Here is a 105,417-nt window from a genome sequence, read left to right on the forward strand (position 1 = left end):
TAAACAGAAGCAGACAGTTTACACAGCTTTACTGCTTAATTAAACATTTTATATATTCTATAAAATTATATCAGATGGCATTCTTTCCAATTGGCTTACTAAATTTAAATTACAAATTTTATGTATGCACCATATTAACCAGAACATTAATTAAAATATTCATATTCAACACAAACTTATCAACCTAGTTTCTTATTTCCAATACAAATGAAAAATCTAATTGTCCATCTCTTTCCTATTTCTTCTTCATGATAATGCTAATATTTTTTCATAATTCTACTGGGTTCCTTTATTTTAAATAGTCCTAGTTTAAAAGCCAGTATTTTAGATCTTCCCTTCCTATCCCCTTTACAAAAACAAAAATAGCAAAACCAGAAAAATAAGACAGAATTTATTTTATGAAGACCTTAAAACCAACTCCAAACAAGAAACAGGTATGGATGCTACTATGATAGTAAGATACAAGTACTGGTAAGTGTAAAAGATTTGAGAGAGATGATAATGAAGAAGGTTTAATGAAATTCCTTAGAAATCATATCATGAAAGAAAGACAACTGGGAAAAGGTATGCTGTCCCCAAGTTCCCTAGGGGAAAATAAAATCAGGTTACATAGTTCCACAAAGCCACAATCACATGATTGGAAGAAAAAGAGGGATGCAAAGAAAAGACCAAGTATAGCAGGTAAAGTTTTCATAGAATCTTTACTGAGTACAAATTTGATGTGGTAATTCCAGCAAAAGCAGGGGTTTCACGATTATTATTTATAGTTACTGGCATGACTTTTTAAAGCTGATTCAGAACAAACATAGTAGAAGGCAGAAGTACACAAAGCAATAATATAATTACTGAGCCAGGGGCGTGTTTAACTGTGTGACTACTGAAGACAAGCTTAGGTTAGAATGAACTTTGTTCTGTTATCGTGGCTTATAGCTCAAATTGGCGAGAAAAGGTAACATAATTCATTACGTACATAAGTGGCCCTGCTGAGTTACATTTCGGTACGATCTGACGTAAGCAGATGACAAATGCCTATCACAAAGTGAAGCATGAAGTTGCTTTTAAGTGACTTATGAGTCATGTAAAGTCATTAGTGTTGCAAGTCGTTACACCCTCCATGTAAATCAAAAGCTCTAGCATCAGGGCATGTTGCACGTTTTAAGCTACAGCAGCTTTTCCCGGTTCTTTCTGGCCACTTGTTCAGCACTCTGCCACTCAGAACTGGACAAAACATTGGGGGCCTCACCAGCTCCTCTTGACCTAACACAAGCCCACACCAATGAGCAGGGGAGCAAATGAAAACATTAGTAGGTATTCCTTAATTGATTAAATGCAGCTATGTCACAGCACAGTTCTGTATATGACCAGGACAGTGTAGAAAGACAAATAACCCTATTTTTCCATCTAGACATGCAGACACATATTTTGATTAAAAAGAGCAGTTACAAAAAAAAAAAAAAACAAAACAAAAACAAAAAGCTGAAGCATATTATTGAGTTAATCAGAATATCAACTTGAAAAAAAAATTGCAGTAATATGATAAAACTAGGACAGTTAGCTGTTAAAGTGATCAGGATCCTTATGACTAAGAGTGTCTGCTCCCCACCTCCTTTAACACTCAAATAAGGTATTCAAAACCACTGACAAAAGGAACAGCAGAATAACTCACAGAACTCACTACCACTACTCACTATTCAGAGGAATTAAAGCAAATACTTTAGTGTGTATTTTTAGACATACATTGTTTTCAAAAACATAACATTAATTTAAATTAAGTTAAAATTATTAAAGTTTTAATCATGACTGAAGATCAAGAAATGCCTATTCTCGTATTCCTCTAGCTAAACAAGAAAGCTTTTACACTTTTCCACAATACATCATGCCTTGCCTTCCAGCTGCATTTGCGTTCAGAGAGAGAACTGCTTTCGCTTACCTAGCAGTTGCTTATACTCCTCTAAGTGAAGCTTGGGCTGAAAAAAAGGAAGAAACACTTGACAGTTAGTTACACTAACCTTACTTAGGACATATTTCATATGGTTTAGCATGCATTCTTTCCTTAATAGCCCTGAGATGTATCATTGTGTGCTAAATGAACTTTTAATGATGGCAAGACAGTATCTCCACCCCGTCTGGGAGATCCAAAATCACTGAACATGCACATAGAGATAAATGTGCAACAAAAAGTCAGTCCTTCTTTCAGAAGTCTCATTTAAATCCTCAAAACTGAAAATTAAAAACAAAGGACCCATCCACTAACCTACCATGCCACATAACCGTTAGGAAGGAAATACAAATTTTGCAGCAGGTATGTTTTTCACCAACAGTCTGGCAGATGTTTTGATTTTTGTAAGTTTGGAATAATATGAGAATTATAAACTAATTTCTCAGGTACACTCTACTGGAGTATAATATTTTTGTCTTTGTTGACTAAACAGTTTTTGTCCCCAAATATTTCACAATGAAAACATTTGTTCAGACAGCTAAGACTGAGAAGTAAACACAAAAAACATAAACCAATCCACTTTCAACCACGAGCCTCAGTTTGACATCCATGAGAATAAGTTCAGAGAGTGAATCATAACACTATTTGACATAATTTCAAACAAAGCAAGCATATGGAGGGCCAAACCGCAAGAAATTCTGGATTATAGGCATTGCAATATAATCCAGAATTAGCTTTAAAATAGATAATTCTTGTGAAGATTTCTTGCAATGTATATGCATTGGAGAACCTGCTTTCTAGGCCATGTTCATAAAAACAAGTATGTTTTTGTCTCCACAAATAATAACAGCTGGCAGCAAGCACAACAGTTCTTAACTATACTTGAACTTTCAAAAGAAGTCCACCCCATCCCCCAAAGCACCTACCTACCACTTCCCAATCCCTTCACAACCCTCAGCCTGACACCCTGCACTTGGCTGTTTGCCTCACCCCAGCGCGAAGGAGCGCTCAGTGCCCTCTGGAAGGGACACAGCCACCCCAGTCACACTTCGTGTGTTATTTGCCCCATTGTCCTCCGCCCAGCAGTTAGAGCTGCATTCGGCGGGAAGCCTCTCGGCAACGTCTTAGGCCTGTTTGATTTCAGCCATTTACGCTACTGTGGGACGCGTGTTGGGAGAGACAAGTGACTGACTGTGGGGAGACCACCACGGTCCTCCCACCTGCCCTCGGGAGCCTCTCTCCACCACCAGCCTCGCCGAGGCGAGGGCAGCTCCCCGAGCTGCAGAGAAAGGCCCCTCTGAGGAAATGGACCCCCTTCGCCTTCTTCTATCTGCAGAGACCTGTGAGGCATCTTCAGACGCGGCTCTGGGCTCAGGCGAGGGCACAGACCGGAGAGCCTGTGGCGGGCTCTCATCAGCCACGTCGCTCTGCTCTCCTCCTCCTCCACCCTACCACTTGCATCTCTTTATTCCCAGCGCCCTCGCCCCACCGACGGCTCCCTGAGGACGCGGTCGGGCCCTCCCGTATAACGGCTGCCTTCAGGCCCCGCCACAGTGCCGACCACCCCGCATCACCCGAGGCCAGGCTAGAGGGCGGACTCGGCTGTGGAAGGGGGGGCCCGGGGCCGAGACGCCCCGGCAGGGAGCGGCCGTAAGGAGGCGAGCCCCCGCCCCAGGCGGGCGCGGCAGCCACGTCAGCCCCGCAGCCGCCCCGCCCGCCTCCGGCCCAGAGCCGGATCCCGGCGCGGGCCGCCCTTCCGCCCGGCGCCGGGGTGAAGGCGCCGCCGTCCCATGCTGCTCCGCGCCCGGCCCGCTCCCTCCGCCGGCTGCCCGCCGCTCTGAGCTGCCGGCCGGCGCCGCTGCCCTCCCTGTAGCCCGGTAAGCGTCGCGCCGCTTCCCCCGGGGACTCGCCCGGCACCGAGGTCGCGCCGGTGGGGAGGGGACGGGACAGGACCGCACGGCAACCCCACCCCGGCGGGACCGCACGCCCCTTCTCCCGCCGCAGCCCGGCCGCCCCCCCGGGGCTGTGTTACCTCCGGCCGGGCCGCGGTGGGCGGCAGCCGGCGGCGCGTCTGCCCCTTCGTCGCGGCGGGTCCGAGTGCGGCTCCTCGGGGTCTGCCCGGCTTCATCCGCGGGGGGCGTCCGCCGTGGCCGTGACGAGCGGCCCTCCCTCCTTCCCGCAGCCGCCGCTGCCTCAGAGCTCCCCGGTCCTTTCGGAAGGAATGTCCCCCGGCGGTGCTGAAAGTAAGTTTGGAGGAGAAGTGAGCCGTGCTACAGCCGCTCTTTTTTTAACGCGATAGAAGCGGCGGGTTTGTCCCCTCATTCAGTAACGCTCTGCGTGATAACCTCGTTCACAGTGCGCATAATCCATAGGTGGTCTGCCACTTGCGGGGTCTTCAGAAAGCAAGTAATTAGCCATCAAGAAACTTAATGTTCACGTGCAGTCTGCACAAGCTGGCCATGGGGTTCTTCAGCAACGCGTATTTATTCAATAAATAGGAAAATACTTAATTGCTTTTTCCCCCCTCTCTTCTTATAGGTTGTCACTTTTGCAAGACTGGTGACACGAAGTAGGACAACCAGCATTTCGAAGAGCTCCATCGTAAATGCGACTGCATCTCTGAACGTTGGCGGATTTGCTGGAGGCTCTTCCCAAAGCCTGCTCAAATCAGAACCTGCAGACTTTCCAAAAGCTTTGTAATGGAGTTCTTGGTACCCAAAGGAGATTACATTAGATATTTGAAAAGATCTTTATTGCTACTTTTAGTATGTGTAATAGTTCTTGTGTGCACTGATCAGGACTACTATAGTTTACTTGGAGTATCCAAAGAAGCAAGTAGTAGAGAAATACGACAAGCATTCAAAAAACTGGCATTAAAGTTACACCCTGATAAAAATCAGGTAAGTTACATCTTTAACAGGTCAAAGTTGTGAGTTAATGGATCGTAACATTTAAAGAAAAAGTGGGTTTAATTTGTCTAAAATGTTTGTCAGTTCTTGTGAAGTAAGGTAACCACCTGATAATATGGTTCAGCTCTGATGTTGTGCAGAGGAAATTGACGAAAAGGGATAGACTGGTCATGCGTGGTTGTGTTGATTTTGGGCTATGTTAAAGTGCTGTAGTTAAAAAAAAAAAAAAAAAAAAAAAAAAAAAAGAGGCAAGATATTTAATTCTCAATTATATTTTTGTAAATGGAGGAAAACTTACATCTGTGCCGTATTACCTTGTTGGTAAACTGATGAGCTTGTCTCTTTCTGTTTCGCTTTGGGGAACTTAATGTTTCCCTAACATGAAGTCTCATCTAAACAGCAAACACCACCAGTCTGTACTTGAGACATCAGCCTCCAAGTATCAAACAGGACAAAGCACAAATTCTGGGACTGCCAAGGCATAACGAGGGAGGGTAATAAGGAGCTCTAGACTAACTAGAGAGAGAAGACTGGGAACGGCTCAATCTTCTGAAGTATAAAGAAATAATTTTTAAATCCCTTTTTTCCTCAAGATTTCCTGAAACAATCAGAAATTCACAGGAAATGAAAGGATGTGGATCTTATACATGCAACTGCACCTGCACAGAGCCCCAGAAGACAGTGATGTTCCATAGGAGCTCAGGGCCTGCCTGCACAAGAGTGTGTTGAAGCCTCTGAGGCATTCATGTTTTACAATGGATTTGAACATGACGAAGCTCAAAGAGAAAGCTAAAATCTCAACAAAGTTAGAAATTCCAACTTGTAGCTATTAACTGCAAGTTTTGTTTTTCCCTGTGTTGATACCTTTCAAAGTAATAACGTTTTGGGTCACATTCTGTAGTTTCCAAGTATGCGAATACTACTAAAATACTACTAAAGATTTTTCAACAGGTTATTTTCAACATTAAAGATTATATAGAAGATGAAGCCATTACATAAGTTCCATAATGGTAATTCATTTCATGTGTGTCTAGGTAAATAAGTGAAGAATCTGTAAGAAAAAGTGTCTTTTGAATGAAACATGGAAGCAGAAGTCCAAAGAGTGGGAGAGCGCTGCAGATTTTGCTCGCCGCTGTTATACTGCACTAGCTCAGAACCTAAACTGGGATTCAAAATATGTCTGCAAATTTGTCACTGTTCTAGTTCCAAAGCTACCTAGAATCAGAGTGCTTTTTCAATAAAAAGGGGGCCTCTGTCTACACTGTAAGATCAGGAGGGATAAGTCTTTGTTCTTGTACTTTTCCTTTTTTTTTTTTTCTTCCATTGAAGAAAAAAAATCGCAAGTAGTGGGGTCACTGGAGAATGTTACAGCCTCCTACCAGTTCGCTTTGTGTTTCAGTTGGTACATTAGTGAGGACGAAGAAATGAGCAGCAGATGCATCTGGCTTCCAGAAAGGAAAACTTTACTGTAGTTTGTTTGGAGGTCACTGTGGAATGTTTGCTTCCATCACAATTGACATCTTTAGTAGGGATATAAAAATACTTTCTCAGCATTATATGTACAATATGGTTTATTAATTACTTACGTACTAATTATAGTTTTCCTTAAATAGAATGATCCAAATGCACATGAAAATTTTTTGAAAATAAATAGAGCCTATGAAGTACTTAAAGATGAAGATCTACGAAAGAAGTATGATAAATATGGAGAGAAAGGCCTTGAAGATCAGCAGCAAGGAGGTCGTTATGAAAGCTGGCACTTTTATCGCTATGATTTTGGTAAGTTATGATCTGTGTTCGTGATTTGTTTGAAACAGTCACAAATAAATGTAATACTCAGATCTATATCAGATCTTTTTACACATTTCTGATGTATCGTCTGCAGATTTCTGCCTGCTCTATTGTTCTCTTGCAGCAGTCATTTTCTCTCTGTTGACCCAATCTTTTATTTACCCCGTTAATGGCTACCCAAAAATGTAATAATCTATTTACCTAGCCTTTTGTTCCATTCTTGCTGCTTACCTTTTTATTGGTCATCTAACTTACTGGGTTTTTTTTTAAGTGCAAAGCTTTTTCTTTTTTCCTCCACTTAAATTCCAATGTTAATTTCATCAGTATTCTTTTTACCTCTTTAATGCAGGAAGACCTTTCTTGTTTAGATAAAGTATTCTCAAGTGGATTTTGAGAGGAGGCTATTTTATATGCAGTTATACAATTAGAGATCAGTAAAGAGGTAGTAGAAAATGAAAAAATAACAACAGGATTGTACCTAAAATGATCTTGAGACAAGTTATTTAATGTTTGTCTGGACAAATTTTAGGTAGTTGTAGGGAAAGGCTAGGATGAACTGTTTTCAGAGCTGCTGTAACAGTTAAAATAGGGAGCTGAGAAATGTGCTCTGATTGATGTGAAAGAAAAAGCTGACATGAACCTCCACCTTGGAAAAAAAAAATTCTGGTGTAGTTTGGTTTAATATGTCCCAATCTCTAAAAAAAATAATGTCTGTTCAAATTGAAATTGAATCAACCAGAGGTGCAACTATCACAGGAAAATATGGAAATTGCCCCAGAACTTCTTCAGCTAAACAGATTTACGAAATTGTATCTGTCTGAAGTTACATTGCTTGATTGAGAAAGTATGTCCTTGAATGTCTACTTCCCAGTTGTTTGGAGAGTATCTATATTTTTATATATACATAAAAATATAGATATTTTATACGTATGTATGGGTGAGTGTACGTATTATATTTCATTATATATAAAAAGCACCTTGTCACCTGTAGAAATTAATTTCGTTATTTATTTGCATTTAATCCTTGTATACCTCAGGTGAAATGGCATCTCACTATGTTAGGTACTGTAAAAGACCTGTAGCCATAGTAGTGTAATAGAATGCTGTCCAGTAGTATTTTTGGTATCTCTGCACTGCATTTCTTGTGTACTTGAAGCAGTAGACTGTTTTGTAGTGATGTTCTAGGTAGGACTGGCTAGCTTTTTAGAAAAGCTGTCTTCCTTATCTTTATTCTCTCCACTTTATTCCACTGCATTCACACATTCTGTTAGTGGAAAAGCTTGTGGCTGAAACACCTTTGTGATCCGAATAGTTTAGATAACCAGAGGCTGGGAGAAGTGAAAGCTTCCAGGCATTACATATAGCACTCTCGCTGAGAGCTGAAGCTTCTTGAATTTTAATCTGACAACTGGTTGATGTTATTTCTAATCCTCTTGCCATAACAGTGGTAGTTCAAGTTCTCTGCTCACTTAGTTGGCTGGTCTACTAAAACACCAGAAGAACTTTTCTGTTCTGATGGTGGCTTTTGTATGAGGGCACAGGAGTCTGCAAGAGATTAAACTAAGGTTACATATTACTAAATAAATACGCCTTTGCTGTAAAAACTATCATTGCCAGCTTACTAGTTCAATTTAAGTGTACTGTCTTCTGTTTTCTGTCTTGTGAATAAGATGATAGTTTGTTTCTTCATTTTAAAGATGGCAAAAATAAAAAGCAATTTTTTTTAATAGGTATTTATGATGATGATCCTGAAATTATAACATTGGATAGAGGAGAATTTGGTAAGTTTTAAATAAATAACTATCTGTTTGACAATATGGCAACCCAAAGTAACAATTTTTACATTCTGAGCTGTGTATCTGTAGACTTATGTTACGTATCTATACAAAAAGCTGTCAGAAAATCATCATCTTCAGATGAGAAAACAAAAAAAAAAAAAACCAACAAACCCTTAACACTTCCTGGTAGATGCTAGTTAGCAAATAGATCAATATCAATAAACAGTTTAGATTAAGTTTGAAAGATATTTTGTGAGATCTGTAAGAGTAAATTATTTGAATTAAAATTTTCTTTCTCCTAATTTATCCTTACTGGTTTTTTTTGGTCTTGTCTGAAAATGCACTTGATAAAAATACACTTTCAGTGAGGACATCATCCAGGTGTTTTTCTTCTAAAATTATAGCTAAGATGTTTTTAACTAGATGAGACTAGAGAGAAAAAATATTGGATTTTGTGTGATTTTTCATCTGCATTTTGAGTAGTTTCCTTTGTACAGACCGGACCTACATGCTGAACCAGTTTTGTAAACTATTCTAGTAGCAGAACCGCATGATGCTCTCCGTGAGAACTTAGTCTTGCTTTGGTTGATTGATTTGCAGAATCTATAAATTCCTTAGTTGGCTTGTTTGTGAGGATGTTGTAATATAGGCTAATATAATTTAGAAATTTCACTGTAAAATTATGTCCAAAAATTGAGAGACTGAAAGTCATGCAATTTAAGCTGATAACCTCTGTTTGTGTATATTGTGTTTCTGTTGCTTTCTTTTATAAGCAAGAGTATTTAGTTATGTTTTCCTTGACTTTACTAGTAATTATATTAACTTAGATTTTTAAATTGCATTTTCACCTGTGTTGTGGTTTAACCCCAGCTGGCAGCTGGGACCACGCAGCCGCTCGTGCAGTTCTCCCCCTCGCCCCAGAAGGGCAGGGAGAAAATGGAGAAAAGGAGGGGAAAGGGAAAGATTAAAAAAGAAAAAACTTGTGGGTTGAGATAGTTGAATAGAAATAATAACAGAAAAGGAAAATAAGAATAATAGTAATGACACAAGTCACTCTCACCGCCCAGTGAATTGGCACCATCCCGAGTAGTGATAGTGGATTCCCCTCCCCTGTCCAACCCCCATTTATATACGGAGCATGACCTCTATGGTGTGGAATATTCCATTGGCCATTCCATTGTTCTGTCTGTCTGTGCTCCTTCTCAGCTTCTATGGGAAGCTGAAAAGAGTGTTTGAAAAGCATAAACATCACTTGTCTATAATGCATATTGTTTTAGTTGTTGCTATCTTTCACAGCCATCACTAGGAAGAAAATTAATTCTGTCCCAGCTGAAACTAGGATAACCTATTATACTGCGATTCTACATGAAAAGATTGCCTAGTGGGTAAAAATCTTTTAGAACATTATTTTGTTTTTAGGGTAACCAGACTTACACTATCACACGTTTCAGCTAGGTTAATCTGTAGAGAGTAAATTTATTCTTGATGTTGAAATTCAGGGTGCTGATATCCCTTGAAATACGATTTTTGCACACTTGTCTGCAACAGTGGGTATGTGCAGGTGAGGTGCAATCTTTATCCCATCTGAGTTACTGTTACCAACTGTCTGACATATTAATACTTAATTCATCTCTTAGGGAAAACAATATAGTAAAAATGTACATTCTAGATATCACTATATTGTAGATTTGCATTACTTAAAATTTTCTTCCTCCATCTAGATGCTGCTGTTAACTCAGGAGAACTGTGGTTTGTGAATTTTTATTCTCCTCGATGCTCTCATTGCCATGAGTTAGCACCTACGGTATGTATAGCAAGCAGATTAACTCTGAAAATTCATTGTTTTTAACAGCTTAAAAAAACTTAAGGAGGTCAATTTTTACACTTAAGCAGAAACCAAAGACAACAATTTAAGATGCCAGGAATAAAACATGTGCTGATTTTTCATTATATCTTCATAGGATAATACCCTTCTTTTTTTTTTTTCCTCCCCATTTCTTCTAGTGGAGGGAGTTTGCCAAGGAAATGGATGGAGTAATACGCATTGGAGCTGTCAACTGTGGAGATAATAGAATGCTCTGTCGAATTAAAGGGATTAACAGTTATCCTAGTCTGTATGTTTTCAAAACTGGAATGGTGAGTGACGGGCATTTTTAGAAAGACTGAAATCTGGAAGAGTATTACTTTAATACTTGTTTAATCTAAAGATCTTCCTTTTAAGATATTATTTCCTTTTGATAAATTACTTTTTCTCTTCACCTTGGTTAAACTAATTTAGAAAGTTAACTTCAAAAATAGATATCTGGTTTATACAGTGCTTTTTTTGAATCACTTTACCATGCAACTTATCACTTCTGATTTGGCAAGATGCTGTCAGCAGTGATGCTGTAGCAAAGCAACAAGTCGAACAGTATTATAGTATTGTAGTGGGCTTTTCAAATACAAGTCTGTGATTTTGAGTGTAAAGAATGTGACCATGTACCTAATGCAACTTGGAAATTCCTTCCACAAGATTTCCCCCATGCTAGCTGTATTATGTACGTCATGCTTTATAGCTGCTTGTGAAGTAATGGTGCCAGAGGTGGCATACAAATTGCACTTGAATAGTTGGGTACATTCTCACAGTGATAAGATTTGAGAGGTTGAATACAGAGATTGTGCATATACTAAATGGACTGATGCAAGCAATCTTTTTTTCAATAGAAATATAATCATTGGGAGTTGGTGTTTCTAAAACTAAGTTATCCTTGTGTTGCTGGATTTGGAAAGAAATCACATTACAGAATTTAAATTTTATTCCAATATGGGAGGAAGAGAACAGTTAGAGAAGGTTTGGGGTAGGGGCAGTCCCACAGATGCATAAGTACTGTTATAAAAAAACAGTAAGTTTTGGGGTTGTTTTCTTTTTTTTCTTTTTTTAAACTTTATAAACTTTATTCTTTGTCTTCTATAGCAACCAGTGAAATATTACGGAGACAGGTCAAAAGAGAGCTTAAAGAACTTTGCCATGCAATATGTTACAAGCACAGTCACTGAGTTATGGGCAGGTAATGTTCACATATTTTGCTTGCAGTCTTGTTCTTGAAATTGCTTTTACAATATAAAATATGGCGGAAGCTATGTATACAACTGAATCTGTCAACTTTTGCTTAGTGTTATTTTTGAGATTAAAAATAGTTCACTGTAATTTGCTAATATAAATACAAAACATTCTTGTTTCATAGTCACGTTTAACTAGTCACAAACTGATGCAAATTGTTTCACTCTTAGGAAATTTTGTTAATGCCATTGAAACTTCATTTGCTTCTGGCGTTGGTTGGCTGATCACCTTCTGTGCTGAACGTGGGGGTAGGTGTACTAAATGCTTTTCAAATAAAGCAAACAAAAAAAAATACTTTTGCTGATAGTGGCGTAATACCTTTTGCTTCTAATAAAAAGTTATAAAACTTCTTAGATGATCAAGTTATTTGGACTGCGGGTCATTTTGAGCTCTGGTTTAGAGGCAGTTTGACAAAAGGGACATTAATAGAAATATTATGCTTTTGTGCTCCTGTAATGTCATGTGGGTCATTACAGCAGCATTCAAGTGTAACCCCTCAGGAAGAGAACTGGCAGAAAAGGCCTCTGTCTTCAGTTTCCAGCTCAAGCTCAAATGACAGCTGTTGCACAGGTGCATGCCAGCTTGTCATGATAGCTAAGTAGAAGAAAGGATGTATTGCCCCATTAAACCAATACTCAAAAATGAGCTGAATATTTTCTCTTAAGTTGGGTTTGGACATAGTAATTGGCTCTTATCGCTGATGTCATGACAGAGTTTAGATTTGCATTGGTTTTTTGTAGTTGTCACTAACTTTCTTGGGATCAGTATTGGATACAGCATGAGAGACAGTTGCCTTGGTTAGCTGGTAGAGCTAAGTAAATGTGCTACACCTTTGACAAATAAAGATTTCTCGGTCTTATGAAGAGACCTGTGCTCTGTGAACTGAATAACCAGAGCTACAGTCTTGGATTTAGACTTGTAAATAGCTTGATTTCAAGTTGTAGTCCTTCTGTTATTAAGTTTTCAGCTTTGGTCCAATTAAAGTGAGGTTGATGCATCTTCTTATTTCAGAAAAAAATTTGCATTAGAAGGTAACTATTCAAAGTCTGGATGGGTAATTAGAGCAAATGATATATTTATTATAGTGAGTTATTATTTGAATCACAGATAATCGGTATTTCCATTGAAATCTCATTCCAAGACAGTACATAGATACTTAGATACTTCTTGGGGTCTTCTTTTTTTTTTTTTAAACATCAGTTAAGAAAAAATTTTAAAGGTCATTCTTAGTAAAGCAAATAAAATATTAAAATTTTTAAAACGAGAATTCTGTGTTGATGAAGCAAGAGAATGTTATTCATGTTATTTTTTACTTAGAGTAGATAACCATCAAGTGCTGATTACTAGATGTTACAACTCAAGTCACTAAAATACCAGACGAATAGCCAGGAAGCATGCCTTTTGAAACGGTTACCTTTGTAGAGAGGAAATGGGTAATCCTAAACAAGAGTAGGCTTAGTGCATTAATAATTCAAAGTTTTATGTTTGTAAATAAATAATTTTTATTTTGCAGATTGCTTGAGTTACCAAACACGCCTTAAGCTAGCTGGCATGTTGGTAAGCAGTGTTTCACTTTGAAAGCATTACCTATTATAGTTCAAAAATTAAAACGAAATAACAGCAGTGAAAGTAAGAGTTTTGGCTACAACTTTGTTGAGTTTAGTGGAACCAAGATTTCACCCATTAACTTTAAGAGTGAAATACTTTTTACTTTGTAGCTACTGGACCAACATTTAAAGAATTTTATGAAATATGAATGAATATTAACTAATTAATTACAACTTGGTCTCCTTTTATTTTCTAAATGTTGCATATCATTGCTTGTGTTGGGATTTTGAAAAGCATTTCTGAACCTGAAATTAAAAAATACTCTTTGTTCTTGTGTGTGTTCTTTGTTGGTTTGTGGTTTGTTTTTTTTTATTACAGGAAGGTCTTGTTAATGTAGGCTGGATGGACTGTGGCACCCAGGGCGAGCTTTGTGATAATTTAGATATCTCATCTAGTACTACAGCATACTTTCCACCCGGAGCCACCATAAATAACAAAGAAAAAGGAGGTGTTTTGGTACGAGTTGTTTCTCAACCGTTCTGTCTTTAGATAAAATAAGGTGATGACAATGACAAAGGAATGTATAAATAATTTCCAGATTGATTATATACAACTGAAAAGATGCTTTTTTCTTTTTACTTCTATGGCATGAGTTTGTATCCCTCCTGGCTTCTAAGGCAGTGATCCCTGGAGGTGGTCCCTAGTTTGCTGGTACGCTGGGAGAGTGAACAGCAGTATGCTGCAGTAGCAGCAGCCGCCACCTGTAGCTCTGCCTAGCCATGTCCTCAGGAGCCTCTCTGAGCAGCTGTGGGAATCCAGGGGTGGGATGTGCTCTGTGACAGGCCCAAGAGCCTAGTTCTGCAGCTGCTACGCAGATATCCTGGGCAAGCTTGGGAGATTTGCCGTGTGCCCCCAACTTTTATTCCACAAGAAATATGCCCCAGGTATCACAACATTGGGAAATGCTGCTCTGAACGGAGTACTGACACATGTGATAAAAGTACTCCTACATCATCTGTCAGCATGGCTTGTTCCCTTATTGTCACTACTCTTATCTATGTCTTTAAAAGGAGGAAATTAAATTTGTAACTCTATGTACTTTCAGCCTTGTAACTTACCAGCTCTGCGTTATTGATTCATATTACTTCCTAAACTTAAAAAAAAATACTGAAACTTAAGTATCTGTACAGTGAAGTTAAGGAAGGCTGTAAAACTAGATAGCAAATCTTGCAAACTTGATTGGAAAATTTGGCTTGAAATTTGAATTTGAGACTTCTACCACCCATTTTGACAAAATACGGTATCTTGAGTTTAATATTGTGGGAAAGCAAGCTAGAAAGCAGTATTTTAACAGTGATACTTGTGAAACTATATATATGAAAAACAAGTTGATCAAATAACATATTATTAACTATACTCTTCAGTTGATGGAAAGGAACAAATCAGAATAATTTCCCTGATACTTTGAGTACTATTCATCAACAATCAGGCTGATGTTTGTAATTCCTTATAATAAACACAGTTAACTTTCCTTCTTAGTTTCTTAACTCCTTGGATGCCAGAGAAATATATCAGGAAGTTATGCAGCATCTGCCAGACTTTGAAATAATCTCTGCAGCATCATTAGAGGTAAACTTTTAAAAATATGTTAAGGTTCCTTTAAATTATGTATTTCTACATTTTTTTATCATTACTTTTTACATTTTTCAATTCCTGTTGATACAACAAACTAGTATTTATTTAACTGAAAATGACTTTTTTTTAAAAGTAGCTAAGGTTATTTAACATAGTTTGTCTGCATTTACTTTTGTTGTTTAGCAAAACAACAAAAGTAAGGGGGGGCATGTATTTAATAAGAAAATAAAAAACCACAGAAATTTTCATTGCAACTCACTCTGCCACTGTAACTTTCTGGTTATTTTTTAAATCAACTACATTGTAGATAATTTTATTTTAAATTTATTTTGTCAGTAATGTAAGAAAGAAAACAATACTTGTTAATCCATGATTAAGTTATGTATGAACTGAAATTAGGAGTCATAAAAGTTACTCATGTCTTGGAGGAAAAAAAAGAGGAAACCTCTTTTCACACTTGTAATAGCACTTAGCTGTTTGATCTACAATAGGAAACGCACGTGGAAACAAAAAATATAGAGGGCAGCATGTAGCCAGCTTGTTTTCAGATTTTTTACCTCTGTTCTGATAATGATGCAGTAAAGTCTTGTGGAAGGGCTACATGAAAGGATTTGTTGAGTGGAGGAGGTCACTCAGAGATCAGATGAATAACTGGGAATTCACCTTTATAAAACATAGAAGGAATTTACAAGTTGGTATAAGTTGGGAATAATTTCTTTTTCTCTTATTTTTTGTTTTGGTTGTTTGGGGTTTTTTTTTCTTTGTTTAAAGGACCGTCTGGCTCATCACCGATGGCTGCTTTTCTTCCAGTTTGGGGAGAGTGATAAATCAAATGTACAGGAATTTAAGAAACTTAAATTTTTACTTAAAGATGAACATATTCAGGTAAGACTGCTCACTCATCTAGTGTTAAATACCATTTACATTCAGAAAACAAGTCAGTGTATTTTTCATTATTATTAGCCATTACTACCACCTGCCACCTCCAGTACTGAAAGAGATATACTATCATATTGTAGACCAGTAGTGAAGTTTTTAATTTAAAGCAAGCAATGGCTTTTCCCATAAAGTTTGAATAATTTAAAAGTAGTTAGGAAAGATTATCTTTTAAATCTTCTCTCTCATGGGAAATGTCACTGCAGATCCCATTCAATTAACAATTAAAACTTAACACTTCAACATCAAATTGTTGTATGTGAAACTATTTTAATTACTCAGAAAACCCTATAATTATCTTGAAAATTTTCTTAATAGAAAGAAAACAAAATTAAGCTTTGTATTAAAGACATACAGATTGTGTTATTCTGTATAAAATATGTATTTTAAAAAAAATGTTGTACTGACTAGAACTTTTAATGTCACATTTATTATAGGTGTCTTCGTGCTTCCTTGTTATTTTGTTTGGAGGGGGGGAAGGATTCTTTAAGGTTTTATTCCCCTTTTTGGCCTTTAAATTAAAAATTAGCTAACAACCTAATACAGCTGTGCTAGTAGTTTTCCTTGAATGTCATAGTTACAAGATTGTCATAAGACTTCTTTTGTTTTTACAAGGGTACTACTTTTCCATATTTTAACTTTTTTTTAGTGAATCTATCCTAACTCTTACTGCCTTCAAAATATGTTAATCTATATACATTAGGATGCCTTAATTAAAATGGCACTGTCTGTTACATAGGTTGGCAAGTTTGACTGTCTTTCCTCACCAACCATCTGCAACAAACTCTATGTCTATCAGCCTTGTTTAGCAGTCTTCAAAGGAAAAGGAACTGGAGATTATGAAATTCATCATGGTAAGGGAAATTTTGGCAAGTTTAAATCATTATGTAATCGCTTTGAGAGGACACTGTCTTTGGGAAACTGCATTTGTTTTCCCTAAGAACAGTTTTGTAACTTTAATATTTGCTGGTTTTCCTCTAACCTTACTGTAGCCTTGCCCAACCTTATCATTTCCTTGGGTTTTTTTCTTTTTCTTATGGTTAAGCAGTCATCAGATGCCAAGAGATGTATTTTGTCTTTACTTTTCTGTCTATTTCAACATCATTTACATAGTTAAATACAAATTAAATCTCTGAAGCTGATCAGGACTGCTTCTGCTTTGGGTAGGCTAACCAAAGAATGCTGTAAAGCACACCCTTCATGGAGGCTTAACATGCTAGTTATACAGTGCTGCCAACTTGAGAAACTTGGATTTGATTTCACGTGTCACTACGCTAAAACTAATTCCATGTTTTGTTGACTTCTATTCAATAAAATCTATATTGAGACCTTTACAGCTTACTTTCATTTCCAAAATAGTAGTTTCCTTACAGGAGAGGTTGGAACTATGTAAAATGTACCACTGAAAAGATTAAAAAATGCTGGTTGAAGACAAACGGAGCCTGAAGCAAAACTGCAGCTTGCAGCAATAGGTGTAGCTTTATCCAGAATGTGACGCAAGACAATTATGCAAGATGACGTTCTCATTTTTCAGCCTCTGACAGCTTGCTAGAATTGAGTCAGAACCTCAGTACTGTAATAAAGAAGAAAGGAGAAAAGTTTTGACCACTTAGAAAAGAATAGTTGTATCTAAGGGGGAAAGATCATCCCGTTCATCTCATGGTTGCTGCTGGGAAAAGCCTTATGTACTCTAAAATTTCCACTCCTGCAGAGAAGCCAAGAAAGGGTCATATACATACAGCATTTTTAGATCTTTTGATAATGGTGTAGATTACAAATAGTGTAGCAGAACTATATTGGACTACAGCACATACATTCTTTTCTGAATGGTTTGGTTTACTGTTTACAAAATAGGTGGCACCTAGAATGTTTGCCAATAGTCATCTCACTCTAGTATTTATAACAATATAATACGCAAAAGAATCAAGTTTTTTTTACATGCTATGTTGAAGGGCTTCAACAGTTTAAAATCTAAGAACAGTAATAAACCTTAAGTCATTGTGCAATGACTTCAGATTTAATTACCCTGGAGTTCTTATTCTCAGTTCATTTCAAGACACAAACTCGCATTTCTGCTGACAAATATGTACGTGAAGGGTATGAAGAGATGTGCTCTTTGCCCACAAGAGCTCTGTCATCAGGAACTTCAATCACACGTAAAAAGCTATGATTTCTCAATTACATTTATTTTGCTTGAAGTCTTTACTGTGTCAATACCTTTGCCAGGGCAAGTGTATCTAGAATAGTAACTTTTTAATTCCAACAAACACTAGTGAGGTAGTAAAACAGCCAGTAGTCCAGTCACTAAAAAACATTAATTTTGTTTGACAAAATCATGTTTTGTTTTGGATAAAACATTTACTTGGCTAATATTAGGTAAATACCCAGTTTAATATTTAGCCAAATATCAACTGTCACCTGAAGTATGTCTTACCTACAAAAGTTTGGACAGTTCAACATTGTCTTCCTGAGAAAAAGTGAGCCAGTATCTGTTCAATTTATTTAAGCAGGCCATGTTTAAAGATCAGTCAAGGGAACTGAAGGACTCCTGTTGCTGTCACTGAGTACTTTTCCCTATGAGAGATCTCATTAAAAAAAAAGTTTCCTTTCTCCATTTTTCTTTGAAGGAAAGAAGATCTTATATGACATTGTTGCGTTTGCCAAAGAAAGTGTCAACTCTCATGTTATCACACTGGGACCTCAGAATTTTCCTGACAAAGAAAAGGAACCGTGGCTCGTGGATTTCTTTGCACCGGTAAATATTTAATATCTATATTTCCCTTCTTCTAAAATCTGTTATGTAACTACGTAAAAAATACTAACAGTACCTTGAAAGTGTCCTTCAGCATCATGAGATGGTATTGTAATTTCTCATTCCTTGGCAGCACTAGTCCCTAGACTGTGTGGGTTTTGTATTTAGTGGAGTCTGTTGTCAAAGCAGCATATTATTCATCTCAAACAGCTTACGTTCTCCTGAGAGCCAACTGCAGGGAAAGCAATTACGCTTGCTTGTCTTTTGTTTTCTAGTGGTGTCCTCCTTGTCGAGCTTTGTTACCAGAGCTGAGAAAAGCATCAAAACATCTTTATGGTCAGCTTAAATTTGGAACACTAGACTGTACTGTCCATGAAGGACTTTGCAATATGGTAAGCTGCAGGAACTAAATATAATATTCTTTGAAAGATATTTCATTTTTTTTCTTCTAGTTGGGGGTAGGGGAATGGGAGCAGACAATGTTTGTTCTTTAATACTACTTTCTAAAAGGGTAGTAAACCAAACAGGACACTTGTATCATAATGTTTTTCAAAGGGGCAAACTATGTACCCACTACAGATAATATCTTAATGCAAAATATAGGTCACATTTTGCTCTGATTTTATGGAGTTATTGGAAGACTCTGGAAGTGTCAGAATTTAATAATTCCTGGGGTTTTTTAAGAGGAAAATAATTAAAGCAGACCCAGAAAACTTTTTCTAGTGTGTATATAAATACATGCATTCTTTTTATTCTTCACATAGAAGAATAAAAACCAGTAAAACATTTAGACATACAAGTTTGATATTAATGTAACACTTTTTGAAGATGTCTGCAAAACCACTTCTAATTCAGTTCACCCTAACTGACTTTGCTTTTTGTTTTGTGGCGCTTTATATATAAACTTTCTTACTTTGAAATTGATTCTGTATTTCTTACCAGTTTACAATTCTTTAAAGATATAATAATGGAGTGAAAAATATTTTTTTTTTTTAATCTTGCCCAATTTTCCATGTTTAAATTTGCTTAACTTTTGCTTCAGTGAATTTACCATGGTCGAAATTAATGACATTACTTTTCCCAAATTCCAGAAAATACTACATTTTGACAGCTTTCCTGCAACTGCACATTTTATTGTTCATAAGAGCTTTTTATGTTAGAATGTTTGTATTTATCTTTAAAATATGACTGTCTTAAAGCATATGAAAAATAAGCAAAAAATGAACAAGCTTTTTAAAGTTGTATTTAGATGTGTTTACACACTGAAGAATTCAAATCATGGAAGCATCTGTGTTCAACAGTAAACAATACAGTTATTCATACAGTACAAGTGTTTTCACCTAAAGACTGGGAATAGCTTTAAAGTTAAAGCTTAGAAGGCTCGTGGATTAATTCCTGCATTTGTGGAGCATGGCAGAAGAACTACTGGCTGCTTTTTAAATTCAGAAAAAACGATGCCATCTCTGAATACATTTGGCATCTTTTCTGTACTGATTTGTAATGGTTTCAAGCTCCCATCTGCATGTACGTCTGAGCAGTTGTACTGTTCAAACTGGATAGATTAGCAGCTGTGAGCCACCAGTAGCGATGGCAGTTAAAGGAAAGTACAAGAAACCTACTAATTCCTTGCAATTTCTTATTGTCTATTTTGTTAGCATAACATTCGAGCTTATCCAACAACAGTTGTGTTCAATCAGTCTGACGTTCACGAATATGAAGGACATCACTCTGCTGAGCAGATCTTGGAGTTTATAGAGGTACGTAAATTATCCTTGTTGCAGTCATGCTCTGTACGCAGCTCATCCACAAACATGTTCTTTAGTTGGAAGATTCTAAGATCTTATTTATTTTTTTTAGTAATTAATTAGACTAGTAAGAGAGAGCGCAAAAACCTTGGGCAAGAAAAGTGATCCAGCAACTGTCAGTCAGGGACTTGACACCTAATGGATTAATTTCCCTGCTCTGTCAAGTAATTTCTTTGAGGTCATTAGCTAATAACTTAAGGTCCCTTCCAATCTGAAAAGTAATAGTAATGATACCTATCTCATAGAGAGGATAAAGGAATTAAAAGTAAGAAGTGCTGTAATATTAAGGTGAAAATGCCTCATGTGCGCATCTTGACATAGGAGGAGTTTCACATTTTTGTCGATCAGCTTGCTGCCCTCCACACTTCTCAGCTGTTTCTTGAACTTCCTTAACTCTCAGAACTGCAAATCATTGGTACTCATCATTGTTGCTGCCAGAGTTCTGGCACCCACCTTTCCTTTGGCATTCAGGTTCTCTCACTGTTAGATCCACAGGCTATTTCCCACTCTTTGAAGAGACTGTTCGTTCTCTTTCCAGGCAGCCCAGAAAAAGCAGGTTTAAGAGCACACATGCAGGAACAGGTGGAGATCAGTCTTTTTCAGTTGATGTTCAGAGGCCCCTAGTGCACCATATGTATTCTTCTGCATCCCAACCTAAATAGCATTGTTGAGTGTCTTAATGCCTGTTCTTGCCAGGTAAGCTGAATTTTTTGCCTTTTGCCTCCCCTTATGGAGAGGAGGGAGAAAACCTCCCTTTTGCAGCCTGGCTGTGGTTTTTTTGATAGCTCTTCTCAGCAAATCAGGAATATGATTGTTAGGTTGGAGGAGTGGCTTCTGATTCTTCCATGCCTTTCAGTGGTGTAGAGCCTTCCCTACCATAGCAGCAAGCAAATTTCACTAAAAGAGGGACATTCTCAGAATTTGGTACAGTCTGTATGTGATGGCACTAGATACAGGATAACTTATTGTTGCGAAGTATATGTCTATAAACCGTCTTTACTTTAGGATCTTAGGAATCCATCGGTGGTCTCCCTAACACCAGAGACATTTGTTGAGTTAGTTCAGAGAAGAAAACGAGAGGAAACCTGGATGGTTGACTTCTACGCTCCGTGGTGTGGACCCTGTCAGGCTTTAATGCCAGAATGGAAAAAAATGGCCAGGGTAAATGACATTCAAATGTGGTTTTTTTCTGCTTTTGCGTCCTGTTCCGTGGAATTATTGAGATGGTACAACTGCTGTCATAGAGACTTGTCAACTGAGAAAGTCTAGTGATTACTATTGTGGGCAAAACAGGGAATTCCTACCTGACAGTTTTATACTGTTCCAAATACAAAGCTTTTCTTCATTTTTTTTATTTAAATGTTCAGTACATCAATACTGTATTCCAGTTTTTCCTGTTGATACAAGTGTGTCTTCCAAGATCTAAGAAACTTTAGAGTAACTAACTTTCCTTGATGCTTAGTGCATTATGGAGACAACAGCTCTGCATTTGTTTAAAACAAAATATGAGAAAAAGATTTATCCATAAATTAGATAAGTAATGGTTGAAATAATTTGCCACTTAATTCTCAGTATCCTTTATGATTATTAGTCATCTTAAATATAGCACTTAAACCTTGGTGAAACCTCTGACTTGAATTTAAGATTAAAGGAGTTTAATGCTATCCATCTTAATTGTTTCCTACATTAGGAAGATTTTTCTCTGAGATCTTGTTTTCTTCACTGAAAGTAAATAAATATTAAATACCATACACTTTAAGGCTGATTGTCAGCTCAATTACACATACTTTGATATGAAATTGTCGAGACTGGGGAGGGTGTTTTTGTTTTGCAACGTCATAACAGTGTTTTCTCATTTGCAAAGGTAATATTACTTTACTGATAACCATCTGTTTTTTCCTGGACATGTTTCCAGGAATTTGGACTAGAAATTTGGGGGCGGGGAATAAGGCTTTGGAAACAAGTCCATGACTTTCAGACATTTAGAACTCACCCAGACTAGGAGTTCCAGCCAGTATTCTATATTCTGGTCAAATGTCTGTGAAGTATTATTAGCTCTGTAGTACACAGTCAGTAATCATCAGCTTCCCTGCCCATGCCAGGTGGTTTGGGGCCTTTGCAACAAATACAGTGTGTTCAAGACGCAGGCCAACTGTGCAGCTGATGGCCATCTGCACTGTACCGGGATCTGTCATAATTACTGAGCCTGTGATAGAAAACATGGTAATATGCTAGTCTTTATTCTAAATAACCACACTGATAGGTACCTTTGAGGCAAGGCAGGTGCCTCATGAGCCATGTGCATGAAGGTTATATTAAAATATATGCGCCTGATGGGAATGGGTGGCTGGCTCCTATTAGATACCGGGAAGCCATTTACAGGAAACAAGAAAGAATTGTCATAATCTTGGTTTGTTTTCCCCAACTAAGTGATTAAGACTTAAATTGAAGTATTACTGAAATTGTAGTATTATTGATTAGCATATCTGATTGTAAGTTTTCTTCTTTTTTTTTTTTTTTCAGATGTTAAGTGGATTAATCAGTGTAGGCAGTGTGGATTGTCAAAAATATTATTCTTTCTGTCACCAAGAAAGTGTTCGGGGATATCCTGAAATAAGACTCTTTCCTCAAAAATTAAACACAGCTCATCAATATTAGTAAGTAGTTTATTTCAGTTTGGGAAATGTTAGATGATGCGGAACAAGATGTATATTCATCTTCTGTTGTGTAGAAAGATTCGTCACTGCTATTAAAATAGGCTGTTACAATATTAATGTCCTAGATGTTACTGAATTTGTGACTTCAAACTAGTGCCATTTAATTTTGCCATTTCACTGCAGCAATTTGAACTTAGACTGCCTCAGGAATCTTAATTTTTATTTCTTGTTCTGTGTAGATTGCCAGTTTTCTAACTTTAATTGTCTGTTCAAGTAGATGATTTAAATCCTATAATATAAAAATACTATTAGGCCTAATTGATTGTAGCTTTATCTTTAGAGAACAGAGTGATGTAGCCATCTGATCATCCTCCCTGCCAACAGTCTGTTAGCACCATTGCAAAAATTTTCCGTCATATATCTAGTCATCCCATTCATTGTATCATTAGTGTGGAAACATTAATCATTAACAAAACAACAACAAAAAAATTTATGGGAAATGAAATCTGGCAAAAAACAAACAGTCTGTCCCCTCCATTTCTCAGTACTGTTTGAAGATCCAGGGATTTTAGGAAGCACGTGCATATTTAAATAGAGAGATAACTGTCTGAAATAGCAGATGTGTTGCTTCATTATTTTACAAATTGGAAAGTTCTATTAAATGCTGGCAGATAGTTAATTGCAATGCCCCTTCATCATAGGGCGTAATAGCAGACTTCAGTAGCTTTCATCATTGGACTGTGTACTCTTATTCAGTTCTTCTAAAGTTTTTCTTAAAAGCAGAATACTTTTTTTCTTCTTGAAAACAACTAAGTTGGCAAATATGCATGTTAAGTGCCAAATTCCTAATCATGAGTCAGCTATTTCCTGAAAAATATGGAAATTTGTCTCTTAAAATATAGATCACCAAAAAATGTCAAGTCAGATTTTGACCAGATAACTCTACTGAAAAACACTTTGTAATAAAGTTGTAAATTAGTGGATATGAATCCTGAGTTAATCTTTTTTTCAAACCTGTAACTGGAATTTCAAAACTAAGCAATGCCCTGAAAGTCCAAATAATAAATCTTTGTTCAAGTAACCAGGTTGCCTAGCTTTTCTACTGTCAAATTGAGGGAAATCTATATAATGAATAATTGTTTTATTGTAATGAATTAACATCAATTAGAAAATATATTAAGATTTTTCAGTTTAATTCTCATGTCTCTTACAGCCTGCAATTTTATCTGGAGTTATTATCAAAGATCCTTCATTCAAAAAAGTTCTAGCTATCAAAGCTTATGTGCTCCAAACCAAGTTTCTTAACTCTCTTGACAGAATTTTCTTCTCTTTCTTCTCTTCATCTTCTAGTCCTTAATTCTGTATCTTTGAATTGTATTAACGAGACTTATTTATTCAGATTTGAAAGCAAAGTAGAAATATATCCTAAAACATACGCATTTAAGTTCATTATTTCATCATCCCCACAGAGTTGTTGGTTGGTTGTTTTTTTTCAAATGTAATTCAAACTACTGTGCAACTGGATTTCTGTTTTCTTTTTAATCTTTTTATAGTAGCTACAATGGATGGCACAGAGATTCGTATTCACTGAGAGGCTGGGCATTGGGGTAAGTTACTGCATTAAACTTTGTTCACAAGCTGCTTATATAGTTCGCTTGCTAGGAGAAATTAACATTTAAATGCTACGTAAATCAAGAATTAGAAACGGGTATATGTATTGCTCAATTCAACATCTGAAAGTTTCCACATCTTTTAACTCAAGCTTTTAAAAAGTGGGGAAATAGCATACTCCTTACTGTCCACCCATTTTCTGAAGACCACAGTGTTCTTTTGTCTTCCACTTTTTAAAAGCGATTCTTTTATAATGCCAAGTGTAAAGTAGGAATTTCCAGACGACTAATATTCTTAATTTCAGAAGTTTTCTGTGTGCTTAAATGGAATTTGGATATGTTTAAAGTTTTGAATGGATTATGACGGTTACTCTTCCTTTCTGCAGATATTTACCACAAGTGTCTGTTGACCTGACTCCTCAAAGCTTCACAGAAAAAGTTCTGAATGGAAAAGATCACTGGGTCATTGATTTTTATGCTCCTTGGTGCGGACCTTGCCAAAATTTTGCTCCTGAATTTGAGATCCTTGCAAGGGTAGGTTGTATTAGCAGATTGTTATACTCATAATGGTTAAAATATAATTCATCAGCACTTTATTTCTTAGCAGTCATCCAAAAATTGCATACCCACAATGATCCTCCGTCTCACTGGAAGTCCACGCTTTTCGGTCCAGTGGGTATTGTTTCTTGCACAGACACACACACAGACCCTCTTTTGAGACAGATTTCAGCTTATGATGGGGTGACCTTTGGAACTATGATGTGCTTTGCCCTGAATTCAAGTAGAAGTGCTCCGCTGAACATGTAGTGACTTCTGATTAACAGTGAGAAGCAAGCGAGCAACTACTCCGAGATATTTAAAAGATCTGAGCAACGTTTTTCATTTACTTTTAGCTGCACTGGTGGCTTATTCAAGGTATTTGCTTACAGTCACCCATGGGAACTTGAAGTTTGTTTCTAATAAACTTTTCTTTTTAGACCGTTAAAGGAAAAGTAAAAGCTGGAAAAGTAGACTGTCAGGCGTATGCTCAGACCTGTCAAACTGCTGATATCAGAGCCTACCCTACTGTTAAGTTTTACCCCTACCAAGGAACAAAGGTAAAGTGTCTCCTTTGTGTACACTGGTGAGCAGGTACTCTTAGTGCATTTATTTCATTTCACATTAAGACTTAAGAGACTATTTCTGCAACACATTAAAGTGCATTATTTAGATATTTGGGAGAAACAATAATAATCAATTTCAGTAATATTTAAAATAGTAGGACAATGATACTGTAATAATGTATTATTGAAAAATAATAAATTGTAAATTATTAGAGCAGTAACCGAAATCGGGGCTTAATCAGAACCAGGGTTAAATTTTGCAGGGGTCTCATGTGACAAAATGTTTTTCAACCTTTACCGATTCCACCACCAGCTCCCAAAGGCAGGCAAAGTCTCTCTAAATGAAATGTGGACAACTTCACTTTGGCTAAGGGGAAATATTCTTTCAGTGTAATCATGGCATATTATTATAACTTTGACTTAAATAACGTATTCTAAGATAGAAAATTAATTAAAAATACTTAGTTCTGTTCTGTCTCAAAAACAAATGTTATCAACTGTTTCAATTATCAGCGTGACTCTCTGTTGAGAAGAACATTTCCTACTAACAGATTAGTAGTAATAAATTAAAAAATTCAAAAGTATCCAGATGGTTCTAGGAAATTGCCTTTATTCTTGTAAAACTATTGAATTTCAACAATATTATAATAATCTTTTTAAATATATTAATGCTGAAGAGAAAGTATTTAATGCATTCTGATAGGTAAGTCAATTCTTTTAATTGTACTTTCTTTTTCTTTTTTAACTGAATCTCTTATGAGAAGTTCTAGGAATCCTTCCTCACACAATCCCATCAGTTTCACTGAGAGTTTTCTGTGGTAAAGAGTAATGGCTTTTTGGGTTACAAAAGTAGCAACCCACACTGCCAGATTTCATGAACGTAGATTACAAAGTGCCAGACATTGTAATGGCTGTCTGCGTTAAATACTTAGCTGAATACGTGTGATAAAATTATAAGTTTGGGATTCTTTTAAGGATCAAGACAAAGCTTGTGTAGTTTTGAAAAGTAGCAGCTAAGAGTGGTTTTCACTATAAAGACAACTAGCATTGTTTAAATGGAGACAAAAATATATCTGTGAATCATAAATCAACCTACCAGAGCAACTGTCGTCTTCTCTGCATTCCTCTTGAATTTTATCTGAAAGTAAGGAGATTTTCTGTTCAGTGTAAAGCATGCTTAATGTTACACAACTCTTTTTTTTTTTTTTTTTTAAGAAAAATGTTCATGGTGAATATATAGACAGCAGAGATGCAAAAGGTATTGCTGATCTTTTGAATGAAAAATTAGAAGCAATTCAAAATAAAGGAAAAAGAAAAAAATCTAGAAATAAGGTAAGAATACTTATTATGGGGCCTTTTGCAAAAGACTTATTATTGTAAAGAATAGCTCTTTAAAGTGATGTTAGTATTTGCTGTTTGTCAATGAAATATTAAATGTTGTATCTTCAAATAGTACCACGTACATTTTATTTCCAGTCTTGTTTTGGTTACTATTATAGTGTTTGGTACCACCCTGAATTCTATCTAAGAAACATTCGTGTAGTTGAAAAATTAGTACCACAGGGAAATGTAAAACCACAGGAAAAAAAAATCTGGATTTTTATTTGTACTTTCAGAATAACTTCTTTGTTTATTTTCTTGTCACTAGGATGAGCTCTAAGTGGTACTGGAGGTAGATAAGTTTCAAAATATTCTGAAGCTGTGAATATGAAGACACCACAAGGAAAATATAAGGCTGATCACATTCATGACAGGACAAAAGAGAAGAAAACTAGTTTGAGTTCACGGGCATATGTGACTGTATGAATTCTGTTTAAACTGTGGGGAGATGAAAGCGTTTTGGTGGAGACATTCAGTGTTTCTGTAATGAATTCTGCATGTCCCTCTTCTGATATACCAACTACCTTCTTCCTAGTCAAACATTGGAGTTGACCAGAAACGTGGACTGTATCACTTTTGCCTACCCATTTACTAGTTCCTTATATTTTTCTGTCTCTTTTCAAACACTTTTTGAATGTGGCACTCAGCCTATGGCTGAATATGCACTCAAACCACTCTGCAATGCAGAAACACAGTGAGGGATTGTCTGTTTGAAAGACAAACAGTTTTACCTGATGATTATTCTGCTTTGGCGTTGCATTGTCTAGTCAATTGCTAAGAAATAAAATCAAGAACTGGTATCAGGATAGATTCATTGAATTACATTGCTCCTGCCCTTGAGTGGATGGCTATTATTGTGGCACTGGGGGTGGTGCCTGGATGAACAGAACTTTGTAGGGCTTCTTTGGTTGTTTGGTTTGGGTTTACTTTCTTTTTTAAATAATCAAAAAAAAAAAATTTCAAGGACTTCAAACACAGTGTTTCATTGACTTTCAAACTGAAGTTATGCCATAGAAGCATCTGCTCTACATTATTAGGTCATAACTTTATTCTTGTCTTTTTAAATATGAATGTATTCTGTGGATATATTTAAACTCTTCTGGTATTACCACTTTTCCTTTCTCTGCAGACATGTTTTGGGGGTTTAGTTTGTTTGTTTTTTATATAATCTTTAGGCAAGCAGGATAGCAAGTGCCTTTTTTAATTTAATAATGAACACTGTACATTGGAATGTCTCCTCATACATCAATAAAATGCCCACTCTTTAGAGTAATATTTTTTCATAGCTACTCAATAGACAAGAAAAGACGACAGCAAAATGCCTGTTGCATTTAGTTCAACATTGAAATGTTTCATGTTTTCAATAAAATGCTGCTGAGAACTTGTCAGGTGGACTTGTCTCCCTGTTTGTCGTGGTTTGGCCTCAGCCAGCAACAAAAAACCACGCAGCTGCTCGCTCGACTCCCACAGCCGTGGGAAAAATCAGCAGAAAAGGGCAAAACTCGTGGGTGGAAATATTACAATTTAACAGAACAGACAAAGGGAAGAAGAAAGAAAAACAATAACACCGGTAAAGGAATATAAGAACGCGATTACAGTACCGCCGCACAGCGCACCGACCGGACCCCCACCACCGCAGCCCGCCCCCGAGTGGCGACTGACTCCCTCTCCCCGGCTAGCGCCTCTTATAGCCGGGCATGGGTCACGTGGTATGGAATACTTGCCTCCCCTGCCGGCTCCTTGGGGAAATTAACCCCATCCTTGCCGGAACCAGGACACTGTTATCCATGTATTTAGATTTGGAGTGACTAGTCACCGTAGTGTGAATATTATAAACTTGTAAATATGCTGTTATCTACAAGTTATTTTATAAAGAAGGCAGCAAGAAATAAAAGGAAGAGGTTCTAGTAACTTTGAGACATTCAGATGCTTCTTCCCCTGCATTCAGGGGCCTCTAGTGCTTTGCAGTTTTGCATTATATTAATCTGAGAAAAAAAAGAGAATGTATTGAATCTATGGTTTATTAAAGTAGACCTTCCCACATCCAAATCAAACTTGAAACTCAAATCACAGTCAAAAATGAAAATTTTGGTATTTTGTAACTTTGATGCAAACTCTGGGTCAGTTTTTGCACATGTGTTTAACTATGACTTCAGTTCTCACCTCCTACCTTCTTCCTGGAGAATGAGGTCATGGTTACATACTCTAGGATCCTTACTGTTAAAGATCTAATCAAACATAATCTAGTATCGGCATTTGTACAGTTTCTTCTTTATTCCTGTTTATATATGGTTTCTCTCATTTCTGCCGACTCCTCCATAAGCCGATGGTAACATAAGAACTTTGTGACTTTACTATGGCTCTAATCACACTGCAGCTTTTTGTGAAAAGGTACTTTATCACTTCCTTCTGGTTTAGTCATTTGAAGCATATAGATAACTACTATGAAAAGACAACACTATTATCTTCATCAAAATATCCTCTAAGCTGACTTATTTTGCCCAGGCTACTGGTTTTGAAACTCATTTAGGTTGTGGGGAAGATGATTTAGTTTAAATATCAATAAAGTTCATTTTTAAGATTTAATTCTGTATCATGATACTCTCTATGCATCAAATTTTTAAAAATTTTAAGGTAGAGACCAAATGGATGTGCATGGGGAAAAAATGATCTTCAGAACAGAGAGAGCGAGCTATAGATGATGTAGTTTCCTAAGAAGTTTTTTCTAAGTTTTCATGAGGTTTTTTTGCCAGCTGCCCTTTCTGACAGTTTTGATAAGCAGCTTCGGGGAAATGTAGTGAGTAATAAAATCTTGCCTTTATTCCTAGCCCTACAAATAAATAAACAAGCATTTTATACGTAGTATCTCCAACCTTCTCTAAAGACAAATTCACATAATTCCACTAATTAAGGGTTTAAACTGGTTGGTTATTCAAGACACTTCTGGAGCATCGCTATTTTTAAATGAGAATATCTTGAAGTAGCCCGGTTCCTCAATTTTCTCCTGTAGAATCATGGAGGTGTCAGCATTACCTCATTCTTCAGAAATCAAATTATTAAAGAAAAAAAACCAAACAGACCAACAAAAAAACCTACCACAAAACTCACCTAGAATAATCAAAAATATCTTCTCAAAATGCAATGAAAATTGTATTGGTCAACAAACATTTTGGAACATAGTCCGCCCCTCCCAATGCCAAACATAGTTCAAAACAAATTACAGTCATATGTTAGTAACTGGTTTGATACTTAAAGTTCATTGTATATTTTAAAAGAAAAACCCGCAAATTCACATATCCAAGTGATAAACCAAGTGGAAGATGAATCCGAAACAGTACATGAATGACTGCTCTTTTTCTAAATAATGTTCCACCACTCCTTAGTCCCCCTCTCTCCTCCCAAGTGTAAACTTCAATTTTACTCTCATCATATGACCAAGATTGTTCCACTTCTCCCTGTAGCCACTTGTTGATAGTGTTTATTACCCCTTATTCTTCACTCCTTTCCGAGCACCACTCTGTTGCGACTCCAGCTGGGTGAACGAGTGTGACAACCTGTGGGTTTTGCTCGAACGCCACAAAACATCTCATTCAAGTCAAAGCAGGGCACGAGTGCTCTCCAGGGCCTCTGGTGCTTAGGGCTTGCCAGGGTATTAAGCGAACATAGTCAGCCTTGCCAAATTTCTCAAATTACAAGCAGGAGACCATGAGGCCGGCCTTCTACCTTTTGCTTCTCATGTAATGACACACGCACAAAGAAATGGCAACACATAATAAACCACAAAATGTGTGTATGCTGTACAATAGGAGACATAGCACGTATGGAGGCCCAATGGCTTTTAACTTTATCTTTTGCATGCCGTTTTGCTTTAATTAAAAGGAGGATTTCCATGGCTGTTTAATGTCACCGAACCAATTAGATATCATGCCTTAAAGTAAAACAACAAAGTTCCTGAGACACATTTGGCTCCTTTAGCTTCTGCTGCTGCTAAAAGTCATAAAAATAGAGTAGAGAAACTATAGCAAAAGTTTCAAGCAACATATTGGTTTTATATGGTTGGCAATTGGAAAGATCATGTTTTGATTAAACTTGGCAAGTTTGATTTTTTCCATTCATGGGTGTGCTTGAGGTTTAATTAGTTGTGGAAGTGCAATATATTTTTATCGGTTTATAAAGAGACTTAAAATGGTTTAATATTTAAAGTTTTCAACAGGAAGGCACAAAAAGAACTTATTTCATTTACTGAAACTTTGCATCTGAAAACACTCATGTTGCAAGTCCAAATATGTTCAACCTTGGTCTTCTCTCTATGCTAGAATTCATTACTAATTTTTTTTTTTTTCCATCTATATGTAAGCCACCACACTTTGGACAATAAACAGCTAAAGGTAAATCATCAACATGATATTAAGTACTCAACACGATATTAAGTACTTACCCCCAACACTAAACAGACTCCTCCTTGTACTGCTTATTTTCTAAGCTCTAATAGACTTCTCCATGCATTACTAGCTGTCAACAGAAATTTATTACAGTTAGTTGTGCATAAAGAATGTTTTCTAAATGAATGTATACGATCAGTGTATTCTGCAGACTATGTATTGACTAAGACTACAAGTCACGTCTGTTAACATTTGGCATGTATTCTTCACAAACCAACGCATCTTGTAAGAAAACATCTACTTTATTTAAAAGTCAGTGTTTCAAAAAACATTCAAGAGCTGAAATAAGTAGGGGTTCGAGTTGTTTTTGGGTTTTTTTTAGAGAATGATACACAGTAAAACCAAATTAGTTCTGGTGAATTCTTACTATACAACTGAGCTGGAATGGGAAATACTGCCTTAAGGAGGTCTCTGTTTGCTAGGGCTTAAGGGACAGAAAGCAGAATATTGTTTTTCCATAAGGCAGCTCAAACTTATGTGAAGTAGATATAATTTCTGCATATTATAGGCTACCATGGAGCCACATAAAATAATGACCTTATTATTTTCTTTTCCATCCTTGTCAAGTACCAGACGCATTAAAAAGAACACACTTTAACCAGAATTTATTACAGATCCTTCCAAACAATACGAATTCATACAGCTGACCTGGAGTTTCCAGAAAATCTTTTTCTCCCTGTAATATGTGTTTCAGATAGTCTTTATAATCCTGGTAGAAAAGGAAAACATTTTATTCCTCTTGCTATGTGTGTATGTGTACGTTAAGCAATCCCAATTGTGCCGTCCTAGGTATATAACCTTTTCATGTTAGCTAGTTTACTTTTGTTATGTCAGAAGATCTCAGCTAGTTCAGTAGCAGAAACCCATGTCCAGGATACTATGCATTTCATTTTTGCTGAGGCTATATTAGAAAAATATCCTATGTAAACAGTGGAGAAAAGTTACTACATTCCCATCCTGTCTCTGCAACTGTAATTCAATGATCTCTTTTCCGTAACTAAGTTCACTTACTTTATTATCCTACCTTTGATTGCTGGATCGTTATGTCTTGAATGACTTTGTTATTCCAGTTATATACTCGAGGGCGTGAACTGCGTTTACAGTGCACTATTTTTCTGTTCAGGCTTGAGGCAAGAAGCACCCGTATGCCTGGCCAGCCACTAAAGCCAAGAAGTCCCAGCTGATGTTCCCGGCAGTACCTCCTGTTCTTCTTTGCCCTTTTTCAGCTTGAGCACGCTCTCGTGCAGCGGCAGCTGGAGGCTGCCCCTGTTCCACAGTCACTGCCCTTAGAATAAGGCCTATAGGGGGAATTACAGCTGTAATAACGTAGGTCTTTGGGCTTAAGGCATCACACAAAACGTGGTACCTCTCCGTAGGATGTGGTGTTACGCACACAGCTGCACTCAATTCGGCTAAGAAAGGTAGGCACTTTGCCACCTTTTCACCTTTTTGTTCTCAAGGTGTTTGCAGGCTAAGGGCTAAGCATGTGCACTCTACAGAAAAGACCAAATTCCTACAGGGCTTCGTACCTATATATGCTTAGCTGAGAATAAAGGGGCAACATACTAAACGTAGCAGAAAACAGCGAAGCAGAATCCTAGAATTCTCTAGGTTGGAAGGGACCTGTAAGATCTTTGAGTCCAACCACTGACCTAACACTGCCTAACATTGATCTATTCAAATACTATACTATATTTAACCGCTATAGAATACATTTATAAAAACACATTAATGTAGAAATAGATCTAACTAGCAGACAACATGGAATTAAAAAAAAATATTTTCACTGTACAAAACAAACAAAAAATGTAAGAGAACTGTGTTTTCATCACAAAAGGCTGTAAACTGGTTTTGTGCAGACACTGAGATCATCACTCTGTTCTTGTTATTTTGGATGGAAAATGGGAAGCAAGATCCACAGGCCCAGCATCCTTAGTCCAAACAGCCTTTCTTTGACACGGAGCAGGATACAGCCATCATGTTTTTACTGACAATAGATATTAACAGAAAAGATATCTGTCCTCACTAATGTATACATTCAGCTGTTGTGGGACTTCAGTCCTCCACCTCTTCGGAGGTAGATTCGCAGCACATTTAGATACCTGGAAAACAATATAGAATTGCCACTAAGATTTTATTTTATCTCACAACTTTGATATCCTGTGATGCAATTTAAGCAAATGTATAGCCAGCCTTTGCATCAGAGGCTCAATTGACACTTTGGACTGGAGTGCCAGCAGGTGGCAGCGAGGATTGAGGAGCTCGTCTCCTCCCGGCACTCAAACATCTTGCATTTTACGAGCAAAACAAAACAATCTGTAATCTGCTGCTGTACCAATACAGTAATCAGTGGCTTTTCCCTCACACCTACCTCTTCAGCGAAAAGAGCTTCCCAGCCACAGTAAACTTTGAAATTATTTTTTCCCTGTGCCAAACACAAATAACAACATACGGGACCTTGTAATACATGAAGTTCTGTTTCAAAGACAAAGTCCGGGAAACTTCACTCAAAACTGTAATTTCAGGGTCGTGTGCAGGTAACCAAAGGCAAAATACTTTTAGGGTATGGTAGGGAGTATTTCTCAGTAATTTACTACTTCAGCTACAGGCACACTCTTGCCTGTTTTGGGGGTTCTCATTTTTCACTTCAGCAGCACTGTTTTGTGCCTCTTTCTCCCACCTTCTCCTTGTAGGCTTCAAAGATGAAGCACCACCAAATCCTCAGAGCTGAAGGCAGGATTCTTCTGTTTCTGGCAGCCAAAACACACCCTTCTGTAAGAATAACTTCCCAATATGATAATTGGCATACATCAGCTTTCATACTCCTCTCTCACATTCTTCTTCTACTGACACGTAGACATTGCTTTTTGACATGCTTGCTATTTTCCCCACACAAGTCATCTTCAGCACTTCAAAGGTGAGGCTATAATTACTAAGCCTAGACATCTCTCCTTCAGAATGGCGATCAGATTTTACAACTCCTCTTGCCTGTTTATACGTACAGCCATCTCTGTCATCTTAAGAGTATTGACTGCAATGGACCTTTCTCTATCAAAAGTTCTATTTTCTCCTCAGGATTCCTCATACCACAGCTCCTGCATACCTAGCACATTTCTCCTGTTTCCAGAACTTGTTTACTTAATATAACTAGAAACAACTAGAAAGACTCAGAAGACAGCTTGCTAAGGCTGCAAGGACCAAGGACTAGTTAGGTAGCCTTCAGACTGGGCTTAGAAAGAACCTTCAGATTAGGAGCAGAGACCTTACACCAGCTAATTCTGGTAACGCAAGTTTACCCACAGAGATCTACAAGCAAGGCCTCCAACAGAGAAGCTACCTATAATCACAGAAAAGGAGGTGCAATGAAAGCAGCTCCATAAATGACACAGACCAGCAGGAAAGGATCTCACTTCAGGAAAAAACATGGAGGGAATAAGGAGTTGACCAGCTGCTAACAATTCTGCTTTGACATATTATTGCAAGCTACTGCCAGAGTCAAACCGAGAAACAGTCTCTGTAACTGTCACAAGCTGTGTGAACAAGTGTGGTTTTGTAGGATGACAACCTTGTGCCTTTGGAAACACTCAAGAACACTGGCTTCATGGTGTATAAGAAAGTATCATAAAACACCAAGTTGCAAGGGACCTCAAGGATCATCTGGTCCAACCTTTCTTGGCAAAAGCACAGTCTAAACAAGATGGCCCACCACCCTGTCCAGCTGAATCTTAAAAGTGTCCAATGTTGGGGAACACACCACTTCCCTGGGGAGATTATCCCAATGGCTGTTTGTTCTCACAGTGAAAAATTTCCCTCTTGTGCCCAAACGGAGTCTCCCCAGGACTAACTTGTACCCATTACCCCTTGTCTTTTCCACATGACTCCTTGTAAAAAGGGAGCCTCCATCTTCTTTGTAGCCACCCTTTAAATACTGGAACATGGTGATAAGATCTCCCCTAAGCCTTCTTTTCTCCAGGCTGAACAAACCAAATTCTCTCAGCCTGTCCTCATATGGCAGGCTTCCCAGTCCTTTGATCAACTTTGTGGCCCTTCTCTGGACCTCTCCAGCCTGCCACATCTTTTTGTTATTGTGGGGACCAAAACTGAACACAGTATTCCAGGTGTGGCCTGACAAGCGCTGAGGAGAGTGGAATAATGACTTCTTTCTCTCTGCTGGTGATGCTCTCGTTGATGCAACCCAGAATCCTGTTGGCTTTCTTTGTTGCTGCAGCACACTGTTCACTCATATTGAGCTTGTCCACCAGGACCCACAGGTCCCCTTCCACAGAGCTGCTCCCCAGCCAGGTAGATCCCAACCTGCGCTGCACTCCTAGATTATGTTTTCCCAGGGGCAAGACCTTACTTGTCCTTGTTGAACTTCGTAAGGTTCCTGTTAACTCACTCTTCCAGCCTGTTCAGGTCTTCCTGCAGGGTGGCTCTCCCTTCCAAAGTGTCCACTTCCCCACACAGTTTGGTGTCATCAGCAGACTTCATCGGGGCATGCTTGATCCCATCATCTAGATCACTTAAAGATATAAACAGCATTAGACTCAGTATCGATCTATGGGGGACCCTGCTTGTGACAGGTTGCCAGTTTGAGAAGCTATTTACCACCCCCCTATCTCCACAATTTCTCAAAGACTATCATCAGCCAGCTAACTTAATACCCTCCTGTCAATATTGTCAGGGCTCACCCATTTGCAGGGTTCAAGCTCCTGCAGTGGTTTGCATACCAAATCTTCCTCACTGGCAGCGGGTCTGTTTTCATCAACCTGGGGCCTTGCTTGCTTGGAGCTCTGCAAAGGTTAGACTCAGTACATAGGATGATAACAATTCATAACCAGGGATATTTCAGCATTGGTTTTCATCAAACTAAGATTGCTTTCTGCCCTCACACACATCACTCAGTGTAGGACTTTAATGCCACGAGGGCTGGAGAACAATTATTTTTTTGGTTCTTTTAGTTCCTTACTGAGATCTGTCAACAAACCAAGGCTCCACAGCAGGAGCTTGGAGACTCTAGATTCCTGTTTTGTTATTACTTTTGTACCTTAGTGGCAATACTAGGTTAGCATCAGTGCCTAGCACAGCTAGATCTTGGATCTCTAATGTACCAGACTTCCAGTTCTGTGACCTGAAAACAGGGAGAAATGAGAGATGAGAGATGGCCTGGCTTTTCCCAGTTATCGTGCAAAGTTACTCTGTATCTGCAGTGACTTAAATCTCCACAGTAAACCAGAAGTATGTGCTGTTGCTTGTGTATCTTGACATTTGGACACCATAGGACTCAAATTGAGACATTACAGCACAGACTGAGATAGTGAATCCCAACTTTTTTTTTTTTTTTAAATAATAGTGTTTAAATCAAGGTGGTAGTGAGGAAGTTGACCAATGTCTCATACCATCAGTTACATCAATGGAAAACACATGCAATTACCATTTCATTTTCTAATACTGATGATTTCCACACTGACCAAAAGAAGTTTTGCTTAGAGGACAAACTCTTGTCCTTTACTTGGTGTTGGCAGTCCCACTTGTATTAGAGGAATGTCATTTTGATAACCCTGCATTTGTGCTTTTCAATTTCATGTCAGAAGCCCCTCAAGTCCCACCACTCAGCCTTACACCAGCATAAAGCAGCACTGCCCTTGGATTGAGTAACCTTTTGCCCTGCTCACACCCCTGTGGTTAGGGCAGCTTCTGATGCAGTTTCATACTGCAACAGATAAAACAACGTGATCTCACCTGGCAAAAGTGGTGATGGCATGTAATGCAGGTAAAATCCTTAAGTTTTAGATTCTGAGTTTTATGTTCTAGGAACCAAAAAGTCCCCTTCCCAGAACTAATCACACATCATTTTTAGCTTCAAGAGAGGAGGTTACTCTATACCAGGTTAATACAAAGCAATCAAGACATGCCATTAATTTTCAGACCTCCTTGGATTTTCTCCTTTATCTAGTCCACTGAAGAGAAGACTATGGAAATACCTTGAGATTTTTCCTGAGGAATGTATTTTACCTCTTGGAAGAATTGGGCCATGGCAACACCACCATCTGCTGGACAAAATTTACTCCCTGTCTCACACAACACTGTTGAAAAACAGCTGGGGAGAAGGTGGAAGTGCAAGGTTATTTGTACATTCTACTGCCACTGACCTGGAGAGCTGCCCAGAGGTCCTACTCCATTAGACGAGATGAGCTGCAAGGTATAGAGACACAACAGGCACGCTTACACTGCATGCAGAGCTGGCAACCTCCAACAGAGCAATTGCTGCAGAGCAAGCAGAGGGCTTAGTCTCTGATCAAGAAAACGGGATGCTGTAAGACCTGACTGCTCCACCATATAGAACAGACTCAAGTATATTTTAGTCACTTTATTTGTATCTATATACATTACATTTTGATTCTCCAAGTAGTCAAGGCATTTATTCTCAAATAGTTTAGTACATCAATTTTATAAAATACAGCTGAACCAAGGTAGATTAGAAATACATACATTATGGTACATTAAGTGCTTTGAATAATGACTAGTCTGGCCACCTGCTAGTGAGCGATTCATTTGGTTTTGGTCATTCTCAGAGAGGAGAGTCCAGTCCACAGGTAACTCCCCTGACCCCAGCAGAGCTACTTAACCAGCAAGAGTCCCTTGTGTGCTTTTGGGGGACAGAATGCATCACTGGGCCACTACAAGGCATTCTGCTGTCTACACGATGACTTAAAGCAAGTCATCACTGCTGACTGGGACAAGATTTAGACATTTGTCAAAAGGCCTCAGATCAAACCAAGAGAAGAAAAAGAGCCAGTATAACTCTGAAGAAATGCAGTCTTCATGTTGCAACTGGGATTTGCTTACATGCATATATGCTAAAACTGGGTTACAAAGAAATAAAAAAAAAAAACAAAAAAAAAACCTTTAATCAAAGGCCTCATGTAATGAGGCTGTTCCCCCAGGACATCCTTAGGCATGCTGCAGGGACACAGACCTAACACAGCCCCACAAAGAGCTCTCTCAAAGATCTCTTCTACATGAAGTACTGCTCTCCTTTTGAGAAAGTCAGCTTTGTAAGCAAGTGAAATGCCAGGACAATTCTCATTCTGAAAAGGAATGTTTGAAGAGATCTGTTCAACTGCTGGGATTTGAACTAGAAATGCTTACAGCTTTACATCACATGGCGCCCAAAGATGCCTCAATTCCAGTTGATACTGCAGGTACTGTGTTACCCACGACTAGTAGTTTGCTATTTACTCCAGTCTGGTCAGGACTTGTCTATCAGCCACATCCTGACCCAGTTAGCTGTTGATGCCAGCTCAAGATCCCTGCTGCAAATCTCTCCAACTGCTGTAACTTCAGCCCAAGAAGGTCACAATTCACACGTCTGGGCTCTGAGTTCACAGGCTGCAAAACAGCTGGCCAGCAGAAGGTTCTCTCATCTTTACAGTGCTGATGGCCTCATGCTGTCATGTATAGGGGGAACATTAGCCACAATCAGATGATTGTGTTGCTTTACAGCCAGCTCCTTGGGACTCTGGAAGACAAGCAGTATAGACCAGTGACACATCACTGGAGTAAGGGTTACTGGTGACAGGAGAGGGCTAGCACACCACTGCTCTGCATCAGCCCAGTGCAGATGCCGTGACACTGCCCATGTTCATGCTCCATCAACCAATCCACTTACTGACAAAGGTGGAAGATAACATAACCAGCTGCTATTGGGTCGCCTTAGCTGGTCAGGCAAGTCAAGTTTTTTTCCCTGTAAACTTTAGGAGGGGAAGGAGGAAGAACACATGTAAACTTTAACTGAGACTGGAATAGATTCAGGCTGCATGGCATCACATCGATGGACCAAGAAAGAAGGTAGGAAGCCACAGAAGTGAGAGTAGCATTGAGCTAATGGACTGGTTGGTTCCCCATTACACAAGGCCACCCACACAGGTACCCATCCTGGGAGTACATTTCAACACAGGAGGCAAGATGTGCCCCAGAGGTCATCAGCTGTACCTGATGTTCTGTATTTGACTGAAGGAATTCTGGGCCAGAGGAAGCAAGTATTACTGTGTCATCTTTCCACAGCACACATCACTGCAGCCTTCAACACTGCACCCCCAAAAACAATGATTACATTGTACAGAGAAAGTGAGAATACTTTCATTTCTGCTGCTTCAACATCAGCATCTTTGCTCATCCTCCAGTAGGGCTTTGCAATGAGGTGGGGAAGACTTCTTTAACACAAATGACTGTTGCCTCCTGGCAGCTCAGACCTGACCTACACTGGTTGTTTTTGGAGCGAACAGTTCAATTCTCACTGCTGGCATTTTCCTGTCTCAGTGCTGCCCAGCTGTCACTCCAGAATAGAGCCACTACCATCTGCTGCAGAAGAAAATACTGAACACAGGAGGAGTGAACAAAATGCACATTTCAATCCATAGTTACAGTGAAGATGGCATTACCAGGCAACTGGTCAAAACGAGCAAGTGGTCATAAAGAGCTTTACTGTCCCAGACTCCATGTTCATTTGAAGTCCTTCCATCAGAGACCGGAAGTCAAAGGACAGTATTCTTGCCTCTCAAACTCATAAAAACCCTCTTATTTACTGGCCTATATTATAATGAAACTAAAAAGTAAACTCATCACCTACAAAAACAGGTAACAATTAATAAAAATGGAAAGAAGTGCTTATTGTCATAACAGAGATTCACAGATCTCTGCACATCTTACCCATCATACCAGATACCTGTTAGTTCAGGTTTTTCTTTTTACAGAAAAAGACAACTACATTCATCTCAGTGGTGCAAAAAAAATAATACATATCTAATACTGCTGAAGAGACAGTTTTTCCATTGGGACTGCACAGTGTGATGAGATTTGGATGCTCATTCTCATCAGCATGTCATGAATGAAAGAAAAACATTCTCCTGGCAAAGTTTCACCATGAGGTAAATGCATGGCTTGAAAGTCCTGGGGAACTGAAATGGATTTGAAGTGATCTGCCAGGAATGATGGTTTCATTAAGGAGAAAGTTGTCACTCTAAGGCAGTATGCTTCATTTTGTCTAGCAACTTAGTGCCTTCTGCTAAGAAAAGGGTTAATCAGCTTCATAACTATAATTAATCAAGTCTTTTAAAATTAAAGGGTATATTTTTTAGTTACCCGTTTCCAGGGATTTGGGCAACATTCAGATCCAAGTACTGTTTAGGAAGGGATACATTTTGAGTTTTGCAGTATGCTGATGACCGACAACTCATTTTTATGGGATTCAGCTAAAATGAAATTATGACAGATAAATACAGAGCTGTACTGCAGTAACATAACTTAAAAGATGTAGTGATATGACATTATAGCTGTGGAGCTGCCTTTAAAAAAAAAAAAAAATACTGCTTACAGAACCCAAGAAAAAATTGAAGCTACAAAGCATAAGCAGGACAAGTTATTCATGGATCCTAAACAGGTCAACTACAGACCACTGCAACAATAGCAGAACTCAGGAATTAAATTCATTCTTCTCTCACCCACCCACACGCACAGAGGGGGGTTTATTTCACATTTGCAGTACCACGCATCCACTACAGAAACATGAGCTGCTCTCATATTCAAGACCACTTAGGCAGTGCAAGACTTGGAGAGATCATGTACTTTTACATCATCATGAACTGGATAGTATCTGTTTCAGTGCTCTTACATGGTGATAGCATCACCTTCCCTAAAGACAGAGGGAACGCCTCTTTTCAATGCTGTTGAATGGTACCTTACAGCTTAGATCCTTAGTGAGGCTGGTTTGCTTATCAGCCTCCAAGAGCTGATTAAAGTGCAACAAGCAGATTTCACACTTCACGACATGACACACATGGTCAGTGCAGATATGGAACTGCAATCTTCTTGCTTACTGCTGGACAGACCACAGGAAAAGAGTGGCTTACAATGTCATTGTCCTCTTGTGCTTTCCCAATATGGGCTTTAGCTTAGCAGTTCAGGCCCAGTCCTGTCCAATGGTCTGGCACCATCAGGAAATACTTGTCCATAGCTTCACAAAACCTGGTCCGATACAGCTCTGGAGAGACCACAGTTGGCATCTTACCTAATGCATAAGAGTTGAGAGCAGTTAGAAATAGGCTAAAGAGTTTGCTGCAGTACAGACAGATGTCACATGAGATTACAACACCAGACAGCATAATCATGAAGGCATACTGTGGAAGTGTCTTGGAACCAACAAGCATTATCAGCTGCCTTTTTTTATTATTATTATTTTATTTAAAACGTTTAGGAGAGAAGACAGATCAAGGCCTGGACCCCTAACACTGAATTGAGATACCTGAAGTTGGAAGAACTCATCAACCCTGACCAGTTTGTTTCTTTTTCTCTTCTCCTGTTTACAGGTCTTTGAGGTTTTCCTGCAAAGATGCAAATTTCTCCCACGAAGAATTTCACTCTGGACACGCTCTTATCTTCTCCAGATATCCAAGTAGTGGTACATCACATGTTCCCCTTTCCTTCTCTTTCCAGCCCTCCTACTAACATGTGGCCAACACTAGGCAATGCTGCGCAAAAGGTACTCTACTCACTTCCACAAAGGGAACTCCTCAGTTCCTCAAAATACAGGCAGTAGTCAATCATTTGATAAGGGTTCCTCCACACTAACAGCTCAGAATGTACCTGATTTTCTGGACTCACAAAACACCTTCTGAAACCAGACAGCAAGGTTTTTGGCTAGTATCTCTGTATGGATGACTAAGTTTGTATGTGAGCAGTTGGTAGTTAAGAAACAGAAAAGAAAAATCTGTTAAGTAGATGACCTTTACCCCATTCCCAGGAATTATAGTACTTAAAGGGTCACTCACGGAAGCAGATCAATGTATTAGTTTTTCCTAAAACTTGTTATTCCTTCCCATATTCTGGACAACTTAATCTAGTGTTGCAAATCTGCATGGTGAGGAAGTTGTGGCTTTATTAGCAGAGTTACTGGAAGCTTCCAAGTAACAAGGAAACATGATCAAAAGTTTTGCTTTCATTCTGCACTTACCTTGTCCTCCCAAGATGCCAGTTGACTTCACTACCATTTCAAGCTTTTTGTCCCAGGTAAAAGTGCGAATATAGTCTGTTGCAATAAAAAGAAAATCCACACACAAACTTGTCATATCTGCTATAACCCAAGTAATGCTGTTCTAAAATGCATCTATTTCCCCTCAAAAAGGGCAAGAAAGCAGTAGGCTTCCATAGCCAGAAGAACTTCAGTGTTCCCCCTACCAGTTGCCTCATTTTCCAGAGTATTGATTATATTTGGCTAGGGTGAATATGGTATCTCAAAAGCCCAGCAAGATCACAATCAACTCTTCCTGCCTCTACAAAAACAGACTGCCCAGGTATGTCTGTCTATACCCACGTTAGTTTCAAGGGCTCATTTACAAGAGTCACTGAGGTGGTCCTCATCCCAGAAACATATCAAGAAACCCCACTTCGCCGTTAACAGCTCACACTACTTTACTGCAAAAGCTAGCAGCATCAAGACTTGGACACCTATCCACTTCAGCCAGTAGTATTCCTCATCATTGTAGCCACCTACAGGTTCGATAACAGAAAGCAAACACTTGTCACTTCATGATATGGAGGACTGGAAACACCACCAGAGGACCCTGACTGGAAGAGGAGGCTGCAAGGAGAAGACTTCAGAATTGTTTCCAAGCCACTTTCAGAGAAAGTGTGCTCAGTCATTACAAGCACATGAACATTGTGGTCTGCAAAGCTGAGGTAAGTTAAGTTTTTCCTCCTAACATTTGACTACAACTGTAACCATACAATTTTGAATTTACTGTTTCTAAATTTATGAAGGGCACCCGTAAGTATTCATATGTTTCACCTCAGCTGTGCTTTGCACAAAACTCACCCAGATCTGCCAATCTGAAGACTTATCCATTTATCTGAATACTATTTGAAAACATTCCCTTAGACTGCTTTGGGACTGATATCATCAGTTTGTGCAGTAACTACTGTCACTCAAGCACCAAGGCCCAGAGTCCCCCACAACAGGGCCTGCAAATAAAAGTCTTCACAGACCTAACTTACTTGTTTCCTATATCACATTAGGATCTAAAATAGGTAGAGATTCTGACCTCAGATTCAGACTCAGCCCAAGCTAATGGTTTTTAGTTCTGTCCCTGCTGCTAATTTAGCTTAAGTGTTTTGTAAGTTCTCAGGGTATAACTTAAAGAACATTTTGATAGCCTGATACAGCAGGTGTGTTCTCTCTTCTTGAAAATATTTGTGTTAAACAAGCTCCTTCAGATCATGAACAGCTGTTCTTACCACAATGAAGGAACTGTTAGCCTTAAACATCACACAAAATATACTCTTTAATGAGGTAAGACTTTCTATAGGACAGCAAAAAGTCACATGTACAGAAGGAGCAGAGACTCATCCCATTCACCCAAATATTCAAGACTGCAAAACTAGAAAGCAGTAACAAACTCCAGTTCTTTGTAGCTAGGATTTCAATTCTCAGCTAGAAGTGTTATTGGAATGGCTTTCAAGCTTTACCAGAAAAAGAGTAATCCAGACCTCGTGGCTTGAGATCTAATCTGTAAGCATTTCTGAGATAGGTTTCAAGAGCATATCATTTACAAGAGTCACTTCCGCATCCTGCAAAATGGCTTCATCTCCACGTTTTTTTGCACAATACAAGTTTGCCTGTCTAAAGACAAAGCTCTACTTTCCAGTCACAAGTCAGAGGATATGGCAAGGTAATTACTGTGTTGCCACCTGTATTACCCAGATCAGGCTACAGGATCACAAGTGATCCTGTGACATTTAACTTCACTTTTTCATCCCTCCCAATATTGTTTCTCTTTAGATCCTCTCCACACAAGTTTAAATTTAAATGGCTATGTAAACATTACTGAACTTAACTATGAAGACTGAACACATTAAAGCATACATAAAGCATAAAGTCAGTGTAGGTTAAACACCAACTTGACTGCTTTTTCACTGCCCGTGAGGCCTCCTGCATATATTCTTAGCAATGCAAATGTCTAACACAAGCCCATACAAGAGCTGGAGAGAAGACTTCCTGCCTCCACTTTGAGCACCCATGAGAGGTGAGGGTGGTAATCCATCAGGGAGAAGACAAGCTTTCCTGACACACATTTCTGTGGTTGTGGTACAGTTCTAAGAGTATTATAAAAACTTAAGCCAGAAGAAAGCAGTTTCACCAGCTGAAATCAAGAAAATACAAAAGACAACCTACCAATGATCCCAACAACCAGCTCATTGTTGGTATCATCACGACCCACCAGCAGGGAATAGTCAATGATGAGGTGGCTGGAGAGGAACTGGGAATCACTGTGTATGGAAGCTCTCAGCACAGCCTTGCAATGGGAACGGATGTACAAAGGATTGTCCCGGACCATCTTCAGAAGGTTCTCGTCCAGCAGGACTACATCACAGCTTTCCTTGCCTGTGTCTGTTTTAACATTTCTATTCCGGAGGGAGCCCTTCAGGTCAAAAACCTGCAAATGGGGAACAGCACTACTTTGTTCTGTTGTTCTGTCAGATGAGAGATTTCAACATATTTAACTGCAGTATTTGAGAAGGCAGCATGGCAAGGCAACCCTTTCCTTCTCTGCAGTAGGAAATCAGTTAACAAAAAACATTTTCGTACTACAAAACTTAAAGTTTCCTGAGTGGAGAGTAGCACGTAAGCCTACACGAAAGCTCTGGCACCTCAATTCACAAATTTTAGGCAAGTTATTTCATTAATATTTAGCCTAGTTTATGGGAAAGAGGGTGTCCATATTTTTATACCATATGGGTAAATTCAGTTTTTCCAGCCAGCTTCTACAGACTCAAATGCTGACAAAAATAAAGCCGATGAAGAAGGAGGTGGGCCTTGCATGAAGCACCATTTAACATTTGTTGGCAAGGCAAGAGACAGGCCATCATTATGTTGGAAAGGATCTCTGGAGGTGTCCAGTCCAATGACCTGCTTGAAGAAGGTCCTGTTAGGGAAGGTTGTCCAAGCCCTGTCCAGTCAAAATTTTACTGACTTCAGGGATAGAGTCCACAGTCTCTTTCGGTCTCTGTTCTAGTGCCTGACCACACTCATGATTTAAAAGACAGACAAACAAGAAAACCCACAACATCATTTACATCTATCTAGAATTCCTTCAGTTCCCTTCCTCCCACAAACATCCCCTGTTTGAGGTCAGGCACTGCGATGGAAGGTGGAAAGAATTTATACTACCTAGTTTTAGAAGCAACATTTGTTTGAACTTCCTTTTTAGCATCAACTCTGTATTTGAAGAGAATTTTCCCTCGACCATTTTAAGGTCTTCATTCTACTGCCTCATAAAGGTTGCTTTTCCTTTACTAAAAGCAAGGCTGAACTCCAAATCTTGTCCCACGCATGACTCAGAGAACAGAGGGTTCAAAACATTATTAGTTTCCCCTCCACTACACAGCAGCTCACCATCTCTGTTGGTGAGGCTCTCCTAAGCAAATTAGTCTGTAATCCCAGTTAGTTCTTCTGAAAGCTTTGCAAAAAGGTTTCATGTTACCCTAATTACGTAGGCAATGCTTTTTCTCAGACACCAGAGGTGCAGGGACAAATAAGACTTCTAAAAACTGAAGCCTGTGCTACAGCTATCTGAACTAGCCAACACAGGCATCCAGTTACCAAGGATCACATCACAAGGAAACAGGCACGAACTGTCATCTTTGACCAGTGCTAGATATAGACAGCACATGAAAAGTTAGAAGTTACCTAGACAGCTACTGGTAACCCTGCTCTTGCTCCCAGTCAGAACTGCACTGCAAGGGAACTTGGTTCTTACCTGAGCCATTTTCCTGCCGTAGAAAAGGTTTTCCATAACAAGCAGATCCAGCTTCTTTTCAGTATTGTTTTGAGAGTTTTTGTATCCAATTCGATATACCCCAAGGATTTTGGCCAGTGCTGTGGGCTTCTGAAGAAGAGAAGACATGGGGTAAGATCTGTGTACAGACAATCAGTAATCAAATACCAAAGGTACCACTGTTATGTCTGACTGTGTATTACAGCTTAGAAGCTCTAGCAAAAATCCCACTTTTCATCTTAAAAACACATTATTAGTACAACTCACCCCCTCTGACATTTTCTTTTAGTTAATGAAAAGGGTTAATGGAAACTGTTACTAGTCTGTAAAATATAGAACACTGCCTAAAATAAAAGGCACTTTTTTTTCTAAATACCTTCTGCTGAACTGCATTAATGATGTAAGTGAAGTAGTGTGGAGCAAAGTCAAGGAACGACTGGACTTCCAGACGAGGCATCTGCTTCAAGATGAATCTATCATCTGTTTTAACATCAGACAGAGGCAACAGGGTTACATGCAGTGATATATTCTTCGCAAGTTCTGTAGGACTGTCACACAGATGAAGTAGTTTGAAAAAATTAAAAGACCACAATTCTCTTAAATCTATAGCTATAGAAGCTCTTTTCTACAAACTTGTTTTACTTCATATATTCTGAATTTTAGAATTTCAGCCTTTCTGGATTTCAGCCTTCTAGCAAATCAGGGAGAAGAGAGTGCCTACAGACCCTTCCAGTGAAGACTTGTTTTAAGTAAGGGCCTAGAATCAGCCACAGTTAAAAAAAAAAAAAAAAAATCCTATGCATCAACTACGGCATGTGGGATTATAAGAAACACTGAATCTTCAGTAACCAGTTTTCCTTGAATTATACTCAAGTTTTTGTTTTCTGAAGCCGGCCTAAGAGGGCACAACCCTTCTGCTCAACTGGCCTCCTGAGGTGCTACTACTGAAAAATAGAACTACATTTTGTTCTCCTGCACAAAGAGACAAATAATCTGATATTGAAGACCCCAGAACCATCCACTTAACTTTCCATTCTGAGTGGCCACTTCAGTCAGCAACCCTCTGGCTAGAGGTAATCAGGGATTAAATGACACACTAACCACCACCATCCCCAAATAATACCCTCTAATTACAAAGGGGGAAGAAGCTACATTTACCCTCGGTCACATAGAATGCAGCTCCAGATTTGCCACCTCGAGCCTGCCAGGGCATAGAGTGAGAGAGGGATCGGATGAAGTCCTCTTCACTGCTCCCCAGTATCACTTCACGCATCTTGTGAAACTCGCCAGCATAATAAATCCGGCAGTAGAACTTGGCATTTGCATCTGAAAACTCTGCAAAAAAGGTCTTCCTCAATAACAGCATGCGATACTCACTGACTACCTGAGATGACACTTAGAGATTTTATTCATGTCTAGAAGAATATTATTGTGCTAAATATCCCTCTCACACTATTATACTTTGGAAGTTTAAAACAATTGAATTAAAATGGAAAACTTACAGGAAAGTCAACCCCCTTTATGTTAGCTCACAGTATATACCATGGGAAAGTGTCCAGACAAAGATCAATTAAAAACCCAAAAGTTTTATAGGGTATTTTTGCAACAGAGAGACTGATTACAGTAAGTAAAAACTTCATTGCTCTGTTCTTCATTTTTCCTTCCTGCCCAATACAAAGAAAAAATAATTACTAACTTCAAGATTTGTATTACATTTGCATGAAGAAAGGAGTTTGTCAGCTAAGACTTCAAGTTATTATTTACAACTACTCACGGAGTTCCACATGAGGATTCACCAGCTGTTTTTTCTGTCCATCTCCTCCATCCACATCATCTGAAGGCACAAAGGGACCATTCAGTCAGGATTGTTCATTATTATTACTAAGAAAGCCATGTAAGATACTACTTGTAAACCCACATTAAAAGTATTTTCTTTTTTCAAGAATATAGAGGGAACTATATATAGGGAATTAGAGATACAGCTATAATTGTATAAAGTAATATGTATGCTAGAAGGGCACTGCTGTTCATGGGACACTTAAGTACAAGCTTTCTTTTTATTTTCTCTTCATTCATTTTCCATGAACTGAAACAATGAAAGTTAAACAGGAAGTGAAGAAGAGAGACTGGGCTGCTTAACTAAAGTCAACTCAATCCAAAAGCATTCAAGCCCAGATTACTCAATGTCCCTATAGTTACTGGAGTTTGAAAGACCCTATTTCCCTTCTTGTTGAGCAGAGCAATGTCTTCAGGAGAAACCCATATTTGATGCTCAAATAATTCATTTTCAACGCATGTTGAGTAATATTGGATTGTTCAAAAAGTACAAGGAGTGCATGCCGGGCCTTACAAGCATGAATGAGGTTTGGGAGAAGTAACAATCCAAGACAGAAGGTGGACTCAACAGTCTTGTACCTTGAGGCTCTGCTCCTTGGTTTTCTGCTCCCTCTTTGCCCATCTGTCCAACCTGGTAGTAGGCACTGTCAGCACCACGTAAGGTCTCTTTCTTCTGGGAAGACAGATCTGGGCTTTTCCCTCCAGTGCCACGGAAGAAAGACAAAACACTAGATGGTTTCTTTGCTACAGTGAAGAGGAATAAAGAAGTTTGCGTTGGCATTTGCACAGGCAATTTAATAAAAGTATGACTAACACAAGCATTCTCCATTCATTGTTTTAACTGGAGGAATATCATCATTCAACTGAAACTCATATGCTATTCTTCAGGCAACCAAAGTCTATCAGGTTAGCTGATTTAGTATTTTGAGTAGCATTCTCAAATGATGAGTCATTTGAAAACACAACCCAAGCATGAGCGTCTTTAACATAGTAAGAACCTCATTTGTCCATTTCAAGATATTTTAATTGCCATCTTTTTAAAGAAGGCGGTGCCATAGGTCAGAACCTATTATGGGCATCATACCCCACTGAACAGGCTAGACTCAAAAACAACTCAAGGTGCACTACATCATAACATTAAATCAGGGAATGATAGTCTGATCTCAACAATCAGAGAAAGCCATCGTGGGCAGAGACTTCAAAAACAATCGCCCTTTTACCACCACCATGAGAACATCAAGTCAGCTCTAAGACTAGTCACGATTTCAACTCAGAAGGCATTTAGTTTGTTCTTACTTAATTTTCACAAGAGCTAGAACCCAGGTTAAGTGGACTCAAGTCTGAGTCAAGATTAGCATCATTGATATGATTTTGGCAAAATGGTCTTACGCTGTTCTGGTTCTGCATTGCGAGCTGAGGGACCTATGTTAGTCTCAGGCAGGCGGACAGGGCTACTGCTCTTTGGTTTGCTGTCTGACATGCTGAAGGAAGAAAGAAAGAAAGTAAGTCATGAGCCCAACAAATACTGCTACCCGAGACACTATTTCTTTACTTGTTTACATTTATTTCTCCTCTATGCCTAACATTAAGTACTACTAAGGGAAGAGGACGCAGTTTAAAGTTGTAATGGTGTGGAACTCTCCAAAGTTGTCGTCCTCCACCGCCCTGAGGAAAACCTCCCAGGGCTCCATGGCAACAGTTCCATCCATCACCACAGGAAAGGTAAGCAGGCCCAGCAATCCCTACCATGCACACAGTCAAGGGATCAGGTGATGGAGCCAGCACAGTCCCTGACATGAAATGGAAACTCAGATACTGCAAGTATGCATTGGCTACATGGAATGTGTAAGATTCCAACAGAAAGCAGAGATCCTAACATGCTTAAGAGGCATGTTTTGAAGGTCCTTCCCCATCCTAGTTTTGTGTTATTCACTACAATCACTGTGCCTTTGCTCTGTGTACTGTAGCTCCCGCATGTAACCTGTTTGGCTGTAGTCCTTCTTCAGAACTGTTCTTCAGAGATGCTTTGGACAACTCATCCAGGGCATTTCTGTACTCCTTGCAACTGAAGGGGAAAGGAAAATAAATAAATAAATAAATGAGAGTCAGCTGTTCTCTAACACCAACCCAAAGATTCAGTTCAAAGACAACCACAGGAAACAAAAATCCACAGTAGTAAAACCTCCCAACTTTCTCTTACAATTAGAACTTAGCTCCCTTAGAACAGAAGCTGCTTGAGATCATACTGCAGGAAAAATTCCCCTCCCTTGTTTCTCCCTCTCCCACAATTTAAGAATGCTCTTCTTTAAAAGGCTGCTGCCTTGCGACACACAAACTCCAAGATTTATGGAAGCAGCTGGTTTGGAGAGCTGAGTAGTACCGAGAGCTGCTACGAACAAAGGTAGGCAAGTGACAGACTGAAGTATGAATACCTAGCTGTTGTTCCCTAGCTCAGTTGCACTTTCTCCAGGCTGGAGAGTTGAGCAAAACGTAGTTGCGTTTCTTTCTCTAACAATATCACATTACAGGGAACAGTACAAAACCAATTCATTTTTGTGTACTACAGCTCAGCAAGAAAAACCCCAAATCCAGTTGCAAGTTGGAAAACCTACTTTCCATATCTCAGTAGTAAAAGGAGAGAACCAGCTCTGGCAGAAACTCTCAACGCAACCCGGTGAAGAAATTCTTTCATGCTTGTTCCCTACCATTAGGATTTAAATATTCCTTGCACAGAAAAGCTGCAAAAGTACAACATGTGTCAGGTGAACAGCAAAATCTCACCAGTACCTGAGAGCAAAAGCTATGATGGAGCTTGGTTCTTTCTCACAGACTGCAATAGGTACACGTTCATGCTCGTACATTAGGTAGTGCTTATCTGGGTCACTAAATGAAAATGACATAGGGAGGACTGTTAGTAGATCATAAAATTTTGTGGAAAGAAAAGGTTAAGTTTTGGTCAAAACCCAGTTCTCATCACTGCACTCCCAGGCACAAGCTGCAAGTCTCAGCATGGAACCAAAGCTCCCCAGATCAGCTTCTCACAACAGACACATTCATAGCCATGTGGTTAAATCTAAATAGTAACATGTTAGGGCAATCAGCACTTCAAGCAAGCTGCTTGTATCAGAAGACCAGCTCCAAGTTAGAGTAAGAGTCTATTTCTGTTTAGCAGCCACTGTTTCTAATGGCACCAAGACCTGCCTGGAGTTTGTTTTAACTGTCCTGCAGCATAGCTTGCAGAGTGAAGTTAGGGGACAAACCTGGACTCTTTTCTGAACAAGCAGTTTAGCACAGAAAATTCCCCAAAGCCTCCTAGGTTTCTGTAAGATTTTATTTTACTTATCTGTAGGGTCCAGTCTTTTACCTCATTAGCCCACAGCCTCCACTACTACCCTGGGGGTAGGATTCAGAAGTTAAACTCAGGCTGCCAAACGTTAGGCTCATGTCAAATGAGAAACACTACAAAGCACGCAGACCAAGTAGCTGAAAGACTTTCCAGCCTGCCCATTTTCACGTGAGAGGACGACTTGAGGGCACATGCAGTAGCCACTGAAGCTGACCTACACCCAGATAATGCCAATTTGAGTCCAACCCTTGGAAGAGGTCTAGAAGCAAGAACAAGAAGCAGGCATGTAGCTTTAGTAATTTTTTGCTAAGGAAGGACATTTCTGCTCCCTCCCTGCACCAACGAAGTTAGAAGGCACCTTTCTCCCCTTTTCCCCCATCCCTTCCCCTCCCACAATTTTTGAGGAGGCATGCCTGCTATGAGGAGGAGAAACTGATAACATATATGCACAAGGGTATTAATAAGAAAAGTGGGTAACCAACAAATACCTATAAGGGACACAGAAAACTTCTTGCCTTGAGGAAGTTCTATAGCTTATTCAAAGGCAAACCCAAATGATGACTTAAATTACATGCTGAGCCAAGGAAGTATGCATGGCTCTGTCTGCAATTTGACCAGGCTGCTAATTTGGTACAACATATATTATGCAGTACTTACAACGGAAATGGAATGGGGTTATAGTTGTTTCCAGGCAAAAAGTTAGCCAAAATAGCTTTCATAGTAGACTTCTCCTTCACTTGGCTGTCTGTAGATCCCAGGGAGTGTCCATCAAACACATCTGGAACAGAGGTAAGTTAGTCTACATCACAATATCAAAGCTGCAAATTCAGAAGGGTGGTTGCAGACCACTGTATTACCAGATCTGCTCTTTGTTAAATGGATCTTGTACACTTGCCACAGAGAAGCAAAAGAAAGAATACAAGACCACAACATACCTTCTGAGCTGCTTGTTGTGTCCTGTTCAGACAGCGTGTTGGCACCAGTCATATGCTCCGATACAACCTCTGGAGGTGTGGGCAGCTGAAGATGGGTGGAGCCTGTTGAGCTCTGACTTGATAAAGTAGTCAGGAAACGATCCTCTGAGTGTACAAGGACAGAAGAAAGCATTTTATATAGCTGTCAGAAGTGATATTGCTTGCTCCCACACCAAGCTATCACCACTGTCTCCATTCAAGAAGTTTTTACTTAGAAAGCAGGTAAGGCCACTCAGAGCAAAGGAATGGGCAAACTGATCAGTGTAGCACATAACCTCCAGAAGATGCATACACTTATACCCACTACCTTCAGTTCTCACAAATTCTTAGTATGCCTCACAGATAAGAGGTCTCAGAACCCATAAACACTTCACAGAAGAGGCGAGAGGTATTTCCCAAATTCTGTATACTTACTGAGTTATTTAGAAAGCTTCTAAAAGGTTTTACACTCAAGTTCAAAGGAAAACCCTTGCTGGGCAGTTTAATATCATTAGTAATTCAGCTTCATATTAGACGCAGGGTTTTTATAATAGTAAGCTAGAAATTGTCTTATTCCCTTCTCACACAATGGTGATTCACTGTTTCTCTAAATTATCAAATTTGACAAGGCCCCCATGTTATGTCAGGGAAAGGGTTACAGCAAGCCTCTTTTGGTAGCTTAAGAAAAATGAACAGACGACATACCTTTCTCTCCATTTTGGAGTGCTGGAGAAGCATTGCGTGGGGAAGCATCCATGCTACTGATCTAGGCAGAACAACAAAATAACAGTGTTGATGCCAAGCTCTTTATAGCTGTATCCCTTCTTCTGCGGAACACTTGCAAAAGCAGACGTACCACAACAGAGCACTCCCACCCACTGCATTGTCACTGTACCTGCCACCACATGAAAAAGACAAGGCAACAGCAACCCAGCTTCATAAGATGCTTATGACTGCTATCATCTCTGTATCCTGCTTTAAAGGCTACACTCTTCCTCTAGAGAAACCTACTTGCTATAGATCAAGGTTAAGTGTGTTTTAACAGATAAGGTCAGAAAGAACACGTATGCATGCAGCAGAGCTAATCCAGGGTCTCACGGGGTTTCTTAGTGCACCTTGCAAATGTTAGAACTATTGGGAGTTCAGCCTTTCTCTACGATGCTTATATTGTATTGCCTTGCACTCAGGACATTTTTTTAAAGAATACCAGCTCCCTGAGGGGTGGCTGTTCAGCATGCTGGCAACTGTACCCTTAGACAGAGCTCGAGGCAGCAGTCCAAAATCACTTATACGTGCCCTCAGCCAGTTCCCACAGGACACATCACAGAACAGAGATGAACCTGCAGATTCATTATCAGTCCTTCCTGGGTTCTTTGCTCTGCCCCTCTTGATAATTTTGCCTTTTCTTTTTCACAAGGTACAAACCTGATGGGCAATCTAGGGTCTAGCAAGGTGACCTCCGTCCTGTCTAGGCATACACTTGACAATGAGTGCAGCTCTCCACTGTAAGTATTCAGATTAAAGCTACACAAACACCACAGAAAATCATCAAGTCCTATTCATACTTGGTCTTCTTCTGTATAATATGGCTTTTGATTCACTTCTACACTACAAATACTAGCACGCAATTCAAGCTTTTACATCTGAGAACTATACGTTGCAGTGAAACCAGTTTACTAAGTGAGCTGAAGCCAGTCTTAAGACTATTTTGTTGCCCCAGAAAAAAAAAAAAAAAAAAGCTTCTAGCCCACTACTTGTACCTTGCTTTCTTCACCTTGCCTCAGTCTCCCAGGGCTGGGAGGTACTGATGGGCGTTTTCTCCCTTTCTCTTGTTGGAAGAGATCCTGCAATCTTAAAAAAAAAAAAAAAAAAATTAATCAAAAGATAGGTTACACGTATGAGCTGTGAAAGGCACAAGTTATGAATTTTCTCTATAATAGAATCGAGCCAAGTATGTCTTCACAAGTCTTTACTGCAAACTCAGACGGTTGCTAGCATGTGCCAAATCTAGGTTTCAAATGGCCAAAACCAGAACATTTTCTTCCCCTCTGTGATAATTTCACCAATTAATTGCTTTCCCATGCTCACCTCTTCCACCTTTATTCAAATGACATTTTCTCCTCTCAGATGCAAGTTGTGCTCTACAACACAACACTTTTATTCATAGAATCATAGAATTGTTATGGCTGGAAAAGACCTTTAAGATCATCAAGTCCAACCGTTATCTAACTCTACCAGGCCCACTTCTAAACCATGTCCCTGAGCACTATACTTAGACGGTTACTACCTGGCCCCAAATGATTTCCTGTTCCAATCAACCAGCTCTATGGTCTTAACCAGTAGAGGACATCCAACACAACCTGTCATAACACACTGTATACAGCAACTGCACTACAGGGAGAGAAAGTACAAAAGAACCTCTTCCCTTCTATAACCAACACAGTATCAGTGTTGCTCATGATTCTCTTACCTATTATTCCAGGCTTGTAGCATCTCACAAAGTCCTTGCTTTTTAGCTATCAGAGACTCAAAAACAGATTGCAGCTGTTGAGGTGTGTCTAATGACGATGAAAGCAGCCTCGCCTGGATTTTCTCAGTCCAGTTTCGAAACTCCCCCTCTTCCATCTGCCAAAATAAAAACTGTCAGTGTTCTGGGACCAGAGATGACACCAGATCCGAGTGGCTTCTCCACACACTTGGCAGCCTATGGTCCGCCAATGCAGAAATAGTCCATTACCTCCTTTTGGGCAAACAGGTCTTCCATCTTTTCTTCTCTCGTTTTGCTGAAAGTATCTGTTTTCAGAGAAGCAAGGCGATCATCAACTGCAAGATACACTTGTGACACCCTGTCGACAGGGATGAAAAGAGTTAAGATGTGACTACTTGGAACAACTTCAACATTCTTTAACAGAAGTCTGAATGCATTAAAGCTTAGCATTTAAGAATACAAAAGACAATATATGACAGTCTTCTGCACAGTAGGGTGTCCTACAGAATTTACAGGGAAAGTTGGAAAAAAAAATCATCAGTATAGCAGAAACCTAGAAGTTACACACACTGACAGTCTTCTTCACAACTTATTTTTAGCAGTGTAAGTTGTCAGAGACAATACAAAGGTCACCAACACATTACTAGAGGAGGGGAACTGTTGTGTCATCTGGGACTGCAAGCTACATCTCCACCAGAAAAAGGCTCAGAGTCAGAGTGAGTAACTATTTCAGCTCTAAACAAAGCTCCACAGGTTCTGAAGTCAGGTGGTCACAGAGGCATCAGCCGTACAGGAATGCTGCCACCAGGCAGAACAGCAGTCAGGCTGGATTTAACACATTTTTCCATCACGCTTGTCTCCCACTGTTTTGTTCCTACATTTAGAAGATGTATAGGCTTACAGTAGTTTACCTTACACCACAGGAAGGTACCAGATCGTCTGCTATTATCATATTCAACAGCTAACAACAGCAATGTCTTTTACACACCAGAGAGTTTAGTTGCCACATGACCAATATACCATAATGAAAGCAGTTCTGTTTGGACAACAGATTTGAACAACACCTTTACAGTTTTTCTAGTCTGAAGGCAGGATTTAAACTCGGTCAGATATTCCAAAAAGGAATGTTAGGGTAATGGTACAAAATGTTACCTGCAGTTTTCCGATTAAGCCTTCTAGGACCACCTCCTCTGTTTTATTCTTAGTACCAGAGGGAGGAATTAGAGATACTTTAGCTGTGCTAAGAAGGTATTTCGTAAGAAAAGGTGACGTTTCAGACACCAGCTGATGGTCAACCTTTCAGTGGCTACTTGGCAACATCTTTCAGAAACATCACTCAAATATCACTGCAACATTCAGGGACGGAGGAAGACAAGAATCTTAGTTTCTACTGGCAATGTTTAAGCTGAATTGCCGCCAGTTGAAAAGGTGAGAGATCAGTACAGACAGAGCAGGTAAAGGCAATAAAGGGGATTCCAATACCACTCTCCCTTAGAAATATATGTACATGTAAATATGTTTAAAACCACCACTTTTCTATTAAATAATGAATATTTAGCAAGTATTAGCTATACTAGAAAAAATGGGTTTGTGTTCTGCTAATAGAAGTCCAAAATATAAATAAGGTGAGGAAGGCATTAAAACCAAAGCTTACTTTTGAGAGAAATCCTTGAGATCTTGCAAAATAGTAACCTTTGACGGAGCCTGCCGTTTGATGTAGATCTTGGGGAGTGGGACACATACTTCAAGCAGCCGGATTGGAGAGTAGCTGAGATGGCAATACGACAGCTATTAATAATTCTACCCACATAGCACTAATTCTACACCATATTGTGGTTTGTAGCCCTTATGTGAAAAGGGGCACTGTCAACATGTCCAGGGCTTAGTTACTTTTAGCAATAACATCCTGTTTATTTACTATTTCCTAGGCAAAAGTAAAGTCACAGATCATGTTGCAAATACAAAACTCTGGAATTTTTTGAGGTTAGACAGGGAAAAGTGTTTCCCTTCTGCATCATGAACTGGAGTCATCCATTCTTAGGAACGTTGCCCACCCCACCCAGGACAATGACAGCACCCAATGCCCTCTGCAAGCCAATACGTAATCCTACACTTGTGGTTATAAAGCAGTTATGCTGTACTGAAAGCAAAGGACAGATCTGATGAATCCTTACTAGAGCGATATGCTTCACAGAGTACTAGAGAGAGAAGGAATTTTTTAGCAGTGGACCTCACCTGAAAGATGCCACCATCTGATTATAGGAAAAATACTGGTGATAGTCATGGTGAATGGAATGACCACAAGGCTCTGCATTGGCCCTTCGAGTGTACTGGTGCCCATAGAATCTCAGCTCAAGGTATTTTGCGAAAGACATAGACCAAGAATCATTGGAAAGGGGAACAACCGGCGTCACCTGAAAAATTGAAAGCCAAGTGTCTTAATTTCATCCTTCAACCAAGAGTAAGCACAGTCTAACCTAGACAGCAATCTAGTATTTCTAGTATCAAAAGCACCCATGACCCTGAAACATGCTAAACGACAAAGACAGCATTTATGCAAAGCTAAGGCCAACAAGCAGTTACTATAAATCTGACAAACTGCTAGTTGATGATGATGACCACAGGTGCTAGGTTGGGGGAGTGCAAACATATACTTCACAGAAGCTTATATCTGGGATGCTACTTCTCTGCATAGAGACAATTTCCAGCAACCCAGTCAACAGCAGTGGTTTCATCGTATACTTTTTCCCTGGTGATTCTTCAGCTACAAGTACATTGGTATTGCTTTGCAGTGTCTTTCAGCTTCAGCAGTGCTTGCAAGCTTAGAGTAGTCACTGGTTTATACATACTTAATAGCCACAAACGTATTAGTGTTTACATGAGTACACAGAAATAAAAGGTTATAGAACAGGTGTATACACAGCAGCGCAGGGCTTGCCTTCAGCAATTATATTAATTTCCTCCAGGTATCTTTAAATCCAACACCCATGTTTAAGCCAGCGTAAGTAGGTGAATTGAGTCATCCACAGGGGTAATTGAGATGTTTCATATTTCAGGCACTGCACAAATCTTTTTTAATTAAGTTTTATTCTCATCACTTTGAAGGCTCTTAAGGTTTACAATGTTTAGCTAGAGATGAGTATCCAGTTGGTAATGTTTTCTTAGCTAAATTACAGAACAAGTTTCAGAGAACACACAACTTACTATCTTGTGGTTTTTTTAAAGCTATATCTCATTCCTCTAATGAAGATTTTACTTACTTTGTAATGACTGAAGGAAGTCTAGACATCACATTGATGCAATGCGGACTGTCCTGTCCACAGCAGATCAAAGAATACCAAGTGGTTTTAGCCAATTACTAATCCAGTAGGTCTGTGTTTGCCCTTCCCCATACATACATTCTTTTGATGCTCATATTGATTCACTGCAGGGAAGGGATCATGCTCTTCACCTTTAAGAGGACAACTGTTTTTTCCATGTGTCAGAAATTAGTTTCCAGCAATACATCAACTCCACTTAAACCTATCCTCTTAGAGCCAGGTTTGACACTTTCCAACAGGACCACCTCACACAAGCTGTTCCACCTTCAACAGCCCCAATTCCAAAAGAGGGATTTGTAGATACGTGGGAACATCTGTATCGGTAACAGGTTTTCTGCTAGTTTAGCCATAGCTCCAGGGATGAGCATTTTCTCAAAAATGCAGCCTTTCTGTACAAGGCCAGTCACAACAGGTATACTAAATTGGAATAGCAATGATTCTGAAATCCTTACCTGTTTGCACAGTCTACACCAGGAGTAAGTAAGAATGGTGTGCTGGTACCCAGGGACCGGGGAGTCCAGCTCCTTCAACACAATTTGCACACAGCCTTGCCCATGAACAAAGCGACGAATGTGGTGCACCATTGGTGTTTCACAGAACATGCTGGGGCACTGGTAGGAAGGCCTTACAGAGAGAAACAGAAACACTTATGAATGATCGTATGCTAGTCACAGCTAAAGAACTGATTCAACAAATCTAATATACCTTTTAATATCACAGCACTATTTATCTTTACTGTAAAAGTTTCCTAAGCCTTTAGTGAAGGCTGTTTCTGCATAGTGAATTGTACTCATTTAGAAATAGCATGTAGGAAAGTTCCCTTGCCAGCAATGGCTGTATAGGTACCAAAAGCAGTGACAGAATATTGGTTGCTATCAGTCCTTTTACAATGAATCACTTTCTACCAACATATTCCATATGGACCACAAAATATGGATCAAACACCTGGAAGCGCTTGACACCAAATTAGATGGCCACTTTGGCAGTGTACCAGAGCAAAGGCTGCTGAGGACAAAGATGTGCCAAAGAGCCTTCAAAATGGTAATGTTTCAGCTCCTGAAGGAAGAAGTGAGCAAAATAGTGCTATGTAACCTCTTTGAACAGAAAAACTTGTGCCCTCTCTTTGGATGGGTCTCTTAAGTCAGGGAAGAGAGACTGACATCAGAAAAATAAAAGTTGAATTGTTTAGGTATGAAAGTGAAATAGGGAATTCTTCAAAAACAGAAAGAGACTAAAAAAGCCGAGATCCTCCTTGCTCATATGAAAACAAAAATAATTACTGAACCTACAGAGATTGAGAAGCATTCACTTCAACACACACTAGCTAGTCAGCAGAGAAAAACAAGAAGCTAAAAGGGGCAACTAATCTCCTCCTCCTCCTCACTGATCAGCACAAGGAAAAAAACTTGTTCCTCCACAGAAGGCTGAACATTAAAAACATTAAAAACATTTTGCCACTACAAGTAGTCAATGGAGAGAACAGAGTAAGCTTGTCTTTCGAGGAGTCACAGGCTACCCATCCAGCTTCACAGCCTGCTGAGACTCTGTATGTGGTTCTGGCTGCACTGGTTATTACTGAAACATAACAACTTGCACCTCTGTCAGTTGAAATAAATTACACAGCACTTTGCAAGGACTAAAAGTGTTCTGTACCATTCATATTAGCCACCTTGCAGATATGACAAAGCCTTACTCCGAGATGTTGAGATAACACTAGAAGAGTAGGATTTTTTCCAGAGCTTATATGACAGTTCGAATAGGAACCTCAGAAAGCTGTGATTAGGACAGCTGCTTGTCTTGAAAAACAGCCATTTGGAATACATGCTCAGACTCTTAACTAGGACCTTTAGAGCCCTAATTGTTACAAGAAAGTGCTAAGTGAACACCTTTGTCCTTATGAACTTGTAAGTCTTGTTTTGCACTCTGTTCTACTTCCTCATTAAAGGAAATAAGAGGGACAGGGCTGAAGCAGGAAGGCAGTGGATGTATTTGCTTGTAAAAAGTGAGCATGAGTAAGTGAATTATTAAATCCAGTTCCTGTTTCACTACTTAATAATAATAAAGCGAAGGAAGCAATAGATTTAAGTGGTAACCTGTACTAGGACACAACCGGCTCTGTGGACTTGCATGCTATTCTCCTAAGCGCATAGATTGTACTTCCTGTGAAGAGTGCGGCAGGTCAACTTCACAAAGTTATCAAAAGTTTTTGTTTAAAATGAGATTTAGAATAAGTTCCTCCTCACCTGAAACAGTAGCGCTCCAGAAAAATACCTAGAGTCAGGTCATTTTTCCCATAGAACTCCATGGTCACAATCCTAAAGCAGAGAAAGAAAAGCTTTAGAGGGTGGTTGCTGCACCTGTTAGCTGTGCAATGGCCTTTTGGTGCCCAGATATACACCCACACTGCTGGCTCGTTTTCAGCCCTGTATACCTTCAAAGGCTTATTTTCCTCTTGGCTATCCTTCCTAGACCCCTGCTGTCAAGTTTGCTAATAATAAGATCAGAGTCCGACTAGAACAACTTAAAACTTAACATTTGAAAGTTGAATACAATTCAACCGCACTTTTGAAGATCATGTTCAAGAATATCTAGGCACAGAAGTCTAGACAGCTTGAAGCCTCAAACACTAACATTTAAACAGTTACAAAAAGGGTACATCCAGAAGATAAAAAAAAGCCCAATGAAAACCTTATTCTTCTAGAAGATTTAATAGCAACTTCTGTTTTCTCAGAACCTGAGTTGACCAAGCCACTTAAAACATGTCTGAATTGTGACACAAACTGGGACTTACATCTCTAATATCAGTAATTTACATCCTCTTATTGCTGCTGTTTAGTGAGCTTATCACCTTCTTTGGTTTATTCCTAATCATTTACAGGAAATCTAGACCTTTTCCTGTAAGGGAGTCATCTCTATTTTCACCTGATGAAACACCAAGACCTGTCCTGTTTAGTAGGGCAAGAAGGGTGTCATAAGTTGCACACAGTTAAATTACAGTGTCCTAAGCTGGAAATACAGTTAAAGTTCTTAACACCACTGACTATAATATGAGAAAAGATAGCAATATATTTGAATGCCACTCTCAGATAATACAATCTAGAAGAACTCTGAGATTCTTTTGAGCTTGGGCATTTTTCTGTGTTTATATACACTAACTCTTCCCCACAAGACTGCATGCAGTGCCCTCCCCCCACATATGTTACTCTGAAGCGAAAAGACCAACTAAAGCATTTCATTTTAGGCTGGGCTTTCTCATTCATGCCTTGGGGACCACAAAGGCTACATGATGCCACTCTGGATCCACCTGAACAGGGCAAGGCAAAATTCTTTTGGCAACAGTTCCTGTTACAGGATGGGCACAACCTACCAAGGACTCCTCAAACAAATATTGCTATGAGGCAAGCACTGACCTTGATTTAGGAAAACAGATATCAACTATACAAGCTGTAGAGGAGTAGTTTTCATACCAGGGGCTAACACAGGCACTTGGAGCATTGCTGGACTGAGCAGAAGAGCTACTGAAGAGAACACAGAGCCTCTGATGGTTTACTGGACTCAGGCAATCCACCTGGTAGAGAGAAAACAACTTATTTACTGGTTACAGACACTTCCATCCACACACAACTCCTGGTGACAAAATTCTATTCTAGTAGTTTTATTTACAGATGAGTCTCTGCTCGCTCCTTTTATAGAGATTAACCTTGCAATATCTCTGAGCTTCAAGTAGACTTTTACCATGTATAATTGCTAACTGACATTTTTAGACCATCATAACTAATATGCATAACAAAACTAATGCACATGCCTGTGTTTCTGTGAAAAGGAAGCTAAGGGAAACAGAAAACAACAAAAGCCCCAAGACAAACATCCAGAGTCTCCAAAGCACTGTACAGTTTAGGACACCTTGGAGTCAAAACTCTGCCAATATAATAACTCAATTACTCATTCAGGCCATAGAAAGACTTCAAACTTTCTGTCCTCTGTGAAAAGGGTTACCACGCTGCTGCTGGAATGGAGCTGTTTCCCCTTCCACGCCCTACAGAACTATGAAGTTACCAAATACTTTTCTTTGGTCACTGAATAAATTTAAAACAGCATCAACCAGTCTGATCCAGAGCAAGGGCTAGTCTTACAGTTAGTAAGATTATGGCCTGTGAAGCTACACAGATTTACATTTAAGCACCAATTAAGAAGTGACTTCTATTCATGAACTGATTGGCTCAGGGACGAAAATGCTTGACTATTTCAAGAGATCAGTTCTGCTACTCTTGTTCATAGACATTTTTCCTGAACAGCTTCCAGTTCAAGAAAGTCCCAAGATCCTTTTCCTCTGATACAAGTTAGTTGCTTTCATGGCAGTTTCCCAAAACTTTAAATATTTTGATTACAATGGCATACTGCCTTGCTTTGAAATTTCAATGATTCCCCTCCCTCAGTTATGAGATTCTCACATTTCTTCAGATCACCCAAACTTTTACAGTCAAATACTTTAATGTAATCATAGCCTACCACTACTTCCATGACATTAAGCCCTCTGAAGATGAAAATACTACACTTTAAGAAATCCCCAATACAAGCAGCAAGAAAGCTCAGCTTCACAGAATCATAGAATCATCCAGGTTGAAGGGACCTTTAAGATCATCAAGTTCAACCATCAACCTAACACTGCCAAAACCACTACTAAACCATGTCCTTAAGTACCATGTCTTCTTCTCTAAGTTTACTCTCCCTTCACGGACTCATTTTCAGAAGTCAGTCATGTACAGATGAGTTGAACAGGCAATGTAACACACTGATTCTTGGCTGACTTGGTGCCTTTCTCAGAAAGTAGTCTCACAACCTCCTCCCTTCTTAGTGAAATTTTGCAGTCAGTCTCTTAATTCTGCTTTCGTATATCCACATAGTCCCTGGTTATATTGACTCGTTTAAGTGCCCAGAGCACTGCAATCTAACATTCAGGTTTGACTCAGTCACAAAAAACCAAACAAACCAACTCTGGTTTAACATTTAATATATACACCTTCTGTATTACCAGGAGAAACTGATGTAATCTAGCTTTTCAGTGACATAGCTTTGAATCTTACCTTATTAGACCACGAGGATTCACTCTGAGCCAGTCCCTTCTCATCTTCCTCAATTCTGCACCCAGTTTTTCCAGTAGGGACACTAGACACATCCTTACTTTGGGAAAAAGGATCTGTACTTTTCTGTAGTATCCTTCCTCCTCTGGCCCGATAGTCAGCCAGCATTCTGGCTAAGCTCTGGCTATCACCTAGATGTTCTGCTATTCTAGTATTAACTAACTCATGAGAAGGTAAGATTTGGATAGCCTTGGCTTGGATACTCCCATTCATCCCTTGTAGTCCAGAGAGATCCCGCAATAATTGTCTCTTCCTTCTGCTCTCTAACTCCTTGTATTCCTTATTGAGGAGAGGAGACCAATAAACTTGCTCAGGGAAGTATTCCCGGGCAGGGCACCTCATGCCTTTTTCAGTCAAAAGAAATGGTTCACGGAACACCATTACAGGAGAAATACAGAGAATGACATCTTTCAACTCCTGCTTAAATGCTGCAGAGTAAGTCTTGAGACGATCCTCAGAAGAAGTTACCTCTTCCGTGACATATAAACCAGTATCATCCTGGAGAGGGTCTCTGAAGACTCTCATCTGACTCTTGGACTCCTGCAGATCATTTGCCTGTTGAATAGGTTCTAGTGTCTGGCTATCCAGAGCAACCAAGTGCTGGTCCATGCCATGGAGCGGCAGCAGGGATGTTTCAGGTATTACAGGAGGTACAGAGTTGAACACTGGAAATGGTGACTCCACTTTGTGGTGCTCTTGCTGTTTTGAGGACGCCTTTTCCAGTTGACTGTTCTCTTGGTCACCTCTCTCAAATAAACCTCTTTGTTCAAGCAAGCTGACCTCATCAGAGCACGCTGACTCAGAGATTACAGGCAGCTTTTCAGAGGATAGTTCAACATCTCTGACTGCTGTGCTGAAATCCTCGCCATTGAAGAGGTTCTGTTGTTCGTTTTCATCTCCTGGTTCCTCAATAAGGGAGTGAAAGGAGGTGTTTTTGGTCAGAGTAGGGGGCATGGCAAACTCATCCATAAGGAAAGAGATTTCCAGCTGGGAATGATAAGCCACACAGACCATGAAGATCAAGATCTCCTTCACACGGGCCAGCTCATATTCCGCAGCACCACACAACTTGATAGTGCAACCCAGGTGCTGGGGACACCCTTCAAAGAACATCAAGGTTTTTGTCTGATCTAGAAGAAACAAAGAAAACCACAGGGATGACAACTACAGTTAACCTGCTTTTAGGTATCTCACACACCGAAATAGAAGTTAAGAGCAAGTAACAGTACAATCCAGCTGCAGAAATTCACATCACTGTACTGAAATAATTTAATTTTGCAAGCAAAACCAGCACTTGCTATAGAATTTCTCCTGTTTTGTAAAACAAGTCATCAAAAGCGATGGCCAAGTGAAGGCCACATGGAACATGTTGGCCTAAACAGTGTATTCCAAGATCACTGTAGACTCTGCAGCAGTGAAGCAAAAGAACCACTATCCTCCCAGGCATATTTGCTCACACTTACAAGTCAAAATCCTACAAGATTGTGAGTGTAATTTAAAGGCTGAAGGGGGCATGGGAAGTGGAAGAGATGCAAAGACTGCATCTCCACAATGATTAGCATCAACAGCATTTGTGTGTGCCAGCACCACTGTCAAGCAACATAAGGGAGACCTTATTGCGGCCTTCCAGTACCTAAAGGGGACCTACAGGAGAGCTGGGGAAGGACTTTTTACTAGGGTATGTAGTGATAGGACAAGGGGGAATGGCTTTAAACTGGAAGAGGGCAGGTTTAGATTAAACATTAGGAAGAAATTTTTCACTTTGAGGGTGGTAAGGCACTGGGAAAGGTTGCCCAGAGAAGTTGTTGAGGCCTCATCCCTGGATGCGTTCAAGGCCAGACTGGATGTGGCCTTGGGCAACCTGGTCTGGTGGGAGGTGTCCCTGCCTATGGCAGGGGGGTTGGAACTTGATGATCTTCAAGGTCCCTTCCAACCTAAACCATTCTACGATTCTATGATTTCTTCCTTTGCAGACTTTCGCTGCCTGAAGTAGGTTGCAGAGAAGAAGGAATCTGATTTCTCAAAAGTGCACAATGACTGGACAAGGGCAGTGTGCACAAATTGCAACAAGGCAAATTTTGATTGGATGCCTTAACATTGGACCAGATGATCTTTCAAGGTCCCTTCTAATCCAGGCTGTTCTATGACTCTCGGTTTCTATGTAGAAAAGTTCTTTATGGTGAGGATGGTTAAGCAACTGAACAGGTGCCCAGACAGGCTATGAAATCTCTGTTCTGCAATATTTTCAACAGGTGGCTGACAAAGCCCTGAGAAATCTGATCCTGCATTGAAATTAATGCTTCGTGTTTTGAACAGAAAGTTGGACTAGACAAACTCCAGGTGGTGGGAAGAGAAAAAACAGTTTGGAAAGAAGAAGCCAATCTAAGATCTACTGTGTCTCTTCTTAGTAAGATCATGCTTTTGTGTCCACAGCCAGTCTGTAGTTCCAAAATGTAACAGAAGTAAAGAAAAATTAGTAGGAAGGATAATACTTGATCACACAAAGCACCCAACAGCTCAGATCTAGTTGAGGAGCAAAGCATTTATCCTTTCACACACACAAGCTAAGACACATCAAGCTTTACTCACCGTTGGGCAACTGAAAAACTTGCATATAAAATTTATGACAGGTTCCCAAACGTGGTTTGGTCAACAGTTGATCCATTGACATCACTAAGTCTCCCTGGGTCATTCGACTTACCCGGTCTAACACTTGCTGTAAAAGTGGAAAGAACAGTAAGAATCTACAAAGAATCTATAGTACAAAGAGGACACTAGCATCCTTAGCTTGCTCTTAAAAAGAAGAAAAAAAAAAAAAAAAAAAAAAAAAAAGCCAGTGTGATCCAGTAAACTTCTCACTGAGACGCAAACTCTGGGTTAAACCCAGTCACACAAACACACAACCACAATATACAAGAATTTTAGAAAAGCAGTTGGGTAAATATTCCTGGTGAGAGGTAAGATTGTGCCCTTGCTTGTAGATATCTGGATCTGTTGAAGTGAAAAGAGTTCCAGGAGGTACAATGCAGTCAGCATAGCGCTAGCTATCAGGAGCTCAGCCAGCTCCCACAGCCCCTCTCTGCTTGGCTGTCTGTACCGTGCCTCACAGGGACAGAGAAGCTCTCAGGGGACCCACACAGGATTTGCTACAAATAGTAGTCAGTTAACTAGAACAAAGCCAGAGTACAAGCACCTACCAAGCAAGGACACAGCAGAATAGCTGTGAAGAGCTGAGGAAAAGTTACTCTCTAGGTTTGACTGTCTTGCCTTCTTGTAAGAGAAGTACCATTAAAAAAAAGCCCAGATTTGGTTAAAGGAGAAAATAAGACAACTCTGCTTTCTCCAGGGAGCTTGCTTTAAGGTGAAGTTACAGAGATCCACCACAAGGTCTGACTCTGACAGTAAATGCTCACCGGCTTCACATTAATGACCAGAGTGATACCATGCTCTAAGAGCATGTCCTGGGCAATTCGGGACACAGTCTTCTCAACAAGGACCAAATTAGGCCTGACATCAACGATCCGCTGTACATAGTTCTTCAAGAACTCCCTTTCCTGCAGACAGGAACAAAGCATGGCAGTTAACTACTGCAAACCCATCTGAAGTAAAACCCACTTAAATGCTTAATATTACTTTCTCTCTCATTTATATACCAACCTTTCCTACAAAACAGGGAAACCAGATATCCAGGAAGCACCATCAGTTGCCTGATGTGCATGTTTCCCCACCCCCCACAGCACAACGCCCAGTTTATGAGTAATTTGTTATATGCACTAATTGCACATAAGGCTATAGTCCAGTGACAGTCTCAAGAGACTTGCAGCAGAACCCAAACATATATATATATATACACACACACATATATATGTGCACCTTACATCTTTACATGGAAAAAGGCTTTATGTTCAAATAGAATTAGAGCAACCTAACCCAAAGCTGTTTGCAATATTATGTTCTCTACCTTCAGAGACATGCTAATGTTGACTGCTGGCACCCAGACACTTCCATTCACAAAAACTATACCAGTGCTCTATGCCTTTGCAAGCCTACACACAGAGCCTCAGTCCCTAAATCTGTACTTGGGGAGTGCTTCTGGAGTGGGATTCCAAATGCTGTGCACTGCAAAATTGCTCTTTAACCATGACCACCTTCTGACTTCCTCTCACCATCGCCCCCCCGACACTTTTATTACCATGCACAGAAACAAAAAGCAGAGCTGCAAGTCTATCAGAACTAAAGGCCTACACTGCTAGAGGGAGGATACAGCTTCCCAAGCCAGGTATTCCTCAATTGTGTTATCGCAACTCACAATAGTGAGGTTTTAAGTTTTGTGCAAGAGAAAGACACCACAAAAGCAGTTTGCCAGCTCCTCAGAACACAAATGTTAGCGTAGCAAAGATAAAACTTTGGCTAGAAGCTAACCTTTAGAATTTAACTAGTATTTCTGTAGTATTTTCTGTCCTATAGGACTTTAATGCAGATACACAAATAGTTACGACCAAGTTCTGAAGCAGACACCGAAATAATCAGAGACCAGTATTTAGAAAGTACAGTAGATACTTCCAGCCCATTCAGACAAAGGACAGGTCTCAGTTTAAGCTTTTACTAGAAAACCAACTGATTAGGCAGAGACAAGTTTTATTACTAAAGCTTTCATACCTGTAATCTTGTCTACTAATCACCAACAGAAGTGGTCTTAAATGCACATGATAAGGAAACAGTCAAATACAGAAACAAACATTATGGCCCAAGCTCAGTAGGGCACCAAATACCCTTATTATGAGTACCCTGGCAAACACCTGAAGACTGATTCTCAGGCAGGAATGTAGTGTGTTAAAGAAAAGGGCTATCCATTTTGTTGTTTTCTTACTTAAGGCACCTCCTTGCTCATGGGGGCAGGGCACCTGTTCCAAAGTGATATTTTGTAGTTCAGCACTTCATTAGGTTGCTTGTTGTCCCATTTTTTCCAAGCCTGACAAGAAATAACATGGGTGCAACCTAATCATCACCTACACTAACTTTACTAATACTTCTTCGTGCACCTAAACCATATCTAGCTCTGACTTTCTGAACTGTATGTTCCTTATATGGTGTATCATTAAAAACAAATGCATTTTCCAAAACGCTGCATTTAATTGCGAGGATCATAAGATCACTCTCAGTACAGGTAACTTGATAACAAAACCCCTCAGCACAAGACTACAAGTTTGTACGGTATTAACTGCAGTAGCTTTCTTAGCTAGCTGCTAGAAGCTATGCAATCCCACTCACTCAACTCTGCCTCACACACTGGAAAAGAGCCAGATGTGCATCAATGATCATTTTGTTTGAATCACTAGACCTCAGGCAATTTTAACCAAGAACAAAAGCATGCTCTCACCTGAAGTACTATAGGGTCTATGCAGGTAAACTTTGTTTCTTCTCGATAGAGGTACTCAATTGAGCACTTCAGCAGAAGAATTTTGGGATTTTTTAAGCAAGAGTTCATCTGAGAAAGACACAAAAATAGTTAAAGATACAAACACCTGGAAGGGAAAAAGTACACAAGAAAAGAAAACAGACTTCTCATGACTGATTTTTATTTTTTCCCCTGCAAAGAGCATCTCAGCTATGTGCCCCCTGCACACCCAACTACACATTCTTCCTTCTTATGAAGATGTTACACCTAGTTGTTGGAATTTCACAGCTACTGTCCAGTAAGAGTGCCATGCTAGAGGTTTCTACAGTCACCCTCAAGAACCCCAAAATCTTAATACACTTTGGAGCCTCCATCCAGATCAATTCTATCTATCTGCTGCTTTAAAGGCTCACTTTACTATATAATCAGAAGTCAGAACCACAAATGCTTTTTTCTGGCTAAAACTTGGGGTAATTATTAGATGCCTTCTAGGGTGGTAGGGGGGGGAAAGATGTTTTTCCTATACATGCATGAGGAAAGCTTTCCCCCCTAGAATCTCTAGGCTAAAAGAAAACAGCTTGGAAAAGAAATGCTTTAAAAGCCGTTCTTGTTTAGGGTCTCAAACCAGAGACAGCTCACAAACCTCCTGAGTGGCGAGAGAAGCTTCATGACACAAAAAGGAAGTCACATCACACTTGTTTCCTCAGCATGCACTACAACCAGCACTCGATTAACCAAGCCCGCATTACCTTTTTGTGCGCAACATTCTTAGTGCAAACAAATCCATTCACCACCATGGAGTCAAATTTCTTTCCACCAGGGATCTAATAAAGCAAAGAACGTTTTTAGAACTTTCATAGACTCCCATAACTTCTAATGCAGTAAACCTAATATGTAGAATACCTACTGTAGCTGATGTGCAAGCTTCAGCTACACCCTCAATTATCAGATGAAAGATCAGACACCATCATGCTGGACGCACAGCTCTTTTCCTTTAAAGTCTGGCAAACCGAGGACAACATGAAAATACGTACTAAGTTGCAGGATCCCTACATTCCTCCTAACAGATGTATTTGTTAAACTGGGTACACTCTGGAAGATAATAAGGGAACATAACTTCTATAGGCCGTGGGAAGCATATACCAAAAAGAAGTGAGAAAACCAAACTAACCTCCACCTACTATTTGAACACATCAAATACTTGATTGGTGTGCCTCCTGTCACAACTAATCACATGAAATGGGTTTCTGAATAACATGTTTCAGAGGAAGTTTCTGTTATCAGCATGTGAAAACAGCAGACAGCTACGAAGAGCTTTCACCTCTGAACATCTGCTCTTTGAACTGGAGTTTCAGGAGGCAGCAACAACTGATGCTGCCTGCAGAGATGCCACAGAACTACCACCAGAACCATACGGGTTTCCTCCTGTATTACAAGGCTACCAAACAAAAGAGGCCTCCTGAGGTGAATTTTGCTAAAGAAAAATAAACCTGAGCCTTTGAACCTCACTGCCACTAGCTCCTTGGATGTTAGTTTCACATCAGCCTCTCAGAAGAAACTCTACATGCCACAACTCCAGCCTTACAGTTTGACAATGTCAGCACTGGGCCATCTGGCAGAACTGGATGCACCATGCCATAACAATTAAGTTCTCCTCTTGAAGAAAGTCATTGTACCTGGCATGGGAGGAGTTCAATCCTCCATAATAGTTAGTTATAGGCCAACATATTGCTACACAGTGTCCTGCGAGCTACTTATCCAGCATTCAGTACATCTCCAATCCAAGCAGAAAACCAGCAGAAACCAAAAAAGGAAGCAAGTGATTACAGAGGTGTTACCCTGTGCTACATTCTGCAGCCTAAAGCCTGAAAGAAGAGGTCAGCTCCAGGGCATTAAAGCACCTTTCACAGGACACAAAATTCCTTCTGTGTAACTTTCTAGAGCCTTACCTTATCCAAAGGCCATGTTGGCCAGTTACAGAACATGCTGGGGGCAGTGGGAACGGGACTCTTCTCTTCAAACAAGGGGTGCTGCCAGCAAGCTGCATCCTTTTGTTTCGCTACATTCACTGTCTGAAACTTACTTTTTTGATGTGGACAAACTGGCGGATATCCATGTCATCATCTCTGTTCTTGACATCAGGCCGTACAGTTTGAACTACCTGGCAGACCACAGGTACAATGATATCCCTCCAGGAAAGTGACAGGGATTCATTGTACAGAAGCTGCTGAAGCAGTGCCATCATGTGGTTGTGATTAGCAGACCTGTAAAAAAGGCAAAACAAATAGATTTCTTGTGAGAAAAAACACAAAGCAGTGACAAGTTGAAGTCACATTTCAGAAGTAAATTTCTTAACATTTACAGCGCAGGAAGTCCTCTGAAGGAACAGCTGCCTAGAACTTTCTACAGTCAACTCTGATCCTGTACTAAATATATAAAAATCACTGGGAAACAAACAATCAAACTATACTGTAAAAATGCCATTTTCTTAATACAAATTAGTTCCTTGTATTGTCCACTGTAGATCAAGTCCCAGTGAAAGTTGGTGGAATATAAGGACTTCAGGAATTGTTACTCCAGATATGCAAATTCCTTTTTCTACATGTTTCTTACAGCAGCCTTTCCATGGCTTGTTTCTCCCCATTCTCTTCTCTCAACAGATCCAGATTGCTGTGGTGCCAGCCTAGGGGTGTGAAAAAGAGTTCTTTGGACTTTTCCTCCACCCTCCTGTTGAATAATGACTCTGCAAGAGACAAACAAACCTTGTTAATATAGGTCATAGCTGCCTCTGTCTTTCTGAAAGGTTACTTTGAAAAGGAAAGAATTTACTAAGACATAAGCCTAAGCATCTTGAAATACTGAGTTTGAACTAGACATCGTGGTATCATGAAGCAGCAAACAGTATGGAGTATAACAGCAGTGAGTGTACAAAGGAAAAGTGAGCTACTAAACTTATACTGCCAGTACAGATCAGACGGGTTTCTCTTCTGGAATTGAATTGTTACCAAGTTCTTTAAGACATGGAAAAAAAATCTTATATCCCAGTTTTGCCTGTAAATAAGCAGCAAAATCCAAATGTCATGTACATTCATAACAATCCACAAAAAGCCGCTGCTTTGAAGACATCTACATATAAGTGGCATTAGAAGATCTAGTTATTTCATTCAGGCTGTAGCACAAGTATCAAGAATGTCTTGGTAAAGGCCTTGTTTAGTGCATCTCAAACATATTTTAAAGAAATGCTATGCTACCAATTCATATGTCAGACTTTTGAGCTTTTATGTGACTTGCAGCCCTGATCTCACACACCATCTCTTTGCCGCTCAGGTGCGGAGGGAGCTGTCGGCAGGCTGGCTCATGTAGCCTACATCCCAGTATTTAACACTACAGAATTCTCAAGAATCTTTGTCAAGAAAGTGGCACATGCTTTTCAAAAGATCTCAGCACATCTTCTCACCTCCATCCACCTAACCATCATATACACAGGTATCTCTCTGCTATGATAAACAGGACGCCAACAAAGGCTGTATACACTGAATGCATTTTTTTTTTTTTAAATCCTAAATGTCAGCATGAACTATAGCCATTTCTGGTTTTGGAAACAGAAAGGATGTTTCAACAGGATAAGACAGGTCCCACTTGGAGGGGGCCTGTCACTTTCAATCACTATATTGTGTAGTAACTCCTTAGAACTGTTCTCCGTTTTGCAGTACCAAGATTACAGGCTACTTCAGCAGTTTTCTATGCTTTAATAGAGTTAGTAGGTTATTTCCCACACAGGTATTATGACATTATAGAGGGAAGTTATAAATTTCCCCGTTTCCATAATGGCTAGCAGTGTATAAATTTTCATCAAGCTTAAAACTCCTCAGAGCGCACGATATAACTGCAAAATCCTTATACAAGAATAATCTGAGCAGGACTATTGAAAAAAGATGCCAAAAACAACAACTAACTTCTTCTAGATGCTCCATACCTAAAATTAGCCACATAGAGAATTAAGACAAGTTACATTGGTTTTTCCCCTTTCCCTTCTCCTGCAAAAGCTCAGTTAAAAACTAAGCATCAGTTTAATCAAAGAGTTTCGTTTCCTGACTGCACAGACACTGGGGTTTCCCCCTTATTTGCTCCTCTTAAGAGCTCACCAAAACCAATAGAATTACCTGGTAGAAAAAAAGCTAACAAGTGCACCTGGCTACAATATTGGAAGAGTTTTAAAACTCACAACTGCATCCAATGGCCTTTCATTTCAGAAGCAGTAGCGGCAGTGGTGGCGATGACAGGAAACCCAGAAAGATTTAAGAGATGAAGCTTAAAGATATTCTGTAGAAGCAGTGCACTTAATCATATTACATCTGCATTTGTTTGCACAGAAAGTTAAAATCAGTGTCTGTTACATAAGTTTGCGGGTGGGGAAGTTGTGAACTGACTTGCCACTTACACTTATTTAAAAAAAAAAAAAGTAAAAGCTTTTCTTTGAGTGCTTTTGAATGAAGAAATCCGAGAAGTGAAGGAAATTTAAGCTTGAAAGTGCCTTCAAAAAAGTTAAACTATAGTTTATATATCAGTTTTGCCACAAATAAGTTGAGATTTACTGTCAAGTAAATGTTTCTAAAGGGTCAATGCCCTATTAAAGGAGTACTAAGGAGCTTTCATCATTATATTAAAACCGCACAACAGCAACATTTAAAGTTTCTCCTTACCTTTAATAAAAGCATCACTTATAGAGAACATCTGCTGCCCTCCGTTTTCAGGATTCAAGTACTCTGAAAGAAGAGAGAAGAGGGAGATAGGCGGAGACAAAAAAAATGACAGGTTACACTGGTGCGCCCATATAATTACAATGTACACGCCCACACCAGAAGAAGCAGCATTACTCATCTAAGTGTTTAGTCACCAATTTAGCAACAGCTTGATGAGTGGTCAAGACAAGAATATCCTCTCATTCTTGTTCTATCAAAAAGTTCTGAGATGACAAGAAAATAGTACTTATTACTGTGAAGAAACAAAACAAACAAAGTAGACATGAGCAACGACTGAACTAGGAGTTAAGAATTTGCTTTTCCAGTTGACCCACACCACACTTTTCTCGATCCAAATACAAATGTGTTAAGCTGTGAACAGACACCATGGGAATGTCCAGACAGGGAATGGCCTTCTCACTCTGCTTTGCAAACGCAGCTTCAGAAGCCATTTTGCTCTCACACTGCAATGAAGTATCTCAGACTGAGGGACAGACCAGCCATAAGATTTATCTTACACAGTGAAGGAAATAAAAGACAGTCTGCCTTTCAAGAGGTAGAAGTCGAAAGTCTAAAATAATTTTAAACGCTTTAGTGTTTTGAGGAATCCATGCTGACAGAGATGGACTCCCAGCAACAAAGGAAAGCAAGAGTTATACATCACTTTACATATGGGAAATAGGATGAAGCTCTACCTACTACATTTTGTTTAGCTTGCTAGATCTTGATCTTTCATGCAGGCTGGCTGACTACAAAAAGTTTGTTTTCTCCAGAGGCCATTAGCTTCTCAAGCCTTTAGTTGGTTCCTTGCTTATACAAAAAAAAAAAAAAAAAAAGAGATTGTTTTTGTTTTCCCACTGTACAATAGCCGAATTGCTTATACAGCATGATGACCCAAAGTCTGAAGCTAACCCTTTATTACCTTTCCTGAGAACGGTCCAGACTTACTGCCACAAACAGAATGCAAAGCCAGGCAGCTTTCCAACACCAACAGAAAGCAACAGAAAGTTGACAGGACACAATCAATCACCAGACTCTGAACAGCAGCACTCGAGAGACCCCTTACACGCCACCCATTTAAAAATCTGAGCTTGTCTGCAGTTGACCAGTTTGCAAACAGATACTCAATAGATGATCAATGTACCAAAGAGAAGTTGCAAGCCTCCCTTGCAGCTTGATGGTTATTTGCGGATTCACTTCATCTCTTGCTTAGATGAAGAGTTTAGCATTACAAACAAGCTACTGCTTGATAAGAGTTGGTTCACCCTCAGCATTCATTCATCCACAGCCCCAAAGACTACTTAGAGAAAGTCATGTCATGCTGTACCTACACGTGAACATGTATACTAGCACCTTCATCCCTCTCCACCATGCAATAGCCTCAGGGCAGCAGCTCTTATGGTGAACACACTCAAATTAGGTCTGACACACATCCCTGACTAGCATGGCCAAGCCAGGAGTTAACCCCAGCTGAAAGCTAACCTTAGTTATGCTCTGGACAAAGAGACAGGTGGCACCTCCAAACCAGGAACGCTTCTCCTCCTATAACTTCGCTTCTAATTGTGCCCCAGGGGAAGTTCCTGACAAGGTAAGATACCATACCTCTTCCTAGACTGGACCAATAACACACTCATAGGTGTGAATTTGAGATGGGGAGAGTGGCTAACACACACATTTCTTACCTCACATCATCCCTACATGCATCATGCGTCACAGAATGTTGGGATGGGGGAAGGTTTCTGTAGCATAGTTTGCAGCCTTGTCTGCAAGTAGTTAGCTATCAAGAGACTATCTTACAAGCTCCCCCGAACAGCTTCAGCAAAACAAAACAACAAAGGAAAAAAAAAAAAAAAAAAAAAACCACCACACACCACCCCAGAACATACAAACTCCTAAGCCTGATATTCAGGGGCATCATTGGAAGCAAATACCACAATGCACACAGAAATTCACAGGTCTCCAATGGAAACCAGCAGATTTTATACACCTTACAGATTGCCCTGGTTAACACCAAAACAGACTGACCAGCAACCACAACTTTTCCTCTAGATACACAATTAAGGCTGCACCCACCAATATCCACCGAAAAATGAGGTGAACCTTTTCAAAGGAAGGTCCACCAAAAGGGTTCCTGGCAACAGCACACTAAGCCTTTAGCAAGCAATGGTGATAAGGAACCTTGTCGTGGTTACTCAGATCCTCTTCTCTTTCCCCCTCCTAACTAGATGCAGGCATCAAAAACTAAACACCCAAAATACCTTCTACCAGGATCAACGATATCTGGCTGCAAAGACATTTAGAAAATAAAGTTTCCCATATTAATAACTGTATCTCTTTAAAAATAGCAACTAAACCCCACATTTAAAACAAGTCCCTTAATCTCTTCCCCCAGTTTAAATACAGAAAGCAATCTTTCTTTATTTCCTATTTTGATACACACTGTAAAGTATCATTGTCTTTAGGCAGATGATACTATAAATGAGTCACTATACTCACTTGTAAGATCCTACAAGCCAGCTAACTTGGAGTCACTAGCATTTCATGGAAACACACCAGACATTAGTCAGCCTACAACATCACAAGAAGTCCTACCATTAGTCTCAGCCTATATACAAACCACTCTGTTCTAAAACACAGTACATCACAGGCTGTTGCTTCAAAGCAGCTGACCTATGTGACTAGTATCACAGAACAAGAAATTGCATATCCCTTAATCATTTGAAGAAACCCGCTAACCACTTAGATCAAAGCTAACCTGCACTTCTAGCACTGATGTTTTGTCCTGTTAGTCCTCGCCTAATGACTACAATTTACACAGTTGTGAGGAAACTGAGTTACTAGCCTCAAAAGGTGGGTGTGATTTTCAGTTTTACTTCATTATTTCAAAGAAAATTAAGTCACTGTCACCCAGTCTAACAACAAAAGATAATTCAAATGAAATCAAGCCAAATACACGTGTCTGTAACAATCACAGGGAAGTTACTGACCCCTGACAGCAGCAAACACACCATGTCGCTGATTGACTACAGTAATCTTCTAAAAATAACCATGCCCATTTTACATAGAAGCTTAACTATCTAGTGTTGGCTGTCTAATCATTGTGATACTCTAACACACTGGAAGGCATCTTTTGTTGAATACAGCCAGGATTAATCAGGAATGCAAGGCAAAAGTCTTTGCACTCCAACTTTAATATTTCAAGAACAAAGTTTAAGATGTCATCAATTTCACTACTCTAGGCACTGCAGTATGCACGGTAGCATTTTGTCCCAGTAATTTTTGAAGGCTTTGAATAACAAACATCTAAGTACCTACAAAATTTCAGTCTGCCTACTGCCAAGAAGCGTTTCTTGCTATTCAAGATGTTGTCATTCATTTTAACTTGTTGCTTCCTGGTTAAGTCTTTCCTCTAGACTGTCATGCCAGGAATAAAAAAAAAAAAAAAAAAAAAAATGTACAGTGACTCCTCTGTATTTGCAGAGGATACAGATTAAAAAAAACCCAAACCTGCAGGATCATACCTACCTCTCCACATTGCATTTTAATGATGCACACCTCCCCCCTATACCACTTCTGGGTATATTACTGATACTTTCCTCTCAAGGGAAATCCATTCTCTTAAAAGGAATTGTTCCTAGTTTTCTACTAGAAATGACACTCCTCCAGAATAACCTGGTTAAGAGACCACACCTTTCAGGAACAGGTAACAAACACTAGTCAGCAGAGATTCACCAAAGATAGAGTGCTACCAACATATATAATTCAAAGGCAGAAGTCTCTCCCTCCTTTGAATTCCTCTCATCACTTGCCTTTTCTGCCGATCTTCTTTGAGCTCTCCATCATCAAAATCTGTCTCACAAGAGCTTCAGTTCTGGCTATGAGAAGCCTTGATTTGGTCAACAGTTTCCGAGAGAGGCAGGCTCTCTTACATTTCCCCTTCATCATGTACTGTTTTTTGTATAAGGAAATAAAGACTCAGATATGCCTGAAGCCAGGACTACTGCTCTACAAACCCTTTAACACTGATCAGAGCCAAACTGACTACTGCCTGCTTTTCTGCCAACACACACTGATAAAGATAAACCTGCTACAGCTGTAAACTCATAGGATACTGCAGCACACCTGGCCCTGTTTCAAGCCCACTTAATCCAGCATCCCCCCTTCCTAAAAGGAATTCATTTATATATTCTCCCTCTCCACACCTTTCCTTCCCTGCAGATGCATTAGCTTTTCATTTGATTATGGCACAAGCTGGAAACAAGCTGAAAGGAATCAATAACAAGCTGGTGTCAGTAGTGCTGACAGTCCATCCCTACTGTTGAGTCATCTGACATCAACTCAGATTTCAAACCTGCTCTGCTCCTCTTTGGTGGAAAAATAAGCAGTTAGATTTCCCTTCTTCTAGGCATATTTTTAGGAAATAACAAAAGGTGACTACAATAGGCACTGATAAATGCACCTTCTAATTTGCCTCACTCCCTCTCCCAGGTCTAGGGTACCTTGAAAGTCAGCTGTGACCAGTTCTCATCCCTCACTCTCTTCAGTGACTAATTCACAGTTTCAGAAAATGCAATCTGTATGCAAGCATAAGGTAAGTCTTGCATTCTGATCCACAACAACAGAAGAGATCTGTTAGACTTTATAGAAGGATGAATTCAATTAGAAGGAGTCAAAATTATTTAACACTGCATCATCTTTTAAAGTTGGACGTACTGAAAGAGTGGAGTTAAGCAATAATTAAGAATACGAAACTCCTTAGATGCAACTAAAGATAGAAGTCTACAAAGCTGATGTAACTTTAGGTAAGGAAGCAGAGCAAAGACATCAACTGCTACCCAGCATGTAAAGCAACTAGAGTACACTAGACCCAAGCCAGTGCCAAGCCCTGCTTTCAGTCAGCCCTTGTCCAGTTTGGAGAATGCAGTTGTCAACAGGCAGTCACATTGCTTTTTTCCATAAGGACTTTGCTCATAGATAATCTTTCAATTTAGTATTTATTTAGGAGAAATAAAAAAACAACACTTTCAAAAGAAGTCTTCAACACTGAGTATTTGATTTCTTCCTGCTTCACTTAACATTTGTTCAAAAGAAAACATCCACTTATATATATGGATTAAGTTAGGCTTCTTCTGTCAAATGTAAGCTTATTAAAGTACAATTAGAAGTCAGCAGAGCTATTCCAAGTTAATTTTGTTCGTTTGTTGTTTGGTTGTTGGTTGGTGGTTTTTTTTTTGCTTGCTTGCTTTTCTGCTTTTCCAGTTTAATCTCAAACTGTAGAGACACATATCAAACTGGTTTATGCACAGATTATTTTTCCACCCCGGTTAACCAGAAACTGTCTACGTAGAACTACCTTATCACGTATGGACAGGAGACTTTGCTTCAACTGCAAAGAGAAAGTCACAGGGGAAGTTACACACTCTGCAGAGAAGGTGTTTCAACAGGTCTACTGAGCCTCCTCATAGGTGAGCACATCAAAACTGCAAGCCAGTGCCAGCTAAATATGGTATTTCCCCCTCTGTAAGACAGCTACAAAAGTAGTGTCCAAACAGGTCAGTATTATTAGGGCCCAGCTCTCCATCATGTGCAACTCCAACTGGTGACTACCTCATACCTTTTTGGTCGGCAGGGTGAGGGGGCACATGTGGGTACTTGGAGTGCTTCTTGATATGGAAGTTCACGTTGTCCAGCTCCACGTTCAGGCTGATGGAGGCGGCTGAATCACTGTCCATTGTGGACTGGAAGCTGCTGACTGAAGTGCGCTTGCTAGGGCTGGCAGAGTCTTTTAGTGTTGGGTAAGGGGAAAGATACAGGGAGGAGAAGGGTTCAAATGGGTATTGTGAGGGTACCGGAGAGGAGAAAAATTGTCTTTAATACATAAAGACCAGTGTGCAATACTACAGGAATACAGCATTTCCATAGTTCTAAGCTTATCTTCATGTGTGCACGCTGACATATTGGGCATTCTTCAGTGCATTACTATAGGGCCCAAATCAAACAGAAGTCTGCCTGAGAAACAGAAGGCAGCAATTTACATGCTTCTCCTCCATTAGAAGTATGAAGCTTTACCAGTTCCACTAAATACAAAATACTGTATCCATCGTAAGAAACAGGAGAACCAGTTAGGTTATAGTTTGCTTAGATCCTTACAGCCCCATGCACACACACACAAACACACACATAAAGCAAGACATGGTTAAACTACTATGTCCCAAAGGACTGGGGATAACAGGGAAGAAGGCAAGAGTGAGAACAAGATTCAGGTGAAACTCACTGGCTAAGTTATCTTCTCCTTCATCAGCAATCTGCTCTGTGTCACTGTCATCAAACTTGATGTCTTTGAACCAGGACGGCTCAGAGTGCCCCTCTACAGAGTTCACAGAGTCACTGTCTGGAGATGGGGTTTCCGAGAACTCCGTGCTCTAGAACACGAGGAATAAAAAAAGGTGTTAAAAGTGCAGCTCTGCTGAAATATTAAGCAGCCTCAGAAAGCAGTCTGCTACAAATGCAGATCAGACATTTTAAAAATCAGAGGATACTCTCAGTGAGCTGAGCCAGGCTAGTCATAGAGCCAGCCCCCTTGGCATGAAATAGGAACTCTTTGGCACAGGAAACAAGTATTTCTTTATACTTCCCACATGCTTAGTCTCTGCCTCCTCCCCACCTCCACATAAGTTGTGACTAAGTGGAACGAAAGGACAAGTTGATTCTACTGCACATTTTCTGTCACCACATCCAGTTAAGCAGTTTTGAATGCTTCCTATCCCCACCCAAGGTGGGTGATGACCATATCCTTTGCACAGAAACCAGCACATGCAGCTCTTGGTGGAAGCGAATTCTAAGTTACCAGAGCAATTTGGTGACTGACCAAAGTAGGTCTAAGAGTTTCACTCACAAGTCAGGCTCTAGCTGGGGCTACTGTGTCAAAACAAAGCCTGGCTAGAGTGCCAAAAAACGTGGAGAGCATCTAAGCGATTTCCATCAGCCATCCTGATCAGTCACTTCAAAAGGAAGTTCTCACTATCATTCCTTTGGCTATAGTGAGTGCAGCAAGCAACTGAATCAAGAACACTGTTTCTCCTGACACTTGTCTGGGAGAAACGGGATCAGAGTGTGCTTTCAGCTAATAAGAACAAGAATTGGCTTTAAGCCTTGAATAACATAAGCCCCTTACAAATAGTTACAAACAGGGAGCCACAGCCACTTGCCAGATAAGGGCAAGCTTTTAACCACACTGTCTCAGTTTGCTAGTAACTAGCTGAGATGCCAGATGAAGCCCAGAGCAATCCCAATGGACAACCACGTGACTATGGCCAAGAGATGAAATGCATGAGGAAGACAAGATGCTAACGGCTGCATCTTTCTGACTGAGGTCCATGGGACAGCTGAGCCATTCTTTATTGTGAGCAGGTACAGAACACAGAAGACTCTCAACTGAATGCTTTCAAGTAAACAGAGAGGCTACAGGAATACCTTGTTCAAGTTAAAAAAAACAATCCAATCACTCAGGCCAGTGACAGCTCTTACCCCTCAGGAAATTTGATTGCAATGAAGTACAGTAGGAAAGCCTGCCTCCCCCTCAGCTAGCCAGTCCTATTTGGGAGGCATGACAAAGACTCCCTTCCAATCTTGCATCATGTGGTTAAGGTATTGAATTCTTTAGTACCACTATCACTGGAGATCAGAAGGCTACCAATACAATATATAAGAAGATCCAATAGTGTGTATGTAAAATACCCATTCTTTGGAAGTTTTTAAAGATTGAATTTTGAAACGGAAGACCACCATTGTGTCTCAGTCATCAGTAACTGCACACAACTTCAAGATTCTGCACATAATAGCCAGCTGCCACAAGCGCACACTGTGCCATTCCAAGGCCTCCATGGAAGATGTGCACCATGAGAGGCAGTAGCCTAGATTAGGGACCCTTTCCTCCACTTTAGCCAGCACTACATGTAACAACTCATCCTCCACAGATGACAGCCCCAAAGCCATCTGGGCAAATGCAGCTTCCTCAGGCTTTAAATCACTAAGGAAAAAGGCCTGGACCCCAATTCTCTGTACAGGAGAGCTGATTCAGAAAACATACAACAGCTGCTGAGAACAGGATTAGAAAAGATTCTAGTCAGCAGTCAAACCCAGCAAGAGCCATAGCTTTCCTGCTCCTTTTACCTGTAACGGTCTGTAGAGAGCATACTCATCTCTGAAGAGCTGATCATGATGACTGACACATTCTAGCCAGCGTCCATCAACCAATGCTTGTCCTATTGCAATGGCTTGGACCCTGGAGGTGTAAGAATAGAGATGGTTTTCTAAGTCTAGTTCTAAACACACGTGGTTTATGGTACAAGCATGCTACAAAAGTAAAGAGTCACTGGCTATGCACTACTTGACTCATCAGTATCCCCTTGCCATGTTCAACCAGACACTATTTAAAATATTGTGGAGAGGCAGCAGAGTGTACTGGTTCAAGCATGGAGCTAGATGGAAGAGACTGCCAGTACTCTAAACTCAGCTGAGGTCTCTAACAGACAATTAAGATGTACTGTTTGTGCTCCTCTGATATTGTTAGCTCGAGTTATGCACACTGAGCATCTCTGCTGAGTGAGGACTGTTGCTCTACGCTTAAGAACTATCTCAGTTTTATCCCCCTCTCGCTATTTAAATACACCAGATTCTTTATACTCACTTACAAGGTTAAGAGCCTGCCACTATTAGTGATCTCTGATCCCAGGGGAAAACTCACCCTTTGGAGTACCAGTGAACATTTTTAGACAGTCTTTGTAACACCCTCACTGTTCTCCAACTGTTTGAGTGATACTTGTCCCATAAGCTGCCTCCCACACTGGCTCCCAAACCAGTGAACCCCCTGTGCCCTCTTGTTTTTGGCCACACAGAATCAGAACCCTACCTGCTTTGGTAGGCAGTAAAGATGAGATCTGAATTTTCTATCTTTCTCATCTCCTTGCAAAGGGCTCTATCTCTGCAGTGTAAGGTACCCTGTATCAGCAAAAACTCACAACCTCCTGTCACAGAGACAGAAGACACCCAATGTCCTAAAGCATTAGGGTTACCTTGTGGTTATGTGCCCATTTCTGATAAGCCAGTTGACCAGCTCTTTTCCCACAATGCAGTTGGGATGTGTCCGCAGCCAGTAGCGATGGTCTTGAAACTCCATCCCACTGTTGTGATGGCAGATCTTCTTCCACAGATCTTTCAGCTGGACTGAGTCCTGCACAGGGATATGTGCAAGTTACTTACTAGTCCGACCTTAACACTGGTTTCAAGGACATTAACCTGGGTCCTCAGATCAGCTTCTAGATCAAGAGCCCTCCACACACAGGCATGAAATCTAAGCTATTCTGCACAACCTATGAGAAGGTGCAAACAGAAACAGCAGACATGAGGTCAGCTCCTCATATCCTTCCTTTTATATAAAGTTGAGAACAAGGAAGAAACAAAGTGGGTACTCTCAGAGTTAAGGGGGTTTTATTTTTAATGTGGCAAGACTTTGTTCTGCCTACAAGATACTTAGTCCTCACTACTACCCTCTTGCACCATATTCTCAAACTCAGGTGGTGTGTATAAATATAGAGGACAATGAAAACTCATCCTTTGGAACAGGGTTTTTCTATATAACTTGTCCTTAACCTAGGCTTTGTGAAGCATCCTAGTCCATTATCAAGCCCAGATATAACACAAGTACTTGACAGAGCAATGCACACTGCTATGTTCAAATTTTGAGATACCATTTCTTATAGAGAATTCCTTTTTTATTGTTCAGTATCAAGCGTTTGGTTTTTTTTTTTGTTTGGTTTTTTTTTTTTTTTTTTTTTTTTTAGACACTGCTAGCTTTGGCTACTAAGCAAAAGGTGTGCACCCCTCCCAAGTCAATAAATCATTTTTGAATCTGTGGATCTCTTCCCTCTCACCACTTGTAACACTTCAGCCTATAATTCAAAATTATTTTGGGGCCTGTTTAGCATGCACACCAACTCTTGTGTAGGCTATGCTCCATCCAAACCGAGCTGTCTCTCTGTGCCTGCCGCCTTTTACTTTCCCATAAGCACCCTGGCTTGGCATAGCCCAACGCATTGTGGCAGAGTGGAAACTGAGACCTGTGATTATTTTGAGAGCGCAACAGAGCACCCCAAGGGGTGGAGCAGAGACACTGCAGCTCACTTTCTCAAATGCCTCAGTCGTTCCATTTTTGTGTAACAGAGGGGAAAAAAAAAGCATTAATTAAATTTTAACTGGTTTCAGCGTTACAGTTAACTGCCAGACCCACATTATTGCACTTTCCCAAGGGTGCCCCGAGATCCAAGAGTTTTACTCCACTTCTGTTACTGGACTGGCTTTCTACTTTTATTTCCAGCAGTGGCTGTCCTGGGTATTATCCTAAGAGCAGTGTCAGCAGCTCCCCTTCCACACCAGGTACAGAGTGAAATGGATCAGTAACAGAACATGTCATAGGATCACAAGATTTGATGCAACTGGCGATTCCATGGTTCAGCTGCCTTGTAGTTTACCCTTAACTGACATGGTGAATTCAGTAAACTGGACAAACTGGCAGAACACAGCAAATCCTTTCAACTCAAGGATTTTGACCTCTAGTTCAGAGAAGTATGTGCTTACCCCAGCGTACGTACATCCTCCCCTACCTTTTATTTCATAAGCAAAGTTCATTAGTCTTCTGAATAGAGTATGTTAAGCTTTAAATTAACTCCTGATATACAATCAGCTCCACATGCTAACGGAATTAAACAAACAATGGAAATTCACAGAAAATCCTATATTAATTGACACTGCATCTTCGGCTCTTACATGAAGAGAAGCAATACTACCGATCTTCTGCCCCAGAGAAGGAAACAGACAAAAAAAAAATTAAAAAATGTGAAGCTGAAGTGCACTGGGACTTGATCATCTTGGTCCAAGTTGCGTTCATAGCATTTTAAATTTCATTTTCCTGCATTAATGTACATGCACAGGGAATGGTGGTGTGAAGAGGTGCCTTAAAAACGTTTCTCCCTCATGTGGTTATCCATTTACAGACCACCCTGGAAAGGAGTTGTGTAACTAAACAGTAACTAGAGTGTTTCTGCACCCTCAGGAATACTTGTATGCATTTTGCTGACAGCAGACAAATACCTGACAACACAGAAATTAGCCTTCCTCATTTCAAATTGGCAATGGGGAGCAATCTTGGATCTTTTAATGTGTGAAAAACACTTTCCCTCTCTCAAAGAAAAGAAACACTGTCTTCTACTGAATATTGTACAGTAACTGCCATCTACAACGCTGCCTCTGTGGGGAGGGGATAATAGGATTACGCAGAACACCTGCACATTGATTTTTCTTCGAACAAGCACATCACTACAACTTTCTACAAAACGTTACATTTATTCCACAAACAAGGGGAGGGGCCAAATTATGTTTTGGCCAATGAGCTGTATCAGCTTTATCTCATTCATCCTGGTGTAACCATTCTGAAGCTGCCATTTAACGTTTCCAAATATGTGGCCTATGAAGGGGAAAATCTGAACTTGGAGAAACACAGAATCAGGTCATTGGTTTACAGCTGCAACCATGACAGGTTTAATCCACAAGGAGCCACCATATACTAACTCCACACTGCGTAACACAACTCCCAAATTTAAAACTGTAAACACCTTTATGCAAACAGTACATGAAACTATGTATTGTTTCAGGAAGACAGAGGTGTCCAATGCAGCATCAATATTGTCCATCCCTGCACCACTTGAAGGAGAAGTCTAGGTAAGAGCGCTCAGACAAGAGCCTTTAAATGCATGCTCCTGCTGCATGATACAAGAAAGGCAAACTTCATTGCCTTCACAGAGCAAGACAAACAGAAGTCTGAAAGGTACCAGAAGGATTTTGCGCTCATCCTCGCTGGTCTCCGCCTTCATATGTGTGCGACTGGCCTGGGGGCTGACAGAAGTCTCATAAGCAGGCACCATTGGTGAACCAGATCGATCCAGTGACAGGTTAGTGATGCTGGCTGACCTGCAGTGGAACAGAAGAACTCAAGTATAAGTGTTCATTGTGCAGTGCTTCACCAGCGCATGCATTGATCTTGTAGCATGTTAAAAAGGAACTTCTTGCTGCTTAAAGCTTCCTCCCCCATCAAAGCACAAGAAGGGATCCCTAGCAAGCAAGTGTAGCTTAGACCTTCAAAAGCAATAAACAAACTTTCTAACTGCTTTCTACAAAAAGCTTTACAAACCAAGTTTAGGCATAGCAATTCATATATTTTTGCATTTGAATAGACTGGGGAAGGGATGGGATGCTGGATAATTAGAAGCTCTAGCAGTTTGAAGACAAGACAGATGCTAGCAAGGGCAGCCAACACCCAGATCCCTGTAACAAGGCACCAAGATTCCCCCTCTCCTTGACCTATTTAAAATTCCTTCTCCTCAGCTCTCCGAAATATGTGGCTGACAGATTGCCGAGTCTGGAAGTTTGAGCATCTGTTCCCTAGGGTGGCTAAACAGTCTGCTGAAGCTGAAGGTCACTCCAGCTGGCAATATTCCTTGTACTGAGATATGGAGCATCCACCTGATCTCAGCCCAGCTGATTAGGAAATCTTGTCTATGCACTCCAGTACAAACACACCATTTTGCAATAATCATTGCAACGCCACAAATGCAAATAACAGTTCCAGATACCCTCTGTTCAATACCCCGCAACTAGACTAAGCCTCTGAATAACCAGAGTGCAACTTCTCACCACACAGCAGCAAAAAGTATGCTATGTAAACTATTCATGCTAACAGCACTCTAAGGAGTGAGGATGGAAAATACTTCTGCATACAGCAACAGGGAAGTTCAAAATGCCGACGCTGACCTGACTCAAGAGGCTTGCAGCAGTCTCCGTGATGAGGACTGTTACCAGCCTTTAGTCTTTGGAATGAAGCTTGGATAACTTCACAGAGCTTGCTAACTGGCTAACGGACACTCTAGTTACTCCCAAGAATTCTCAATGGATGTTGTGCCTGAGCCCAGGCATGAAATAGCAATGCCACCCTATTTCAGCTTTTGTACTGCAAGGAAGTAGGCACTGAAGGTACAGTAGTCTCAACATCACTGCTTTTTTCTCTTCTGTCTCTTAAGGAGGAACACTGGGCTGATAAAGTGGTTTAGATAGGTCCTTTTTAGTAATCTATGCAGAATCAAAGGAAACTATGTTGGCACTACATCCATATACATCTAGGGGTGATACACAAAAACTTTCTGTCATAGTCAGGCATTCAAAGCAGGCTAAAACTCTGTCAGTCTTCTACTGTTCAGATGCTCTAAAGTTAAACAAAGTTAGAACTGGCAGAGCTATGCAGCTTAACAGAAAGCATTCTTATGTGGAAGATGAGACTGACATGAAAGTCCATCATTAAGCACTCCTACCAGTTGTTTTGCAACAGCTATTTTAACTGTGCCACCTACCTGTAAGCAGCAGGGATTTTTAATTTGTGTAAGAGGGCATTAAGCAAGTTAGAACAGTCAGATTTCATATCTGTGTCTTCATCATCTCCAATAACATCTGGGACTTTATTGTATTTATCTTCTCTAAAAACAGAGGGGGAGATTTTGCAATGAAAATCCCTATCCTTTAGAAGGATCTGCAAAGGAGATGTTTGTATCCTTCCACTTGCAACATTTGACCGTTGTGCTGTTTCTTTCCCCATAAATAATCAGGCTGAGAAAAAGACCAAACACATATCCCCCACTCACAGGGAAAACACATAATACTAAGTAGCTTCTGCTGCCTGCATCTAAAGGTACTCAACCCGCATCTTTTTTGCTTCATCTCATCTAGAAAGAGGCATGGTCAAGTTTGCCCAAAAGAAATGCCTATGGCTGCTTTGAGAAGATCTAAAGGCTAGCATTGCTTAGCCCAAAGCTAATAGCTTTGTTTCCACAGGTTCCGAATTTTGACAGAGATAGGTTATACCTCATCATTACTTCTCAAACTGAGTCCAGACAGGTAAGTACTACGGTGAGGCCAAGAGTAGTCAGAGCCTTAAAATTTCACTTGAATGAGCAATTTGGGCCTGCTAGGTCCAATTTAGAACCCTCCTACTACTGCATGCATGAGCAAACATCAAAGGCCTTTTAAAATAGAAAACATTAATTCAAACAGGAAGCAGGAGAGCATCCTCAAGGTTTCAGTCATTTCTTGACGTCACTGCAGTTATTTAGCATTGAACTTTTAACTCTGGACTCCTTGCTATGTTTTCCCAGAATTGATTTTTGGTACTAGTTCATTCACCAGTATTTTACTCCCCTGAGGTGAGATCTTTAGTTCTCAGCTCTACAGTGTCCGTCTCCTCCTAGCCGTCCCCATCACACAGAAGATAAAGATTCCAAGGAGTCCATTCCCCAAAAGGCACACTCAGCATCCTTCTCATCCGAGTTCCCTAGTCTTTTCTTGTCCTGTCAGATCCCTCCAGATTGCTAAACATTCTGCATTCCTGTAACACCAATGCAAAGAAGTCTCTGAATGTCTCCTGACTCCAACGCTGAAATGTGGATTATCTTTGCTCTGTTCCTCATATCCTTGTCTTACCTTTACTTCCCCAATTTAACCATAACAGAAGTATGTAACCAGAAGCACTGTGAAGTAGAAATTACTTGTTTTTCTAATACCAGCCTATTTAGTGGGATTAAGCTCAAGCATTCACAACTTATACTAAAGCTCTCATGAACATTTCCAAGTTTATTCCAGCACTCTTGCATAAAGACCTATGATGGGATTTTAGCCTAAGGAAGGCTGGTAACTTAAACAAGATTATACTTAATGGAAGCACAGAGAGAGAGCAGATTGGGGGGTGGGGGTAGGGGGGGGGGGAGGGCGTGACAAACACACAAAAAAAAAAAAAAAAAAAAAACAAACAAAAGCTACACCTCTGCTCCTCCACGACCTCAGTCTTTGCCTTGCATTACCAAGCCTGTTACTCTCTTTTCTTCAGGTCCCTCAGAACTCTACCTTTCTTAGCCACTTTCCCTTTCTATCCTCTTCATCACCACCTCTATTTGATTGACTCAGCAGCAAACTACAGGTTCCTCAAAAGTAGTACATTTATTAATATGAATATGTACATAAATGGTATTTCCTTACCATTACATATGGGTAATGGGGTGTCCCATTTTAGACATGGAACAGCATGCTCAGTAAAAACAAGCCCCAAAACACAGGCTTTACAATAAAGAGCGTGCTAGGAGTGCATCCAGAACAGAAAATACTGAGATATGATTAGTTTACCTGTTCCTAGCTGGTGACTTCCCTGCATCCTCCTGGACAGACCCAAGGCGTGCAGACAGCGTGGTAGTTGAAGAGTCTGGGTGAATCAAACTGCAAGGAAAAGGAGCATGTTGGGGATGTTTGACAGATTTGCCACATGCAGCAGCATCAGAACAGCTGGAATTAAAATATGGTTAATGTTACCTCTCATTCACACCCATGATTGTTAAATCAATAAGGTAATAGGGAAATCTTTCCCCATTATTTTGGGAAGGGACTCAACTCCCAAGTTTTCTTCTGAAGCAAACTACTTCTCACACAGAAGTCAGATATTAGGAAAAAAAAAAAAACAACAACAAAAAAAAAAAAAAAAAAAACAAAAACAACCAACTTTGCTTCCATTATGAAGCTGTGAGTTGCCACTTTCCACTGTGGTGCCATTTAAGCTCAATGTCTTGAATTTAAATCTCTGACAGTCAACAGGAACTTACCAAATGCAGTATTAAAAAAAAAGCACTGCAGCCCACTGCAAAGTTTTACATTTTAAGAGCAACAAGCACTGAAGAAAATTTTAATCCTCCTAAAGCAAAAATAAACTACCTAATCTCAATTTCTCTCCCTCTCACACACAAAAGTAGCTTGTGTTTACCCAACATCTCCCAACAAGACTAAGTGTTCTAGTATAGAAAGAGCTATCAGCCTTTCAAGAATAGGCAGTATTTTTCTCAAGTGCTACAACCTGCCCAAAATAAAGATATAATTTCTTTACATGTTCATGTCTACACCTTTTGAATTGCCATAATAAAGACAATAATAACACATGAGAAGACAGGACTAATGATATCTCCTATTATTTTGTACACCTGAAGAGAAGCATTCCGAGTACATATACTTATTCCCTAATGCAAAATTTGGTAGTATTTATCCCAAGCATTGCAATATTACTGCTTTAGATGACCACGACATTAAACCAGAAGTACTTTCCTTTATTTAGGCCTAAAGCTGATTCTTTAATTACTTCCCTACAGGAGCACCATATTCTGAAAAGCAACATGAAAAGCAAGAATCAGGGCATTTTCTGAAGACAGTTGGTTTTGAGGCTTTTCTTTTAATGCTATCAGAATCGCTAGAAGAGATCTGCTGAGGGAGGGACATGTCACTAACACTACCCCTCAGTTAAAGAAAGGTTCCAACCCAAGACCTCCTCAGTAGTTTCACACCTGCCTGTTCTTCTGTTTTTAGAGAAATGAGAACAAACACCTTATCTGATTATTTCTTCCTTCCCCCACATTGAATTAAATCAAAGTCCTCAGAAATTAATTTGCATACTACTTAAGTAGTACAGTGTTCTTTTATTCACCTTCCAAAAATAAAGATTGTCTCATCTGAGAGCAGTAAGAAGAAATATACTTTGAAAGGAAATCAGAGAACCTTTATAACTGTCCTTTCAATCCCACTTCAGTTGAAACAGGTGGTTACTTCCACCATTTTTCTCTTGTTTACACAGATAGCATCTCTTAGATTCTCTTGCCCAATCCAAAACCCAAGAGATAAAGCATCAGTGTCACATTGACTTGCCTCCCGTTACACTGGTGGTTAAAAGGTATGTTTTTGGTTTTGTCTTTTTAAACTCTGAAGCTGAAAGCCTGCTCTGCCACTGGTATAGAATCCCTGACTCAATAGGTTAAAGGAAGAACTGCAAATAATTTAAAAATCCACTAGAAAAGTTTCCACATTTCAACTTGAAGAGAAGAATATCAGAAGCAAGCACAGGACTAGATTCTTTTTACAGGAGATAAAGTTGCCTAGATGGAAACCACCAGCTTTTGTCTAGGCAGGTGTCAGCCTGAAAACAAGATTCTAGAGCTCAGCATGAAGCCATTCACTTTACCTTTGCCAGGTTAGATCCTCCTCCAGAAAGATATTGCGGCTAGCTTTACGGCTCCCAACTGGTGTGCGTGGCTCGCCAGGATCCAGCACTGACACAGAACATGCAGAATCTGACAGAGCATTTAAGTCTTCTCCGATGGAGTTACTGTCTGTGGAGTGTGCATAGCTTAAGGCTATTTTGCGGCAGTAAGTGCAGGCTCGGAGATCCCCTATGGAAAGGGGAACCAGAGAATGTCAGTGAACAGGAACAAATAGTACTCTGTTCCTACAGGATCAGAGGTGTGTTGTGGTGGGAAAAGGATTTCCTGTTTCAAAACCTCTTTGCATGTTTAGTTCTCATATTCCCTTAAAGAGCAAAACCCCAGACAATTATACACTCAGGGCATTTCTCTAAGTCAAATGATGCATAACACATGATCGGTAAGAGAGAGACAAGTTGCAGGGGCAGGGAGAGAGACCACATGTGCACATTGGTATCATGGTACAACAACAGCCAGTCATATGTGACATACCAGCAGATGTCTGGAAATCATTACCTCCATCAGGAGATGTCTAGAGTTTGGTAACTGGTATTTGAAAGAGTTTCCCCTCAACCTCCATTAGAACATGTGGCTCATTACATTTTAAAACTACCATTACTAAGAACAGCTTTTACTTGAGTACATTTTGTAGTGAACATCCTTGTTAAAGCGTCCATTTTTGTTTTGGACGTAGTGTAGGTAAAAATAAGCAGGCATGGAATAATCCACCATCCCACATAAAGAAATTGGTAGAATTAACTCCTGTGATTCTTTTTGCTTATTTCTAAGCCCACTAGAGACCTATATAGCATTCTCTAGCAGTTGCCAGAGAGCATTTGCAGTAGTCCAAACAGAGCTGAGCGCACAGCAAACATTCTCCTTCTCAACAGATAAACCCTACCCGTGTAGCCCATGAATTTTCCAGGGATTTCCTGATTGCAGCATCGACTACAGAAGATCTGCCCACAAAGTCGACAATGGTGCCTTCGCCGGAAGGTGGTGAATTTCTCACTGCAGTCATAGCATTCTTTGCACTGGCTGTCAGGCATCCAGTACTGCTTCAAGTCACTGTCCTACAAGGGAAAACAGCAGCAAATTTTTTTCTTTTTGTAAGTAAAAAAGCACATTTAGGTTCATGATTGCTTTGTAGACTGTGCACATGAAAAGAACAATTTCATATATTCATATGTGTGTGTGCACATTCTTTTGTATAAGCACACACATGCACAGAAAGGATTGTTCATGTGGTTTTATAGGGAGCCAGAAGGCTGAGAGAGTTCTTAACTGTGAGAATAAGTCTAGTAAGCCTTTGCATTCTTGATCCAAGATGGAAGTAAAGCAGATAAAAACTATCCTGAGCTGTAGATAAAGGTCAAGAAGAAACAAACATACGAAGTACTGGCTGTTCTTCCCTCTCATTTGCCCCTAGCATGACAGAACCTCAACTAGCACAGCTTTAAAAAACAAAACAAAACAAAAGACCCACACCAACAAAACCACACATTAGTCAAAGCTGTTATCCAGGCATAAATCAAGTTATCAGAAGTTATCAGTGCAGGAAGATCATTTCAACAGCTAATACTGGGATGTACTTTGAAAGGATTATATATACATATTTTGTTATATAATCAAATTCTTCAAAACCTCAGCAAACAGTAGTTAAAGCCTGTGTCCCCGAATGATGTTGTTTCAAAACTCTAGGTTAACTGCTATGTGAAGACAACTGTGGAATACACATTCAGCAGATGACGACATATACTGATTTACAGCATGGGTGCAGCCACAGAAATTTTTTCTTGTTTTTAAGACTTGAAAACAACAAGTTAAAACTTCCATTTGGTGTTGTAGCTATAAACAAAGCAAGGCAAATCTCTCAATTATGATTCTGAGCACACCAGCTACAATTACCATGGATGGAGACAACTGCTAACGGTCACATGACAGCTCTGACTGTGAAACACTCTTTGCTAGAGTTCAGTTCTGGCAATAAGCCTTTTCAGACAGACTGAATGCTTTTGGGTTTACTTAGGAAGAGAACAAGTTGCAAGAATTGTCCCAAAACAATCAGAGAAGAGAGTACCCACAGAGAAGAAAGGTGATCTGTACTCTGATTTTCACATAACCAAAAAAAAAAGCACACCCTGAATTGGGGTTTATTTTTGGATGTTCACAAAGTGAAGTTTGACAAAACTGCTACACCAATTTTGAGACCAAAACAGCTACGATCAACAAGACAACAATTTCATGCTGTCCTCACCCAAGAAAATTCATACAGAAAGAGGTCGAAGACTGCTCAAAGCAGTCTAGCATTCAAGAGAATCTAGAAATTTTTATGATGAACATGAAGCTTCAAGCAGGGAAAGATGGTGAAGAGCTCTGCCAAGGAACTGCTGCAAAGCTGCAGGGGATGCTGATTAACAGTTTTTGCTGCAGCTTTGCTTGATAAACCAAGTCTCTAGCTCTGCCACATAGAGTGGCTGTTCCAAGCAGCAGTGCCTCTGCCCACCATCTCTCCCACGTTGCCTCTGCCCCATTTGCACATGACTGGGTGTTTAGAAACCCAACCATTGCTGGTGATACCTTCCAGCTCTCTGCCTTGCTCAAGTCAGAGCCAACACTCATGGCAAGAACAGCCTACAAGGAAGGGTTCAGAACAGGAGTCTGGCCCCGATAGCAGTAGAAGTTGATTAAAGCAGCACCTTCCAGAATATGACACGTGCTTTCTACAACAGTAAAGTGGTCTCCTGTAGAGACAGACCAACTCCACAGCAGGAGGAAATTGTTGCCTGGAGTGACTCAAGCAAGACATGGCTACAGTCAAGGGCAGTGATGCATTACCATTTGTACAGAAGTTAGCATGCCGACAACATACTGCTTTCAGAGAAAGATCTAGACATATTAATTTACTGCTGCATCCTGTCTGTTTGAGCATTTCTCCAATAGCTTCAAATATGTCTGAAAATCTCCAGGGCCTTCAGAAGCTGCCACAAACTGAAATTGTAGTAGGGGCTACACTCAATGCCCCACTTACTTCAATTAAAGGTTTTTGTTTCACCCTCAAAAATATCACCCTTTCTACCAAAGCAATTAGTCTTACAAGCAGAACAGCACTGGAAGCTAACTGAGTTTACTCAAAGTCTACCTGTAAAAGCTACCAAGCCAAAAGCCTTTTTCCTCTTCATTCAGCTTAATCAAACATACTTTTGCCTGTTTGTGTCTTGTTCCCAGACACAGCTATTTATATCATCACTTATAAATAGCTGTGGCTTCTTTTCTCAGTAAGATCCTCCTCTTAAAGGCATGGTTTGACTCAGCAGAAGGAGGTGAAACCAGCAAGTCAGTAGCAAGTGCCAGACCCTTATACAGCTGAATCAAAATTGATTAACAGGACAAGCCTTTCAAGCAAATATCGCCAACCAATCATTACCACAGTAAGTAGCAGATTTAATTCATCCTCAGATTTCTCATTACTATTTGGGAGAACCAATGTGTTTCACCTGCACACAGTTAGCCTTCAAGGGAGAAAACCATCAGGTAATACTAGATTAGGTAATACAAAAGTGGGAAGGAGTCTAAAATGAGTATCTGGTCCAAGTTCAAGAAGCTGAGCAACTGCAATGTTCCACTCCTGCAACATGACAGATGTCTGACATGTCAAAAGTCAGCACTAACTTGAATTGCTTCCCCTGCACTTACACAATAATTTTTGAGTTTATTCACTCATCCTTCAAACATCTGAAAAAATCCCCATTATGTATCTAAAAATGAAGCTCAGAGAAGCCCAGTAAACAGTTCAGTTTCTAGATAGATTGGCCTACAAATTCCTCAGAAGAAGTACCTGGCTCTTCCCCTCCATGATTTCTTTGAGACGCTTTAAAACGGTGCTGAGGCTTCTTAACTGAACTGCTGTTCGAGGATCATGACCTCCAAGAGGCGGTTCTACTTTCCTTCGATTGTCTGGAAGGCAAGGGAGAGTAGTATTCATTTCTTCCATAATACACCAACATTTGCATCACAACACAAAACCCCATTACAGGGAGAAATGTTCACATGTGTATGCACTTTACAAAGTTACAGCATGTATCACTTTTTGCCCTTGCACTCTTTTCCCCCCAAAAGGAGCTTCTGATGCCAGAGAGCTTGCTTTGACTGACAGTTTAAATACCGTCCCCTGTGTTTACAAGAACCGATTTAAGTTCGCTGAGAATGAAAATATCCTCTAATGAAGTGAGGTCATTTTCAACATCCTATATGAACCTTGTAAAAGTCTTTTAGAAAGCACTGACGTCTCATTTTAGAATGCCCTCTAGGATATTAATACTTACAAAATAATTGCAACAATATTCACACTAATCTAGGACTGGTAAAAGTCAATGCCTTAACCTGAACTTATTTATAAATTACTACAGCAAGTCTCAGGACTCAATTGCTCAGATTCTATTAAAAACAGTAATTCAAAATAAAATGCATCCAGAAGTTCACATTTTTGAGGGGGTTTTGTTTTATTTTCTAAGAAAAAAGCCAAGTTGTTGAGAACTTGTACAGTCATTCTTGATTAACTCTAGCAACAAGACTCCTGAATAAAAAGGTAATGCAGTTAATTTCTTTCCTATAAAAGGCTAGATTACTTTGAAGCATTTCTGTACCAGTTACAAGTAGGATCCTTCTCTCCAGAAGGCTCTGCAAACACAGTGGTGTGTTTACCCGAACATTTAAACATTTTCAGAGTCACTTTTCTACACCAAAAGCTTTTCTGAATAGTTTAAAGTTTCTTACCAGCTTCGCTGCTCTCCATCTGACTAGCATTTTATTTTCATTCCCCCTAGTACATGAAGGACGGACATGGCCGCTTTCTGTTTACTGCTTTAGATAGCACTGATGTCAGCGGGAATGCTGACAGCACCAGCAGAAGCATGTTAACTGTTACCGTGCAGTAACAACTAGGCTATCCCTTTGTGGGCAAGAGATCAAAACTCTTAGAGTCATGTGATTAAAACTGTAGGATTCCATGCCTCCTCTTCAGGTTCTTAGTAGGTATTTTTAGTTAATAAGCCCACATATAGCTGCTTAATGACCTATGTACAACAAAGAATCCACAACAGGAGATGATTTTAAAGAGAATCTAGAATGCTTAAACCCAGTTCTGCGGCTAACCACTTGGAATTTATTAAAAAAAAAATAAAAAAATCAAACACATATACTTTTGGACAGTACAAGTTGAGTATTTTAGGGTGATTAAAGGGACATTAATATTTCAAGAAAACATTGATAATACCATAGAAATCTTTGGCTCCTCCTTACATCTATCACAAGATCTATGCTGCATTTACTTCCTGGGCTTTCCTGCTGTAACTTTTGAATTCAAGAGCATCTTCTTTCCAGGAATGCTGCTTCCAGTTAAAAAAATTATCAGGCCTCCTGTCTAACTAGCTACAAATTTGGTCAGCCAAGTGAGTCCCAAAGTATGAACATACACAGCACTGAGGAAATGCCACAGGTAACTCTACTGGTTCTTGTTAGTTAAACATCCTTTTCTGTGTTACATAAAAGAATGTCAAAAGGATGTCATCTAGATTAGAATAAGCATGCCATCAGCAGTAGGAACACATGGCTACCCTGTTTATACTGGAGAAGCTGACCAATTCTCAGATTAAAATTCAGTTGGCTCTTTTCCTTTTCAGTCATGTGATTTGTTCCTTTCTGGGGGAAAACACTGTATAGGAAAAATGGAAGAAGTCATTGTTCCTGCAATACAGAATACACACCGTGTCTAAAACACCATCCTTATAAAAGGATTCACATGTACCAGTCTTAGGTGAACTCTTACTCCTGATGCAAATTCCATTACTATAAATACTACAGCCATTTTCTCAGTTAATGCACACACAATTTACAGACGTATGTTTTCAGAATTGTATTTCCTTATTTCACCATAAAATCTGCAAAACTCATGTCCCCTTCCAAAAACACAGAACTGTAAGAATATTTTTCTTGCTTTGCCCACATCATCATCCCAACTGCCATCAGTTGCACTTCTGAAGAGAGTTCATATCTTCTTCTGATTTGATCACAAAAGGGTTGACCACACTCACACATCTAATTAGCAATAAGCTTTTTCAGTGCTCCTGAAGCAGCAAACTCAGCATATGCTACTTAAAAACAAACAAACAAAACCCACAAAAAACACACACACTCCCCCAAAAAACCCAACATACACACTCCCAGCCACAATTAGAATTACACACAAGAAAATAGGGTTTTAAAATAAAATTATTCATTTAAGTGTTATTCAATCTGTTATGACAGCCAGATCAGCTTCACAGACTTTTGCTTGTCATTGTCCAACCAGCCCAAAACAAACTGCAGGAAATTAAGACAGTTTCCTCATGTTTTGGATATAGAGAGTCCTCATACTTTCTCAGTCCCCAACTCTACCATATCTTCATCCGTTTACTCTTCTTCCCTAGCCAAATACTCATACAAGGCAGTCTTTTTTCAATTGATATCATTTTGCATTTAACAAGCAAAAGGCTACTGCATCTCAGCCCTTCAATGTAAGGCAACAACACGAGTGTGGAACACACCTTTCCAGGACTATCAGTTTATGCAACAATTGCGTTTTTCCTATCCATTACCTTCCCATCTATGCATTCACTGAACAAGACCTCAATATACCAAAAGAAATGCCATCTAGACTTCCAATTTGACCTATTTCTAACCTACTTATCCTTCTTAAGCTAAAAATTAACTCCTGAAGCTGGGGGAGCGGGGGGGGGGGGGGGGGGGGGGGGGAAGTCCTCATATTTCAACCCTCATCCTTCCTATATGTATACATGGCTGCTGATTCTTGGCAAAATCTATACATCCTCTGAAATACTCTATGTTTTTCTCCTCTTTTTCCTACTGTTCCCACCTGAACTGTGATCACAAGGAAAGAACCTGCAATACCATTCCATCTATGATAACCTAGTCAGTACACTTCTGAGTTCAGGCTACAGAAAGATTTGCTCAGTAAGTTATGCAATTACTCTACATCCTCAATTACTGAATCACTGAAATATATTTTTCCGGAGTTTCTTTCATGACCCTATGTATTTTAGCATTCGTTTTACAGTGAATGACAAGTCAAAAACACTACAAGAACTACTTTGTTGTAACTTAACTGCTAGTTTCAATTTACAGGAAGAGAGATGACCATACACTAACAAAAGAGGTACAAGCTTCACAGTTTCAACGATAAACAAATACACCTGCAAGGGATACCACAGTTTTCCTAATAGAAATCAACATGAATTGCTGTCTAGTTATTCGCTGCCACAGCATACCATTTCATATTCAAGTTCACTATCACAGATCAAACATCACATCTTCCTCAAGTCATTGCCAGACAAAGTACTGACATGAAAATTATGAAAGCAATTCTTAACTTCACTTTACAACATGCATTTTCATTTTCCAAAACGTTTTTCAATAGAAAAGATGCTCTGGTAATAAGTAATGTCCTTTATGATTCCCAGTAACCACTACATGCTTTCCTCAGGCCTTTTTCCCCCTCATATGATCACTGGCCTTTCCTTACTCCTACTAAGCTCCTTTGCCATTTCCTATTACTGCCAGTCTGCTACAATTGTCCAGCATTAACAGCATTATCCTGCACTACAACGTAACAAGCTAGAAGTGCTTTTACTGCCAACGCTCCCTCTCCAATTGGTCAGAATTTCTAGTTCTCCTTAAACTGGATTTGCAAGCTGTGACATTATCTCAGTACAAGACTATTTTGGTTCAACCCAGCACCTTGAAAGTACTCAGGAGACAGCACACACAGACACATACCGTCCAACACAAGCAAATGGTCCCAATGCCTCTGTACCAGCTCCCCAGCACCCTACTCCAGCACATGAGGATGCAACAGATTAGCCAAGAGGGAGGCTACAGAAGTCAATGCAGAGTCTTAGCCCTAGGTCTTCAGCCATACAGCCCACAAAGCGTCTGACATAAGCCAGGCATCCAGCGGCTTCTCCTGTTTTCACAAAAGCCAGTAAGATGCTGTTACAACGTTTTCATGAAAGCAGTCCTGAAGGGAAGCACACAACTGAAATCCTACACATTTTATGCTAGACAGTTTCCTACAAGAGCCACCATCCATCCATGTTGTTCTGCACTTGCAGTCGTCAGCCTTCATGGTCCCTAAGCATTGGGAATATCTGTTACACAGACAGTGCAAGCTAATGGACCGATGAGGGGTAGGAGTCAGCATCTTCAGGAGCAATTTCATTCCATCACTGTTTAGAGGCACCAGCAGCCTTTTATTTATTTATTCCTTTCATTTTGCTTAAGCTTAGCATGTTATTTAAACTCAAGTAGGCTAGAGAGACCTTTGTGAAGGACTTCACCATTTTCCTACCTACACTTGCCAATGTTATGAAGTATCTGAGTGATGGTCAAGCCTAGAGAGACATTTACAGGCCTGCAGATACAAGATTGCCAGAAAACTCAATTAGATTAGACACCTCACTCTCACTGAACTGAGTGGGTGAACTGACCTACCCATCTCGGTGTTTATGTAAACCACATCACTTCTTTTCATACTTTTCAGTCTTTAGATATGAGAACAGTTTCTAAGACTATTTGTGCAGCCCAGCATCAGCTGCAATGGCAGAAGTAAAATTCTCCTTTGCTCAATGTTCAGAAATCCTCAAAGACCTGATCATTCAGCACCTTTTAAGACAAAAGGCAGCATGAAAATTAATTTTCTAAAGTTTGTGTCAAAAAAGGCAATGCCTGACTTTTGGAGAAAGAAGATGCAAGTATTTTTCCCCTCTCCAACTACAGTGAGATGACCAGAAAAACTCCCCCAGAACCTCCTCACCAATCCAGTACACTTTAACTTGCATTACACAGCGTTTATGTTTGTTACTGCACAAACGTTATCTGGGGGAAGATACTCAATAGTGAGCCAGACCACTTAGCACCCAATATCACAGAAATCTCTTAAAAAAGCCAGCAATTCCTGCTTGGTCTAACTTTACTTCTTTCCAGGCTGATTCACGATCACATACTTCTAAGCATACTTTCATGTCCCTGGGTTTGGATGAATGGACATCCTGAAAAGGAGTTGGAACAACACAGCAACAGCTCCTCCCCCACACCTTAGTCTAAAGTCTCATTTCCCTGGCTGCCTACTCCCAGTGGAATTCAAACAGCAAGATTATTTCTGTCTTCTGAGTACCAAATAACCTACCTCACCTAAAGGTTTCTAACTTGTAATCCCCAGACAATTTCCAAGGGATTTACAAGAGGTAACTAAGAATGAACTAAAGTAAATTGGCAAATCAGCCAAGAACACACTGCTGTACTTGGGGCATTTGAGAAAAAGCTTTAAAAACAAAACAAAAGAAAAAAAAGAAAAGCCCTCAATTTGTTCATAGTGACAAGTACAACTGAACAGCACAAACAGTACTAGAGGGCAAGGAGTAAGATGATGGATGTGGTCAATTAAGACAGCATGCAAATGACTTTGAGAGCTGCAAATGTTAGCTATCTGTACTGGACTTTTGTCTGGTTACCAAAACTAGACATCTTTCTAAAAGTCCCATACACATTAACAACATTTAAGATCTGATTTGTTTGCACTAGGTACTGTACTCTTGGAAATACTATCTTGCACAGGATTTTTACCCAGCTTAGCAGTTTGCTTAAGGCTATCACAAACGGCCAACAGTAAGCAGGCAGATCTCAAGAGGGACCCTCCAATCTACTTACTAGCTCTTCCAGGTCCATAAAGCCATTACACAGTTGCACCTTTGAAATGACATTCAATTTCCATCTCAGCTAAAAGAGATTTGGTATGGCATCTGACAATAGTTCCAAGGTTAGGAATAAAAAAGGTTTAGACACAAGTTCCTATTCAATTCTCCTCAGAACAGCTCCAAGCAAAAACCTGCATTTACAACTCCCTTGAAGACACAAACATCAATGCCATTCAGACTGAGCTCTGAAGTTACAATTTGTATGTGGCTGTTAAGAAACTGAAGTCTCTCAAGACAAAGCAGAAATTTTCAGAATCAAGGTTCAAGTGACTACAATGTTGGATGTGTTTTGGCAGCCTCTTTTGTTCCAGACTGTTCTGTAATTGAAACAGCAGAGCCTCAACAACAGTGTCTTGCTGGAACACTAGGAAGGGTAGAGGGAACAAGCTTCTGAGGTTAAAGTGCAACCTCACTAATAGAAGCAGTGTAGCCTGATACCAAATTCTGCTATTAATCTAGACAGTCAACAAACCTTTGTTCACCTCTTTCCACTTCACTCTGAAGCATCCCAGACTGGCTAGTACAACATTCCCTTGTAGCACAAAGAGCTGAAATTACCCAGGGTTGTAGATGATCTTCTTTGCAGCTCACCAGTCAGTTGTTTTTTGTAAGGAACCGGTGACCTCAGGGACTGAGCCCTGGTGGGATGCTGAGGACTGGACCAGCCACCACTCAGCGCTTGTGGATCACTCTGTCCTGCCTCTGCTCTCTCTGCCGGGGATGAAAGCCTGCCATCATCTGGAGTTGACAAAAAGCAAGAAACCAACAATTCAGACATGGTAAAACCCGTAGTGCATGCAAAACTAAGGTTAAAAAACTGTCATAAATAGCTCATTTGGACATGAATTTTTTGTCTGAAAAGTACTATACAAAACATGGTAACAGGCCAGTATGCAGAATTTGTCTGTCAAGGCTCAGGCTGTTTCAGAAATATCCATAATGTGAAAAGTATCTAAATAAACAAACCAACAAGCATGAATTATTCTTGCTATATGGACTAGCTACACTTGATTATCAGCTTCTGCCCTGAAAAGTTTTTCAGTTATGTTAGAAGCCAGCACTGACGTCACATTAAAGTTACCACAGCCTTTAATAAACCACTCTTTTCCATTAGAGGATCAAGTATAGACAGGTTCTCAATGATTCCAGTAACATGCCCATTTCATGTGCTGTTTCAAGGTTGTTTTCCCATTCTTTCAACACAATACTTTGCTGATTCCAACTACGTTTGTCAGAGACAAACAAGTGAAGCCAATATTGGCTGCATCTTATGCTGCTGTCAGTAAATTAATAACGACAGGTGATATTCTACTATGCAAACTAATAGCAGTCATACCAAGTAATTATTTTTCATTCTGCATAAGAAGAGTCTGAACAGATCAGTTTGCTTATGCAAAAAGCTATCTTGGCCCTTTTTCCCTAGCCCAAACATTGCAGAAGTATGCTTAGCAGAGCTGGATAATGAAGAGACAAAACAAGAGCAGCTGACCAGTTTGCCATCTCCAGCAGTTACACATTTTTTGTACAAAACCAAGGTGTATTCATTCACCACTCTTTGCAGTATATTTATTTGAAACAAAAGAGGAAAAACTCACATAGTTCTCTAAGAGCTTGCCTACTGAGAATATAAGTGTTTCATGATACATGTAGCACAAAGGCCAAAATCTACTAGTATTTTAATATACAAAACTTTCCGAACTCTTCAGACCTCTTGATGGGGAACACCTAAGGCGTGCAAATTAAGGGTGGACTTCCTGTAAAGACACTGCTTTATCACAGCTCAGCTGCCATCCAACTGAAAGTACAAGATGCACAGGAAGGTGAGGAGTGGAGGAAGCCTGGATTAAGAACTTGCATTGGAAGGACAAGCACACATTTTGCTCATATAGGCCAGCAGAGGGTTACTCCTGCTTTGAGCCTTAAAAACTTCATACAAGCAAAGGAAACCCAGACGCCCAGCTAAGAAGCTATACAATACTATCTGTTAAATGGCTTGTCTGTGACCTTCATGGGCAGCCACAAATTACTAGCTACAAGATGCTGGCTATCTTCTCCCACAGAAAAGCTCTACGTCACCCAAAAGCAAGATGCAACATCCCTCACAAAAGAACTGACTCACCATCCATTTGGCCAGCCATCTGACATTATGCTCTTATATTCAGAGGTGTTTTTACCAGCTTACGTGGCAGCAGAAGGCATCGATAAAACAGACAGCACACATAATCCACACACCCACATTCCTCCAAGCATTTACCTTTGCTGAAACGGAATAGATTTACAAAAGAGCTGTAGGCTGATTTAAAAGGAGGCTCATCCTGGTCAGGAGTCAGGGGTTTGAAGTGAGTGAGATGAGACGGACTACTGGGAGAATGAGGTAGTTCACTGGTAGAGTCCAGGGTTGGAGACCTTTTGTCATCTGCGGCCATTTCACGTGCCCTAGAAAGAGTTCAGCAACATGCATTATACACAGGGTGGTGAAACAGAACATCTTCAGTCAACTGAAGAGACAATGTCTCATCAGAAGCTAGAGGGGGAACATTCACCCCACCTACCACAGACATCTGCTGTTAGCACGGGTCAAGAGCGCCAGTTAGGAGCCCACGTCCCGCACCTAGTCATTGGCAAGAGATCAGTATCTCTGCTGAGAGCAATTCAGAGCTCCTAGTTAAACATCCAGAGCAATCAAAGTAAGTAAACAGCCACTACACCACCTGACAACACACTTCAGATTTTATAGGCATCTGAAGTTTTTAAATGGAGACTCTGCATGCATATCACAAAGAAGTTTTAACTGCAGCTCCAGAGGTGTCAATGCTGTGACTTCTGCAGCCCTTGTATAAAGAAAATTGAAGACAGGCATGCCTGAACAAGCACAAGACATACTTGTTGTTTGGCCAGGTCAACTTCAGAATGAGAAACAGAATGAACTGCAAACACAAGCAGGACTGAAAGATTATGTTTGGTGGCACACAGCTTCCTTCCCCTTCGCACTACAATACAGGGCCTTGTGCAAGTTACCAGGGAAGCAACTCAAACCATGGTTTATTTGTTGTCATATCTAACACCTCAGAACTTCCTTGCTTTCAAAAGCAGCTACATGAAGGAAAACCAAACAAACAACATTCTCTATTATGGGAAACCATACTAGTTCAGCTTACCTGTTGTGTACTAAAGCCTTCATACAACCCAGAGTCACATTTTCCCACAGCCCATATTCTTTAACCTCAATACACACCTTATTTCTTCCACTCCACCTCACTAAGCCTGCACTTGGAGCTTGTTAGGCTAAGGTACTTACTACCGTCATACTTTGTTTAAGCAAGACTTAGTGAAACATTTGAACAGAGCAGGAACATGGGGAGCTGATGGAACCTACAACTGACAGTTAACTTCTACCTGTGCCAAGGATCAAAACCCTGTATGAGTCTACTTCCTGCTTAGCAACTGATACATGCTCCTTCATGAAATACCAGTTTCCACAGCTGCTCCTTAGAATCTACAGGCATATTTTGCTGACTATAACATTGTCTTCCAAGTTCTAAGAAGCCACACTAAAAATCTATGCAGTCCAGAGAAAATCCACATGGTTGACAAGTGACACTGGAAGTGCTAACAAGCTGCACGCAGCTCATGGGGCAAGGTTTGACCACTCCTACAACGAATGCACAAAAGATGATATCTGCAAGTGAATCACATGACTTCTCAGTGGACTTTTGCTTGTTGCTCTGTATAGTAAGCACCTTAAGCTCAAAGTTTCTCCTGATATTTACATATCCTTAAGAAAGAAAACAGAGAGACATCATTCACAAAGTTTTAAGAGAAACTTTGGTCAGGTTCTTTATGTAAGGTTGAGTCTTAAGTCTGAAATGCTTCCGCATCTCTCTCCCCTATAAGTCATGTTATTTTTTGCTGTTGTGCATCTCAGCAATATTATTCCAGCAACAGATGATTTGAACATGCTTAAACACCAGAGTTCATGGAAAATGCCTTCAAGAGCATACCTTCAGGTAAATTTGGAATTGTTTCTTCAATACTTAAGGTAACTAATAACTTGCTTTTTAAATGCTGAATGTATGACAGGGCTGTGCTTCCCCCCACACTACCACATTAAAAATACCATTAGGAAGTCAACCGTAAGTTTTATAGGAAACTATGTTCATCTCTCAGAAACTGGCTATAGCCTGGCAAGACAAAAAACAAGGAAGTCTCTGAACTCGCATACATCACATACATGATTCTCAAAAAATAAACTTTAGCTTCAAAGGAAAAAAAGCACACATTAATTATTTCTGTGACAGCAGTACTAGTGTAATTAAAACAGACTGAAAAGACCACTGTACTGGGCATTAGCTACAGAAACACCTGGATCTACTGTGCTACACAACAGATTAGCTACGGAGCGTATCACCCCTTCTTAGAGTGCATTAGTTCTCCCACTAAAAGGAAACCACTCCGTCTACCCCCCAAGAAACAGGGAAATAGTCACTTATTTGCATATTGTGGGAAATCAGAAAGCAAGGCGCACAGATCAGTCAACAGGCACAAAACCAGACTACATCCTCTTCAGGATCCTTACCAAACAGTCACGGGGGATATACCTAAAGCCACTTTAGGCTGCTACATCTTCAGCAATCACCAACTCACCACCGACAAACACCGAGTGCAGGTATGGGTGCGAACCTCCATTACCCGTTCGGCAGTTGCATCCAGAAGGGCCCTGTAACATCCTGCACCCCCACAAAACTGACCGCAACCGCTCCGTGCCAGAAGGGCCCAGTCACTCCTCCTTACTTGGATGTCACCCCCAGGGCACCTGGCTAACAAGCCCCGGGTGTGAACAGTCGTAATTTAAACGTAACTGCATGACACAGGCACACACTTCATTTGCAACCTCTGCGCCGGAGCCAGGCGGGCTGCTTTGCTTTCCCCTCTGTAAAGAGAACGCCGCTGCCTTCCCCCGCCACAGACACGCACCCGCCCCAGGCGGCTGCCGGCCGCCTGCG

At 40.0% G+C, this 105,417-nt stretch overlaps 2 protein-coding genes across 4 annotated transcripts; one reads left to right on the forward strand and one right to left on the reverse strand.

The window, feature by feature from the left end:
• The first annotated feature begins 4,516 nt into the window (after positions 1-4,516).
• On the forward strand, positions 4,517-28,898 carry DNAJC10 (DnaJ heat shock protein family (Hsp40) member C10). The gene is made up of 22 exons (XM_082484559.1): positions 4,517-4,839; positions 6,462-6,627; positions 8,370-8,420; positions 10,139-10,221; positions 10,422-10,553; positions 11,371-11,464; positions 11,688-11,765; positions 13,031-13,074; positions 13,444-13,581; positions 14,605-14,694; positions 15,472-15,585; positions 16,376-16,490; positions 18,264-18,391; positions 18,664-18,780; positions 20,044-20,145; positions 21,199-21,354; positions 22,717-22,850; positions 24,404-24,457; positions 24,847-24,994; positions 25,438-25,557; positions 26,779-26,895; positions 27,212-28,898. Exons 1-22 carry the CDS (start codon positions 4,639-4,641, stop codon positions 27,221-27,223), a joined length of 2,394 nt encoding a protein of 797 aa, XP_082340685.1. The 5' UTR covers positions 4,517-4,638; the 3' UTR covers positions 27,224-28,898.
• An 8,842-nt stretch (positions 28,899-37,740) lies between these two features.
• On the reverse strand, positions 37,741-102,850 carry PIKFYVE (phosphoinositide kinase, FYVE-type zinc finger containing; the record flags this gene model as incomplete). 3 transcript variants are annotated; one of them, XM_082483364.1, is made up of 41 exons in its annotated part: positions 37,741-41,454; positions 42,397-42,471; positions 44,614-44,875; positions 46,199-46,327; positions 46,593-46,696; positions 47,375-47,551; positions 47,991-48,050; positions 48,632-48,796; positions 49,442-49,533; positions 50,034-50,117; positions 50,840-50,935; positions 52,056-52,176; positions 52,334-52,477; positions 53,057-53,117; positions 54,112-54,202; positions 54,822-54,976; positions 55,089-55,197; positions 56,494-56,607; positions 57,075-57,253; positions 58,612-58,783; positions 60,403-60,474; positions 61,627-61,727; positions 63,244-64,430; positions 65,890-66,016; positions 66,714-66,854; positions 68,681-68,788; positions 69,448-69,522; positions 70,782-70,962; positions 71,312-71,441; positions 73,402-73,464; positions 79,055-79,222; positions 79,715-79,862; positions 81,613-81,724; positions 82,515-82,672; positions 85,326-85,464; positions 88,717-88,806; positions 90,587-90,794; positions 91,507-91,678; positions 94,444-94,562; positions 100,973-101,152; positions 102,669-102,850. In XM_082483364.1, the coding sequence occupies 41 exons, from the start codon at positions 102,838-102,840 to the stop codon at positions 41,339-41,341; spliced, it is 6,357 nt and encodes a 2,118-aa protein (XP_082339490.1). The 3 variants fall into 3 exon arrangements, with proteins under 3 accessions (XP_082339490.1, XP_082339491.1, XP_082339492.1); XM_082483365.1 differs by lacking the exons at positions 37,741-41,454; positions 42,397-42,471; positions 44,614-44,875; ... (25 more) ...; positions 71,312-71,441; positions 73,402-73,464 and having other exon boundaries at positions 79,044-79,222; positions 100,973-101,125; positions 102,669-102,840; XM_082483366.1 differs by lacking the exons at positions 37,741-41,454; positions 42,397-42,471; positions 44,614-44,875; ... (27 more) ...; positions 91,507-91,678; positions 94,444-94,562 and having other exon boundaries at positions 79,044-79,222; positions 100,973-101,125; positions 102,669-102,840.
• Between the last annotated feature and the right edge of the window lie 2,567 nt (positions 102,851-105,417).

Source organism: Vanellus vanellus (genome assembly GCF_965231255.1).
Source record: "Vanellus vanellus genome assembly, chromosome: 5".
In the NCBI taxonomy this organism is placed as follows: domain Eukaryota; kingdom Metazoa; phylum Chordata; class Aves; order Charadriiformes; family Charadriidae; genus Vanellus; species Vanellus vanellus.

Coding starts and splice junctions, on each gene's coding strand:
- DNAJC10 (XM_082484559.1), top strand. CDS start 4,639: ATGGAGTTCTTGGTACCCAAAGGAGATTACATTAGATATTTGAAAAGA. Junction 10,554..11,370: donor ATGTTTTCAAAACTGGAATG/GTGAGTGACGGG, acceptor TGTCTTCTATAG/CAACCAGTGAAATATTACGG. Junction 25,558..26,778: donor ACCCCTACCAAGGAACAAAG/GTAAAGTGTCTC, acceptor TTTTTTTTTAAG/AAAAATGTTCATGGTGAATA.